Here is a 140716-nt window from a genome sequence, read left to right on the forward strand (position 1 = left end):
AGACGAACTGACACATACAGGGATGCTACTTGGGGATGCTAAACGTGACGTTTAAAAAAAAAAAAAAACGAAAAAAAAATGTTCAAACATATCAAAAAGTCAAAAGCCAAGCTGCAGTTCCCCAGGGGAAACCGAGGCTGTGGAGACACAGAAAGGCTAGGCCACCCGGTGAGGGCTCTGGGCAGGACAGTGACGTCCAGGCGAACCTAGGACCCCGGCGCTTTTCCTCTTCGGCCCCGGCGGCGGCCACCGGGGCCGGCCTTTGTTTTCAGCCCCGGCGGCGGCCGGCGCGGTCCTAGCTGACAAAGGCGGGCATCGCCATCTTGTCGCGGCGGCCGGACGCGGCGCCCATTCATTCGCGGGGCGCTTGGGGCCGGGAACGCCGGGACCAGGGGAGCCGGGAAGCGCGGTAGACAGCGGGCCCGCACCCGGCAGGGGTGATGGCTGCATCCGAAAGACCCGCCCCGCGCACGCTCTCCCCGCGCGGCCCTGCCGGGTCCCACACCCCGCAGGAAGGCGCGGTCGAGAGGGCAGAGCTCGGCTTTTGTTCCCGCGGGGACCCAACCTCGAGCAGCAGGAGCGCCTGCAGAGCGCCCTTCACCCTGGCCCGGCCCGCCCAGGTTCGAGTTCACGACCCGGCCCCAACACAGCATCCCGCTCCCCTTTTTGAACTCAGGACCACCGCCGCAATCCGGCACCACGGCCTAGACCACTCCACCACAGCCTCGGTTCCGGGATCGCGGCTCTGGGAACCGAATCCCGACACTCGGCCCGGCCTTGAACCCCATACCCCGGCCCCGGTCCCGCATCCGGGATCAACACTGTAACTTAGGACCCCGGCCCAGGGTCCCAGCCTCGGCCTTGAACCCACGACCCTTACCTACCCCGGGAGCCGTATCTCGGATCCAGCCGTGAGCCCGGGACACCGGCCGCGGTCCCTCATCACGGATGCGGCCTTGAGCCCGAGACCCCAGCCCCGGTCCGCATCCCGGCCTAGGCGGCTCCGCCCCAATCAATGCGGGACCCAGGCCCCGCCGCCCACCCAGCCCACCCCGACACTGCGGTCCCCGCCGACCCCACCCTGGAGGGCAGGATGCCCCCGGGGCGGGAAGAAGAGCCGCAGGGCCCGGCTCGACTCAGCCCGGCCCGGCGCCACTCAGAACCGGGGCCACGCTCACCTCGCCCCGTCTGGCGCCCACGCCGCCGCCTGGTCGACCCGGTCGTCGCGCTCGCGGCCTGCGGGCAGGAGCCGGCGAGGCTGGTCGGGTCCGCGCGGCGGCTGTTCCAGTCCCAGCCCCGCTGCCCTCGCCGCCCGCGCCCGCCCCCCGCCGCCGCCGCCGCCGCCGTCGCCGTCCGCCCCTCAGACGCCTCCAGCCATCAGGATGGGCGCGGCGGCCCCTGCCTGCAGCCTCGGGAAACCCCACGTCGCGTCACTGCGCACGGGCAGCGTGCGCGTGCTGCGCCCTCCGCCCCGCCCTCCTCGCCTCTGCGCGTGCGCGAGCGGCTTAAAGGCGTCGGGACCCTTCTCGGGGGTCTTCGAGGGGGCGACCTGCAGATCGGTCTCGGTGGCCTCGGGCCTTAGATTGCTGGTGTCGGCTCCAATGCCACGTGCCCCAAGCCAGAGGGCGGTGTGTTCTGCCTGTGTGTCCGGCCCTCCCGGGCTGGAGGGCGTAGGTGAGCGGCCTAACGGGGGTGGGGTGGAGGGCGGCTAATCCCCGCAAGAGTAGCCAGGTGGGACAGCAACCCCCAGAGTCTGTAACACGTGCCATGTGCAGTCCGTCTTGCCTTTTATTCCAGCCTCCGCCTTGGGCTAACAAGGACTCCTGCCACACTGACTTCTTCACTCCCATTCTGTCCTTTACAAAACAGTCTCTTGCTTCCTCCAGGCCTCCACTAACCGCTCTGAAACAAGAGCCACTTCTCAGCTTTCAAGAGTCCTAGGCTCCTGCTAGTGGGCAGTAGAAGTGCAGATTCAGGCGCTGGGGATTGCTAGGGAAGTGCCATTGCTTCTAGCTGGGTGAGCAGACAGCCTGAGGGAAAACACATATATGCATGGAAACACATATATACAAACAGGCATGTGGACATTGGTGTGCTCTCTTTAAAATGCTGCACGGTTCAATGATATTTTCGTCCGTCCATGTCAGTGACCCTCTGCTTTGAGAGTAAAGATCCCGGTGCCAGTTATCTCCAGTATAGCCATCATTGCTATCAATGCCCCACTCTATATCCTCTTTACCCCTGGGCCTCTATGTCCTTCACTCCATCTGAGCAAGACCTGACTTACTGTCATTTGTGTTGCTCTTACTTGAAGTCATTGACAGCTCCATCATCCTACCCTCTCCCTGTGGAGTCCAGGGTCATCTTGTGCTTTGCCCCTCCCCACCCAGTCCTCTCCACTGTCTCTTATGACTCGGTCTTCCCAGAGGAGTCTATTTCATAACTTTGTGAAGGCCAGGCTTTTGCTGCTGTTACTTCTACCCAGATGTTCCCAAGCCCTTACTGGCCTAGTCCTAAAGGAACACACATTGTCAGCTTCGTTTCTCAAACGTGGCCTAGTCCCAGCTGTCCTGCCCAGTTCATCTCCTACTGCATTGTGACTCCTGTAAAGACTTCCTCACCCACTGCAAATACCTCCACCCCTCATCTCCCCACACCCCCGACGATCCTGGGAAATATTTAAGGTCTGGGGGAAAAGTATCTAAGTGGCATTCTGAGTTCCAAGTGAAAGGGTCAAGGACCCAGCAACCAGAGCTATACCTGGGAGAAGAATGAGAGGGACAAGGTCTCTGGTAGTCACTGCTGATCCCAAAAAGGGTGGAGCCAGAGGAACATGAACAGCTGGGTAACCAGGAGACATCTGGGCCACAGGCTCCCGAAGGTTCCGCAGAGAAGGGGTTGGGGCATGGAGTACAGTCCAGAAACAGTAGAAAATTAGAGAGTGCTGGCAGGTGGCCTCTGGTTCTAAGGCAGTCATCAAACTCCAGCAGGCAAGGAAGAAGTGGTATAGAAGGAAAATGGACAGAAGCAAGTAGCCCAAAGTATATAAGGCCGGTTAACTCCACAGACCCTTCCATGTTGCTGTGAGTCCCTCAGCCACTCCTAAGTCTTCTAAGTGAAAATGGGGGGGGGTTACAACAGACAGCCTTTCAGGGGGCTCTGGGGTTCCCCTGTTCCATAAGCTCCCTGCTCCCTGCTCCCAGTTATTACCAGCCCATAAGCAAGGTCCCTTATGAGGCACACTGAGCCTAACATGGTTGATATGGTTGAACTGGTGGTTTAGAGACTAGCTATGCAGCCCAGAGACTAGAATTTGGGATCCTGCTGCTTCAGCCTCCTCGGGCTCTGAGATTTAGCCTCCATGCCTCCATGTGATCTGTGATTGTTCAGGGTGGGGCAGAGCCTTCCCTGGAACTTGCCCCACAACACTGGCTGAAGTCATCATTTATGTGTTTATGGACAGGGTGTGAGGGGCAAAGTTGAGGGGAAGGAAGGAAGGAAGGAAGAGGGGAGGGGCTGGCCCCTGATTCTCAGATGCCTAGCTGGAGCTTCAGGCTGACACCTGGCCTCATCCCCCTCTGATATGTGCCCTCCCAGGCAGCAGGGACCTCTGGCCCTGGACCTTGGACATTCTCCAGCTAACAGCCAGTGCCCTGCCCTTGAAGATAAGAGGCTAGCTTTCCCTTTTGTATTCCAGAAGATCTGAAGCCTCCTTTTCCACCCATCTGCTTCAGCCAAGGCCCCTTGTAGGTTTTTGTTTTGTTTCATTTTGTTTTGTTTTGTTTTGCTCCCACACTGCTACTCAGCCCTCTCCACAGCTAGTCAAAAATCTGAGGGATCCCTGCTTACAGCCCAGAGCCCAGGCCTCTCCTGATTTTCCAGGCACACTCCCTTCTCAGGAAACGGCTCAGAAATCAGCTGGCAAGTCCATAGCCACACCCAGTCAGATGTGACCAACCCAGGGCTCCATCAGCAGTGGCTGCAGAGCTGAGCGGGGCTCCAGGGTGGAAGTGGAGCTGCCCAGGGGCTGGCTCAGTGCCCAGCCTTCTCTAAAAACCTAGGGAGCATGGATGTATAATTCAAATGCCCCTCCCCCATCTGCTCTTTAGCAGGAAATGGCCTAACAGGAAAGTAGGTCTTCTTAAATCTGAATTATTCAAACAATCTAGGCATGTGACTGGGGCCCAGAGCAAGGCAGTGCCCTGGTGCCTTGCTCTAGCCAGGCTTTGAAGACGCTTCAAACAGCAAGGGACATTTCTAGATTTCCAGATCTGGTAAAAGGGCACGAAGATAGTGACCAGTACAGTCCCTTTGTCACAGACTGGATTCAGGCCCTTGGGGCATCTGTCTCTGTCCTGCTGAACACTAAGTCTAGTTTTTCCACCACACAGCTATTCCACCATCACTTCCAGCAAGTGAGACTGAAGCCTACCCCTGCATCCACACCCCAGAGCACTAAGAGGAAGGAAAGAGTGGAGGGACACGTGATGGTGCCCAGGGACTCCGAATGTAGGTGACAAGGAAGAAAAGTGCTAATTAGTTCCTATGGGCTTCTAGACACAGGGTTTGGAGAAAGAACGGGGCCATGGCTCTTGAGGAGACCCTCATACCTCCTTCACCCCCTAAGCATACTTATCAGTGCCCATCTCTGCTGTGGCAACCTGGACATGACCCATGCAACTCACAGTCCTGACCTCCAGTGGCACATGTATCCCCCAGGAGGGGGCATGGAGGGAGCAGAGTGGGTGGCCTTTGTAGATTGACTAGCATGCTTGCAGGATTGTTGGTTCCCCTCCCAATCTCACAGTGGGTTGGTTCTGTGCCCATTTGTCTCACAATGCTTCTAACTCTGATCTTTCTGATCACAAACCACACAACTTGTATACAGAGCACCAAAATTAGATAGGAATGGAAGGGATGTCCAAAAGTGCCCAGTGATGCCAAGTGTCAGTGGTGGTGCACGCCTTTATTCCCGGCACTTATGAGGCAAAGGCAGGCAGATCTCTGTGAGTTCAAGGCTAGCCCGGTCTATAAAGCAGGTTTCAGGACAGCCAGGGCTGTTATACAGAAAAACCCTATCTGGAAAAACTTAAAAAAAAAAAAAAAAAGCCAGGCGGTGGTGTCACATGCCTTTGGTCCCAGCACTCATGAGGCAGAGGCAGGTGGATCTCTGTGAGTTCGAGATCAGCCTGGTCTACAAGAACAAGTTCCAGGACAGCCTCAAAAGCCACAAAGAAACCCTGTCTGAAAAAAAAAAAAAAAAAAAAAAAAAAAAACCAGTAAGCTGGGTGATAATAATTTCATCACTCAGGAGTTTAAGTCTAGTTTGAAGCCAGCCTGGGCTTCATGGAGAGACACTATCTCAAAAATAAAATAAGTGCTGGCAAGATGGCTCAGTGGGTAAAAGTGCTTGCCACACAAGGCTGACATCCTGAGTTCAATCCTTGGGACCCACGTAAAGGTGGAAGGAAAAACTGTACAATGGTGTTCTCTGACTTCCATACGTGCTGTGGCGTGTGCTTGCCTTCCTCCAATAATAAAACAGAAGTTGCAGGTCTGGGAGTGGAAGATAAAAGCGAGTGAGCCAGTGTCTCCTCCACTTGAGTTGAGTCAGAAACCTGGGGAGAAGACAGATGGTTTTTTGTTGCCCATGACATGTGTGCACTGTTCAGACCTACAATAAAAGCCTGGTATGGCCAGCAGTGGCTGCCTTCCTGGGAAGAAACTACAGTTGTTCTCCCTGAGATGTGTGGAGGGTACTTCACCCTGAGCTGCATGCGTGACCCTCTTGGCCTATGCCATGGCTCAGGTGCCATAGAGAAACCTAACCAAGGGGCTCTCCAACATCTCCATTTAAACATAATCCTCTCTAATGTGAAAGGCAGCTATGAACAGAAAGAACAGGAGCCCAAACATACAGGTTGAAACAGTGAGAGTCAAGCCAACAAATACACAAGCTTAAACCACCTTGTATGAAAAGAAGCAACTGACAGACATTTGAGCTTTGGGCATAACAGGATCCAGGTGTTCCGCAAGGCTTTTGGGACACTCCACTGCCTACCTAGACCTCTGCTCCTCTGTATGGTGTCTCCCTCTGTCTGATAAAGCAATCGCTACTATGAACTCTGCCTTCTGGTCATGCCAGCTTAACATCACAGTATTCTTTTCACAGTTGTCTGTGAAAAGGCTTCATTCAGATTTCAGGGGGCCCTGGTGGCAGAGAGCTGGAGGCTACTATTATTATACCTGTTTAGATGACACAAAGTTTCCAATACAAATGATCGGGCTGTTACCTATCTCCAGGCAGGAGGAAAAACACTACTCCGAAAAGGAAGAAACCTTTCCACAGGACCAGTTTTTCTGCTAAAACTAGGATTTGGAACCATGCATGGTGGTATATGCCAGTAATCCCAGGATTTAAAGCCAAGACAGGAGAATTGCTGTAAGTTCAAGTCTTGCCTGATCCAGGCCATCATAAACTACCAAGTGAGACCATGTCTTAAAAAAAATCAAAAACCAAGGGGCTGAAGAGAAGGCTCAGCAATTGAGTATTTGCTACTCTTTCAGAGAACATGGGTTCAATATCCAGCACCCACATGGAAGCTCACAACTGTCTGTAATTCAACTTCCAGTGGAACTGATTCCCTCACAGAGACACATGCAGGCAAAAAACTACAATGCACATAAAAAAAATCAAAACCAAAAGAAAACATAAAACTTGAGAATTTGGACAGCAGTTGAGCTACACCTAAAGGGAGGCACTGTTGTCTGTGGGACTCATGGCTGAAGATCAATTTTTCTGGCATCTCCTGCTTTGGTTGCTGCTCTTAGAGCCCTGGGCCCAATGCAGGAATTAGGGCAGCTCTGGACACTGACTTATCAGAATGTCCAGTTAGTGCTGGAGGAACTACTAAAATAAACACAATTCCAGGATCTTTGTACTGTTCAGTTCCACCTAATTGCTTAAGCAAGCTAGGGCTCCTCTCCCCAAGCTTGGGGCCCCAGTCCTGCCCCTAGACGCCCTCTAAAGCAGCTCTTGGGACTGGGACAGGATCTCCTTCCCAACAGTCCTGTTTGTTTGTTTGTTTGTTTGTTTGTTTTTTCCCAGCCTGGAAAAGCAACTTAGGCAAAGGCCACAGTTGTTTTCTTGGGCTTCCACCACTCCCTGCAGGTCACAGGTTCTGGCCTGAGGGTACAGCTGGTGGCCATAACCCTGGCTACATACTCTGTGAAAAAGAATGAATGCAGATGACACAGCGTTTGAGGTGTACAGAGGCCTACACCCAGACCCTGATGGTCACAGGGATGAGAGGACTTGAGGGAACAGGGATGTCAGTCTCAGGCCTCAGTGTCCAGAGATGAGATCTGATGGTGGCTTGGTGAGGCAGATTAGTCCAGAGGCAGCTCTGAGGCCTGAGACATCTTGTGGCTCCCTGACCAAAACCTCTCCTTCCCCCACAAGGTGTTATCTACAAACCTTGGCATGCTCAGGAAGAGGGTCCTGGGGCCGATGAATGGGAATACCCACATACTATTGGCCATACAGGATCCAGGAACCTGACTTGGACCCTGTGGTTATGGTAGCTTGTCTAGGGCAAAGGAGCAACCAAGACTCTGAGCTGCTAGGTGCAGGCCCCTGGCCTCCAGCTCTCTTCACTGCCTAGCACTTTGCCTGGGGGAAGGGAGTTCATGACATCCTGGGGACCCATCTTGCAGCAGATGGCACCCTGGGACCCACTATCCTAAGACTAAGTTCTTCCAGCGCCTGCCAGGTAAACATCTCACACCTGTGGCGGTAGCAGCAGTAGGGCAGGCTGCCAATGTTTCCATGGAGTCCAGGCTCCTAAGGGTGCTGGCTAAGAGCCACAGAAGAGCTGCTGACACTGAAGGTTTCCCAGACTCCTGTCCACAGCCTACTGGGCCCCACCAGGTATGGGACAACTAAAGATAAGATGTATACCTGGAAGTGCCCTTCCTACACCAGGGAACTAGCTGAGGTGCACAGCGCCATGAGGGCCATTTCCAGGGGAAGTGGGCCACTACAAGCCTTGCCTGGTCTCTGGGAACTACAAGACTCCCAGTCAGCACAAGGTGCAGGGTGTTGACATGATAGGTATGATGGGCCCAGGGCCCCTACCACACATGGTTCAGGCCACAGTGCTTCCTGTTCGTGCAGTCTTGGACTTCCCTTAGGCTGAAGATCTCTGTATGGTATCCTTTTGTAACAGAAAGACGCCCCAGGCTACCAAATTGACTCTCTCTGAGGAAGGTCCTGAGTTGCAGCCTTCTAGTCTCAATGAACCCAAGCTTGATGTCCCCATATGCTTTTCTCACCCTTCTGCTCAGCTCTAGGCAGGGAGGTCTCCACAAAGAGTCCCCACATGCTTCACATGGACTTAATCAGAAGGGAGACCCCTCAAATATTTCCAGTGACTCTCAGTTCCTCAACATGGAACTCCACCTTGTCAGCAGCTTTTTTTTTTTTCCCCTTTAATGTGGAAAGGGCTGAAGAAATGGCTCAGCAGTTATAATAAGCACCGGCTATTCTTCCAGGGGATGTAGGTTTGATTCTCAGAACTCACATAGTGACTTTTCTGGCCTCTGTGGGTACCAGACATGCACGTGGTGCATAGACATACATATAGGCAAAATAACATTACATAAAATAGAATAAAAAGTTAAAATAAAAATGTGTAAAAACACAACATAATGTGCTATTTTATAAATTATATTTATTTGTTTTTTGAGAGAATATCTGATGTATCCAAGGCTAGCCTCTAACTCACTATGAATGACCTCCTAACCCTCCTGCCTCTGCCTCTCTGACACGGAAGGGCAGTACACAGGCTCATACCACCATATGCCTCAATTCGTTGGCATTGGAGACATCCACCGTGCTGCGCTCCCACTATCACTGGTTCCAGAATCTCTTATCTCCCAGATGGAAAACAGTTACTGCTTGTTTTCATCTTCTGTCTCTGTGAATCTGACCAAAGTGGAGTCCTACATCTGTGGCCTTGAATCTGGCTTCAACAACAAAGCTCTCAGTTTTTATACACTACACATGTATCAGTATTCCATTTCTTTTTGTAGCTGAACAGTATGCTGTTGTTCACACATACCATGTTTTAGTTATCAATCAATAGATATTTGGGTTGTTTCTAAGTTTTGGCTATGACAAGTAAGCTGCTATAAGTATCCCAGAAAACGCGGCCAGGTGGTGGTAGTGCTTGCTTTTAATCTCAGCACTCAGGAGGCAGAGGCAGGTGAATCTCTGAGTAAGAGGCCAACCTGCTCTACAGATCAAGTTCTAGGACAGTAGGGCTACACTGAGAAACCCTGTCTCAAAAACAAAACAAACAAATACACCCAGTGTGTGGAGGTGTAGTGATTCATGATTGTCATCCTAAGACTTGAAAGGCTGAGATAAGAGGACTGCCGTCAGTTCATAGCTACCCTGGGCTACATAGTGAGTTCTGGGCCAGTCTGGGCTACAGAGTTAGACTCTCTCTCAAAGTTAAATAAATAATCCCTCAACACATTTTGTTGTCATTGTTTGGGGGAAGGGCTTTCTTCTTTGGTTTTGGTATTGACACCGGTCTAATATAGCTCAAGCTAATATAGGGAGCTTGTAACTCCCTATATTACGTAGGGTGCCATTGATATGAAAAGATTTCCTCCAAGTTGGTAGTCTCTACTCTTTTTTTTTTTTTTTTTTCAGACAGTGTGTCTCAATGTAGCTATGACTGTCTTGGAACTCAGTATGTAGGTCAGGCTGGCCCTGAACTCACAGAGATCCACCTGCCTCTGCCTCTTGAATGCTGGGATTAAAGGTGTGTGCCACCAACACCCGGAACATCATAACTTTTTTTTTGTTTAAAAAATTTTTCAATAGGATAGCCCAAACACACTTTGAGCACATGGCCACTCAGCCTCTACCTCTTGAGTGAAAATACATTTCTCTCCTTCCTATCCTACCAGTCTCTTGGTTTCCACCCATGGCTCATGCTAGGTGTGAAGTCGGTCTTCAGATATGGAGTGGGAAGGACCAGGCCTCCCAGGGTGTAGGACTGAGGTAGCTGCTCAGGGCCCTCCTGCTTCTTCCACAGGCCAGCTGATGAGTCTGCCCATCCATCGTGCCACTGGCATGCCCCAGGCCTCTGACTGAGGCCCTAATGAGATCCCATCCCATATATAGCGCTAGCACCTTTTGAAGTGATGGTAGGCACCCGGAGCTCATCAGGGGCAGGAACTAAAGGGGCCTGTCTCTAAATAGCCTCCTCACCCAGAGAGAGCCACTGAGCTATGCTCTCAGACATGTTCAGCCAAACTTCATGCTCAGCCTGGGCCCCGGGCCCCATTGTGCAGGCCCCTAAGGCAAGAAGCAGTTAGCAGCCTTCTGCAGAGCCATCCCAAGGCTAAGCCTCAAGCCCCAGAGCAGCACACCAGGGGCTCAGCCCATACAATCTTGGCAGGACCTGGATCCTGCAGGGACAGCTTCCTCCTGAGTGGGCCTCTGGGGTCCAAGAGCTGTTTGTCTAGAATCCTGTCCCTGTAGTTTTATTCACTTGTCACCTGGGAGATGATGCAAGATTTGCCTGAAAGAGGCAATGAGGCAGGGCATGAGGGCAAGCCAGGGATCCAGGCCGTATACAAGCTGCAGTAGTTTGGGAGGATTCTTGGAGTGGGGCTTGAGGAGGTGTTTGGCTTCCAACTGCTGTAGCCAGCATCATCCATGCCTTCAGCTGCCTTCCTGGGGAGGCTGAGTCAAAGGTGCTAGATGTTTTGAAAACCAGCATAGGAGGCCATGAAGGGAGCCAGGGCCCTGGAGCTTTTCTCTGTGACGTCCCTGTGAGATGGGCTGGATCCTGCTGCAATGCCCCTGAGGCTCATGCCTAGGCCTGCCCTAAATCCTCTGGGATAGACCCTTTTGACCAGCTCAGACTTCTAAGGGTCTCCTATTCTGCCTCCTTTGCCAATCTATCACTCTCTGAAGTTTTGCGTTTTTATATACTTATTATTATTAATATTATCATTATTATTAGTTTTTCAAGATAGGGTTTCTCTGTGTAGCGTTGTCTGCCCTGGAACTCACTCTGTAGACCAGGCTGGTCATGAACTCAGAAATCTGCCTGCCTCTGCCTCCGGAGTACTGGGATCATAGGTGTGCACCACCACCTCCTGGCTTGTCCTTGACATCTAAGAGCGAATACACACATATGTATGTGAAGCCCTCCAGCCCTGCAGTGGGGACAGCAGTAATAGAGGTCTTAGATTCACACTGACTAGGGTTTCTGGAGTCCTGCTGGAACGAAGTTCATGTCTGCCCTGCCGGCTGCTGCCTCATCTGCCCACCATGACTTGTGAATGTTGCCTCCCAGGCCAGGACTCTGTAAAGAGGACATGCACCTGCACTGATTTTACTCCCCAGACTCAGTTTCCCCTCCATACCTTAGAGATGTAGACAGGACGGAGCTCCCTGGCAGACGCAAAGGCCACTTCTACTCTGGTGGCTGGCCGCACTGGCCTTTAATGAGCAGGGCAGTCTGTGCCCTCAATGCCTTTGGACAAAATGGCTCTGCTGCACACTTAAGAGCGAAAAGAACACGAGCGAGCCCTTCCCTGTCCCATCGTAGACTCCAGGGCCTTGGCCTGCTCAGCTGGGCCTGAGCTAAGCTGGGGTTGGACAGAGCAGGGAGTACAGGGTGGTACCGCCGATCCAAGGACTGAGTCCAGGCCTGTTGGCTCGCCTGGTGGGAACGCGGTGCCACCAGGCTGTAGAAGGCTGTTTGCAGGGATTGTTAGTCGGCAAGCTTGGCTCCTGCACAGACTCGGGTTACAGTTCTGACAGAGTTAGCGTCTGCACCTGCGGGACTGTAGTTGCTGCCAGCTTACCAGGTGGCTGGGATGGAATTTATGTCTATTTTTGTTCTTTGCAATTGTGGAAGCCGGAGCAAGACAGCGTTTCGAAAACAGAGACGGAGAGCGCCCCACCCCTGGTCTCCAGCCCAAGCTCCTAGTTGCAAGATCCAAGCCACCAGACACGGAAAAGCCCGGGCCGCCGCTCCGGGTTGTGAGCAGTGCTCGAGCGCCTGCTGGTGGGAACAAGCGGAACTTCCGAATGCTGGGCGTTGCCACTTCCGGGCTGTTTGAGCGACGGGAAGGAGGTGGGGCTAAAAGTGGAGCAGAGAAGAGGCGTGGTCTGATTGACTGACCTGGAACGCGACCCGTGTCAGGGTGTGGCCTGGCCAGAATGTCCTGCTGATCCCAGCAACCCCCTTACAGTGCTGACATTGCCTCCCGGATCCTGGCGCGCGGGGCACACTTGTACTAGCACGCGCAGGCTTCCAAGTCAGCGTCCACTTAACCTCTCAGAAACATTGTAAACAAGAGGGAATAATCCTAGGTGGCCTGGTGACAAAGCCTGGAATGCCAGCACTAAAGAGGTGGAGAGCAGGGTGATAACGTGCTCCTCGGTTACGAGGTGTAACCCTATTTCAAGAAAGCAAACAGGGCCGGCGGGGCAGTGATCACGTGCCTTTAATCCCAGAGAGGCAGAGGCAAGTGGATTTTTGAGTTTGAGGCCAGCCTGGTATACAGAGCGAATTCCCGGACAGTTAGGGCTACACAGAAAAACCTTGTCTGGGGGTAGGAGGAAGAGGGGGGGGGGGAAGAAAAGAAAACAAAGAAGGGAGGCTGGAGAGATGGCTCAGCTGTTAGGAGAGAGCACTGGCTGCTCTTGTTAGAGGACCCATTTCGGTTCCCAGCATCCATATGGTTGGTGGTTCATAACTGTTTATAGCTCCAGTTCCAGGGCACATATGTACATTCAGGCAAACACACATGCACAGAAAATAAAAATAAAAATTTAAAGCATAAAAAGGGCTGGGCAGTGGTGTTGCACGCCTTTGATCCCAGCACTGGAGAGGCAGAGGCAGGCGGATCTCTGTGAGTTCGAGACCAGCCTGGTCTAAAAGAGCTAGTTCCAGAACAGCCTCCAAAACCACAGAGAAACCCTGCCTCGAAACCGCCCCTCCACCTCCCCCCCACAAAGGCGTGGTGGTAGTCACAGCACATCCCTTGTGAGTTCCAGGCCAGCCTGGTCTACAGCGCTCGTACCAGGACAGCCAGGGATACACAGTTTTTTGTGTCAAAACCCCCCCAAAAAAACAAAAAACTAACAAGCAAAAAAGGGAGATAAGATTTGGCAATACATTTTGCATCATCCATTACATCCTTTCACACCACTAAAAGGTAACTGAGGCTCAGCCTGGCAGAAGATTACAGAGGCCCTGTGACAGGGTTTTCAAGGATGGGGAACGCCTTTTTTCTCTCTGGTGGATAGGTTCTGGTGGCTGGCACTTCCATCCAGCTCTCTTTGGGTCCAGAAAGACCATCTTCTGTGGTGGGTGGAAAGTGTGGGAACTTCGGGGAGGTTGGCAAATAGTTGGTTATTTGTTTCAGTGCAAATTATTTGGCTGAGCTGGAGATAGAACCTGGGGTATTATGCATGCTAGGTGGGCCTACTACCACCCAGCTAAGAGCCTAATTCTCTATTTTACCAAAGTAATGTAGTTTCAGGACTGGTAATCCTGATGTCCTCACCAAACCACCTCAACTCTTTGCCCTGTTTCCTCTATTTTCTCACCCATCCCCATCCTGTGTGTGTGTGTATGTATGTTCCTTTCCAGACATGCATCACTTTCCTTTCTCTGCTAGGAATGGAACCCAGGGCTTTGTGTGCTTGCTAAAGACACCCTCCGAAGCGGCGGCACCGCCCCCCCCCCAACCCCCGCACCTGCACGGAGTTCTCCCCTACCTGTTTGTGGTCTCATTTGCCTTTTTTTTTTTTTTTTTCTCTCGAGACAGGGTTTCTCTGTGTAGCTTTGGAACCTGTCCTGGCACTCGCTCTGGAGATCAGGCTGGCCTCAAACTAACAGAGATCCACTTGCCTCTGCCTCCCGAGTGCTGGGATTAAAGGTGTGCGCCACCAACGCCCTGCTAAAACCCCCAATTTTTAAACAGTTATTTGTGTGTGTATGTGTGTGGGTATACGAATGTGCCATGGTGAGAATGTGAAGGTCAGAGGACAGCTTGCAGGAGTTGGTTCTTACCTGCCATTATGAAGGTTCCATCAGAAGAACTGAGATCATAGCCTTGACAGCAAGAAGAGCCTTATCTTCCTGAGCCATCTTGTAAGCCCAGGGCACTCTCTTTCCTTAAAAAAAAAAGTAACACTATATTCCAGACTGTCCTAGAACTAAAAATGTAGCCCACATTACTCTGAAATTTATGATCAGCCTGCATCAGCCTCTAAGAACACCATGCCAAGTTATAGGAGCTCTTTATATATTCTGGCTATTGATGGTCTTTTCAGGCCATAATGGACAACTGATATTGCTTATCATTGGCTTTAACACTGATTTGTTATCTTGTTAATATTGTTCTGGCTTTGGGTATTAGAGGATATATATATATATATGTATATATATATATTATGTGTGTGTGTATTTTATTATTTCTAATTGTGTGTATGTATGTGGGCATGTTGTGATTTCAGGGGCCCACAGAGGCCAGAGGCATTGAATACTCCAGCTGGCATTTACAGATCCTCTGGAAGAGCAGTATATACTCTTAACTGCTGAGACATCTCTCCAACTCCTGGAGTTTCTTTTCTTCTGTTAACTTATACAGCTTGCTGTTTCTTTTTTGGGCCTTTCTTTCTCTGTGTGTGGTGGTTTGAAAGAAAATGGAACCCAAAAGAAGAGGCACTATTAAGAGGTGTGGTCTCATTGGAGGAAGTGTCACTGTGGAGGCAGGATTTGAAGTCTCACATATGTTCGAGCTAAGCCCAGTGACATAGACCACTTTATGCTGCTTCTGGATCAAGATGTAAGTATTCTCATCTCCTTCTCCAGCGCTATGTCTGCCTGCATGCTGCCTTGCTTGTCACCATAGTGATAATGGATTGAACCTCTGAACTGTAGGTGAGCCCTAATTAAATGTTTTCCTTTATAAAAGTTGCTGAGGTCATGGTGTCTCTTCACAGCAATAGAAACCCTAACTAAGACTGTTTTACTTGGCCATTACATTTTTTTGACATGATCTTGCTATGTTGGTAGATTAGGCTGGCCTAAATCTTGTGGCTATCCTCCTGCCTCTGCCTCCCAAGTACTGTGTAGGCGGAGTTTCTTTCCTGCCAGGTCCTGCCACCCTTCAGGATACTTATTTTAATTAGAATATGTTTGGCCAATGACTCAGGCTTCTTACTGGCTAGCTCTTTCAATTTATTAACCCATAACTATTAATCTATGTATTTCTACATGGCCTTATCTTACTAGAGAAGGGTCTGGACCTGTCACTCTTTCCCTGCTACATGGCATCTCCAGGCAGCCTCTCTCTCTGTCCTCTCCCCAACATTTTCCTCCTCTGGTAGCCCCGCCTATACTTACTGCCTGGTTACTGGCCAATCAGTGTTTTATTCATCAACCAATAAGAGAAACATATATACAGAAGGACGTCCCCCATCAGTACTGGGGTTACCACACACAGCTTAGTTTCTTTTCTTCCAGACAGGGTTTCTCTGTGTAGCCCTGGCTGTCCTGGAACTAGTTCTGTAGACCAGGCTGGCCTCAAACTCATATATCCACCTGCCTGTGCCTACTCAATGCTGGGATTAAAAGTGTGTGCCGCCACTACCCCCACCTGGCTTCATTTTCTTTGACTTTTATACTCATGGAAGTTAAATAACTTTTATTATTTAAGTGGTTATTTAAAAAATTCACATTGAGCCAAATGGTGATTGGCACCGACTCTTTCTTTTCTTTTTCATTTATTTATTTATTTATTTATTTTGAGACAGGGTTTCTCTGTGGCTTTGGAGGCTGTCCTGGAACACTAGCTCTTGTAGATCAGGCTGGTTTTGAACTCAGAGATCTGCCTGCCTCTGCCTCCCGAGTGCTGGGACCAAAGGCATGCTCCACCACTGCCTGGCATCACCGACTCTTTCAAGGCTACTAAGAAAACTTATTTAAATCTCTATCCCACTAAAGAAACCAAGATTCAAGTAGAATCCTGCTTCCCAGAGAGGCTGAAGAGCAAACAGCTCACCTAGTTCACCTCACCTCTTGGAGTCTCCCAAGAAGTCTTCCTGTTTTTTGTTTTGTTTTGTTTTGTTTTCTGCCCCTCCTTATAAACCTTTCTCCACCTGGATCTTCCCTACAACTTCCTGCCAGCTAGTTGCTGACCCAGCCTCCTTACCTCAGGTGAATTTTATTTAATCAAAAACATCTTTGCATCACTAAGCAAATGTTTCAAACCATAAACAAAAGTAATACACCTTAAGATAATATTCTACAACATTCTCTGTATCAATTAAAATGACTGATACTGGCTACCTGCATGGATACCCTAGGCTCCCATGGATTTCATGGCTTTGTGTGGGGGGCAGAGGTTGTAGGTCTTTGGCTGTCACACAGGATAGCTTTAAATCTTCAGCTGCTGTACAGGGCAGCATTGGCCTTCAGCTGTCAGGCCCAGAAGGTCTGAGAGATTTCCCTATAGAGGAGGAACTTTGGAAAACTGATCTGTCTTGATGAGACAGAGTAGTCAACACAACAGTGTCCATAGTTTGGGCAGGCCCTGGTGAGGCATAGGCCAGTTCATGGCCTAGAAGTTAGCATTACAACAATCTAGGTGTCCCATTATTTTCTGTGGAGACCTTAGGGTCTCCTCTGGGAGTTGACATTTTGTCTATCACAAATGTTTTTCACTAAACATATTAGGCTTAACCTTGAAAACACATATAGGAGGCTAAGTAAAGCTTGTCCTCGTAAACAAATTACATATGTACTGCCAGGCATTGGTGGCACACACCTTTAATCCCAGCACTCAGGAGGCAGAGGCAGGCAGATCTCTGTGAGGATCTCTGTGAGGATCTCTGTGAGTTCGAGGCCAGCCTGGTCTCCAGAGAGAGTGCCAGGATAGGCTCCAAAGCTACACAGAGAAACCCTGTCTCGAAAAACAAAAAAAAAACAACAAAAAAAAAATTACATATGTACTTAGCATAGTACAAAAAACTATGAGCATAGTTTTTTGCTTTTTGTTTTGTTTTGGTTTTGGTTTTTTGAGACAGGGTTTCTCTATGGCTTTGGAGGCTGTCCTGGAACTAGCTCTTGTAGACCAGGCTGGTCTTGAACTCACAGAGATCCGCCTGCCTCTGCCTCTTGAGTGCTGGGATTAAAGGCGTGTACCACCACCACCTGGCTTAAGAGCATAGTTCTGAGCACATTAAATAATTTGATCATTTATTAGGTGACTGACCATTAACTTGCATGTCTTAATTATTTTTAGTAGTTTACCACAAGCTTAGGATTTTATAGCTTTATCCCTGTTAAGTTTGAGCCTTAAAAATTTGAAGAGAAGATTTAGTTGAAGATTCTTTAGCATCAAAGTAAAACTTTAAACCTTAAATGCAGTCCACAGAGAGACTGGGAACCTGGGAACCTTACTCACTTAATCCTTCTATCGTGCATGGTTACAGAATATCACATTTCTTATGTGGCCCACTCTATCCAACTAGCTAAACCTTAACAAAGTTAGCAAAGACAAAGACAAGTTGGTTACTGTTACCCTGAGTAGACCTTTATAACCTTAGTAATTTATAAACCTTAACTATACTTTATTGAACATACTAAAAAATTTTTTTGAAGCCAGATGTTGAACAGTTAGCAAAGATACAAGTAGCTAGAGGTAAATTTCTAAGTCAGCTTTTGTTAATTTGAGTAGACCTTTATAACCTTAGGAATTTATTATTCAAAATATTTTGGAGACCTTCGGTTGTCTCCTTAGTCTGAAAAACGGGATACAATGATAAGCAGAGGGCTCAGTAGGACTATGAAGTTTTATGATTAGTTAGTTTATACCATGTGGTCATCTTAATCAAGATGGTGGTAAAGTTACATTGCATGTGCTCTTTTCGTCCTAGTAAAGATGTCTACTAGTCATATGATTGCTCCCATCCTGAAGAGGTCATCAGCCAAGACAGAGGTAAACCATATGGTTGCTATTTTAAAACATCTATTTTTCTAGTATATCTAGCTTGTTTTTTTTTTTTAACACAAGTATTAAATCAAAGTGCTGGCGGCAGTATCAAAGTTACATATACAGTAAATAGTATATAGACCTACTTTCCAAAGAGTTGAATCACATATAGCAAATTATGTGTAACAGGGCCCCAGACCTTAGAGGGTCCCTAGACCCTAGCACAACGGATTCCATGATGGAAGTGCTATTCAGGCTGTAAAACCACTTGCCAAAAGTGAAAACAAAGACCTGATCCATCAAAGTCCATAGTTATGGGATAGTCTCTAAATGTGCTAGTCTTGTTTTTTTGGTTTCTGTAGGTAGTTCTGCTTCTGGCTAACTGATTTTGTTAACTGAAGTATTTAAAAGCTCACCCTGAGAGAGGCTGGGTGTTACAATGAGCTCTGGAACACTTTCTATTGGCTTAAACCCAAGTCCAAAAAGTCTTCTCTGGTGACTACCCGACAACATTAAGATGCAACCTTTTGTTACAAGTATTTTTTTTCCAGTTATTCGAAACAGTGTTTCTCTGTGTAATCTGGGATGTCCTGGAACTCATCAGGCTGGCCTCAAACTCAAAAAGATCTGCCTTTCTCATCCTCCTGAGTGCTGGGATTAAAGGTGTGCACCACCACAACTCTGCTTCCTTACAAATCTATCTATCTATCTATCTATCTATCTATCTATCTATCTATCTATCTATCTATCTATCTATCTATCTATCTATCTATCTGGTTTTCGAGATAGGGTTTCTCTATGGCTTTTTAGAGGCTGTCCTGGAACTAGCTCTTGTAGACCAGGCTGGACTTGAACTCACAGAGATCAATCTGCCTCTGCCTCCTGAGTGCTGGGATTAAAAGCGTGCGCCACCTCCGCCTGGCTTATTTATTTATTTTAAAGATTTATTTCTTGCCGGGTGTTGGTGGCGCATGCGTTTAATCCCAGCACTCGGGAGGCAGAGGTAGGCGGATCTCTGTGAGTTTGAGACCAGCCTGGTCTACAAGAGCTAGTTCCAGGACAGTCTCCAAAGCCACAGAGAAACCCTGTCTCGAAAAACCAAAAAAAAAAAAAAAAGATTTATTTCTTTATTAAGTATAATGTTCTACCTGCAGGCCAAAAGAGGGCGCCAGATCTCATTTCTCATTTCAGATGGTAGTGAGCCACCCACCTTGTGGTTGCTGTGAATTGAACTCAGGAACTTTGGAAGAGCAGCCAGTGCTCTTAACCACTGAGCCATCCCTCCACCCCTTGTTACAAGTTTTTAACTAAACTTTTGTTACAGACCTTACAGATTCTTTAACCACACCCAATGAATTTACAAATCCCAAGATAAAGATTATTTATACAGTAGTCTTAGATTGTTTTAGAGCAGTGCACAGAAATCCTAAAGATAAAACATTTGCAGAGGGGAAAAAAGTAGAAAAAGCTTAGAGATGAGACTTTTGGGAGTATAGAGTGGGGGGAAGTTAGAAATCCAGGGATCATTTGTGCAGTGGCAGAAGTTGCTACTATCTAAGAGAATATGGAAATTGAGGGTGCCAATTTTTGGCCATTTATTGAGCTGTAATGAGGCCAAGCCATTTGCAGTATGACATCCTAGGAGTCTGAGGAGGAATTTGAACTCTGAGATAAGGAGGAAAGGAGAAAGGGTAGAGAAATGAACTCAGCCACAGGGAGACTTCCCATAGGCTCCTAGAGCGAGCTGAGCAACAGAGAACAGGGTAACTGTGAGGAAAGCAGGAACTCCACCTTAGGGTGGATTCTGTCATCTTAGAGGTCTCGGAGGGCACAGAGAAGAGACAGCTCTGAGGGAGGAAATTGCAGTGTAGGCCCATATGGATGAGTATAGAGGAGCTGAGGGACTTAGCATGTGGGCTCTGTTTGGTTGGAGGCTCTGGCTCACCCCTGCATGGTCCAGGAAGTGTTTTTCCCTCTCTCTCTCTCTCTCTCTCTCTCTCTCTCTCTCTCTCTCTCTCTCCCTCTCTCTCTCCAAACTCCACCATCTCAGAGAATCTCAAACAAAGGCAAGGCGCCAAAGCCCAGGTCTGCATTCTTGGTGGCTATTGCAGCATCCTCCCCTGATGCCACTAGCCACCCAAGTCCCTGCCTAAGCCCTCAGCTTTTGATTGTACTTGGGCACAAACCCAGCTTGTGGTGGATGCATCATCACCCCTTGCCTACAGTCTATACAACCTCCCCGCCTTAGCCCAGGCATGTGACTTCTCTGGCCTCCGTCTCTGAGACCAGTGAACCCACCCGGGAGTTCCCTTGCTCAATAATCCTGTTGCTATACTTTTTCAGTTTGGTTTAATCTGGTTACTGCATTGTCGGAGAAACTTATTTTGGGGGGCAGAAAACACATCAGCTCCTAGAGGACTGGGCTGCAACATATAGTCCCAGGGGAGTGTAGGGAGAGATAGAGCAGGTAGCTTGGAGGCCGAAGAAGCAAGGAAACAGTTATAGATAGGGATTCTGATTGAGCAAGGATTTTGATGGCCCAAGAAGGTGCAGAGAAGCTGCACGGCTGCACCTCTTAGGGGGAGGCAAAGAAGCTCCAGGAAGGAGCCAAGGACAAAGGGAGCAGAGGGGGCGAGAGTCAAGAGATCAAGAATTTCAATCTGGGGCATCTGAAAGCAGACTGAAAGACTTGTTAGAGAGAAATGTCCCAAATCAAGAAAAGAGGCTTCCTGTTTCATATGATAGGGGCCCAGTAGGGTGAGAGGAGCTTTCTGGCACACTGGTGTGGCTTTTGTAGTATGATTATGTATATTAAGCAGCCAGCTCCAGGGTGACACTTATCAATAGAGGAGAGACAAGTGGTTAAAGCAGGTAGAGGAGGCAACAGCTGAGGAAGGTGGACTGGGAGAGGCTTTTGGGGAAAGGGAGGGTTCTAAGAGAGAGAGATGAGTAAGTGCCTTGGAAGAGAGATTCCCATGTGGGTACCCTGGAGGGTGTAGCAGGCTTCTTAGTAGAGAGATGCCCAAGTAGTGGGAACCCAGGAGGGTATAGTAGACTCCAGGACCTAGAGAGAGGGGAGTAAGGGAGAGAAGGCAGATGGTTAGAGCAGGTGGAGGGAAGAAGTGGCTGAAGAGGTGAACTCTAGACTATGGAGTCAAATGTGGTGGGTGGCAGAAGCCAGCAGAAACCTTATGAGAGTCAAATCAACAGCTTGGTTTGATTAGGAGAGGCCGAGCCCCTTGGGAAGAGGCTCATATATGCCCCTCCTGGGTTTTGAGCACCAGGTGAGTGAAAATGAGGACATGATTCCTTCATGGTACGGTTGAGAAGGGTTTTATTGTAGATATGAGGAAAAGTATAGGCAGAGACACCTGGAAGGGTCCAGACTGAACAGGGACATTGCAGGGGTATGGGGGAGCTAGAGAGGAAGAGAAGAGAGTGAGGGGAGAGGGCAAGTGAACCAAGAGGAGCCTTGGACTAAGAGAAGAGTAGAGAGAGTGCGCGGCCAAAATTGAAAGTTTATACAGGAAAGCGACTGGGAGGAGGGAAGTGAAGGCCAGACCCTAGGATGCAGAGGTTTAGGGCAGGAGGCAGAGTGGAAAGTGCTGGGAGAAGCACAGGTATTAAGCGAGCCTTGTCCTGAGTTTCTCTGGGGCCTGACACACATTTCATGATCTCTAGCCATCTACTGTTGGGAAATATTAAAGCGTGTGACTTTTCTTGATGCTGCATTTGTTTAATGCCGTGAAGCTGTGATTCTTTGCCTGTCTAAAACATCCAATGGTCCTAATAAAGAGCTGAATGGCCAATAGTGAGGCAGGAGCAAGGGCAGGCGGGGCTGGCAGGCAGAGAGAATAAACAGGAGGAGAGATGAAGAAAAGGAGGAGCAAGGAGGGAACAAGGGGAGGGGCCAGCCACAGATACATAAGAGGAAGGCGGGGCTGGAGAGATGGCTCAGAGGTTAAGAGCACTGGCTGCTCTTCCAAAGGGTCTGAGTTCATTTCCCAGCAACCACATGATGGCTCACAACCATCCAAAATGAGATCTGGTGCCCTCTTCTGGTCTGCAGGGACACATGCAAACAGAACACCTATACATAATAAATAAATCTAAAAAAAAGGAGAGAGAGAGAGAGAAAGGTAAAAAACCCAGACCCAAAGGGTAGATGTGTTAATTAAAAAAAGAAAAGCTGGCAAGAAGCAAGTGAAGCTAAGGCTGGGTATTCATAATTAAGAATAAGTCTCCATGTGTGATTTATTTAGGAGCTGGGTGATGGGCCCCTCAAAAAGCCCTAAGAGCAAAACATCACACAACAATCTACTAAACAGTATGGACTCTTGAACTCACTTTGTATGTTTTGGGGGTTCAGTGTCTAACTTTCCTTTAAAAAAATAAAAGACACCCCTTTCTACATGCTGAGCTCTTCCAGGAAGATTTAAGGTAAGGACTCAGTTTGTCTGGGGGAATTTATGGAAGATAGGGAAGCTAGAGATCACAAAAGGAAGGGAAGCACAGAGCTGAATGGGTGGTTGGGATAGTTCCAGTTATCAGTGTGTGACACACCTAGAATCACCTGAGAAGTCTCACACTGCATTTTGTTGGCTTATAAGCATATCTGTAGATATCTGCATAACTAACTGATGTGGGAAGATCCAGCACACTGTGAATAACGCCATTCAGGGTTACGGAGCCTAAGTACAGGAGTGGAGAACTGCGTTGAGTATAAGAAGCAAGTGAGCATGTATGTATTTATCTTTCTCCTCCTGTTTTATTTTATTTTATTTTTTTTTTTTTTATTTCAAGACAGGGTTTCTCTGTGTAATAGCTTTTGGCTGTCCTGGAACTTGTTTCATACATCAGGCTGGCCTCAAACTCACAGAGATCTGCCTGCCTCTGCCTCCCAAGTGCTGGGATTAAAGGCATGCGCCACCACTACCCAGCAATCTTTCTGCTCTGGACTGTTGGTATGATATGACTATCTATCTCATGCTGACTTCTCCACTGTAATGGACTGTAATATGGAATTGTTAGCTACATAAACCCTTTTCTTCCTTAAATTGCTTTCTGTCAGGGTGTTTTACCTTAACAGTAGAAATAAAACTAGGACAGTGGTCTCTGTCTTTTTTTATTATTACTTTATTCTTCTTTATTATTACTTTAAAAAATTAATTTATTTTTACATTCCAAACCCAGTTTCCCCTCCCTCCTCTCTTTCCTCTCCCTCCTCCCCCATGCTCCCATCTGCTCCACAGAGAGGGTAAGACCTCCCCCAGGAAGTCTACTAAGTCTGTTCCATCATCTCGTTGACCAAGGTACCTGTCTCTGTCTTTTAAAGCCCTAGGACTAGGGAGTACTGGGTGTTTGGTTGAAAGCCAGCTTGTCCCTGCATTGTAACATGAATAAATAAATGACCCAGAGACAGATACTGTGGTGAAAGGTGAAGATCAGGAAAACAAAGCAGCTGGGCACCAAGTCTCACCTCAAGCTCAGGCTGAAAGGGCTGATCCATGCACTAGCTCTTCACCAAGTCTCAAACTGCTGCCTCTCCTCAACATGCTGGAGAAGGAATGCCAGACACTGAATCTGTTCCTGCTTTGAATACCTCTCATGAATCCTGGGATTAAAGGCATGAGCTCGGTTACTCTTTTAGACTGATCCATATGCCTTTGTCTCCTGAGTCTTGGGATTAAAGGTGTGTGCCAACACCACCTGACCTCTATTGTAGGGAGACACCCTAGCCCCGCCCCAGGCAACCGGACTGGTGCCAGGTGTACCAGGACACACCCATGAGGGCGGGGTGAAGAGAAGTGGGGGGTGACGTAAGGGAAGGTTCTTAAGGGCTGCATGTGGAGACCCCGGTCCTTCTCTCTACTGCTTCCCCCAGCTACCGGCGCTGGTTCCAGCTCCCTCCCTCTCGCTTGATTGGTGTATCTCAATAAAGAAAACCTTAGCACTATTGGCTGCGGGCTGATCACTCTTCACGTGGCGCCCAACCGTATCCACCGCCCGCGCAGGTCCGTGCTGCACTGGACCTTATTGGCTGCTGGCTGATCACTCTTCACTCTATAGCTTGTGGCTGACTTTGCTTTCTGAATCCTCAGCCAAGCTTTATCAAATCATTAACAATATATCACTACACTGCATGATCTGGAAACCTCCATTCCTGTCTCTTTCTCTTTCCAAACCCTGAATGCTCAGAGAATCTCTGAAAAAAGGAAAGGCACCAAAAAGCCCAGTTCTGCGATCTTGGTGGCTCCCGCAACTTCCTTCCCTGAAGTTACTAGTCACCTAAGTCCCTGCCTAAATTGTTCACCTTTTCATCATGATTGGGCATAAACCCATCTTGTGGAAGACACATCATTACCCATTGTCTACGAGAATCTATATAAGCTCTCTACTCTAGTTCAGGTGTGTGGCTTCTCAGGCCTCCATCTCTGGGACTGGAGAATCCGCCTGGGAGGTTGCTTTGTTCAAATAAACCTGTTCTTATACTTTTTCAGTTCGGCTTGATTCGGCTTTACTGTGTCAGCAGAGAAACCCTATTACTGGGGCACAGAAAACCTATTACTGGGCTCTTCATGATGTACACATTAGAGTCTCTCCCAACCCTCTGGTACTCATTGCCATATGCTTGGTCTATACAGTGGGGAATGTCTCAAGGTTCTTGGAACACACGGATCCTGAACCTTTCTGGCTCTTGCCAGCTCGGCCGCTGCCTGTGTAACCCTTCCAGATTAGAAAGACAAGATTTGTATAAGCACGTATACATGCATTCGGCTCTTTCACACACAGCGATTGGATTTAAAGAAGTGGGTTCTTTGATTATGAAAGCTGGAGAGCCAGGGAAGATCTGGTATTGCATTCTTGGCCTTCATCAGCAAGTAGAATTCCCTTTTTCTTTTCTTCAGGAACCCTGGTCTTTTCTCTCAGGGACTTCAGCAGAATAGACCAGTCCCACCTACATGTTCGCAGTTATCTGCTTCCTTCAGATTCTACCCATGTGACTGTTAGACTTACCTAAAAAGTACCTTTGCATATCCCCATGTTCCTTACAGAATTATTCACAAAAGTGAAGAAGTTGAAACAATCTGAAGGTCTGCTGATGTATGAAGAGCCAAAATATGGTTCCTGTACACAATGGATACTATTAACCCACAGAAGGAGATTCTGTGTTGAGGACAGTATGCCAGACATACTGGGGACAGCAGGGTTGCCCAGTGGGTAACTCTCTACCAATTCTGGCCACTTTAGTTTGATCTTGCTGGGAATCAATTCCACCAAGAGTAAGCTGGCCCTGCTTGGGCAAGGATGTGGACGGAGACAGAAAGTCATGGCTGGCAGGGTGTGTGGGTATGGCTGCAGTCTTGGGCCATGGTCATCAGTGCATGTGACCCAGGAGAGAAGCAGCTAGAGGGGGGGGGTAGCAGTGGGCCTAGCCTAGCTCTGACTTGATTCCTGGACCAGTAAAATTATTTGCAGACAAAGGGTCCTTTAACTGCAATGGCTTCCTGGTGCTGATGGTGATTTACTATGAGAAAGCCCACCACCAGGAGGGCAAACTAATGGCAGCTTTGACAAGGACAGCAGGACTTCATAGACTGGACCATACTTAAGGGGGGTCTTGGGCCTAGGGGTTGGTGGTGCTTTAGTAAATGGGGAATTCGTAAAGATACCATGGTGGTTGAGTGTGAGACCTTGGCAGATATGTACCCATGAATGTGTGTGAGACCCTCAGTAAAGTGGAGGCTGAGCCAAGGAGATCGACAAGGATGGGGATGGAACTACTCTGACTATGAAGGTGAGCAATGGATGAGCCTGGGAACCAAGTCTCAGGGCCAGGGAAGGCTGCTAACCTGTCCGTCTACCCCTCAGAGTTTGTAGCCAGATGACAGGAAACTCCTTCAAGTTGGTCTAGTAATATAACTGCTGTGACTGGGATGTCAGCCCAGGGAATCTGCTGCCCACTGTCACCCTCCCTGCCCATAGCTCTGCATCAAATAAATGTTCCAGCCAGACTCTACTGCTTTTTACTGTCCCCAACCTGGAGGGGAGGGGGGCGGTGCTAAGGATATGTGAGACAGTCCTGGACACACAATTCAGACCATTTGTCTCTGACCTTGGCCTTTCCCACTGTCCAGATCTGGGCTGGACCCCTGTTAACCCTGTCTACCTACACTGGGGCAGCTACCTAAGTCTTCCTGGACACCCTGGGGAGCACTAGAGCTCTTTCCATAAAGGCAGAGACCACGTTCACATAAACTTTATTTTCTTTTTGAAGGACTGACATGCCAGGGGAGCTTTAGGTCTCAAGGTTCAGACCCCTCTGGGCTGAGGGTCTGCTGGGCCCAAGATGGGTAAGAGGGGTAAGGAGGAGGGGCCAATACAGGGCAGGCTGGCTGGCCGGGCATTGCATAGCAATGAGGCCGAGTTTGCAGCAATGTGCTGGATGGCTGGCCTTCCCAGGGGAAGGATGGCACAGGTGGGGGGTCCTTGGTTCTAAGTGCCAGAATCCCAGGCTGTGGTTTAATGGCTTCAGAAGAAAGAACTCCTACCCTTTTCAAAGGGGGCACAACTAGGGCTGCTGGGCACTGGGCTCTTGGGGCCCTGGAGTAGTAGTAGTTTCTAGTCCCAAGACCTCAGGCAGAGAGTTGGGTTTCTGAGAGGGAGTCACTGCTTCTTCTCTGGCTTTTGTCATCTTCACAGCCTCATCATAAGAGGGTGGCAGCTCAGAGGCATACAGGCTGTAGGTGGGAGGGACCATGGATTCAGGGTCTGGCTCCCCAAAGGACAGAGGCAACCGCATACCCAGTGGGTACTGCACAGAACTGTAGGCTGCAGGGAACAAGAGTGGGTTTGTGGCGATGGCTTGGCATTCACGCCGCTGCCTGCCGCCCCCATGTTGGCTAGTGGGTTTTCCAGACACTCACAGGTCACAGTGCTGTGTGCGGGGCTGTCACTGTCCATGGGGATGGCTGTCAGGTCACAGGGCTGCCAGGCTGGTGGCATGTGTGTCTGGGTGTGCGGCTGCTTCCTAAGGCAGCAGAACCGTACACAGCTGGCTGTGACCCCACACAGAAGCATCAGGAATAGGGCCAGCAGGGTGAGCCTGGCAGAGAAGATTAAGGATCTACTGCACACCTGTACCCTGGGGCCAGTCATACCCAACCACCCAAGACAGGATAACCAGGTAGGTGAAAAGAAAGCAAGAGAGGTCTCTCCATGCCAGAAACTTCTTTGGCTAGATCCAGGCCTGAGGAGCAGCCTGCCCTGGCTGGCTATCTAGGGCTGGCCAGAGATGTCCTTGGGTTTATTCCCAGGACACATTGTCCCCAGCCAACTGCACAATCCTTGTGCCTTCTGCCGACTATAATATTCAGGTCTTGCTTCCAAGGCTGCCTGGGGCTTAAGAGCTCTTCGGTGTCCAGGGAGTTGGGGGCAGTAGATGGGAGGGTTTTGGCCCGCCTAAGCATAGGCCTACCTTCAGGGGAACCGTCGGACCAGAGGCTTGACACCTGGGCTTCCACTTACCCCACATGCCATAGGCTGCTCCAGCGGGCCTGGGGCGGGCACCTGCGGGGACAGCGGCACCTGGAGCAGGTGGGGGCTAGCTCACTCCACCGCTCCAGCCTTTCCCAGCGCACTGGCCGGGCTCTGCCTCTCCAAGCCCTCTCCCGCCCTCCTACCCCCACCCTCGCGGTCCCCAGCTACTTACTGGTCCGAGGGGTCACAGTTGCCGTCCGCAGAACCCAGCGTCACCTGTGGGGATAAGGGTGAGCCTGAGCGGGGCGGAGCAGGGCCGAGCTCAGGGCCGCCCCGCTTGCCAAAAACCCGCCGCACGCGCAGCCCAACCCACCTGCGACAGCGGCAGGAGAGGCAGCAGCAGCAAGAGCCCCTGTGTGACTGGCGGCCCAGGGGCCATGTTCTGCAGACACAGCGGAGCTCGGTCCAGCGTCCGCTCAGCTTTATGAGGCCCCGCCCCTGGGCTTGGTCAGCTGAAGGTCCAGGATCACGCCCACCTTGGTACGCTTCCCTCCTTGCTCCCTGCCCTTCATTTTTCTGTCCCTAGAGGTTACCATCCTAGTTTGAAAGAGCACGCGCGCGCATGCACACATGCATACATGCAAACAACACACACGCACACGCATGCATGCACGCACACAAACACGGTTTGAGAGAGCGTGCATACACACACACACGTACATGCACACAACACACACTCACATGCACTTGAATACACGCACACAAACACCCGGTTAGGGAGACCTCCAAGGACCAAGATCCTCGAGTGAGCCCTAGGAGGCGGATAGAGCAAGTGTTGCTCTGGGCATGGGGCATAGGTCTGTTTTATATCAGAATGACACCTCCCCCAGCCATCCCATCCCCATCCCCATCCCCAACCCCATCCCCATTCACAAACCAGGTCTCCTGAAACTTGTGGGCTGCACTGGGTTGTGGCCTCTCAGGACAAGTAGAATTCACCCTCATACTCCCCCACCCTCTAGGTAAAAGGGGTGGGGTTTACACTATTAATAAACTGGGGCTTTAGCCTTCCAAACCACCATTCAAGGACGTTTGCTATGCATCCCTCTGTGTGGATACATTTGGGGAATGGCTGGTCCGTTTGGCCTGGAGCCAGTTGGGCTGTTGAGGTGCTGCAAACAGACCACTTTCCAGCTCTCCTCCCGCTTCTTCTACTGCCAAAGTGGCTACTTTCCCTGGAGGATCTTATTAATCTGTCTCCCTCCAGGCTAGGTGCTCTGCCTGACTGCTCTGCCATCCACTGCTAGGGAACTAGTAGAACGCGAGTGATCATATTGCAGGGGCTTTGTCAGCACAGCCAGGCTGATTAAGGACGGGCAGGCTCTGTCTACAGCTGTCCTGTGCACTTAGGACCTGTGCCTAGCCTCTCAGGGACCCCATCTGCCAGGCTGATAAACTTGTCTGCTGTCTTGCTTCCATCCTTTGCTCTGCTTTGGCTGTGCTTGGTGCTGGAGGGCCAGCACCAGAATAGGAAGAAAGTGGATGTCAAAAGTGCAGCCTGAAGCCCAGATCAGAGCCTGGGGTTCAGAAAAGAGAGGATCTGGGCAGAATAACCATGTCTGGTTCAGAAGTAACTGGCCTGCCTGAGGTAGTGTTTTCCCTAGAACATGTCCTCATGAATCCCAGACTGATCCAGTGAACCTGCTTTTGCTACCCTTCTGACCTGGAAACATGTCAAGGGTTTGAGGTCATGAGTGGTTAGCTCCAGTCAGGGCAGCAGAGGGCCCCGGGGCTGATACCTCCAGGGTCACTGAGCAGAAATCCTACAAGATGCTGCTGTAAGGACAATGTCGCTGGTTCACTAGGGGTAATGTCAGGCTTCAAGGTATCAAGGGCACTGAGGATAGTAGCGAGAGCACCCAGATAGATGTCATCGCCCTCATCTCCCTGTCAGCCCTAGGAAGGCTCTCTGGTAGCTTATCCCCACTGGGTGGCAAAGTAGGTATGCTGCACTGATAGGAGGGCAGGCTGGATGGAAAGCAGCCACCAAGCCGTACTTCAGAGGGCAAGCGCTGGTGCAGTGTTGGAGTAGGAGTAGAGCTAAGTGGGTTAGGGCCCAGAAAGCAAGATCCATTCTTTTCAGACAAGTGCAAACTCAAACCCACAAGCTGCCCCCGCCCCTTTGCACCTGGCCCACCCCTCTGCTGGGATCATCTAGGTTCCTGGGACTTGGGAGGAGATGGGAGGCTTAAGGGACCTTCTCTGGACTTTGGAACCTCTTGACCTACTCCTCTCTGCACCTTTCCAGGTCTGGACTAGACTGAACCCTGGCTCTGCACCCTTAGCAACCTGTACTGCATGCCGCCACCCTTGATTCTACAGTTTCAGAGGGATCTTCCAGTATTTGAGTCAGGGTGAACTCCTTCTAGTTATCTGGCAAGATTTCACCCTCTGGGAGGTTCTTTCTAGGCAGAACATTGCTTTATGTGTTGGGGTCTGTGAGGTGGAGTGTGGGTCGGGCATTCCCCAGGCTCTCCTCCTGCCTACTTTGTGTTTAGCCAACCCCCACCCCCACCCCCATCCCATCACTGCACACTTGCGTGTTGGTTCTTAGAGTTTATTGACAGGCCTGGGATATCTCCCAGGATCTCTGAAGCCTGAGGATGTGCTGGTAGGTTTGGGATCCAGGGGTGGGGGTGGTGCATCTAGGAGCAGATTGTGTGTGGTGAGTTGGATGGATTACTATTTCTTGGTTCGAGGGGGCGGGGTCTTGGGTTGCAGGAAGTAGCCATGTCTGCAGGACTGGGGAGCTCTGGCTCTGGGACTGTTCATTTGAACCTGCCCAGCAGGGGATGCCCAGATCCCAGGCCTAGGGGAATGTGTTGGCTTGACCCACTGCCTGGGAAGGGATTCAAGAGTGGATAGGAGAGTCCAAGAGGCTCTGTAGTTTCCTGTGACCTCAAAGCCCAGCCACCACGTGGGCCACAAAGATGACTTTGTATGTTTCCTTTACATCCCCCCGGAGCAGCAGCAGGGTTGACACCATGAGTGGATGGTCTGGCTGGAAGAAGAAGCTCCTTAGTAGGCTTTCCAAACCAAAAAAAATAAAATAAAATCTGCTCATCCCCCCATGCCCCGCCTACTTTACCACCCCTCCCTGTCCAGCCTGGGGTCCCAGCACCTACATCAAAGTCAGCTGGCGGTACCCAGGAGATGCTGATGGTCTTGGTCTGACCGCGCTCCACGGAGCCCCTGCAAGGCTCGATGGAGAAACCCTTGTGCTGAAGCCATGTGGCACCCTCCAGGGTGAACTCCACAGTCTGTGAAGCATTGACACGGCTGGAGGTTAGAGGGTCGGGTACTCTCAGGAGGCAGTAGGACTAGAGGGATGGGGGTGCCCAGCTTTACCTATACCCTTCAGCTCTGACCAGGGTTGTCACCCCACATCTGCTGCAAAAACCCTACATAAGGGCGGGAGAGGTCAGGGGGGGCCAATGAGGCTTCTGGGGTTTAACTCAAGCTAGGGTTGTAGTCACCTTCCTTGGTGATGGCTGGGTAGTCCGGATACAGCCCACTTGCAGCTCTCGGGTGGCAGGTGAGGTTGGCATGTCTGTGTCAAACTGGACGTAGTTCAAGGTCACCAGAATGGGCTTAATTTCCTCAGCTTCTGGAGATGGGAGGGGTGCAGAGATCTAGCTGAAAAGTGGTGGCTAGATGGAGGAAGTGGCCTGGGAGTGAGGGGAGCTGGCCACGGTCAGGCAGCACCACAGAGATGGAGGGTGAAGCTGGAACCTCCCAGAACAATCAACTCAGTAGAGATCATCCTGCTTGGCTCTGGGGCTGATGGACTGGAAATCTGCCCTTCCCCAATGGGCCTTAGTATGACCTCTCGCTGGCTTGGGGTGCCAGAGTGTCCTCTCACTATTCCCCAAGGTTACCCCTGTTCTCCTCTTTCCCTGAGCCAGAAACCACCTGGTGGGGGCTCACCTTCTCTATGCTCTGGGTCCAAGGCAGGGATCACTGCCAGGCTCTCCACAGGCACGTCCAGTGGGTCTCCCCCCTCCACAAACATCATGTGCTCACGGGCAGCACCCTTCAGGAGGATCTTGTGGGAGACTTTCTGAGGACAAGAAAGCATGGCAGCCTGCCCAGCAGCTCGACAACTGGGAACCGAGGCTGGTTCAGGGGTGGGGCCGAGACAGCCAGGGATGCTGACATCTGTCTGACATCCTCCAGCATGGGGTGCCAGATAATAAAAGTCTCCAGGGAGGGGCAGATGAGGGACACCCAGGGATCCCTCCCAGAGTGGGGTGGGACCTGTGGGGGCCCAGCTACAATCTCCACCTTCTCAAAGAGCACCACTTGGAGCAGGTCAGAGAAGTAGAGGCTCTCATGATCTGGACTGAATGTTACGGTGAATTCTTGAGCCTTCCCGGGTAACATGAGTCCCTCGACTGGAACAACACTGAATACGCTCTGGCCATTGTGGTTCTGTGTGCCTGTGGATAAAGACAGGGGTTATGATCAACACTACCAGTCCTGCTCCACTGGGCTCATTCCTTTTTGCCCAGTCTCTCCATGATCTGCCTTGCCCTTCCTCCACCCTACGTAGCACCCTCAATTCCCAGCACATAGCTCTTCATGGTTCTGTACCCCTGTGGTTCCTGGCAGTGTGTTAACTCACCAACAATTTCAGTTCTCTGATCATGGGAGGTAAGGAACTTTGGTAGCTGTTGCCGGGTCTCAGCCCTTTTTTTGGAAAGGCTCTCCAGCCGCATCCAGAACTTAATGGGAAGTGAGGACTCATTCAGTAGCTGCAAGAGCAAGATGTCACTCAAGTAGCGTACCCTAAGCTGCCCTATGCCTATGGTCAGTGTCCCTGACTAGGTTGCCTGCTGCTGGATCACACTTCATAGGAACCAGGTCACAGTATGCTCTGAGCCCTTTCTCATGGTATCACCAACAGTAAGTAACCACAGTAGCAGTGTTTGGGACTGTTGTTATTCAGTCACTCATCTCACACTGGCCTTTTCCTCAGTGCTCTCTCTGGATAGCACCCTGTCTGGTGGTACTCCACTTCAGGACCCCGCCGGAGCAGGTGGGCAAGTAGGCTGCTTGAGTCCAAACCTAGGGTAGCCCTCAAGGTGAGACAGGACCATGCTTATTTGGAGATGAGGGAGCCAAGATGACTGTATGAATCTCTTTAGACATCTGTCTATCAACTGAGTGGGGCGGGGGGAGGAAAGAGCACCTAGGAGAGTTCCAAAGGAGGAAGTAAGTGGCAATGCAGAAGTAAGAAGCAATGCAGATGGACATAAACATCTTCAGGCCAGCACTTTGGCTTAGGGTTAAGTGGGGGGCTCTCAGCTTTCCCACAAGTAAAGGCTCTGGAGTCCCTGGTAGGAAGACATCAGAAATGACAGCCCCTTGGGAACAGAGAATTTGGGAGAGACAATGTGCCTCAAGGGGTTCCTCAACCAGCTGGGTACTTCCAAATGCAGAGTTCACTGGCTCCATGAAATCCTTTTTTCAGGAGAATGGGACAAGACGTAATTCACCTTAAAATTTGTCGAGAAAGATTCTCTGGCAAGCACATAGCCCATGTTGAGGATGTTGCCTTCAATGGAGCACGTAATCATGGATGCCACGCCTGTGCCCATGAGGGTGAGGGCGAGAGTCCCTTTCTTGGTGATGATGTCCAGTGTTTCTTGAGCCTAAGGAGATCATGTACTTTAGCACAGGACAGACATGGGAACTCTACCTGCAGAAGCTGGCTGAGAGCACTGTGCTCCTGAGGTAGCCTGGAGGTCTTTGCCTCCATGGACTTGGCTGACAAGAGCTGGGAAGGAAGGACAGGCTGCTTTAAGGCTCCAGCTGATCATCTGGGCCTGAGAACACGGTGGAGTCTGACTGTGGCCACACGATGGTCCTGTGGTGTGGGTAATCTCAGGGCAGCAGCATTGTCCATGGGCTACACTCACCAGTATGCTCTCATGGGGCGAGAAGGACACCATCAGGGTGTGTATCTCGCCGGAACATAGCTTGTTGGAGGGGTTTATCAGGACGAAGGGGCCATTGGGGTTCAGCACTGAGAACTCCAACTAAGGACTGAGCATCAAGGATGAAGATACTATTTTGCAGGCTCTGCCATGCACCCCACTCCCATCTCCACACCTGGAAGCAGATTCACTGAGCATAGATAAGGATACAGTAAGGTCCTCAGGAGAAATGTTCTGGAGGGTGATCTTCTTTATGCTTCGATGCCCTAAAATGTGGTAGAGTTGGGCCACAGATCCTAGAACCCCAAGGGGCACCTATTTCTACAGCGAGGTCAGGGAACAGATGGTGACTGGAGTGGTCTCGGTACCCAGGGTAGAAGATAGGCTCTCGGGAGTGAGGGTTGTCAGTATAGAATTAGGACTTACCCACAGCAATATCACCAAAGTTAAAGGTCGTCTGGTTTTTGTTGGATATCACCACAATGGATGGAGCCACTGCTGGGCACCATAGCTCCAGATATAGAGTATTATGGGGGCTAGAGGCAGGACAAGGATAAATAAGGCCAGATTAGGGTGACCCTGTGTCCCCCAGGCCTCATATCTGACAAGCAGTAGAGGAGGGACAGTGATTTTTATGGCCAATCACACCCCATCCTGTCTCAAGAACACCACACCTGAAGCTCAGAGGTTCCAATGCCTTCCTGTCTTTGATGTCACCACTGGCAACGACACAGGGGATCACAAATCTGTCAAACTTCCCCTGGAAGGCTCTGGCCAAGGTGGCTTGTGCAGCTTTGTATTCACTGGAACTGGAATGAAGCCAACAAAGGACATTCATGCTTATTCCTCAGGACCACTTGGGCTCTGCCCCTAGGATACTCAGAGTGGGACCAGACCTTCCTCATCTTTGATGGCCATGCCTGCTCTCTAGGGCTCTAGGCTCAGGTGGACTCTCTGGGGAAGGTGAAAGCACTAAGAGGCAGAGCTCAGAGCCACCATGGGTCCCAGGTGGTAGTCACACCAGTTCTGTCTGATAGACTTTTCCACCTTCCTCTGCCTCCCGCAGGGACCTTCCTCCCCACTGTAGACCCTGGTCATCCAGAGAGAGGGAGTAAAGGTATTTGTCACTACAGAGCCATATTCCTGGGTCCACAGGGACAAGTCCTGGCCTGGCAAGTGGCCCAACCCACCAGAGCTTTCTTGGGATCATTGGTTCATTGGGGAGACTGGAGTCAGACCATGGAGTAGTCTGTTCAGAGGGATACTAAGCCCATGGTGATAACTAAGGAGCAGATGCCTTGAAAGAAGAGCCCTGGGTCCAACTATTTCTGAAGCAGTCAGTCTTGGACCTACAGACAGTCAAGCCAGTGAAGCTGTGCTTCAGGTAATGTATGGGAAAAGGTCTACTGAGCAGGGTGGGCTTCGTCTGATCAAGGGAAGATCCCTTCATCCTACCTGGCTCCACACTCCCGCCTCTTCAGCTCTGGGGTGTGGAGAGCGGAGGACCGCGTAACACGGTCCCGGGTGTGAGGCCGCATCACAGACATAGACTGTTTCCACATATCCTTCTTATGGATTGTCTCCTTTCGGAGCTATAAGCAGAAACAGATGCTGAGAAGCCACCACAGAGGCTCAGTCCTCTGCATGGCAGGTGCTACACTGCAGCCCTGCCCCAGGCTCTTCTGAGGCCTATCCTGGCAGGCTTGCCGAGTGACAGGAGTCAATGGTTTCCTCAAACCAACTGGCTCTCTAGGGGAGTCTGACAACATGAGGCACATCAGTGGAGATAGCCCAGGGGTACCTGGGAAGCCCAAGCACAGAGACCCTCCAAAGATAAGTTCATGGCCTGAAAGGTCTGAAGTTAGAGAGACCAAGACACAGAGAAGAAGCCTGCCAAATGGGGGTCCTCAGTCCCCTCCAGTCCATGCCTTTCTTGTGCCTCACTGTCTCATCAAGGTGGAAGGTCAGGGCTCTTTGCTCATGCATGTAGTGTGAAAGCTATGAGGCCGTGACATGGCAGAAGGACAAGCCTGTAGCCAGTGGTGTCACGACTCCCTGGATTGGGGCAGCATATAAAGCCTGTACATACTGTTGGGTCTGGCTTGCCTGCTATTTCAAGGCTGCCCTCCAAAGGTGGTTTCCGTGTTATCCCTTGTGAGAGGCTATTCTGGGTTTTTATTCCAGTCCTGCTTTGGTTAAAACTCCAGCCACCCTTGCCTCCCACTGCCTGGTGGCACTTTCAGGAGAGGGAGAGGTCTTGCAAGACAAACTTTTACCCCTCTTGGAGCAGCTTGGAGCAGAGTGCCGGAAAAGTCTGCCGTGTACTCCTGTTACAGGTAGGACAGGCTGCAGGTGCCAGGGGCCCACACATCTGCACCCTATGCTGGAGTGCCGTTTTGCTCTCCTCATGCCTCTCCCCTCTGGTCACTATGCACCTCCCCTAAACACGTCACTCACCAGTTTGTTCTCTGTCTCCTTGCTCTGGATCTGAACGGCTTCCTCGAGGATTGTCTCATGTGGCAGTACAGGTTGGAAGGCCACTTGGACCAAACACCTCTGCAGAGAGACACTAGGAAGGACTGCCAACCCTCCCACAGAAGCTCAGAGGGCAGAGGTGGCCCTGCTGGTGTGCCTCACTCCTCCCATAGTGCTATATTTCTACCCCTTCCCTTTTTCTCTCCTTCCTTCTTTCCCTTCCTCTCTCTCCCTTTCCCTCACTCCCTCTCTCCCTCTCTCTGGTTTTTCCAAGGCAGAGTCTCCCTGTGTGGCCCTGGCTGTCCTGGCACTCTTTCTGTAGACCAGGCTAGCCTCGAACTCACAGAGATCTGTTTGCCTTTGTCTCTCAAAAGGCATGTGCCATCAAGCTTGACTGGGTTTCTCTGGCTCACTGCTCTAGGAAGCTGGAGGTGGACTTCAGGCCATGTATGTTGGGGGTCTGTTAACTGAAGGTGCTGAGAGCAGGATTCTGAATGGGTCAGAACCTCACCAGACTAGAGTAAGAAATGAACCTGGGAACACGGAGCCCTTCCCCATCTGCAGCATGTCCCCATGGGACATCTCTCGGGAAAGATTCCACGGTGACTTGCTGACTAGGACGTGTGTGTGTGTGTGTGTGTGTGTGTGTGTGTGTGTGTGTGTGTGTGTGTGTGTGATGGTTAAGAGGGGGAAGAAAGGACAGAGGAGGAAAAGAGCAAATGGGGAAGGGAGAGGGAAGAAAAAGGAAGAGAAGATGGAGAAAAGGAAGAGGAAGAAGGAAAAAGGCAGAGTTGAAGGAAAATAGAATCAGACACTGACAAAACTCAGTGAGTGATGAGAACCAGTACTGAGGCTGTAATTTCTAAATTTGACAGAGCATTGTTTAAATAACTGTATCCTTTGAATCCTGCTGGTCACCAGATAAAAAGACACTGAATGGAAGTGGGCGACACAGGTGTGCTCCTTGAGGCAGGTATTGTGTGGCCTTCTTTAGCTCCATCTGCTATGAGGCAACACTTGGCCATTCTGACAGTCTGCACACCCTCCTTCCAGCCCCAGACAGGCACGTACTGGATCAGCTTCCTGGCAGAGCTCTCTTCCTCTCAGCTCAGGTGAGGCCAAGGGCACTGCGTCTGCTTCCCACTGATCCTGAGCCCCTGGCTCATACCCTTGGCCTTGTTGTGGTTCAATACCTGTGGCTAGGGTGTGCCAAGTCAGGCACCTTAGAGAGTGGCCTGGAAGCTCTGCCTCCGAGCCTGTTGGTGGGGCCCATGCTCACCTTTCCTGGTAAAACAGTCCCCACGGACGGTGAGATGGTGATGGGCAGATTAGGGGGCAGCAAGAACTCAAAGGATGTTGGCCCCACTGGGGCGGCTTCCTCTGACCCAATTCGTGGCAAGGAGAGGATCAGTTTGTTCATGCTCAGGTGAGAGTTGATGACATAGAGTGTGGACACAGTGGTGCCATACAGGGCAGTGGCCGAGAACTTGATCTGGTAGTGGGACAGCTCCAGGGGTGGGTGGACACCTACTGCTTGGCAAGATACCTTGAAGCACCTGAAAGCAACCAGTGCGGGTGGTGGTCATTCTACGCCATGGCATCTGTGGCCCCTCTGCAACCCTGAGTGCAGGAGCTGCAGCTCCACACGTGCTAACGGTGATGGGCAGGCCTGTTGAGCTAATGATGCCCCAGGTGCCCAACCAAGACTTATTACCGCAGTCATCCAGCTGTTTGCAACCTGGTTAACCAATGTGGGGGAAGTACATAAGCAAAATTATATAAACAGAGTAAAAACTTGTAAGTTGCTTTAAAAAATAAGGGTTGCAGGGTTAAGAGATGGCTTGGAGCAGTGGTTCTCAACCTTCCGAATGCTTCAACCCTTTAATACAGTTCCTCATGTTGTGGTGACCCTCCAGCCATAAAGTTATTTTCATTGCTACTTCATTGCTACTGTTATGAATTGTAATGTAAACATTTTACATGCAACCCCTCCCACTAGCTTAGAGGCTGAGAGCACAGGCTGTTCTTGCTGATAACCCAGGTTCAGTTCTTGGCACCCACATGGGGGCTTAAACCACCTGTGTCTCCAATTCAAGGGGAGCAAAGTCCTCTTCTGACCTCTGTGGGTACCTGTATGTACACAGTGCATATTCAGACAAGCAAGCAAACCACATGCATGTGAATACATTGTTTTTGTTATGTTTTGTGTTTTCTGAGAAAGGGTTTCTCTGTGTAACAGCCCTGGCTGTTCTGGAACTCGCCTTGTAAACCAGGCTGGCTTTGAGCCGGGAGAGCTGCCTGCCTCTGCCTCCCATGTGCTGGGATTAAAGCCGTGTGCCACCACCGCTTGGCTAAAAATAAACATTTTAAGAAAAGAAAAATGTAGTAAAAGGAGTTGATTTCTGGCCTATTACGTTAAATATTTATTGACAGTTAAAATCCTCCTTTCCACACCTCCTGAGTGCTGGAATAACAGGTGTGTTTCACCATGTCTTATTTATGGGGTGATGGGTATTGAACTTAGGATTTTGTGCATGTTAGGCAAGCACTCTACCAATTGAGCTTTAATTTTAACCCCAGGTAGTTGGTTATTTTAACCATTGGAAGCTTTACATCCTATGCTTTTCTTATTTATATAATTATTTAATTTTTTACTTCATGTGCATTAGTGTGAGAGTGTCAGATCCCCTGGAACTGGAGTTACAGACAGTTGTGAGCTGCCGTGTGGGTGCTGGGAATTGAACCTGGGTCCTCTGGAAGAGCAGCCAGAGTTCTTAACTGATGACCCATCTCTCCAGCCATTCTATGCTTTTCCTGTACTCCTATGTTCACTACACTCTCCTCATCAACTTTTATTATTTTTTTCCCTGTGCTGAGGATTGAATCTAAGTCCTCCGTGCCTGCTAGGAAAGAGCTTAACTGTTCAGTTTCACTCTGCACTCATCACATGTATTGCTTTAAAGGTTTATCTGCTGTGGAAAAATCCTTTGTACACTGTGAATATTTATTACTCTCACTGGTTAATAATGAACTGACTGGCCGATAGCCAGGCAGGAAGGGTATGCTGGCAGGACAACCAAACTAAGAATGCTGGGATGAAGAAGAGCAGAGCCAGTGGAGTCACCAGGAGACACAGAGGGAGCTAAGACATGCTGGAGGTCAGGTAAAGCCACAAGCCACGCAGCAATGTGTGGATTAATAGAAATGGGTTAATCTAAGTTGTAAGAGCTAGTGATTAATAAGCCTGGTCTATTGGCCGAACATGTATAATTAATATTAAGCCTCAATGTGTTTGTTTGGGAACTGGTGGGTCGGAAGAAACATCCACTTACATTTATTTATTTATTTATTTATTTATTTATTTATTTATTTATTTATTGAGACAGGGTTTCCCTGTGTCTCCCTGGCTATTCTGGAACTCACTCTGTAGACAAGGCTGGCCTTGAACCCTCAGATCTGCCTGCCTTTGCACCCCAAGTGCTGGGATTAAAGGCGTGCACTGCCACTGCCTGGCTTTAAGGGTTCATTTTAAGTTTATGACTGCAGTGCATGTAGAGGTCAAAGAGGGCATAAAACTCCCTAGGATGGGAGTTGTAGACCATTGTGAGCCACCATGTGGGTGCTAGAAATTGAACCCTGGTCCTCTGGAAGAGCAGCCAGTGCTGTGAACTGCTGAGCCCTTTCTCCAGCCCCATCACGTGTATTTTTAATGCTTTAGACAAGGACATGGCTGATCCTATCAAATCTCACCTATAACAGAAATGTGTTCAGGGGCTGGGGAGATGGCTCACTTGGTAAAACACCTGTCTTGTAAGTACACAGATGCGACTTCAGTCCTTAGAGCACATATATAAATCTGGCACAGTGGCATATACTTATAATCCCAGCAGTTGTGAGATGGCAGGGGGAAACAGTTCTTTACAAGTTTGCTAGAGAGCTAGCCTGGCCTGCTTGGCAATGTTCCAGGCCAGTGAGCAACCTTGTCATAAAGAGATAGCGGAAGGTGCCCGAGGAACAACACACAAAGATCTTTGACTTCCACAGGCACACACACATGTGCATGCCCACACAGTCACCCAATTGTGCACACAAACCCACCCACACATAGACAAAATATGTTCAGATGTTCAAATATTCAAACTTGTAAGTTAGTATTTTGGGGTAGATGGATCATTATTATTTAATTGAATGAATGCATAAATGTAACAAGAATTCTAATTGGTCTTAATAATAAAAAGTTGGGAGTCAGATATTAGTGGGGGAGAGCTGAAAGATCAGAGAAACAGTCAAACTCTAGCTCCTGCCTCTGCCTCAGACCAAAGGGATGATCCTGTCCTCAGACTGCCCAGACGGCCATGAGCTCCCATCTTCTCTCCCCTATAGTCCTCTCTGTGCTCAGCCATGTGCCTTCTGGTCTCCACCTCCTCAGTGCTGAGATCACCTTTGTGTGAGCTCTGTTTCTCTTTTAGACTGGATCAATTTCATGTAGCCCAGGGTGGCATTGAACTATCAGATATCTGTCTGCCTCTGTCTCCCGAGTGCTGGGATTAAATGTTTGTACCACCACTGCCTAGCCTCTGTGGCTAACTTGTGTGGCTAGCTTTGCACTCTGATCTTCTGGCAAGCTTTATTTGTTAGATGATAAACAAAATACCACCACACATAATGTATGACAACGAAAACTTCCTGGACTCTTTTCTTTTTTATATAGACTAGGCTGGCCTATAGCTCACTATATAGCTCAGAATGACCTCAAACTTGATCTTTCTGCCTCAGCTTCCAGAATGCTGCGATTACAGGCCTGTGCCACTACCTAAGTTAAAAACTATCTTTTCTTCAGTTTGTGTGTGTTTGATGCATGTATATATGTGTACATATGATATATGTGTTTGTATTGTATAAGTGCATGCTACGTGTGCTATAGTGCAAGGGTAGAGGTCAGGGGACAGCTTTAGAAGTTGGTTGTTACCTTCTGCCTTGTTTTGAGGTAAGATCTCTTTTTTTATTTAATTTTTTCTTTATATTTATTTAGCATGTTTGTATATGTGTGGCATGAATGTGTATTGTGAATACAAGATCTCTCCTTCTACCAGATTTCCAGGCTGAGTGATCTATTTTATCAGTCCAAAGGTCTCTCTTTTTGTTGTTGTTCACTGCTGTGTGTCAGGACAGCTGGCCCTTGAGTTTTCCAAGGGTTTTACTGTCTCTACCTTCCAGTTTGTCACAGGAGCACTGGGTCCCACATGTATGTCACTGAGCTTTGTGTGGGATCTAGGGATTCACACTCAGATCCGACCCTTCCAAAGCAAGTTCTTTTACCCACCAAGCCATCCCCACAGCTCTCAAACACTTTTTTGTTTTGTTTTTGAAACAGGGTCTCACTGTGTAGCCTTGTCTGGCCAGGAATTCACTATATAGACCAGGGTGACCTCGAACTCACAGAGATCTGCCTGCTGAGGGCTGGGATTAAAGGCATTTGAACTAATAAAAAAAAAAATCTCTTGGGGAAACAAAAAGGCATGATCCCCTGCACCTAGATCAAATCTTGAAATTAAAAATGTATGTGTACACTTGTGTACATGCTCAATTGTATAAGTTTATGTGTACCGTGTGTGTGAGGAGGCCAGAGAAGGCATGCTTGTCTGGAATTGGAGTTACAGATGGTTGTGAGCAACCATGTGGGTGCTGGGAATTGAGCCGATGTCCTCTGCAAGAACAGTAAGTGCTTTAACTGCTGAGCCATTTCTCTCACTCTAAGAAGGGGTTTTTGTTTGTTTGTTTTGGGTTTCTGAGGCAGGTTTTATGTAGCCCAAGCTGGCCTCAACCACATTACATGGCCAAAGAACTTCCACTCTTACTCTCCTGCCTCTAACGCCCATATGATGGTATTATAGGCACTTATTCCTCACCTGTTTCATGCGATGCTGGGGATCAAATCCAGGGCTTCAAGCATGTGAAGCGGCGCTCTACCAACTGAGCTATGCCCAAGATACCAACTCTCAAAGGCAAACACACTGGAATAACACTAGACCTCCCAGCAGAAACCCAGGAAGGCAAGGAATGGCATATTTCAAGCCTTGACAGTGAATCACGTATATGAATACTTACACCAAGATACTTTTCACAATGTACTGACACACACACAGATACTCGTGCTCACGATACTCATGTTCACCAGCTCATTATTTCCTAATCTCCTCACGTACAAGGGCAAAGTGGAAGGTCACATGGACCTATCTATTTCTGGGTCTTGGGCTCCTGTTGACCACTAGTGCTGTCCACCCCAGCCCTGAGGTCACCCAGTGGGATCTGAGGAAAGGACTGCATGGTGGTCATGCGCCTTCTCTGCCTAGCAGGCTTACCGGTTTATTTCGGATTTGCAGATCAGTTCAAATCTGTATTCCTTGGCCTTCAAGGGCTGAAAGATCACATCAAGTTGCAAAGTTTCCAGTGGCAAGATCGACCCAAACCCATCATTGGGCTGGATGTCCACATACTGGGAAATGGGGACAGAGTCAAAGTGAAAAACTTTGTAGAGTAGCTAGCTGGTAGGAAACTGTGTACCTTGCTGGGGAAGTGACATGTGAACACGCCAGTTTGGGAGCACATGGAGGGTCTGAGAGTATGAGACATGTGTGTGTGTGGGGGCGCTCAACCTTACTGAGCACGTGGGTATGTAAGCTGGGTGTGTGTGGGTGGATAGGGACAGTCTAGGAAGGGCTGATGGCAGTCTGGGCATGCTCTTAGATTGTCCTGTGGGGCTTGTCCAGGGAAGGTTGGCAGGGAAAGAGTCTAGAAAAATGAGAGGCCAGGGAGGGGGATATCAAGGACAAGGAGAGGGTCAACTGGGCGGGGTACAGGGCAGCAGAGTTGCTGATGCCTGGGCCTGGATAGCAGCTGTTATTCCTGCTCCATGGCCCCAGGGATGACCAGAGCAGGTACCTTTGGAAGTCCAACGAACCCAAACTCCTGCGGCAGCAGGGAGTGGTTGCTGAGGCTGATTTCTGTCCTGATAGCCTCATAGATGGTGCAGTAGCCAAAGTTTATTTCTTCGGGGCTGATTTCCAAGTCCGAGGTGGTGACAATGGCTTGGACAGTGAACCCCACTGGTTTGATCTAAGGAGCAAAAGGCAAAGAACATTCCCAGCCACTAGAAGATTTGTGCAAAAGCCCCCAAATAATAAAGGCAATTCTGCTGCCTTTTGGCCAACACCATACTATTTCCATAAGACGAGTTTCTCAATAAGACCATTGCTCAGTGTCTCCTAATAAAGGAGCAGCATCTGAGCCAGAATTCCATGGTGGTGGTTAGAGGAGGCATGCAGGCAGAAGTCTAAAGCATCAGTCAGATGTGGCAATGTGGCCTGTGATTACGTGTGGACACACTGTTTGTAAGCATATGCATATATGAGCTCATGTAGACGAGGGCATAATATGCATATCTATGTGTGTGTGTGGTGCGTTCATCTGTGTATCTGAGTTCAACTGTGTAGGTGCATTTCTTTTTTTAATAATTTATTTGTATTTTATGTACATTGGTGTTTTGCCTACATGTATGTCTGTGTGAGGGTGTCAGATCCCCTGGAACAGGAGTTATATACAGGTGTGAGCTTCCATATAGGTGCTGGGAATTGAACCTGGGACCTCTGGAAGAGCAGCCATTGCTCTTAGCCGCTGAGCCATCTCTCCAGCCCCATAGGCATATTTCTTGTGTGCATACGTGGGTGAGGTATCTGAGCCAGCCTGCTTGGACCAGAATAAGACTTTCCTTCTGACCCACAAGTGCCTCCTCTCTTTCATACTGTGTCGGGGTTGTGTGGACAGGAGGCAAAGCTGCCTGTCAGGCCACTGGATATCACCAGCTCGAAAGTGAGTATGGGTTCAGAAATCAGGGTTCTACCTCTTTGGGTATTGTCATTGGGGACACAGGATTTGGCCTCCCACAGCTCCCACCTGTTTCCTAGCAGTGCGTAAGATTCCCAGAAAGTGTCCTGTACAGACCTGATCAGCCACCCAGATTGTCATCGGAGCCTCCAGAACACGACTGTCTGGGTCAAAATACTTTCCTGCGTCTTCTGGGAGGGAGTGTCTGCAAGAGGTAGGATCCACTTGAATACATTTTCCTTCTTTATATTGTGTGCAATAAAACTGTTCTAAAATTGAAGGGCAAGTATGAATGAGAACACGGTATAATGGCACATGTATGAATATGATGTAAGGAAACCCATTACTTTGTATACTAACTTTAAAAAGTAAATGTCCTGCAATTAAATGGCCCGCTGAATCAACTAATCGGGGCTCACAAGGGCTCACAGAAACTGAAGCCAGCAAGCACAGGGCCTGCACCAGATCCTCTGTGGATATGCTATGTCTGATGGTTTGGTGTTTTTGTGGGACTCCGAACAGTGGGAGCTGGTGTATCTCTGACTCTTTTGCCTGCTCTTGAGACTCTTTCCCTCCTATTTGGATTTGTTAGGAATAAAGCATGTGGAGACCCTTGGCAGATTCCATGACAGGTGAGGGCGGCCAAGGCAGAGGGACAAACATGCCAGGCAGACAGAGCTTAAGCAAGAAATTTTATTAGAAAGGGAAGGGCGGGGGAAGGAAAGAGAAAAGAGGTGAAAAGACACAGAGACAGAGAGGGACAGAAGAGGAGGAGGAGACAGGAAAAGTCCTGTCTGCCCCAGGGGGACAGCGGGAAAGAGAGGAGCGTGGGAAGAAGAGAGCGGAAAAGAGAAGAGGGACTGAGCAGAAAGAGAAGGGAGCATAAGTGGGCTGCGGTCTTTCTTTTAAAGGGGTCCCTTTGCACCTGTGTGCAGACTACGCAATCACGGAACCCTGGGCTGACCAGGGTACTGTCTGAGTGTGCTCTGCCAGGTGACAAATGCCTGAGTCCTTACAGGGTTGCCTTGTGCAGTCTCCATCTGAGGGCTTTTGTCTTGTCTTACTGTATCTTGTTTTGTTCTGCTTGGCTGTTTTCTTTTAGAGGCACATTCTTTTCTAAGAGGAAACAGAGTGGGGAGGGGTGGATCTGGGGGAGAGGAGAGGTGGAGGAGCTGGGAAGAGTGGAGGGGGGGAAACTGTGACTGGGATGTACTGTATGCGAGAACAGTATATTTTCAATAAAAAATTTAAAAAAGAATGTTAATAAGCTTGGCTTAGCCAGATGTATCGCATGCCTTTAATCAACATACTTTAGTGGCAGAGGCAGGAGGATCTCTGTGACTTGAGACCAGTCTGGTTGGTATAGTATGACCCTGTCTCAAAAACTAAAAACCCAAATGAAAAACCTTGGTTTAATTATGCCATATTCTGTGTGTGTGTGTGTGTGTGTGTGTGTGTGTGTGTGTGTGTGAATGTGTATCAAGACATCATATTTTATCTCATAAATGTAGGCAACCATAATTTTACAATGAAATTAAAAATGTATTTGTTTTGGGGACTACACATCCCACTGTTTATACATGAGGGGCAGAAGATAACTTGCAAGAGTTTGTTCTCTCCTACCATGTGGATCCTGGTTCATGAACTCATGTTGTCAGCCTTGGAGGCAAGTGCTTTTACCTGCTGAGCCATCTCTTTAGTCCAAAATAATAAGTTTTAAAGACTAAAATCAATAACATGATAAGGAGTCTATCACTTGAAGGGATCCTTAAAAATCCTTTTTGAAAAATCAGTCTAAAAGCAGGTTTCTCATGGACCGTGCCTTGCCTCAGGTGTAGAGCAGAAGACCCTGGGTTCCGTGCCCAGTACTGAACAACAACAACAAAAGTTCGCTACATACCTACAATAGGCCAGAAGATCGTAAGGTAGGCCAGGCTGGGCTACATGGTTATGACTCTGTCTCAAAAAAGTTTATTTTTTGATTACAAAAAGAATGAGTGGCCAGGCAGTGGTGGCGTACTCCTGTAGTCCCATCACTCGGGAGGCAGAGGCAGGCAGATCTCTGAGTTCAAGGTCACCCTGGGATACAGAGCAAGTTCTAGGACAGTTAGAGCTGTTACACAGAAAAACCCTATCTTGAAAACAAATGGAAATAAAAAAAAAGAATTAGTATAATTTTAGAAAAAAATTTTAAAGTACAAAGGAAAGAGTCCCCTGTTACCATGATGGGGAATTCACCATGAAAGACCCAGAAGCAGGTCAGGTTTTAAAGCCACCTTATCCCCAGCCTACTTCTCTGGTCCAAACTCTGTTGACAGCCCAGGATCTAGAACTTAGCCTGGAAAATAGGCCCCATACCAGGAACCAAGGGTCACTTAGGGCAACCGAGCAGATGAAGTGAAAATCAAGACTTTTAGTTGCCAAAGCGCCAGAAAAGCTGAAGTGAATTATTCAAAGTCTGTCCTAGGAAAGGCAGAAGCCAAAGAACATATCAAAACAGCCTGGAATAACTGCTATGCAGGCACCCTTGATGGCAAGACCCAAGAAGGGCTTTGGACAGGGAAGATACAGGGAGAGCTGAGTGGCAGGGGAACGTTACAGAGCTGTGGGATAAAGGCAAAGAAACAAGCTCCCTTCAAGTGTTTGCTACAACCTGACTCAGAACCTCGGGGAGCAGCAGAAAGAGATGACAGTCTCACAGGAGTGTCTGAACAGAAGTGCCGGGAGCCATGGCAAAGGTAAGCTTAGCCCTGAAAAGAGACTTGGGCTGCTTCAGAGAATCTCTTGTAAAGATTGTCAGCATGAGTAACTCATTATGTTGAGAGAATAGCTAACTTCAGTCCCAATCTACCTCTCCCCTTCCCCAAATGAATAGAGCTTGGGCAAACAGGAATAGCTGATAGCAAACATTCCATAGTCAGGCTTCTTAGCAACCCTTCTTCCTGCGACCTTTGCGACCTTTTCGACCTTTTCATCTTACTAACAACCTGTTGGGTTTGCATCCCTCTGATTGCCCCCCCTATCCTGCCTTATCTGCACCTGCACCCCCTATTTGCCCTTCCTGTCTATCTTCAAGGACTCACATACACGATCAAAGGCTTCTTCCTGAGGGCCAGGTAAATAACCTCTACCCGCCCCAACAAGTCTTCCTGCTTCACCTGCTATATAAGGTTTCTAAGAAAAATAAAATTTTGCAGCTTGATCAGAAAGCCTGTCTTGCTGTCCCTTTCTTGTGTCTCTTTGACCCATCATTCCAGGTACTCTGGTGCTGTAACACATCGGGGTGTGAGCTCCCATGGTGCCCCGCTGGGCGGGGCACAGAAGCCAAGGTGGGGCCCATGCATGGAGGGTCAGGGTGTTCTTACCTTGGCAGGTGGTACCTCCTGGATGTGTGTGTCCAGAAGAGTGATCAGCACAAGGCACCCAGGGACCCCACCACCTCCCATCATGCTCCGGGCTTTTCCCAGTTCTCACCTAGGCAAGAACTTGAGCTGTACTGAGTAAGTGGACTGGGCCTGGATGTAGCCTGTTTCTGGCAGAAGCTCTATGTGGCCTCTCAGTTCCTTGCAGACTTCAAACTTCAGGCGCAGGGCTGCTTTTGATCTGCAAGAGGTCATAGGTGGCTTTGCATGCTTAATCCTTTGACCCATTAAGGTATTTCTAATGATAGGGCCAGCGTGCCTGGAGCTTGCAATATAGAGCAGGCTGGTCTCAAACTCACAGAGATCCTCTTGCCTCTGCCTCCAAAGTGCTGGGATTTTAAAGGTGCTTGCCACATGATACCTGGCTACAACACATTTTTTTAAAAAAAAATAAAAAATTATTAAATGAATGCATGGTGTACATGTGTGTGTACATGTGCACAGTCACAATGCACTTGAGTACTTTGCATGTGTGGAGGCTAGAGGACACGTGTGGAGAACTTTGCAGAATTGGTTCTCACCTATATTTTTGTGGGTTCTGGGAATTTTTGAACTCAGTTTCAGGCTTTAGCAGCAAGTGCCTTTCTGCTGGCTCTGAATTTTTTTTTAAAGACAGGGTCTCACTATATATAGCTCTGGGCTGAACTATAGAACTCACAATTGCCCTGCCTCAACCTCCTGAGTGCTGAGTTTATAGACATATGCAACATACCCAGCTTGGAAAAAATTTAAAATACAAACAATAAAAATTGGAGTTGAGATGTGCCCAAATCAGTTATCAGACTAGAATGCGTTATGGGAAGGAGTGATGCAGGCAGCTACTGGGTGGGCACGGGAGCCTGGAAGGGGTGTGAAGGATGGCTTGCACCTATGGGGTCTGGCTTCTTCCCACCCAGCATTCTTTAGAGGAAGTTTGGGAGGCCCTGGATGGCTAGGTGTTAACCATTGACACAAGTTTATAACTCAGAACCAGGCAGGGGAAGAATAGACATGTCTGTATCAGGGCCCACCTGTGTCTCCTTGTCTCTAAAAGAGGTTCTTCTCTCCCTGTCCTGAAATGAGGTATCTGCCGAAGGCAGTGGCAATGGCTGTGTCCCTTTTAAGGCAGCCCTGGAGGACACTCCTGGCTTGCTCCCTGTGGGAGTCTCCTTTAGTTCCCATAGGAAGAATTATTTCTTAACCAAAGGAAGAGAAAAGGTAACTTGAAGAGGGAGGCCCAGGGAATTCTTCCCTGGTTTGCCTGGGATCATTGGCAATAGTCCTAGAACCTTCCAGAGCCTTCTAGTGCCTTCTAGAATGATCCTTGTCTGTTCTGTGGTTGGCTATGCTCTGCAGCCCATGGTCTTCTAGATAGACCTCTGCTCAAATATGGCCCTGGGTCCACAGTGATCCAAAGATGGAACAATAAAGTCACACCGTGGACACTGAAGGTTATGAGGGACTCTGAGGGAAGTAGCCAGATCTTCTGGGAGGGACCACAAGTGCATGGATACCGCTGGGAGTCCATGAGGGAGGACCAAGTGCAGACAGAGGGAAAAGCCTCCTGCCTGTCTCCTGCTCTTTGGATGATCACCAGAGCCCAGATGGTTACCAGAGTTGTGGTGACCTCTGACCTGCCTCTAGGCCCCTACAATTATCCACCACTACAGTTGACCAGGGCCCTGAGCCTCTGCTGCTCGGGATCCAGAACACCATGGAAAGCAGCCACTTGGGGTTCTTAGAGACATGCCTGTCAGATCCACTGTTTGTACACAGTGACTAACATTGGTTCTTGGGCACAAGACAACAAATGGTCTTCACACACCAATACCTCTCTACACTCACGCAGGTAAAACCACACAAACAAAGTTAAAAATGATACTGGGCTTAAAGGTTACTAAACACATTTGTACTGACAACTGGGTGCTTTGGGTAAGAATGATAAAATTCCTTGACTCCTTTTGATTCCTTCTCTGCGTGACCAGGAAGGACTGGTAGGAGAGTACCTGCGTACTCTCCCAGACAAGCACAGCAAGCCACTCCTCCAAGCCCCACACTCTCCCCTGACTTTGACAGTGCACTGTCATCTTGTAGCTCTCTGGTTCCCAGGGAGGAGTTTGGGGACATCTAGTGGCTCCCTCTTTATGGAGCAAGACAAAGCCTAGTGGAAACCTGGAGTGCTGTTCTCCCAGGTCATGTGTGAAGGGCTAGCCACAGGGGTTTGATGGTCTGGGGACTAGTGGTTTGTGAAGGGGTAGTGACAGGGATTCGATGGTCTGGGGACTAGTGGCTCAAAGCTGATGAAGTCATGAAACCTGGGATGCTCCTATCTCAAGTTGTACTTGAAGGAAAATGCTTGTAATCTAAGCTCTGATGTCTTTGTAAAACACTTATTTTGCTGGGCTTTGTCTATTCTCCATGTCGCTGCTGTGTTCTATACTTTTGAAGGCACTTGGACCCTTGCCGAGTGCCCCAGGCATACAGCGAGTGTCTCTGCTATGGCTGCTGCAATGTTTTCACAAATGCAGACCTGACAATTATAAACTAATTCTCTGAGGACAAAAGGCCAAAGTGGGACTAACTAGACTGAAGGTCAGGATTACCATCTCCTTGTGGAGATCACAGGGGATCTTGCCCTTTTAGGTGTCTGGTGTTCTGTAGGTGTCTGCAGTCCCTTCCTTCATCTTCAGCTCTGTCTCTGTCCTTGACTCTCCTGGGTTTCTCTACAGTGCCTTGGCAACACTGGGGTCTCCTGGTTATTCAGGATTACTTTGTTCAAGATCCATAGCCTAATCAACAGCCCAGTCCTCTGCCACCCAAGGTGACCATTCAGAGCCAGTATGTAGCCAGCTCCAGCCATGACACTCCTGCTGGCCACCATAGGGCTCACCTCGTGTGGACAATGATAGAGTCTTGGTAGAGTCGGTCATACATGCAGATCTTCAGGTCCACCATGGTCCTTGGCACCCAGACTGGCACATCAATAGCAATACCAGTGGCTCTGAAATATAACTGAAGTGGAACACATAAACTCAGCATATGCTTACTTTGCAATGTAGGAGACACCGGTGAGTGTTAACACAATACTTAGTAAAAGGTTTCATGGCTTGGTATTTTTTTTTTTAACTTACTGCATTACAAGTATGAGGTTAACAATTAATCATGGCATGTGTTGAAGAATCTTGTGATGTTTTTCATGCTTACCCTATTCTGCAGAATCCAGAGAATGATAATAGTCATACTTCTGGTTTTGAATGAGTTTATGAAGTGAATAGTAAGCGAAGGTAAAAGGCAGATTGATACATAGGTATACTGGTAGCAAAACATTATCAAATTTGGTGCTCAAAATATCCAGCTGATTTAGGGTGTGGTGGCACACACTTTTAATCCCATCGCTTGGGAGACAGAGGCTAGCAGATATCTGTGAATTTGAGTTCCAAGACAACCAGGATTAGAGAGGTCCTGTCCAGAGATGCTTAACTGAGCTTAACTGTACCCCGAATACAGCTGGGATTGACCTGAGGACTGAGGTCCCAGATTGAGTAAAAAAGGGAAACTGAGAAGCCAGCAGGGTACTAGCATTCATCCTGCTTTCTGACTACAATGTGACTGTGTACTTTACACGTCTGCCACCACACCTTCCCCAGCAACGTGGAGTGCATCCCCAAACCAAGACAAAATAGTTCCTCCCTAAAGTTGCTTATGGTGGCTGTTTGGATACAGCGACGATAATGTAATCCCCAATGGATACTGTGGGAATTACAAGAATATGAGTACTGTGATCACTATGAAACTGTAGGTTCTTGAGTACTGTGCTGGGTTGTTTTATGTCAACTTAGCACAAGCCAAAGTCATCTGAGAGGAGGGAGCCTCAATTAAGAAAATGCCTCCAGAAGATCCACTGTGAGCAAGTAGGGTATTTTCTTCGTTAGTGATTCATGGGGGAGGGCCCAGCCCATTGTGAGTGGTGCCATTCCAGGGCTTGGTGGTTGACCAGTCTATGGGAAGTATGCCAGTAAGAAGCAACCATCCATGGCCTCTGCATCAGCTCCTGCTTCTAGGTTCCTGCTCTGTTTGAGTTCCTGTCCTGTCTTCAAAGATAAACAGTGATATGGAAGTATAAGACAGATAAGCCCTCTCCTCCTCAACTGGCTTTTCAGTCATGGTGTTTTATGGAAGCAATAGAAACCCCACCTAAGACAAGCACCAATTGTATTGTGGATGCTGTTGGTACTACAGGTTGTTGTGAGACCTGGTATCTCTGGTCTTTAACACAGATTCATGTGGGATAATGTCTAGCTTTTGATGCTATGTTATGAATAATTATTCATATCTTGAATTACCAAGAGTTTATATACTACTTGCTTCTGTTCACTCCAAAATAACCCAAGAAAACATGTCAGAGCAGAGTTCCTGATACAGAGTGGAAACAGGTGGTGCTTAGTACAAAACAACCAGTGATGGAATCTGGACCAGCAGTGATTGCACTGCCTACAAACGCCCAGCAGGGGGAAGATTCCCATAATTCTAATGACAGGTGCCAAGGATGATGCAGGAGAAAACAAAAGAGGTGCAGAAATAGCATTCTGCTTTGGTTATCAGAACATGTTGGGGTATGTTCCTGGGAAATGGGGGTTTTGAAGGAACTTTCTCTTTCTACATGAAAATGAGAAATTTGTGGAATTGTAAGGCCAGGATGGAGGAAGATATGACAAAAAAAAGTTTTTCATGTACCACATGGAAAATACAATTAACTTGAGTAGACTGAGAACAAAGAAAACTGAAAACAGGTAACATCATTGTAAAATATATGAACACAGCCTGTGACGGGAGGAATGATACCAAATGCAACGAGTTCTTGGCTTTGTTAGTATGCAAAGTTCTCCCAGGAAACAGAAAATATAGAAATGGGCCCTTTTCTCAAGACAACAATAAAAAACAACAACTCCACTCCAACAAACAAAAAGCCAAAGAGGGAAAGAGAATAAAAAAGTGACTACGAAATGGAGGGACCAAGGATATTTGGGTTTGGTGGAAGGCACAACTCAAACTGAAGAAGCATGCAGCCCCTCGTGTACCAACCAGTAAAGCTGCTCTATAAGGCTTGACATCTAGAAATGAAAACATTCCAGGAAGGATGGATGTCATATAAGGAACAGGAGGCAAGTAACCCTGTTACTAAATTTTTTACAGCTTCCAAACAAAGATACCTTTCTCGAAGTTACTCGTCATTTCAAGACAAACATTGCCTCTGGTCACAAAGAAAACTTTAAACACTTTTAATAAATCAATCAATTAATTTATGTGATAAATTAATATAAAAAGACAGATCACTGGTTTTCTGGCGTCCTTATTTTGGACAAAAGACCCTGGCCAGCAGTTGAGGTAAGAACATATACAAACCATATATCAAACTGATGGGGAGATGGACATTGATACTGTTAACATTTCTTCTGGGCAGGTTCACTCAAAACAACTAATGTTTAGGTGATTTTGTTGTGCCCGAGTCACAAGGATCCCCAAAGAGACCAGGGAGACAGACCACTGATGCAAATGCATCATTGTCTATCCTTCTGAGGGAGGGAACCCCGTATAGCAAGCTGATGCAGCAGCCTCCAGAGGGTTGAGGTTCCTTGTCTACTGCTAGGGTTTTTTTTAAATATTTTATTTATTTATTAAATGTAATACATTCTGCTTCCATGTATATCTGCACACCAGAAGAGGGCACCAGATCTCATAATGGATGGTTGTGAGCCACCATGTGGTTACTGGATATTGAACTCAGGACCTCTTGAAGAGCAGTCAGTGCTCTTAACCTCTGAGCCATCTCTCCAGCCCCTACTGCTAGGTTTTAAAGACAAAAGTTACAGGATTACATACGTAGATACGGGTTGGTTTCTGATTGGTTGACATTTGGGAACAATCAGGAAAATTTCTCAAAGTCATATTTTGGCATGAAATACCTGTGTACCAGGTATTCTCATTGGTCAGTGCTGAGAGGGAGCATTCTGTGGTTTCTATGGCTTTGTCTTGTTGCTTGCAGGTGGCCTGTTGTTCATAGATACTAATAGTTTTTTTTTTTTTTTTATAACTGTATCCTGGAGACTATAGGGAAGGTTTTGGTCTCCCCTGGAGTTTCTTTTGTGGCCAAACAGTTCCCGGGAACCAAGTACCTAGGAGGCTAGTGCGGCAGTGTGGGGGCGGGGAGTGGAGGGTTGTGGGAGGTGTGGAGGTTGGGTGTGGGTGTCGGCGGGGTGGGGTTGGAGAGTCTGGAGTTTCTATGTGTTCAGTTTTGGCCTTAGGCTCTGGGAGGCCAGAAGATCTGGAGTTTCCTTGTATTAGAGGCCTATGTGTCTTTTCTGTATCCTGTCATGGCTGCTAAAGCAGAGGCTGAGTGAGGGTCTGGTCCCTTCATTTCTAAATTATTAGAAGTGAAGCCTTTGAGTTTAGTTTACCCGTTTCAATTCAATTAACATCCCCAACTGCATGCTGCATACAGATGAAAGACAAATGTAGTTCAGAGGTAGCAGGACTTGGGTAGAGCAACTGTTTTGAGTCCCCACCACTCTGTAGGTCACCCTTAATAAAAATTATCCACACTTCAGAGAATCGTTCTTTTTTTTTTTTGTTTGTTTGTTTGTTTCGTTTTGGTTTGGTTTGGTTTGGTTTTTCGAGACAGGGTTTCTCTGTGGCTTTGGAGGCTGTTCTGGAACTAGCTCTTGTAGACCAGGCTGACCTTGAACTCACAGAGATCCACCTGCCTCTGCCTCCAAGGCATGCGCCACCACCACCCAGACTTTTTGTTTGTTCTACTAATTTAATTTTATTTTATGTGCATTGGTGTCTTACATGTATGTACGCCTATGTGAGGGTGTAGGGTACCTTTGAACTGGAGTTACAGAGGTTTGTGAGCCATCGTGTGAGTGCTGGGAATTGAACCCCAGTCCTTTGGAAAAAGAGCCAGAGATCTTCGCCACTGAGCCATTTCTCCAGACTCCTTGTTTGCTTCTTTATTTATTGACTTGTTTTCTTTTTTTGTTTTTTCAAGACAGGGTTTCTCTGGGGGTGGAGAGATGGCTCAGAGTTAGAGCACTGCCTGACCCGTTCCCCCTGCTGGATTACCTCGCCCAGCCTTTAGGCTTGGGGGTGGGGAGGACTCAGTTCCCACCCCAACTTGATGTGCTGTGCTTTGTTCAAGCCCACGGGAGCCCTGCCCCTTTCTAAACGGAGACTGGAGAGGAGCGGATGTGGAGGGGAGATGTGAGTGGAGGGAGAAGGGAAGGGAAGCTGTGGACGGCTTGTAACATAATGTAACATATGTATTGCAATGTAAAACATGTTAATTAAAAATAAAGTACTGCCTGTTTTTTCAAATTCCCAGCAACCACATGGTGGCTCACAACCGTCTATAATGAAATCTGATGCCCTCTTCTGGCGTGCAGACATACATGTAGACAGAACACTATATACATAATAAATAAAAATTTAAAATATTTAAACAAAAAAGACAGTGTTTCTCTGTGTATCCTTGGCTGCCCTGGATCTCACCTTGTAGATCAGGCTGGCCTCTAACTCAGAGATCTACCTGCCTCTGTCTCCCATATGCTACCATTGCCCAGCTTAGTTATTTTTATTTTATGTGTATGAGTGTTTTGTCTGCATGCATATATGTCTGTACAACATGTGCAGCATTGCCTATGGAGGTCACAAGGGGGGCGCCAGATCCCCTGGAACTGGAGTTACAGATAGTTGTGAACCACTACGTGGGTGCTGAGAATCAAACCTAGGTGGGTCCTTTGCAAGAACAGCCAGTGTTTTTAACCACTGAGCCATGTCTGCAGCCCCTGAGAATGCTTCTTCACCTATCCTTGGGAAACTCGCATTTACACAAGTAATCAGTCATCTTCTCTGGTCATAATTTAATAAACATAAATTTATAAACTAATAAAGATATTTCTAATAATAAAGAGTGGGGGTTAGGGGAGCTGGGGAGACAGCTTAAGGGGGAAAAGTACTTGCTATGTAAGCATCAGGACCAGAATTTGGGTTCCCAGACCTCACATAAAAGTCCAGTGGGTCAGCCTGGTCTACAGGGTGAGTTCCAGCACAACCAAGGCTACACAAAGTAACCCTGTCTTGGGGAAAAAATATAAAAGCCTGGTGGGCACAGTGGCCCTCCTGTAATCCCAGGATGCAGGAGAAGACAAGGGATTTCTTAAGCAAACGTATTAGGTAGGGTAGTGAATCAGTGAGCTCTGGTTCAAGTGAGAGACCTTGATTCAATATATAAAGTATACAATGACCAAGAAAGATGCCCAATGTCAACCTCTGGCCTCTATACACAAGCACACATGCACATTTGTACACATATGTATGTCCACACACATGAATACTTATACACAGGCCTGTATACCAAACACTGAGCTAGAGCTTGAAGTGAGGCTCATTGGTAGACTGTTTGCTCAAGGTTCTAAGTTTTATCTCCAACATTATAAAAAAGGCAGGGGGTGGAGGGAAGAGAAGGCAAAAAAAAAAAAAAAACAAAACCCCAAACCAAAAAACAAACAAACAAACAAACAAAAAAAACAGTTTGCCCCAGCGAGCATCTAAACACTCTTGTGTACCTGTGTGTTTATTATTAAGGTGTCAACCATTTATACCACCCACTAAAGATTTCAGCGTGAGCAAGTGGAAACCTCATGGCACCAGGGGCAACTGTCTGATGTGGCTGTGGGGGGGACTAGTCACATCAAGTGGCAGCAGGGATACTCACCGTTGGACACGTTGGATTCTTAAACATGACCTTGAACTTAGTCTGGACCTCTCCTGGAATAACTGGGGTGAAGATAATGGGCACTTTGATGGAACTGAAGGGGGCAATTTCTCCCTCTGTTACCTGTGTAAGAAGAAGGGTGCCATGGGGTCAGAACATAGGCATCAATGTTTTTCTTAGGGAATTTCCCACTAGCCCCTTTTCTTGCCACCACTGCAAGGATGGGTGGTGGCAAGGCCTTGTCCTTGGGGTGTCCATTTGGTCACATACAGTTATTAGTTCTAAGGTTGGCCCTACCTTTGAGTGCTTACTGCTATGGAGCCCCAACAGAGCCAGAGCTGGGAGGCTCATCCAAGCAGTGAGCTGCCTGCGTGCTCTCCACAGACCCTCAGACTGCCACAGAGGCCTGGCCCTTTTCACCAGCTTTAGAGTCAGGAAGGGCTTGGTAGGAACTCCCTAAATTTTTCTATCTTGTGTATGGGATACACAAAGTCCCTATCACCCTACTCCACCTCCAAGCTCCTGGAGTTTCAAAGATCCCATTCCTGTCCAAGGCTAACCGTCTGCCTGGATGGGGGCAAGAAAGGCAGCCTGAACCTTTCTCTGTATCTTCCTCCCACAGTGTGTGTAGGAGAGTTTCAGCTAGGGAGGGTTTGTTGTTGGTGCCCTCTCTAAGCTGGGCCACACATAAGAAACAGGCACTGCTACTCTGGTCCTACCTATTCTCAACATAGAGAGGGGATACCTTGGTACTAGTTGAGACCACGGGTGTCTGGAGACTACAGGTTTAGTCTGACTTTGGACAGATGAAAGAGCCCCCTGTGAGTATTGGCTAGAGCTGGAAGAGGATGAGCTGGAGGAGAATGAGCTGGAGGAGGATGAGCTGCCTCCTGGCTAGAAGAAGCCAAGGTTTAGCAGGGCAGGTGGACTGACCTCCCCCAGGGTTATCTCTGCCTGCTCATCGCTGGGAACCATGGTCATGGCACTGGCCACAGCTGTTTCCTCCATTTCTGGAAGACAAATAAGACTATGTCAATAATCAGTCTGGGAAAGAAGTCTAAGATTTTCAGACTGAGTCAAGTAAAAAAACTGTGTAAGCCACACTTACCGCAAACTCTGAGACAGTGGTAAGGGGACAACAAAGATGGCACAACCCTTTGGGTCATCGTCCTTATGGGTTGAAGATTCAATGTGCCAAGACAGTATTTCCAAAATGATGATATACTCAAAGATAGACCAATCACTCACAAAGCCTCCCCACCCCCTTGTTTTGCTTTTTTTTTTTTTTTTTTTTTTTTTTTTTTTTTTTTTTAAGACTAGGTCTGGCATAGCTCAGGCTGCCTTGAACTCATTGGCCTTGAATTCCTGATTCTTTTGCCTCTACCTTCCAGGTGCTGCAATTATAGATCTGAATCAATATACCAACATGTCTGGGTTTGTGTGTGTGTGTGTGTGTGTGTGTGTGTGTGTGTGTGTGTGTGTGAGAGAGAGAGAGAGAGAGAGAGAGAGAGAGAGAGAGAGTAGAAACCAATAAACTAATTCTAAAATGTACCCAGAAAGGCAAGGAACCAACACAATGGAAGCAATTACCTTTGAGAAAGAAAGTTGGAACACCCACTTTATGACTTCAAGATTCAATCTAAGTTCGTGACACCAAGAAAGTATATTAGATAGGATAAGCTGATCAACTGGTTAAAAAAAAGAGCCTAAAGTGCATTCCTCTCAGATAGTCAAGAGATTACTAGCACAAGTAATCCATCCATCCAAACATGCATTTCTTTTGTTGCTTTTGAGAAAAGGGTTTCTCTGTGTAGCCCTGGCTGTTCAGGAACTCACTCTGTAGACCAGGCTGTCCTCAAACTCAGAGATCCACCTGCCTCTGCCTCCTGAGTGCTGGGATTAAAGGTATTCACCACCTCTGTTCAGGTCAAAAGTATTTCAGTGAGAGTTTCAAGAACAAGAGGCTATATTCACAGAGACTGAAACTCAATCCCTGCTTTGTGCTAATTTGTTCTAATTTGAGGATTCAGCTGCCTTTCCCTTGATGCGCCATGCTTTGTTCCCTGCCTGCCACCTACCCACAGTTTCTCTCTCTCTCTCTCTCTCTCTCTCTCTCTCTCTCTCTCTCTCTCTCTCTCTCGTTCTTTCTTCCTTCCTTCCTTTCTTTCTTTTTTTGAGACAAGGTTTCTCTGTGTGGCTTTGGAGCCCATCCTGGAACTTGCTTTGTAGACCAGTCTGGCCTGGAACTCTTGAAGATCCATCCAACTTGCCTCTGCCTCTCGAGTGCTGGGATTAAAGGTGTGTACCACCACCACCTGGACAGTTTCTATAAAGGAAGTACATTACTATCCAGTCCTCCACTCTTTCAAGCCTTTGCTCATCCAGGTAAGGTGATGACATGCTTCCCACTGGGAATGAGAGTTCTATCTCTGTGAGAATTCAACAGAGAGGTGGCAGGAAGACCCTTAACCACCATCTCAGGAATTGCTGATGAAAATGATAAAAAGGAACCAGTGAAGGCATTTAAGAAGAAGTTGGCCTGTAATGGTAGTGCCATTGCATATACAGAATATGGAAAAGTCATTGAGCTGCAGGTTGACCAGTGAGAGGGCACATGCCAATGTGATAGAGATTGGATAAGTTAAGGATGATCTGCGGGAGACCAAGGGTTCTAAGGGCTTGTGTCTGTCTCTGAAACTTAAGTGGGAATTTCTTGCAATGAGTAGAATTTGGACTAGTGTACACTGAAGAACTCCTCAACAAAATCTTTAAAATTTGAAACGAACTACTGATTTAAATGTAAGATGTATGTCCCACATTTTTATGACCTTGGCAAGGGGAAAAGGGCATGTACACATACAACCAAAAGAAATGGTAAATTTGGACGTCTTAAAATAAAAACCATGGATGAGCAGTGGTGGCGCACACCTTTAATCTCAGCACTTGGGAGTCAGAGGCAGGTGGATCTCTGAGTTTGAGGTCAGTTCTGGTCTACAGAGTGAGTTCCAGGACAGCCAGGGCTACACAAAGAAACCCTGTTTTGAAAACAAACAAACAAGAAAGAAAACAGGGAAGTGGTGAAAACCGAGTGAAGGCAGTGTCACAGGGTGGAGAGAGTCTGCATTACAGTAAAGCCAGTGCCTTCCCAGGGTACCTCTTTCCCCAACTCGGCACAGGGATTGTTCAGTTTTTAGGGCTGTCCTTGTGTATCATCTGCACTTCTACACAACTGGTATAAAACAAACTCCCTCCTCAGCCTCAGAGCCTGGTGGCACTGCAGGGACCATTTTTCATAGGCAGAGCCTTCAAAGCCCTCACCTCTGTATACCACGTGGCCAGCCTGACTGTCCACATCTGGGGCTTTTGTTGACACCCACCGTTAGTTTCAGCACAAATAAAATTTTGATGCACACTGTAACCGGTGCATATTTGCATGGATGAGTTTGTTCTATATTTACTATCACTTATGGTCGAAGCCCTGAGAAAACTCTGTACCCCTGACCCTCCTCCACATCACCTAGACAACAGGCCTGTCGGTCTCCAGTTGAGATGCTGGCTCTCTGGCCCCTCTAGTTGACCGGAGATTCTAAGGTGGCTGTGGTGAGAGTAGCTCTTGGATGGCTACCTGAGTAGGACCCTCTTGTAGTCCCACTCAGCATTCAGCTGAGGCCAAGGGCCCTGGCTGGCTCAGGAATCAGTGCAGGAAGTTTGAAGTAGGTACCTACTACCCTCTCACAAGTCTCCACAACACTTACCATCCAGTTTCTCAGATTCTTTTCGGCTCAGGATGTCTGGTGGGGAGAACCCATTGCCATCAAGACGTTGTTCAGAGAGACTGGTAAGGATCTTCTCATAGAGACTTTTGTCCTCACAGGTGTAAAGGCTGCTCTGAAATGGAACTCAATGTCTTCATTGCCCATTCAACTCCACAGATACCCTTGTCACCAGGTAAGTCCAGGAGAAGACACAAATTTATCTGCCCCCCTCCCCGCCACCGCCATGTGTATGCTCTCATTCTGTCTATCCTGGGTCTTGAGACCACTTAAGCATCAACTTACCTAGGGCAGGGATGACTGTCTATTTTATCTTGGCTGAGCTGGCTTCTCTCTGATCAGCATGGATGCCCCATCATAGACCCCACCTATGAGCTGCTGAGTCTGACCTCTTTACAGTCTACTTGGTCACTTGGCCAGAGGCTGGCTCTGCTCTAGCCTTGGTTGTGCTGACTCTCCTTTTCCCACAGCTAACCGGTTAGAGGCAGAACTCCTAGATGCCCCAGACCCCCATCCCCCAGGCAACTCATCTATCTGCCCAAAGCAAGCCTGGCTCCTATTTCCCCATTCGGCCTGCTCTGCTCTCTGGTTCTGACCACAGACCCACTTTCCCCCACAGCAGATGCTCTCCATACTGCCTTGGCCATGGCTGCCCTGTTGGTCCTGCCATCTCCTGAGTGAGATACTTTCTGGGGTCTTTGTTGGGGTACCTGAACAGAGCCAACAGGATTGCTTCATGCTTCTCATAAGAACACTCAAATATTTAGAAGCACGTAAGAAAAGGTACATCTTTTGTTCACCTTCCCCAGATGAACCCACAATCCATGAGCATGGTGAGTTCATTTTTTGAGTAGGACCCCTAAGGCTGTTGCCATTCTGTGGCCCATGCACAGTTGTCTTGGGAAAGACAAAGGCCTTTGTCACGCTCTGGAAGGAGATCCATGGTTTCTCATGGAGCTGTCTGGTTGGACTCTGGCCCTTTCAGGGCCTCCCAGTGGCCCTGCTTGCCTTAAGGGGAGCCCCATTCTGCTGCCATTGCTGCCGGGGCCAGACTGCACGTGAGGCTATTGTGACATTTTCCTCCCCCCACCCCGATTTTCTGACACTCTTATTTGCTCACATATTTGTACACACATGAGATTGTATACATGACTGGGAGGCTCCCACCCCATCCTTGACTGAGCAGAACCACAGAGACCCATGGTGGCCTTGGCTGATGGTCAGAAAGAAGCTGCTGGTGCACTCACTATTTTCACGATGGGTTGGACTTCTTCCATCTCATAGAACTGAGAATCTAGGAGAATCTTGAATTTGGTGCCCAGGCCCCCAACATTGGTCAGTGTGATGATCCGGGATGTGGTCTCGCCCACCACATAGCTGCCAAAGTCAATGAGGTCCTTGTCAAGGGACAGCTGCCAGAGAACAAAAGTGTAAGGGGGGATGGAGGGGCTTCTGGGCTGTTTGCATCCTCAATCACAAAGGAAGTAGGTCCTTGCAGGCATCATGGCCCAGAGGACCTGATATCCCACAAAAGAAGGTTTACTCTCCAAAGTATCAGGTGCTGTCCCAAGAAGTGCGGGAGGTGGGGTGGGGGTGGGGATGGAACCTGGGCTTGCATTTGACTTCAGGCAGAAGAGGCAAGGGTACCATGAGCATCTGTGCACTACACATCAGGACACAGCCCAAGAAGTCACTGATTGGGCCTGGAGAGATGGCTCAGTGGTTAAGAGCACTCACTGGCTGTTCTTCCAAAGGACCCAGGTTCAATTCCCAATACCCACATGGCAGCTCACAACTAACTGTAATTCTAGTTCCAGGGGATCTGACACCCTTACACAGACATATGCAGCCAGACACCAATTTACATAAAAATCAATAAATCATTTTTAAAAGTCACAGATTCATGTCATGACCAGCACAGCTTGGGGCTGCTGCATCTGGTTTTAAGAGGGTCAAACCAGCAGCTCCATGATTGAGAGAAGATGACTGAAAGAGAGGAGAGAGACATCGTGGTCTGTGAGTGGTCTGTGAGTGGTCTGTGAGTGGTGGACAAGATGTAACAGCTGCCATTCCTGGCTGAGGTGAGCTGTTAACCTGTCCTGCAGAGACTAGGACTGGAAAGTGCTGCCTCAGCTACTTCAGAGTGGGATCATGTCATGTCACTCACGCCCTCCATGGACTACAGGCCACAGACTCACTGTGCTCAAGCTGAGAGTGCCATCAAGCCTGGGTATCACTATGATTCCCCAAATGGCATTGCTCGCAGGGCTGTTTGGGGCACTGAATCTAAACCTAGGGCTCCACCTGTGGTGATACCTTGCTTACACTCTAACAGATAAAGCTTGCCTGGACATCAGAGGGCAGAGCAAGCCACTAGCTATACATAGGTCTGGGGGTCTGTACAGACAGACAGGAAGTGAGATGGCTGGACCGAGAGAGGAATGTAGGTGGGAGGAGACAGGAGCTCGGCCTCTTTTCAGTCTGAGGATTTTGTAGACGAGCCCTCTCTAGTGTCTGCTGCTCTGCTTCTCTGATCTTTCAGCTTTCATCCCCTGATATCTGACTCCGGGCTTTGATTTTTAAGACCTATTAGAACTGGTGTTACGTCCACCTGCAGTGCCTTTCTCCAGAGGCATGACAATGGGCTACCAAAGCAAGCAGGACCAAAGTATAAGACAGAGTAGTCCAGATTCAGTCCAGAGAGGCCACCTGCGACTGCTACAGATGACTAGCATAGGGCTACCATTTTCCCCTGCTGAGACAGAGTTCTCACTGGTTTGCTCACTAGACCTGCTCCCAGGAAAGCTCTTGAACAGGTGAGTCTCAGTGTCTGTGACAGTCACTTGTCACAATCCTGGGAGTGCGGGTGGGACACATGAGGCACATAGTACCAGCTTCCTAACACTGGTTCCCAACTTGTAGTGAGGTGAGAGTATTTAAGACGGGAGGGAAAGCAGAGAGGGTAAGGGGTTATAATAATCACAGTGTAGGGGCTGGAGAGATGGCTCAGAGGTTAAGAGCACCGGTTGTTCTTCCAGAGGTCCTGAGTTCAATTCCCAGCAACCACATGGTGGCTCACAACCATCTGTAATGAGATCTGGTGCTCTCTTCAGGTGTGGAGATATACGTGGAAGCAGAATAATGTTGTATACATAATAAATAAAATCTTTAAAAAAAATCACAGTGTATTTTATACATGTATTCGGGTATCAAAGAAAAAGTAAAGTCTATCTTTTATAACTACTTTTTTATTTTAAAAATTTCATTTTATGTGCTTGAGCCCTTTGTCTGCATGTATGTATGCATACCACATGCATGCCTGAGAGGTCAGGAGAATACATAGGATCCCCCTGACACTGGAGTTGCAGATGGCTGTTAACCCCCATGTAGATCCTGGGGACTTAGCCTGGGTCTACAAGAGCAACAAGTACTCTTAAGCAAAGCTATCTCTTAACAAAGGACAAAGGGACTTTAGCTAGTATCATCACTCTCTGCTTCCTGACCAAGGGTACAAATGTGACCAACTGCCTCCGCATCCTGCAGCCATGACTGCCCCATCCTGAGGGACCAGGTCCCCAGACTAGAGCCAGAGTGAACCCTTCTTTCCTCAAAAGGAAATCATTCTCAAGTCTAATTTAATCGACACCTAATTTAAAGGAACACAGAGATTGGGGGACATAGTAAACTCAGCAATAAGGAGCAGTCATACAAACCCAGGATGTTCTATAAAAGAATTGGCTTACTAAGTTTTGTGACCCAAAAGTGGAAGGGGGGGCTGGTATTCTAGGCTGAAACATAGTCACCAATGTAATAATCAAATGTAAATCAATGACATAAAAAATAACAGCTATATAAAAAAGGTAGTTTGGAGACAGTGGGACACATTTGATATGAATTGAGTATTAGGTGATAATCAGGAATTCTGCTAGTTGGTTGGTGTAACGTACAGACTATTGTCTCTATTTTCCATTCTCTCTTTGTTTTGCCCATTACGCTGGAGAAGGTGTCTCTCTCTGCCCCACTGTTTTTGAACTTGTACGTGGGCCTTGGTTGGGGCACTAAATCAATGGGAGATAGTGAAGGAAGAGATTTGCTGGTACTGCTGGCTTTGGTGTCTACATTTGCAGTCGTTTTCCATGAGAAATTCATGCTAGGCGGATGCTGCTGTAGAGGTTACAAGGCTGAGAAGGCCAGGGTGACATGCCCAGGGCGGAGCTTCCTGGCTCATCTCAGTCCACCTCAGTCAGCTCACAAGGAACCTGTGGGCTTTATAGCATATGGGGGGGGGGAGACGGACTGAAGACACGCTGCAGTCTGTCACCTGTGTCGGGTTTGTGCTGTGAGTGTCACCGTGGAAAGAAACAATGACGTGATTGGTGGGTGTTTATTAGAAATGCCAACATTTTTAAGGGTGCTAAGTCTGATATTGGTAATTTTCTCCAAAGTGATCCCACAACAAGAGATTGCAGAGAGATGAAGCCAGTGTGGCAGATGTTGGCAACTATCAGACGTAGACAGTAGGTATGTGGAAATCACTGAGTGATTCTGTTTTTCATTATGTTTGCAGATTTACTCAAAATAAAAACATCTGGGGCTGGAGAGATGGCGCAGTGGTTAAGAACCCTGGCTGCTCTTCCAGAGGTCTTTCTCCAGGGTGGCTCACAACCATCTATAGTGGAATCTGATGCTCTCTTCTGACATAAAGTCATACATGCAGATAGAGGTCTCATATACAAAAAATAAATAAATCTTTTTAAAAAAAGTCTGAAAGTGCCAGTTGTGGTGGCATGCGCCAGTAGTGTTTGCTGAAGGAGGCAGAGGCAGGAGGATCTCTGTGAGTTTGAGGCCAGCTTGGTCTACAGAGTGTGTTCTAGGGCAGCCTCCAAAGCCACAGAGAACCGTGTTTCAAAAAACAAAAATCAAAAACAAACAAAAATCTGAAAGCTGGGTGTAGTGTTGCACAACTTTAATCCCAGCACTCATGAGGTAGAGGCAGGTGATTTTTCTCTGCGTTTGAGACCAGTCTGGTCTACATAGTGAGTTCAAGGACAGCCAGAGAACATAGTGAGACCCTGTCTTGAAAAAAAATGTGTGTATCTGAGGACACACCCAAGGGCTGAAGAAAGAGCTGGAGTCTCGGACAGATCCCCTGCCCTCTGAACTCTGAGCCTCTTAGTCAGGGACCCCATACAGAGAAGGGTTTATCTAGAAATTTCCAGCTCTGGTCTGATGACTGCCTTTTCAGAGTATCTCATGCCACCCAGCCTCGGCTCAGAATGGAGTCTGCTAGAGCTGCCAGGGGACCCAGATCTGTGGTAGCGCTCTAGCCCCATGCTCTGGTGCTCCAAGGGTGCAGCTCTTATCATGGAGAGAACTTCTGGGAACTTAAACTTACAGAACATTTTTTCGTTGAACATTTCAGTGGAACAGAAAAGCCGCCCGTCTGAGCCAAAAATGAAACATTTCCTTCCAGATCTTTATTTATCTAAAAAGCAAAACAATCCCAGTCACTATGCATTTCTATGATGACACGGTTAACAGAGGCTGCATCTGTATGACTATGGCCGAGACCTGTCTACTACTTGCTTAGTGGGCTCCCGGGGAAAGAATCCCAAAGTGCCTCCCATAGGCAGGTCTTGAGGAAACACTCTTCACAGCCTACGGAGAGTTGCTCATGTAAGAAAGTAAAACCAAACCTTCTGGCAAGCTTTATTCTGCTAGCATTATAGAATGGTGCTGAACTCTGTTGTTGTTGTTGTTGTTAAGCCAGAAAAAAAACAGCACCCCTGTGTGATCCTTTGACGTACCATAGGCTTGAAGGTGACAAGAACTTCACAGGACATCCCGGCTGACATGGGACCAGGGGGGTCAAAGCTGCAGGGACAGCACATGGGTGGTTAAGTCACTGTGGAAAGTGGACGTTCATTACACACTCAGCTGGGTCTTTTGGATTCCTTCTCTCTTTCTGTTCCACACCTGTGCTGGTACTTTTATGCTCACTTAAGACAGGCTAGAGTCATTTGAGAGATGGGAACCTCAGTTGAGAAAATGCCTCCAAAGAATTTGTCTGTAGGCAAGCCCGTACAGCATTTTATTAATTAGTGGTGATGTGGGAAGATGCCAGTAAGCAGTACCTCTCTGTGACCTCTCTGCGTTAGCTTGTGCCTTCAGGCTCTTGTCCTGTTTGAGTTCCTGTCATGACTTCCTTCAATGATGGACTATGATGTGGGAATGTATGCCAAATAAACTTTTTTTCTCCCCAGACTGCTTTTGGTCATGGTGTTTTACACTAGCAATAGTAGCCATAGCTAAGGCTACACCTCTACTTAGATGTGTTGGCACACAAGCAGTTCCAAGTCTGCTGTGTTCCTTACTGACTCCATTTCCTGATGAACAGGAGACACTTGGATAATCTTCAAATATCTGTCCACTGAGTAAGGTGCATTCCCAAAAGCCAACTCCAAAAGAATGGATGCTGTAGGATATTGCTACCCTGGGTACAATCACTAGGCCTTGGATCAAGGATGTTGAGTTCTAATAGCAACATGAAGGGAAGGGCTGTAAGTCATGCCATCCAGGAAAACAGCCCAACTTCAGGGAAATGAGATGGGAGCTAGTCTGTATTGATCTGAATCTTAGGTGAGTGAAAGGGTCTTCCCATAGAATTCCTAGTATCAGCCCTACGTTTACAACATTGAATTTTCATAATTTTCTTGGTTTGTAGATACACAAAAACTTAATATAAAAAAAATGTGTCTCTGGGTGCTAGGGAGCTGTCTCAGTCAATAAACTGCTTGCTCTGTGGGCATGAGGACCAGAGTTCAATCCCCAGAACTCAAGAAAAAAGCCAGGAGTGGTGATATGTGCCTGTAATTACAGCACTGGGGAGGCAGAGACAGGAAGATCTCTGGGGCTCTCACCCTGGAGACTAAGTGGTAAGCGGATCAGAATCCAAGGCTATGCACATGTGGGGTGTTCGAGAACCAACTCAGTGAAAAGCAGGGCCAAACTCTAGAAACTTCACACAACACACTATTGAAACTTGTATGAGGCACGTGGTAAAACAGCAAAGTCATGAAGATACAGTGTTGTGGGCAGGAAGAAAGAAAAAGATGCTGCTAAGAAAAAGGGCACATGCACATACAACCAAAAGAAATGGTAAGTTTGGAAATCTCAAAATAAAAACTACAATTGGGCAGTGGTGGCACACACCTTTAATCCCAGCATTTGGGAGGCAGAGGCAGGTGGATCTGTGAGTTCCAGGACAGCCAGGGCTACACAAGGAAACAAGAAATCCTATCTCATAAAGCAAAGAGAGAGAGAGAGAGAGAGAGAGAGAGAGAGAGAGAGAGAGAGAGAGAGAGAGAAGAAAAAAGAAATGCCAGCTCATCTGAAAAAGAACTAGGAATTTTTAGAAATGAGAAACATAGTACTAAAACAAGACACACAATCAGCAGCTTCTGCAGCCAGCTAGACACAGCTGAAGAGACCAGAAGCTGGGATACCTCACACACTGCCTAAATAGGCACAGAGTGTGAAGCAGGTGCCATAAGGACAGAGAAGCTCCATATGGGAGGACAGGGCAGAGACAAAGCCATGGGGAGTGCTGATATTTACGGGTTAAGGATGAGACATTTCTAGAACTGCTCAAAGACATGAACCTCAACTCCAAGCAGAGCAATGAGTCTAAAGAAGGAATGCTGCAGTAAGTAGGGCTGCGGGACACTGAGGGCAGGGATCTCAGTTCAGCCAGAGGAAACTGAGGGGCACACTGGAGAGTCACATCTGCAACAGCAAAAGAAACCAGGAGACAGAAATGGAGGCCAGCCTTCAGGTGTGGGGAGAACCTTGAAGCCAGGCCTAGGAAGGAGGGCTCCGAGGCAGCTGAGGTGACGGTGACCACCACCTAACCCGGGTCCTCCACATGCTCTCCAGAAACCCTACAGGCCCACAGAAGCAAGTGACTCAGCATGGCTAAAAGACAGAGATGCTCTCAGATCTCAAACTCACACAGTGGATAAAATAAACAAATTTTAGCAATACTCCCACCATGCAAGACTTTGCAGACAGCTAGGAGATTCCAAAATTGCCAGAAAGAAGGTGTAGAGGACCAAAAGATCCTACTGTCCACTTGTGCTCTGTTCCCAAGAGGACAGACAGCACCTCTACGTGGGAAATACTGATCAGACTCGGCCAGCCAGTGCTGTTCGCAGATAAACTATGCAGGAACACAGTCCCACAGGAATAGCCTTATGAAGACCCCCTCCAGGGAGAAGAAAGGGACCCTGAAACCTGAGCAGAGGAGTCAGGGACCAATTTATACTAAGACCCCAATTATAAATTGCACTTCATGCTGGGCGTTGGTGGCACACACCTTTAATCCCAGCACTCGGGAGGCAGAGGCAGGCGGATCTCTGTGGGTTCAAGGCCAGCCTGGTCTCCAGAGCGAGTGCCAGGATAGGCTCCAAAGCTACACAGAGAAACCCTGTCTCGAAAAACCAACCAACCAAACAAACAAACAAAAACAAAAACAAAAAAGAAATTGTACATCATCCACTAGCAGATGTACATGATTTGAGCTGTGAACAAAGCTGACTATAAGCTGCACACAGTGAAACACACCAATAGTGTCAGCTATTTAGGAACTGAGGCAGGAGGATTGCAGGTTTGAGACCAGCCTGAACTACATGATGAGTTCAAGGTCAGCCTAGGATGCAGAGCAAGACCCTTTGTTCAGAAACAACAAAAAGGAAAAATTAGGAAAGAAAGATGAAGGTCAGATGCTGACAAACAAAACAAAGTGCTGCTGAAAACGTTGCAAAGTAAAAAATGGAGGGGGTGGGGTGGGAATGGAGAAACATTAAAGGTAACCACAGAAAAATAATACTTAGAAATCCAGCAAAGAGTGGTAATATGTACACAAGAGGATTCTTAGAGAAACAAGAAAAAAACATGAAACACTAGCACAAAGACTGCTTCAGAAAGGCAGTCTTGAAATCTACATAGTGAGAAAGCCTGCTAGCTGCCAAGGGCAACTACTACAGTGCCAAAACCAACACACAGTGAAAATGTGAGGAGACTTAGGCAGCCTATCCAAAAAGCTTGGTCATGCCCTCGGGGGGCTGAGGGGGTGTGCTGGACGGGTCTGTGTGACTTCAATATTAAGTGATGGAGCAGTAACCTCTGCAACTCTTCACGGCAAGTTGGCCCTGTGGCCTCATGCCTGGACTCTGCAAGACTTACTCAATGTGGATGAAGTCCTTCAGGTTCTCCTCCACACCCACCAGCTTGCAATAGTTGATTGTGTAGGTAGCATTTATCAACGTGATCTTCTTCTTGTACACTTTACCAATATCAAAATCCTGCAGAGATAGAGAAGACACGGTGACCCCCAAGTCCTCCAGCAGGCCTAGAGTGCAGGTCAGGAATAGAGGGGTCTACCCTGCACTCACTCATGGGAAGATAAGGATCCTGGGGTAGAAAATGATTCCCCAGGTTTCGCTAGAGTTGTGACGCCCCCTTGAGGTATGTAAACGACAGCGAAGAACTTCCTCCTGAGCAGGAAGTGAGTTTTGTGGAGGATTGGTTGGGTGGGAGAGAGAACAGAAGCTTGGGCTATGTAGCTTAGCCTGCCTTTCTTTCTTTCTAGGCAGCTGCTGGTGGGTCTTGGTGTCCTTGGGGCGCCCCCCTACACGAGGAGGGGTTATTTGCTAAGCAGAAGGGGCCTAACAAGTGATTACCCTGTTATATTCCTTCACAGGAGTCCAGGCCCCTTTAAAGGAGTGCCCAGGTGTTTCCTGCTCCTTAGGCTGTCAACACAGCCCTTGCATGGCAGCCCCAAAGTCAAAACAGAAAGCACCAGAGGCAGGGGAGCAGACCAGAGGCTTCTTTACTTGGTCCCAGCTCACCTTGAAGTGAATGACCTCGGGCTTGCTGTTGAATGGGCGGCCCTTGAACTCCCTCCCAGACACCACCTGCTTGTGGATGATCCCACTGCGCAGCTGCTCCATAGTGCGATCCAGGATGTCCTTGTCCATCTTAGTTCCACCCACAGGTTTCCGTTCCGCATCTGGCTTTGACACCTTGGGTTCAGAAAGACAGAGGTCCATGCTTGTTCAAAGTACAGAGTCAAACCTGGCAGAGCAAGGAAAGGCTGGCCACAGGTCAATTCTTTTCAATACTATGGAAAGGGGAGAAAGACCTAGAATTTGAAGGGGGCAGTGGCAGGCACAGAACTGGGCAGGAGGTGGGCAATTGCACCCAGGAACCTGGAGTCTCAGTGTGGTCAGGGTTCCACCCTGTGAAGGACCTGACAGGGAAAAGCCGTTACCTGGTATGACTTATAGTCTTTGCTCCAAAGCCCAGGGATATCTGGTTCAGTCAGCACCTCCTCCTCCGTACTAACGGTTCCCAGTTCCACCTGCACAGACTCACTGGATATGGCTTTCAATAGACTGGAAGGCTTGGGGTACAATGCCGTGTCATTTTCCTGCCCGCACAAGAGTGATGTAGTAAGATATAGTCATTACAGGATGGAGAATGCATAGTGAGTAGGAAGAAAACAAAACCCCTGAAACTCTACTGGATACTTGGCCTGAAGACCCCACAATGTTGTTGTTGTTGTCTTTCCCCTTCTTTTCTTCTTCTTCTTCTTCTTGAGACTCAGTCTTTCTGTGTAGCCCTAGCTGACCTGGAACTTACTATGTAGACCAGGTTGGGTTGGAACTCACAGAGATCTGCCTGCCTCTGCCTCCCCAGTGCTGGGGTTAAAGGAATTCCTTTGTTCTTTACAGAGACAATTGTGTGCATATAAATCCTTGTAACTTTAAAATATGTCATACACATGTCTATGGACTACTGAATGCCTTCCTATAGTGTTCTGCAGAGTCCACAAGAAGGTCTTGTTCATAAGAAAATATTCTGATTAGTGGTTATGCTGTAATTTTCTCTATCATTCCATCAGGGATACTCAACGTATTGAATTTTCATGGTGGATGGTGCACCAGCCCTGGAGAAGTCCCATAAAAACTCAGAAAAGATGGCAGTACTGGTTTTGTTGGAACTGTTTTGGGCTTCAGGACTCATCTGATTTCTCTGTACTATGCTTGTACACCACGGGAAGCCAGGGCCCTTCCTCCTGGAGGAGAGAGGCCAGTGGCATACACCAGGGGAAACCAGGGTCAAGGTGGGAAGTGGCTGAGAGGTAGAGGCCCCACCTGGTATACAGAGAGGTGAGAAACAAGAAAAAGCCTATGGTGCACTAAATGCACAGGAAAATACCCCAGAGGCCACAGATCAGGAAGCCCAGAGAGCAGCAGGTGTGGGATGCAGTGTGCTGGGTTAAGGAGCAGCCTTTAAAGAGAGGTTCCTACACCTTTAAAGAGAGGTAACCTGGAAATAAATCTCCCCAGCCTAGGGTGTTGTCTACACAGGCCACTGGGTCAGACCAGAACCTTGGTGTGACAGGAATACTCAGAGAGACACCAGGAATACCTTGCAAGGGTAATAACATGTCTATGGACAATGGCTACACAAGTCTCTTCACGGGTATGAAGGGACAGTTGAGGGACTTTTCCCTTCTCATAGACAGGCAGCTTTGTAGGGCTCTGATAACACCATTGGCTAATATGAGGAGCTTACTCGAAGGAGAGAAGGACCCTGGTGGGCATCACAGGGCGACAGCCCTGCGCCCCTCAGCCAGCTTCTTCACACCTGCACCTTTAAGTGCCTGGCCTAGACTTGAAAGCAGCCAATGTCCTACTTACCACCAGGTAGTTTATGGTCATGGCAGTCTTCCCCTCACAAAAGTCAGAGATGTACTTCCAGGTTTTGTCTCTCAGAGTCTGCTTCTCTTTGGTTGTAGAGGGCAGATGCTGCTTCTTTCTCCTGTGTTCTTCCTCTGCTTCCTCTTTCAGAATTCGACTGACAATCTCCTGCTTCCGGAGTTTCTGCTCCTCTTCAAAAGCCCTATGAGAAGTGCTTCTCAGATAAGAGCTGGGTGCCCTTTCCTAGCACCCGCAAGCTGGGCACCAAGTGGCTACCAGGGTTAGATGTGGTGTTTCTTTCGGCTCTCTGGTTCCTTCCTAAGAGCTCAAGTCCAGCTTAGGAGGGCTCTGGGGTTAGGACATCCTGTCCTGGATAGAGAACGTAACAGATAAAGCTCATAAGGGCTGCTAAGCTGGAGATGTGACTCGGACCCTCACCTTACCAGACCTTATCTTGCCCTGTCCAGCTCTGCATTTGACCTGTCTAGTTTTGAATTGTCTCCTTCATATCAGTTTTGAAGTCCCCACAATAAACCCTGGGCCTCATGAGCTTCCCCACCCTGGTTTCTAGGCTTGTGGCTGAGGAGACCCAGCTGAGACAAAAACAAGGGCAACATTAGGGCTTGGTGACATATCACGCACTCGTCAGATTTCAGGCAACAGACCTATAACCACATCACATGTGGGCAGACTGACAGGAAACATCAAAACGCTGCTGGCAGTTGTGGTGGTGTGCCTGTGTGTGTGCCCATGTGTGTGTGCCCACATGTGTGTGTCTCTGTGTGTGCCTATGTGTGTGTGCCCACATGTGTGTGCCCGTGTGTGTGTGCCCATGTGTGTGTGCCTGTGTGTGCCTATGTGTGTGCGCCCACATGTGTGTGCCCGTGTGTGTGTGCCCACGTGTGTGTGCCTGTGTGTGCCTATGTGTGTGTGCCCACATGTGTGTGCCTATGTGTGTGTGTGCCCCTGTGTGTGTGCCCGTGTGTGTGTGCCCCATATGTGTCTATGTGTGTGTGTGCCCTTGTGTGTGTGCCCCTGTGTGTGTGCCCATGTGTGTGTGCCCATGTGTGTGTGCCCACATGTGTGTCTCTGTGTGTGCCTATGTGTGTGTGCCCACATGTGTGTGCCCATGTGTGTGTGTGCCCCTATGTGTGTGCCCGTGTGTGTGCCCATGTGTGTGTGCCTGTGTGTGCCTATGTGTGTGTGCCCACATGTGTGTGCCTATGTGTGTGTGCCCCTGTGTGTGTGCCCATGTGTATGTGCCCATGTGTGTGTGCCCATTTGTGTGTGTGCCCATGTGTGTGTGCCTGTGTGTGCCCACATGTGTGTGTTCCTGTGTGTGTGCCCATTTGTGTGTGTGCCTGTGTGTGTGCCCATGTGTGTGTGCCCCTGTTTGTGTCCACATGTGTGTGCCTCTGTGTATGTGTGCCTCTGTGAGTGTGTGTGCCTTTGTGTATCTGTGCCCGTTGTGTGTGCCTGTGTGTGTGCCCATGTGTGTGTATGTGTGCACTCACTTGTGTATATGTGTGTGTTTTGCACATTTGTGAGACACTTTGAAGAGGAGGAATCCCTATAGCAAGTGAGTCAACAGGCAATATCCAAGCAGATCCTATGCAGTGACCAGCAGGGATTAGGGACTTGGGATAAAGAGCTTGGCTCTTCAGAATGAGGACAGCTTTAGGCAGAGACACTAAGCAATGTGTGTGAGATGGAAAAGGCCAATATGAAGTAGGCCTCTTTGAAAACTCTGTGGGAGAAAACACTGACTAATGGACTAGAGGGGACCAAAGAATGAATCCAAAAGGCAATACGTGAATGAGACCTAGGCATCCCCCAAGGAGCAGGGGACCATGGGAGCTCAGGAACCTCATGGCTGAAGAACCAGGAAGTCAAGAGAAGAACTGAGGAAAGAGGTGTCTTCGCCCACTAAGAGCCTCTATAAAAGGCCCCCAAATGCCAGGGCCCCCTGGAGACTTCTGCAGCCAGGAGTTAGGAAGGGCAGTGCTGCAGTTCTCCTCCATAACCCACACTGCTTTTGGCGAAAAGTCTGTGCAGGAATTGGTTTGTTGCTTTTGGTGGATGAAGGATAAGCCTTTGGTTCTCTCTGTGCCACTCTCTGTGCCCACCTCCCAGGCAAGTGTCTCCAGCTCTTACCGCTTCTGGGCTTCAAGTTCCTGGTGCCTGCGCTGATGACAAAGGTGCTTGAACGCATCTCCACCTTGGGCCAGGATCACTTCCTTCTCTGACAGGGTCTTCTGCTTAGTCAGCTCTGCCTTTCTTTGGCCCCATGCTTGGAACTTCTTTAGTGTTTCCTGGAAATAGGGAACTCTAAAGTCATGATACCAGCATGTCTCTCTCTCTCTCTCTCTCTCTCTCTCTCTCTCACACACACACACACACACACACACACACTCACACACTCACACTCATATTCAGACCTTTTCTTTGAATGGATGTATTTAAATCAATGATGAAACTTATGGGTCCCAAGATAGGCAATTTGCAAGCATTCATAACTTTCTCATGTATCTCTCACCCCACACACAGCCCTGGGTCCCCTGGGCATGGAATTCTGTTCTGACTCTTCATGGTGTTGTGACCTGTTCATCCCTACCACATTCCTACCTAGCCCAGACCTGAGCCCTGGTACTGGCCCTCACACTGCCCTCTCAGAACAGCGCTGTTTTCCTTCCGCTGGACTTTGGTTCCTGTCTGCAGTCCAGGGAGGAAGCCTATGGTGGAGGCATGGTAAGCCTTCAGAGAGCAGCTAGCTGGGCAGGCTGGCGTTGGCACCCGGGCAGCCAGGAGCTGGAGCGGCACCTACCCTGCTGGCAGTGATGTTGTTTTTCAGGGCCAGCACCGCGTCCATACGTCGCTTCAAATGCTCTCGGGACTCCATCTCCTCCTTCTGCTCTCGCTCCCGAACTCTGGAGGGACATGCATTATATTTATCCTTTGTTTTCGTTTGTTTGTTTTGAGGCAGGGTCTCTCTATGCAGCCCTGGCTGCCCTGGGACTCACTGTGTAGACCAGGTTGGCCTCAAACTCAGATATTGGTCTGAAACTGCTTTCCTAGTGCTGGAATTAAAGGTGTGTGTCACGATTCCTGGTGTAATGTGAGTTTTTAATAGGGACGTGTGCAGGTAATGCTGACAATTGTTGAGTTATAGGAGTCTTCTGGTTATTTTTATCAGAGAAACAATAAAAGCTGACAACACAAAAGTAAATGGATAAGCATTGCTTTCTAGGGCATATTCTTATGGGACAGGTGGCTGGGGATGTTCTCTAGACCCTAGGGCCTCATTGTATCTCATGGTCCTCTTGCAAATACAAATAGCAGCTTAAAAACAAAACAAAACAAAACAAAACAAAAAAACTGCAGGTCTATTTGTTTCTGATGATTGGGTGATGACTTAATTAGGGAATTTCAAAATCAAGGTCATGAACCCACATTCCAAGATCACTCAAAAGCATCGATAGAAGAAGAGTCACAGTGAGAACACACCTCCCCAGAGAGGCCATCGATAGAAGAAGAGACACAGTGAGAACACACCTCCCCAGAGAGGCCATCGATAGAAGAAGGGTCACAGTGAGAACACACCTCCCCAGAGAGGCCATCTACAGAAGAAGGGTCACAGTGAGAACACACCTCCCCAGAGAGGCCTTCAGGAACTTCACTGCCACCTTGTGGTTTCTCTGGGCATCTTCCACCAGCTTCTGATGTCTCAGCCCCAGCTCCTTCTGCACATGCAAGGAGTTCCTGCAGAGACACAGGCAGAGAGGAGAACAAGGGTAACTCAATACACCTGTGTGTCACAAATAAACAAATTGCTGCTGAGGGCTGTGGTATGAGGAAGTCACCAGAACCAGGGTCTGACCCCGGCTGGGCAGGAGTCTGGCAGGAGAGGAGACCAGCAAAGTTGATGGTAGAGAGATAAGAGGGACTTGCTCCATCTTGGGAGAGCAGAGTCCAGGAGCCCCCTAGCTCCTGGGGATCAGTGGTTGAGCAGAGATGGGGGCTGCCTCAGAGGATGTCTGGGAACTGAACTTGACCCCTCCTAGGCTTGTGTAGGCAAAGGAGAATCCAGATGTGTGGCAGAGTCAAAGAACAGCACAGCTGTAAAGGGGTAAAGAAATACACAGAAGGGTCAGTGGTGCCTGTGGACACTTAATATGGAGTAGGGACAGGACCCATGGCACAGATGCAAAGAGCCGGACCTTGTAAGACTTGGTGTAGAACACAAGGGAACTGAACTGGCAAGGGCCAGGTCTGGGAGGCACTTACCGGGCCCTCAGCAGACGGTTCCTCTCCACCTTCTCCAAGGTCTCTTTCTCCTTTTGAAGCTGCTGAGCTGCGTGTACCTCAAGGCACCTATGCCTAGCTTCTGCCTCTTCTTCATTACGCTTCCGGACATCCTCAAATTGCCCCTTCTGGATCTCAATGTGCCACATGGCATTCCTTGCAAAAATAAACCATGGGTAGTCTATGGTGGTGAAGGGTTTGAAGACCTGGTGCCACTCCTCTGTGGAGCATCTATCTGGGGATGTGGGGTGAGCGATCCTGGTACTTTATTTTGATAAATACTCCAGGCAGATATTGGACACCACTGATGAGGAGTCAGTACACTCCTCTAAGGCTTCCCCTTGGCCCAATATTACTAGAGACTGAGGTCCCACTACCTGGTCTCCAAACTTAGGAAAATTGCCATCCTATCAAATCTAGCCTGAGGTAGCAACTGGCCACGGGCATTCACCTGAGTGAGTGGGTCAGCTCACTGTAGTGGCCCCCTTGCCTGGCTTGAGAAAAACATCTAAAAAAATGTCTTCTGAGGAGGAGGGGGGTCACTGGAGCTACTAAGAACCACCCAAAGTCTTCAAACATGCTTGGGAAAAGGTTCAGAGAATGGTAGCAGGGTTTATCTGGGTAATGAAGGATCTGTCTGACTGTCATCAACTGTCAGTAAGCACTACCTCTTGGCTACGATGTGCACAGCGCCCCTCAGGTTCCCAGCACCAGTCCCGGAGGCTGGCAGCTCATCTTCGTTTGGGATGAGTAGCAGGAAGGTCAATGTGGAATTGTCTTTCCTAGGATGTGGGAGTCCATGAAAACTTACTCACTGTCTTCCAGCATAGCTGTGATTTTGGACTGCAGATCTTTCTCATTCTCCAGCTCTGCTTGCAAGCGTCTGGATGCAGCCTGCAGACGGCCCATAGCGGCCCTGGAGCATATCAACAGAATACAGGAAGGGCCATAGATCAGCACTATGGTCTCACAGAGAAAGGGAACCAAGGGCAGCCTGGTGCTTTCCCCGGGCCATCCCATTTTCAGGAGGAAATCTATCTGAAGCAGATGACCAGACGTGAGATCCTGTGGTGTCCAGTAAGGTGCTTCCTACACCCATTTCCCGCTGGGCAAAAAGGACCACAGTAGGGCCTAACACAGGGTCCATGGAGGTCAGAGGCTGTTGGGGTAGGGTTTCTGCTTTTATTACCGGTCATGAACTCTCTGCTATTGGCCTCTTACTTTCTCTTAGGAAGCAAGAAGCCAAATTCCTGTTTGTTGGGCCTCAAAGCAGCAGGCCCAGGTTCTACACCCAGGAAGGACCAGCACACTCTCAAAAAAGTACTAAGGCCTAGTGTTCAGAGCTATTGAGTTCATTCCTTCCTAGCAGTGCAGCTCTTTAATGTGCCATCTACCTTGTTGGGACCCAATTATACTACCAACTGCAATCATTTTATGGAGTGGTGAGCAGGTATCTCTACTTGGTAGTCATATGTTTGGAGGGAAATCTGAAGGGCCTCCTCATCTATGAGAAGAACATGAAGACATTGTCAGGAGACATGGATGACGAATGCTCTTGCACTTGTGTGGTGCTGGAAGCAGGTTTCCAGGAACTGATGAGCTCTGGGATTTCTGGTGGACACTGCGCTGCTGGTCCACAAAAAGCCAGGTGTGGTGGCTCAGGCCTGTAATCCCAGTGCTTGGAGTATGTGAGGCAGGAGGATTGTGCATTTGAGAACAGAATAGACTAAAGATTGAGACTCTGTCTCTAAATAAATAAAGAAGTAAACAGACTTCTTTATTTATAATTTTATAAATAAATACTTCTTTATTTATAAATAAAATTAAACAGACAAATGTAGAAGTAAACTCTACATTTGTCACAGTGACCAAGGCTAGAACTTCTGACTCAGCCTTGTCTATTCTGCGACCTCAGCACCTTATACTAACATTTCTTTTTAAATGTTTTTCTTTTCTCTGTGTGTGTATACATGCTCATGTGTGTGTGTGATCATGTGTGTGCATGCTCATGTGTGGTGTGTACATGCTCATGGGTGTATACATGCTCATGTGTGTGTGATCATGTGTGTATACATGTTCATGTGTGTGTGTGCTCACGTGTGTGTGCATGCTCATGTATGCATGCTCATGTGTGGTGTGTGCACGCTCATGTGTGGTGTGTACATGCTCATGTGTGTACATGCTCATGTGTGGTGTGTACATGCTCATGTGTGTGCATGCTCATGTGTGGTGTGTGCATGCTCATGTGTGTGCATGCTCATGTGTGTGCATGCTCATGTGTGTGCATGCTCATGTGTGGTGTGTGCATGCTCATGTGTGTGTGTGATCATGTGTGTGCATGCTCATGTGTGTGTGTGATCATGTGTGTGCATGCTCATGTGTGGTGTGTACATGCTCATGTGTGTGTGTGATCATGTGTGTATACATGCTCATGTGTGTGTGTGCTCACGTGTGTGTGCATGCTCATGTGTGGTGGGTACATGCTCATGTGTGGTGTGTTCACGCTCATGTGTGGTGTGTGCATGCTCATGTGTGGTGTGTGCATGCTCATGTGTGGTGTGTACATGCTCATGTGTGTGCATGCTCATGTGTGGTGTGTACATGCTCATGTGTGGTGTGTGCACACTCATGTGTGGTGTGTGCACGCTCATGTGTGGTGTGTGCACGCTCATGTGTGGTGTGTTCATGCTCATGTGTGTGTGTGATCATGTGTGTGCATGCTCATGTGTGGTGTGTACATGCTCATGTGTGGTGTGTACATGCTTGTGTGTGCACGCTCATGTGTAGTATATATACGCTCATGTGCATGCATACTCGTGTGTGGTGTCAGATGTCAACATTCTCTGCCTTATTTTTTTAAGACAGGCTCTGTCACTGAATCTGGAGCTCAGATTCTGCGAGTCTGGCTATCTAGCAAGACCTCTGGATACTCCAGTGTTGGGGTTATGAGTGTGAACTCACTGCTATGGGGGCTGGGAATCAAATTCAGGTCCTCATTCTTGTGTAGCAAGTATCTCACCAACTGAGCCAGCTCTTAGACTGACATTTCTTCTTTGTGTTATAATGTCTGTTTGCCACCCTGGAGAGATGCTGTCTACTGTCTGAACATAGTAGGTACTTAACATTCATCTTTGTTGAATGAATGAATGAATGAATGAATGAATGAATGAATGAACCTCTATGAATGGTGCTATCTTGGCCATCATGGTAACACTTGGCTGTTATCATGATGTTACCATCCTTGCCCACAAGGATGACCTACATGTTGTTGGCTTCTCTCTCTGCGGCGATCTCAGCTGCCAAGCTCTCCTGCTGTTTGGTGAGGAGGTCCATCCTCTGACGACAGACACGAAGCTCCCCTCTAGAACATTGAAGAAAGAGTTACCATAATGCTTTCCTAAAGTTCTAGCCTCAGAAGGGGCCAGTGGGGCAGAGAAGGGGGAAGGTCTAAGATCCAGGGCAGGATGAGGAATACTTTGTCTTTCTAGGGGTCTCTCTGACTCTATCATGTCATGTGAGTAGGATGTTTCCTGAAGACCCTGCCAAAGGGGTCAGTTGTGCAACCTCCTCCAAAGGTGATATGTCTAGGAAGCCAAGGGAAATCTGTATAAACATAGGCCCCCGAAGAGCAGACAGCTGTAAATTGTTGCAGCTCCTCGTCGGCACACTGAACACAGACTGAGGCTGGATGGGTAAGCCTGGGGGAAATGCTCATTCCTGTTAGGTGACTTTCATTTCAGCTGGAAGTAACAGAACAAAGTCTAGAGTATGTTCTAATGTACACTTAGAGGACGACAGGACAGCTGCCACACGACGAGGGGCATGACGTCGGTACCGGGCGAACCTACACCCAGTGGTGTAATGTGATGAGGTCATGCAGAAGGGTGCTTCTGTTTTTCAGAGGCTCTAAAATAGGGTCCTGATCCTGAGATCTACTGTCAAATGATTCAGCTAAGGAATCACAGCCATGACACAAACGTGACACATACTCAGTGGGAAAGCTAAACATGGTGACCTAGTGGTAGCACACAGGGGACAGCTGCCTACTGGTTTCCAATTTTTCTGTGTGTTGGAGAAACACATTCAGTATTTTCACTGAACATGCTGGCAGACTGACTGCCAGTGTGGCCAGGACCAGCAGGACCCTGACCTGAGCAGTAGGCTCCATTAAGGCCTCAGTCACACCTGAAATCTGTGGAAATGAGATGGCCGTGGAGAACCTGGAAGGACCTAGGAGCACCCTTAATTCTGTGGGATCTTCTCTAGATTGAGGGGGAGGAGGAGGTGGAGCCCTGGGCTCCACATCTGCTCAGGGCTGTGAGGTTGCTCCTCCTGAAGATTCTGGCAGGACTCCCTGTACAGAGCAGTCAAGGAAACAAAAGGCAGGTCTCCCTACATCAGAGGATGTCCTTCTGATAGCTGTGAATATATGTTTCTCTTATTGGTTGACGAATAAAGCTGTTTTAGCCAATGGATAGGCAGGACTTAGCCAGGCAGAAAACCCAAACAGGGATAAAGAAAGGTAGTAGACGGAGTCAGGGAGACGCTGTAGCTACCAGGAAGGTAGGCCACCTGGACACTCTCTGGTAAGCCAAGACCGTGTGGAGATACATAGATTAATAGAAATGGGTTAATAATTAAGAAAGAGCTAGCCAATAAGAAGTCTGAGTGTCTTATTTTTTATATAATTAATATAAGCCTCTGTGTGTTTACTTGGGACTAAATGGCTTCGTCTGCAGGACCAGGCAGGACTTCTGTCCACATACATGTACACCATACAACCAGGAGTGGCTAGGTCATGGGTCCTCAGCAAGGGGGCTCACCTAGTCTTCTGAATAAAAAGGTCCTTTTCCTCATGCAGCTTGTCTAGGAGGTTCAAGCTCTTCCGAAGGTGGAATGCCTGGACTCTGTCTTTAGTGGTTGCCTTCTTCATTTTCTCGGCATTCACTTCTTTTGGTGAACTTGAAAAAAAAAAAGAAAGAAAGAAAGAAAGAAAGAAAGAAAGAAAGAAAGAAAGAAAGAAAAAGATAGCACTTGCTTTGCACACAAACCACAGCCCTCAGCACTGCTTCACAGTGCTTGCTCTCCACCCAGCATCTCCACAGCCCACTAGAGCTATGGTCCAAAAGAAGGAAGGCTGCAACTCAAGGAATTACCAGCCGCATTCCAGGCCAGCGGTGTCCTCAAATCCCAGAGGAATCTCCACCTCAAACTCTGGATCCTCTAGCTGGATTCTTTCTGGAAATCAAGGGAACAGTCAAAACAAAAACAACAAAAAGCCCAACTGCAGCCAGAGTGTGGTGGCTCATGCCTATAATCCCAGCACAGGAAAATAAAAAAAGCAGGAGAAGCAGGAATTTCAGGTCGGGTCTAGGAAGTTGGAGGCCATCCTTGGCTACATGAGGCTCTGTCTCAAAATATAAAACAAAACAAAAATATTATCAGAAGAAAAATATTTTTAGAAAAGAAAAATAAGATACATGCGTGCATGTATCCAGGGAACTCTGGCATCCCTGAGAAACTTTCAGCCTCAGACTGTTTTCATGATGATACCAACACTGTTTTATTGCTTTTTTCTGTTGTTGTTGTTGTTTTTGTTTTTCAAAACAGGATTTCTCTGCATGTAGCCCTGGCTGTCCTGGAACTCATTCTGGAGACAGACTGGCCCTCAAACTCACAGAGATCTGCCTGCCTCTCCCTTCCAAGTGTTGAGATTAAAGGCGTCCACCACTGCTTGGCTCATTATTGATTTTTAAAAAAGCTTCAACTTAATGTTTTTCTTTTTAAGACAAGGTACATATACTTAGGTTGCTAGTCTTGAGCTTGCTACTGTTCTCCTGCCTCATCTGGGATTTAAAAGACATTTCCACCAAGCCTAGCTCAGTTCTTACTTTGTGTTTTGTTTTCATTTGAGCAGGGTTTCACTATGTAGACTAGGTTGGTATTGAACTCACAATAGTTCTCCTGCCTTGACCTTCCAGATGGAGAGAGATGGTCTCACTGTGCAGCCCTGGCTTGCCTGGAGCTCGCTATGAAGACCAAGCTGGCCCCAAACTCAGAGATCCACTGGCCTCTGCCTCTGTGCTGAGTTTAAAAGTATGTGCTAACATGCCTGGCCCAAGCTATACTTTTTTAAAAATTTATTTTATCATTTTGTGTGCAAGAGTGTTTTGTTTACATGCATGACTGTGTGTAACTCTTGCAACTCTAGTGCTTGAGGAGACTCTAGAAGAGTGCTGGGTTTTGAACCCAGGTCCTCTGTAAGACTGGCATGTGCTCTCACTGGGCCAACTCTCCAGTCCTCAAATCATACTTTTTAACATGGTAAATGTGGGTACAAAGAACCACCAAATGAAAGTTCTCTAAAACTCTAATGACTTTAAATGTAGACGGAATGCCAGCTGGATGGCTTAGTGTGTAAAGGCACCTGCTTGCCGAGCCCGATGACCTGAATCGGCTCTCCAGAGCCCACATGGTGGAAGGAGAGACTTCTGGCAAGTCGGCTCCTGACCTCCATACGCGTGAGCGCGCGCGCGCGCACACACACACACACGTAAATAAATGTAAAAAGTTAATTTTGATTTTTTTTTAATGTTCATTTGCTTGTATGTATGCGTGTGCCTGCAGAGGCCAGAAGATGGCGCCAGATGCCCGGGAACTAGAGTTACAGACAGTCGTGAGTGGCCATCTGGGTACTGAGACCTGAACCTGGGTCTTCTGCAACATCAGAAAGTACTCTTCACTATCCAGACACCTTTCCAACACCTATTTTCAAATATTATTGTTATTTCTTAGAATTATTGTCTTGAGAACATCACTGTAGATTTTCAAAAAAACAAAAACAAAACAAAACAAAAATCCACGGAAATTACCGGTTTATCTCCATCTCTTCCGTAAAAATTACTGGAAAGAAAACATAAAGGGCCAGAGTCTACCACCAAAAGGAGGGTGGAAGACGGAAGACTCGGTGAGAGGGCCACACAAACCCAAGAGGAAGAAAGATCAGGGGCAGGGTGGAGTAGGGGCGGGGTCCTCACAGACCCAGAAAATAAGACTAAGGGATCAAGTTTGTAGGCTGGGAGCGACACCAAATCGGGGATGTCTCAGAAAAGTCTGGATCATAGGAAATTTTTAGATGAAATTCAAAGATCTTCCAGAAAGAAAAAACAAACAAACAAACAAACAAAAAACTCCAAAAAACAAACAAATAAAACAAAAACAGGCCGCATTCAAAGGGTTAGAATTTAAAATGGCATCAATTTATTAATGGTGGTTTGGAAAATAGAAAAATATGGATTGTTACATCCAGATCCTTAGCCGTTATTTCTCGTTTATCAACAACTATAGACAAGAGCAGAAGTTCCCTGTTAGAGAAATAAGTGAATTTCATAGATGCATTTTCTGTGCTTTCCCTGAAATAAAGGGCAATCAAGAAGCACACTGTGGGGCTGGAGAGGCGGCTCAGCCGTTAAAGGCTAGGCTCACAACCAACAAGAAACACACTGTCTTCTATGCTGAAACTTGTCTGATTTTGGAAAAGGCCTCTGTTACCATCGTCTATGGCTGGGAAGTTGTCCACCAGCTCCTCGTCGGAAAACTGGGTAGTAGGTTCTTCCATACTGGGAGACAGAAATTAACTGCAAAAAATATATAAAACATGTATCAGCAAGATTATAGATTTAAAAATCCTTAACATTTATAAGAACTAAGGGTGCAGTGACATGCACGCCTACAGTTTCAGTATTTAAGAAGCAGGGGAAGGGAAGATGTTTGTAACCAGCAGTTGCTACATCACAAGACTCAAAAATACAAAAAAGTAATAATTTCTCTTAATAACATATGAAGAAAATGTATAAGCTATAGAATAAGGAAAAAATATTTATAGCAGAGATACTTGGCAAAAGTTTGTATCTAGAATGTAGAGAGGTCTTAGGTATCAACAAGACAAAACTACAATTTTAAAAGGTCAAAGGAGACACAGAAGTGGCGAGTAGACCTGTTACATGTTCACACAAGCAGTTACTAAGAATGATCTGGGGCTGGGCATTGGTGGCGCACACTTTAATCCCAGCATTGGGGAGGCAGAGGCAGGTGGATCTCTATGAGTTTGAGACCAGCCTGGTCTACAAGAGCTAATTCCAGGACAGGCTCCAAAGCCACAGAGAAACCCTGTCTCAGAAAACAGCAATAACAAAAAAAAAAAAAAAAAAAAAAAAAGAGTGATTTGGTATGATGGGTGGGCTCAGCAGGTAAGGGCTTGCTGCCAAGCCTCACAATCTAAATTCAATCCCAGCACCCACTTGGTAGGAGACAATAGATTCCCACAGGTTACCCTCTGACCACACACATCCTGTGTCACATAAACACAGACACAACATCTTTAAAATGTACTAAAAATTAAAAAATGGAATGAATGACCCAATTTATCCAACAAAATAAACATCAGAGTAAGAGGAAAGGTCAAAGGCCTTGAGGGACAAATCGGTCACTGTGTTGGCTCCTGATTCAGGCAGATAACCCCGAATGATATTCTTGAGATAATTCCTGAAAATTGGCAATGGGTGTTGGATTTTATTAAGAAATTGCTGTTTTGTTGGAGTTGATGATTCTGTGGGTTGGCTAAAAGTACAGGAGGTGCATGCTAAGGTTTTCCAGGAGAGGTGAGAGTATGCCTGATTCTGTCTACGGTGTGTCAGCCCCAATGGGAGCAGGAGTAGACATACATCACTGATATGATGTGATTGGAATCTAGGGTTCATATTACCCTTCCCCCTATTTGTTTTATTTTTTCCAAGATTGTTTTATTATATTAATGTGCATGTGTGAGTAAGTGTGTGTGTGTGTGTGTGTGTGTGTGTGTGTGTGTGTGTGTGTGCGCGCGTGTGTGTACTTGAGGATGCCTGCAAAGGCCAGAAGAAGGCTCCAAATCTCCTGGAACCAGAGTTACAGGTTGTTGTAAATAGTCCAATATTGGCACCTGGGAACTAAACTTCAGTTCTCTGCAAGAGCCATAAATGCCCTGAAAGGAGCAAACATCTCCCCAGCTTCTTTCTCCTTATTTTTGTGATTGTGGAATTTTCTATATGGAAAAAATTGCAAAAAGATGAATATGTAAACAAACAAATGAATACATAGACTCTGGTTCAGCCGCTGGAGACTTCCTATGGTCAATAAGTTAATTTAGATTCACTGAACTGCTTCCGATTTCCAGCATGGGTGGTGTACATGTGTGCATGCACCTGAGAAAAATAAATCAGAGATTTGCCCAAGGCATTATAAAATATATGTAGAGGGACGACGGATAATGGTGTTGAAGGAGTGCAAGGGAGGAGTTCCCACCAATGTTAAGAGTTATTATAAAGTCACAGAATGAGAATGGTGCCATGGCCAAGAGAAAAGGATGAGGAGTGTGGGAACCGAACCGGTTGCTGAAGGTTGACACCACTCAGTGCCACATCTGATTGTTCATGCTGCCCGGCAGGGCTGGGTAGTTTTCAGTGGGCAGGCTGAGAAGCTGGACCCTGTCCTGGAAAATCAGCTCCAGGTGGATTAAAAGCTCCTATCTGAAAAGTGAAACCCCCACAGAGGCAGTGGCCAAGGGGAGTCAGGGCCTCAAGGTTTCTAAATAAAGCACCAAAGACATCAGCAATGAGAGAAAAGGCTGATGGAGTTACCTATATTTTAACTTAAAACTTGCTGGCCAGATGGCAGCATAAGAGGGCCCACTGAGTTTATGCAGAATACCCTGCCCAGAAGGAACACAGGCAAACGTTTTATTACCAGGTGCCTTATAGTAAGGGACATTCAGCCAGCACGTGCTGGCTGTGCATCGTTCTCCTAGAGTCCTCTTTTGGATGACAAACTATCTCAGGATAGTAACTGAAGAAAAGCCGCTCAACATCATCTGTGGTCAGGGGACTGCAAAGTTACAGTGAGCTATCATCACATAGTTGTCAGACTTGGGAGCATAAAGGTCTAGCAGGTAGGTGCTGGTGAGGGCATGGAACAGGGAAAAGGTGGCGTAGCGACAGTAAAATGAGAAGTGTAGCTTCGGAGTTAGACGTTAGGAGCTAGGCATTATACAGGGGGGAAAAAGGAGAACAAACCCTTTGCTTCCCCCATTTTTAAAAGTAAATCACTACATATTTGCTGACGTAAAACAGCACAAACTTATCTCCTTATTCTAGAGCAGCCGTTCTCAACCTGTGGGCCTCAACCCCCGCCCCTTGGGAGCTGCATATCAGATATTTACGTCACAATTGATTAACAGCAGACAAATTACAGTTATGAAGTAGCAATGAAGCAGTTTTGTGGTTGGGGTTTGGTGTCTTAGGGTTTCTATTGCTGTAAAGAGACACCATGACCACAGCAACTCTTATACAGGAAAACATTTAATTGTGGTGGCTGGCTTACAGTTTCAGAGGTTTAGTTCATTATCATCATGGTAGGGCAAGGCGGCCGGCAAGCAGACTTGGTGCTACTGGAGCTGAGAGTTCTGCTACATCTTGCAGGCAACAGGAAGTGAACCGTCTCACTGGGTGTGGTTTGAGCATATATAAGACCTCAAAGCCTGCCTCCTCAGTGACACACTTCCTCCAAAAAGGTCACACCACCCATTAGGGCCACTCCCTTAGGGAGCCATTTTCTTTCAAACCACCACAGGGGATCACCACAACATAAGGAATTGTATTGAAGGGTTGAGAACCCATACATAAGACCAGGCATCTTAGTCTCAGTGACCTAAGGCCATGGTGTCATAGGTTGTGTGTGGAATCAGCTTGATACAACCACTGCCATCTTATTTTTTAAAGATTTATTTATTATGCATACAATGTTCTGCCCCCATGTATGCTTGCAGGCTAGGAGAGGGCATCAGATCTCATTATAAATGGCTGTTAGACACCATGTGGTTGCTGGGAATTGAACTCAGGATCTCTGGAAGAGCAGCCAGTGCTCTTAGCCTCTGAGCCATCTCTCCAGCCCAACCACTGCCATCTTAAGTCATAATTATCATGATGTCCACCAATTAGCCCTAGCTGTTTCTTCTCAGCAAATCATAAATAGATAAAATCTTGAGAGTATTACGTGGGGCTTTACAGTGGCTTCTGCCTTGAGAGATCTCCCTGACTCCTCAATTTATTCTCTCCTATTTTTTGTGACAGCACCTCATTGCAGTCATGAACTCATAATCCTCCTGAAAGCTGGGATTATAATAGTATGCCATTATATTTGGCTCTTAATATAAATAGGCAGATTACAGAAAGAATGAGTTTGCTTTTGCTCTCGTCCACAGATATTCTCCTCTTTTTGCCCCCAAATTTTTGACTCAGGCTGCAAGCTTCGATTTAGTCTGCTGCCATGTAGGCCCACACTTGTAAGCTCCTCCCGTCCCCCATCTACCCACCCTGATAGTAAACTGCACTTGGTACAACCCTAGGTTTGCCTTTCTCTTCTTTGCAGTCAGTCTCACGGGACTTTGAGTCCAGTCCCAATGAGTCAGAACTAGGTTGTTCTGGAACAGCAGGGCTGTGTGCCTTCTTGGAAGCCAGAGAATGTGTCTCTCATTCTAACATGTTCAAAGCTGCAACGTCAGCTGAGTCAACCAGGCTGTAGGCCTTTGATGTTGTCTTTCCTGCCTGCCTCTTCCACTTACACGAACTTTTAAGTGTAACTGCATTGGGCCCACTGAAATGACCCAGGATGGCTTCCATCTCAAAGGCAGCTCCATGAACTACCTCCCTCTTAGCCATGGGACATCATGTTTCCACTGGTTCAGAGGATTGGAGCATTGGGTGTCTCTGGAGCCACTGTGCTACCTACCCTACCTTCTGAAGCAATAAGCTCTCCTTGGAGAAGACTGCAGAAACTCACTTCTCACATTAGTTTTCCAGGGTTGCCACAACAAGCCGCCCCAACCTGTATGCTTTACATGATAGAAATGTACTCTGTCAGTCTTGAAGCCAAAAGTTTATGGTTGTTTTTAAGACAGGGATCCAGGCCAGGCAGTGGTGGCACACACACCTTTAGTTCCAGCACTTGGGAGGCAGAGGCCAGTGGATCTCTGAGTTCAAAGCTAAGCGTGGTCTACACAGAAAGTTCCAGGACAGCCAGAGCTACACGGAGAAACCCTGCCTTGGAAAACCAACCAACCAACCAATCAACAAAAAGTACTGTTCAAGAATAAATTTCTAATCTCAAGATAAGCAAAGATTGTGGTTACACGAAAGTAGAAATGAGGATCCCAGGTCAGTGCCTGGTTAACCAGGAGAGACGGGTACTGTGTTATGGGTGAAGATGAGATTCTATTTATTGGCTTAGTCTGGCTTTTGATATTTGCTTGATAATAGGTTCTCAAATTGTACACAAGAAGTTAGGCTTAATTTGTCTGAAGAGAACATCCATCAGCAAGTACCTACGTAGCTCAGAACTTGACCCACAGCAGACATTCAGGGAGTATTTCACTAAGCATCTTTGCTCAGATAAAGGAATTATTTTATGGGAAACCAAGCTAAGAAGGCCTGTTCACTTCCAACGAAGCGTTCTGTATGAATCCTACTCGCATCTCTCAGACGGGTGCCTGGTCCTCTCCAGCAAGATTTGATGCTGCCTCTCATAAACTGTGGTAACGCGGTTCACAGCCGTGCGTCCACAAAGAGAAGCCAGCCACCCATGTCAGGGCAGACCCTGGTAGAACTCGTCATCAGTACCCACCTCTCCGGCCAGTACAGGAATGTCCCTCAGCAATGAGACTTCAGCAAAAGTCCTCCAGGAATGGACTGTTGCCCAAACCCCTCAGGAATGGTTCCTTGGTAGTGGTCCTTCAGCAACAGCCCCTAAAGAATGGTCCCTGGAGATGAGATGGCTCCTCCCAAGTGACCCGCAGAAGGGTCCCCTACCCTGGAAACAGCTCCTGGGCGACAGTTCCTCAGCAGTGGCCCCGGAGGAACAGTTCCTTGGCACCAGCCCCTCAGGAATGTTCCCTTGACAATGTCCCCTTAACTGACTGCCTCTCAGCCACCTTGGGTCTGAGGTTGCGTCGTTTGGGCCCGCAGCTCCATGGCAACGGAAGGCTTCCTCGTGCCAGAGAGCAGGGCGGGGGTGGGGGTGGGTTGCTCCAAAAGAGCCGGGGTGCGCAGGTGCAGGCGTAGTGCAGGCATAGTGCACCGGTGCTAGCTGTCCTGGGGGCTGAGTCGGAACTGACGGTTGCCCCTGGAGACTGGGGCGGGTGCTTGATGACTTGGCTAAAGCCAGTTGAAAGTTGGGTCAGCTGCTAACTTAAAAAAAAAAAAAAGAACGTTTATATGAGAGTCAGAATCTCCTGCGTCTCTTTAAAAAAAGAAAGACTGCTTTGAATCTGAATTCCTCCAGCTCTCCTAGGTCCTAGACAGCCTACCACCTCTAGGTGGTGACATCTGATTCCTCTGTGTGACCCACAGGGCCCTTTGGGGTTGTGTTTGGTCATTTATTTAGGTTGGCGTTGTCACCAGTCTGCGCCGGAGATGGGCTCAACGGTGGACAGGACAGGACAGGACAGGACAGGATGTCAGACATTGGGGTTGCAGGGATGACTGGCAATTCCCTTAGTTTTATCAGGGAGATGGAGAACCTTCAGCTTCAAGAAGTCCTCAAAAAGTACATAGGCTGTGGAAATCTCAGTGGAGATTGGTGGGGAATACCTTTGCACTCTTTACTGCAGCCAGACACTTCCCCTCTCAAATTGTAAGCTTGGGGAATACTCTCTCTCTCTCTCTCTCTCTCTCTCTCTCTCTCTCTCTCTTTCTCTCTCTCTCTCTCTCTCTCTCTCTGTGTGTGTGTGTGTGTGTGTGTGTGTGTGTGTGTGTGTGTGTGTGTGTTGCTGGAGATTGAACCCAGGTGTTCTGCAAGTCTGGAAGCTGTATGCCCTTGTCTGTTTCTCCAGTGCTATGATAAAACACTGACCCAAAACGACTTGGGAAAGATAGCCTATAGGCACCCTCTAGCTGTGGAAGTATGTGATCTGAGCCTGCTTTTTCTGAGTTGCCCTTGATAAACGGATGAACAGGATCGTGCGGCAACCATATTCTCTGCTATAGTTTGAATATGAAGGCTTGGTCCTCAGCTGATGGAGTGATGGAGCTAGTCATTGAGAGGTGCTTGGATCATGAGGCTTCTGACTTAATCAATGAGTTAATTCCTCTAATTAGATGCCATTATTTGGAGGTAGCAGAAAAATAGCAGGTGGTAGTTAAAGGAAGTAGCTCATTGGAAGAGGTACCCTAGAAAGACATAAATGTCCCCGACTCTGTCACTTTTCTGCTTCCTGGAAAACATGTGGTGAGCAATTTTGTTGTGTTACACCCTTGTCTCGATACTCATACACAGACATACACACTTATATGAATAAAAATAAAAAGTAAAAAATAAATTAGGGGTTATAGAGCTGGTTCAGTGGTTAGGAGCACTGGCTGCTCTTCCAGAGGACCCCAGTTGGGGGTCCTACCTTTCCCAGAATCCTCCTTTACTCTTAGTCCCACCTATCCTGTTTTCCTATTGGCCAACAGTACTTTATTTATCAACCAATACGACAGTCATATATACAGAAGGACCTCCCCCATCATCTCCTCTTTTCTGTCTAAATAAAAAGAAGGGTAATTTATCTTTTATAATAACCGGAGAAAGCTATAACCATAACTATCTGTCTTCAACTCCATCAAAGACCACAGAAAACGCAGAGTCACCATGTGAGCCCAGGAAGACAGGACGCTTACCACTGGCATCCGATAAGTCTTATAAAATATATAGATTTATGATAATTAAGATTGAGCTAGCAGGTGAGAAATCCTAGTCATTGGCCAAGCAGCATTTGTACCTAATATAAGTCTCTGTATGTTACTTGGGACCTTTACTTGGCAGTGAGAGGAACTTGGGCAGCCTGGCGAAAAGCGCCCATGTGGCAGCAGGGCTCGGGAGGCTTGGAGGAAAGACTTATTGTTACACATACATGAAAAAATAAAGGGGTAGGCCTGTGGCAACCCACACCTTTAATCCCAGCACTCGGGAGGCAGATGCAGGTGGATCTCTGTGAGTATGAAGCTAACCTGGTCTACAGAGTGAGTTCCAGGACAGGATGCAAAGCTACACAGAGAAACCCTGCCTCAAAAAAAAATAAATAAATAAAAATAAAAAATAAAGGGAAAATTTTGTTTCTTTCCTCATATTTAGAACAATTTTTTAAAAAACTGAACAAAACATACAATACAATAACAATTCTCTAACTTATTGGGCAACAGAGAACCAAGGATAATGACCTTGGAGATGGAGAATGAATAAGAGAGCCCGTTGTATTTTTATGTCACCAATACAAAATACTATGATGAAGGAACTTTATAAAAGAAAGCTTTTAATTTGTGGCTCACAATTCCAGAAGGTGTAGGCGGCGATTCTTTCCTGCCACCCTTGTCCCACAGCTGTCTCAACCTCAAATAAGCACATGGAGATTTATATTAATTATAAAACTGTTGGCCCGTGGGCTAGAGCTTCCTACTGGCTCTACCTTAATAATTAACCCATTTCTATAAATCTATGTATTTACATGTGGTCTTACCTTACCAGAGAAGGGTCCAGACCTGCTACTCCTTTGTGGTCTACATGGTGACTGTTTTGGCAGGCTTCCTCTGCCTATCTTTCCCAGGATTCTCCTGGTGACCTAGCCCTGCCTATCTTCCTGCCTCTACTGGCTGTAGGCCAAACAGTGTTTTATTCATCAACCAGTAAGAGAAACATATATACAGAAGGATGTCTCCTATCAAGAAGGCCAGTGTCTATAACCATTATGGTCTGAAGCATGGCAGCAGGCAGATGAGGATTGGAGAAGTAGCTTGGAGCTCATATCTGATCCATAACCATGAGGTAGAGAAAAAGAGCACTGGAAATAACATGAGTCTTTTGAAACCCCACAACCCCACTTTCAGTTACACTCCTCTAAGAAGGTCACACCTCTTAATCCTTCTCAAACAATTCCACCTAATGGGGAACAGGTATTCAAATATATGAGCCTATGGGGGCAATTCTCATTCAGACCATCACAGAGTCCTCAGATGATGCCAACTTCCACTGAGGAAAAGTTTCCAGGCCATGTCAAGGCAAGAGAGCAGCAATAAGGAAAATAGACAATGTGGATTACTTAATAAAAATTAAAAACTTTTCCCTTCAAAAGTTTTGTGGAAATGGAAAATAAATGAAGAAAAAAAACCCTGCAAACTGGGTGAAAATATTTGTAAAACATCTTTCTAAAATAAACATAACTACTCAGTTCAACAAATAAAAGGCAAATAGCCTCATTGTTTTAATTAGTAAGAAATTAAAACACTTGGGCTGGAGAGATGGCTCAGAGGTGAAGAGCACTGGATGCTCTTCCAGAGGTCCTGAGTTCAATTCCCAGCAACCACATGGTGCCTCACAACCATCTGTTATGAGATCTGGTGCCCTCTTCTGGTGTGCAGATATACATGGAAGCAGAATGTTATATACATAATAAATAAATAAAATCTTAAAAAAGAAGAAAATAAAACACTTAAAAAGCATGCAGCACCTTAGTCATTGAGGAAAACTTCACATTATATCTGCAATGAGAAACCTCTTCATAGCTGTAGATTGGTCCAAATTAGAGATTTACACTGTTAAGTGTTGGTGAGGAGATGGAGCAACATGAGCTCTCACACACTGAGTGGGAGCCTTAGACGGTGCAGCCACTTCAGAGAGCAGATCGGCAGTCTGTTATAAATTAAGCATTTGTTCCCCTAAAATCCAGCAATCCTACACCTACATATTTATTCAAAAGAAATGAAAACAAATGTCTACTCAAAGACTTGTACTTGAATGTTCAAAGCATTTTCACTCATAATAGCCTGAACTGGATACCCAAATGACCATCAACAGGTGGGGAGTTAAACAAAGTAAAGTATATTTAGGGCAATACAGTGCAGCAATAAAAATAATGCTGACAGCCAGGCATGGTGGTGTACACCTTAAATCCCAGCATTCAGAAGGCAAAGGCAAGCAGCAACTTCCTGTGAGTTCAGTACCAGCCTGATCCACATAGCAAGTTCCAGGTTCACCAGGGCAACATGGTGAACGTCTGTTGTTCCTCCCCACCCCCCAAAATGTTCATGCATGCAGCAATAAATGTTTGATTTTTTCCAGTCAGATGTCACCTGAGGGTTTTCAGGGGGCTCAGGTTTCACTAGGCATTACCCACGTCCAAGCTTACTGAGAGAGGGGGACAGAATTTACGTCCTATATTTGGGGACTGGGGCCTGGGTTCCTCCTGGCTATGAATTTGTCAAAGCTGCCCTAATTTCCTGCTCTGCCATCTGTCAGCTCATGATGAGCAGGGGGCATCAAGAAAGAATGGCAACACCAGATATGCCTGTCAGACTTAAGCCGGTGGCTTTTATGACCAAGTCTGGTGATTCCTTATCACCCCAGGGAATATCATTACCATTCACTGGCTCCAGATCATACAACAGGAAATGGGTTCTAACAACAAGAGGCCGGATAATTGGAAGCAACTTTGCAAGGCTACCTATTCCAGTTTCATACTGTGTGACTCCATTTGTAAAGAATGGAAAAAAATAATGACAGAAATCCTAACTTAAGTGTCTTTTTTTTTTTTTTTGGACAGGGTCTTGTTATGTAAACTACATGGCCTGGTACTTGCTACTGTAGCCTAAGCTGGTCTTGAACTCTACTGCCTCAGTCTCCTGAGTGCTAGGATTGCAGGTATTTACCACAATGCCTAGCCAGTAAACCGTCTTTGACTGCTCCAACATCGGCATACATAATCAAAGAATCCAGGTCCGGAAGACAGGCCAATGGTAATCCTTCCTCACAAGGTGCCCCAGGGCAGCCCGGAAGCTTTTGTATATTAAGTCTAGGGTTGGATCTAGATCTCCCAAGTAGCCGTTTTTAGAAGTTTTTGAGGCATAGTCTCAATCATGCTCATGCCTAAAGTTTTTCACCCTTGATTGACAGCTCTTTTGTTAGAAATGTTAATTTGTGTCTAACATTTTCTATCATGGGAAAGACTTCAAAACGTCACTTTCAAAACAAAATTTGAGAATAGAATTTGGACTTCTCTACATTAAATTCAAACAATGGTACTTTAATGCGTGTCTTGCTCTGAGCAGGAACAAATGTTCTAAGTGTCCCAGGTAATTCTTCAGTGGTGCTTGGGACTGAAGTTACTAAGGAAGCCACAGAGAAGCCCTTTTCTGAGTGGACTGCATGCTTTCTTTGAGTAGACTCTGGTGTTTAGTCTGCTCCAAGTGTTTCGTACATGATCCTCTCTGCCAAATTTCTCCTGCTTATCCACACGAACAACTCCAACTGAAAAATCGCAGAATTTATAATTACACTCCGGGCTCAATGGAACCCTGTATGTATCACCGTCATTTTCTCTATTTAGTGCATTTCCCCCAGGAAAATAACAAAGCAACTTCACAAATGCATCAGGCAAGGATTTTAAATTTAGCTAATGCAGTTTCTTTCCTCTTGCAGGCTGTGTGACTCACCTCTACCTCCTGGGGCCAACCTGGTGCTGTGGCACTGCAGTAATGGGTTTAGGCCAGCTCCCTTGCCCAAGCCTCATACTTCCTCCCTCCCTTCCCATGTGCTGGGACAAAGTGATCATCCAAACTGAAGGCAACAAAGACAGCAGGACAGCCATATATGATTGTTGAGCTCCCCGGAAGGTCATCCTCTGTGGCTATTTTAGTTCTGTGTGGGGCCTTGCTACTCATAGATAAACTGAACTGGTGTCTCTTGGGGCTGGCATGATTTTCAGCCCTCCAGGTGTCCTGCTCAGCTCCATTTGGGGAGAGCAAACTGCCTCCCTGCCCAGAACAAAGAGGCACAGCAGTCATTGCCTGGATTATCTAACCAAGGGCTTTGAACATATTCTACCTGATGCATGCCAAATACGTAGTAATGGATGTGTATTTGTGGGTCTCCTTTCTCTGACAGAAGGCCTAATAAGGGCTGGGAGGTGGTGGCTCACACCTTTAATCCCAGGATTCAGGAGGCAGAGACAGGTGGATCTCTGTGAGTTTGAACAAAGCCTGGTCTACAGAGTGAGTTCCAGGACAGGCTCCAAAGCTACATAGAGAAAACCTCGTCTCAAAACAAAACAAAAATCTTTCAAGGGCAATTTAGAGAAGGACTGTTTTATTTTAGTTCACAATTTAAAGGCACAGTCCATCACTGTGGGGGAAGTGTAGCAGGGAGAGCAGCTCTAGCTGTGGTGTCAGGAATGAGTGAGGCAGCTGGTCACATTGCATCGAGAGATGCTGGTGCTCAGCTCTCTTCCTCTTTTGTCCCTTTCTGTTATTCAGCTTGGGACTCCAGCCTACGGAATGGTGCCACTGACATTCAGGGTGAGGAGTCTTCCATTTGCAATCGAACCACTCTGGAATTGCCTGCACAGAAACTCCCAAAGGTGCACCACCTCGGTGATTCCTCTCCTAAGCAAGTTGACGGTGAAGTTGAATCATTGATGCAGGTGCCTGAAGAATGAAGAGTGATAGGGATCAAATGAGTAGGTTTGAATCCCAGTTTTAGGGGCTGGGAGATAGCTCAGAGGTGAAGAGCACTGGATGCTCTTCCAGAGGTCCCGAGTTCAATTCCCAGCAACCACATGATGGCTCACAACCATCTGTTATGAGATCTGGTGCCCTCTTCTGGTGTGCAGATATACATGGAAGCAGAATGTTGTATACATAATAAATAAATAAAATATTAAAAAAAAAAAGAAATCCCAGTTTCATTTTTACTATTGTGCTTTTTTTTTTTTTTTTTTTTTTTTTTTGGTTTTCCAAGACAGGGTTTCTCTGTGTAGCTTTGGAGCCTATCCTGGCACTCGCTCTGGAGACTAGGCTGGGCTCGAACTCACAGAGATCAGCTTGCCTCTGCCTCCTGAAGCCAGCCTGGTCTCCAGAGCGAGTGCCAGGATAGGCTCCAAGGCTACTCAGAGAAACCCTGGCTCGAGAAAAAAAAAAAAAAAAGATACACGGGACTTGGTTAAATATAGGTTAATTTTATTCTGGGAGAAGTCACATAAGGAACTGATGACCGGAATGTTCCAGCTCTATCCACACCCAGGCTGCTCTCCGTGGCCCAACAGGAACCAAGAGAGAGCAAGCAAATCTCTCCTGGATCCCAAACCAAATACCACACACTCAAATGGGTGTGGTCAGAGCCACAGGTAAGGCTGGGTGGATCTCTCACTACATTTAATCACTGAGCCATCTCTCCAGTCCACTACACCTCACTACTGTTCTATCAGAGTAGCAGGCCCCCCAATCTACACTCTACGTGCACCAAGACTAGAGAGGGGCTTCCTGAGGTACTTGGAAAAGGGCACACACCTTGGAGACAGACAGTGGTGATAGAGGCTTTGTGGTGGCAGACCATGAGTGAGGCTCTCCCTCAGAGCAATAAAGGGGGTGGAGTGAGAGTGTCTGAGAACAATCTGTCTGCAGAGGAGGAAGCAGGCCGGGCATGTTAGAAACAGTCCTATACTCTACCAGTCATGCAGGACCAACGTTCTGTCTCCTCTTGGGTTAGTATGCTCCATGGTTGACTTTCCCGATTCCCTTAGTAGGGCCCACACGGAAGATAAAGATGGAGGGATAACTTGTTACACAAATTGGTGGGGAGAAACCAAAGCTCAGAAACTGCTTTCCAGAAACCTTGCTAGGAAGGAACTTTTGAAAGCTTGTAATCCCAGGACTTGAGGGGAAGCAGGATGATCAGCAGTTCAAAGTCATCCTTGGCTATATAGCAAATTCAAGGCCAGCCTGGGCTACATCAAACCCTGCCTCAGAAATGAAACGAAACAATAAAAATATGTCTAAGGCGTGCCTTGTTCTAGAAGCTCTGTAACTCATCCTTTTCTAAACACCTCTGTCTGACCAGCTCTAGCTAGTGACTGGTCATCTCCAGGGGACTTAGGCCACTTGAGTTTAAGACGTTCTTACTGTGTTCTTTAGGCTGGATCTAAACAACTGATCTGCTTCAGTCTCCCAAGTAGCTGGAACTCCAGGGACACACCACTGATAGGTTGACTCTGCCCATTTTAAAGTCTTTCCCTCGATCCCAGGCATCCAGTGAGGTCAGTAAGGGGGCTGAACAATGACTGAAGTTTGTGATTAGTCTTTAAAGGCTGGAGAGATGGCTCAGTGGTTAAAGAGCACTGACTGCTCTTCCAGAAGACCCAGGTTAAATTCCTAACACTCACATGGCAGCTCACACCTGTCTGTAACTTCAGTTCCAGGGTTTCTGACACCTACATACAGGCAGGCAAAAACACCAATGAACACAAAATGAAAATAAATTGTGTATTTTTTAAAAAAGGGAATCCTCCAACACTTTGTGATATAAAGGATTAAAACAGAAGATGTATCCAGAGAAAAGCACACTAATTGGTTATCCAAATACCGAATGATCACCTCTGAAACCAAAATACAATAACGTAGCATTGGTGGCGCACACCTTTAATCCCAGCACTTGGGAGGCAGAGGCAGGCGGATATTTGTGAGTTCAAGGCCAGCTCGGTATTCAAAAAGAGTTCCAGGACAGCCTCCAAACTCAAAGAGAAACCCTGTTTTGAAAAACCAAAAGGAAAAAAAAATACAAGTAACATTACATAGAGTGAGCAGGTTATATTTAGGAATATATATGTATCCCAATATACATATTTGCTTGTAACAACAATTAATAAAATAGAGGCCATGAATTTGAAAGAGAGGGGAGAGCAATATATGTGAGAGGTTGGAGGGAGGAGAGGAAAGGAACGGGGAAATGGCAGAATTATATTATTATTTCTGAAGCAAAAGAGATACTTTTTTAAAAAACTGAAGATGTGTGAGCCTTCTGCTTCCCGATGGAGGATCCATGTTTTAGCATTGTCAGCAGGACCTGCCCTAGTCGTTGTGGACAGGTGAGATGGGGCTTGACCATCCCAGACTCAGGTATCAGTGTCCTCTCTTGTCCAGTACGGTTTTTACCGCAGCTCTGAGAGAGAGCCAATAGCGCCACAGCTTTTTCTCTCATGGGGGAGACAGTCCGGGTGGAGGGTGTCCAAGGAACAGGATGCTTTCCAAGTGCAGAGAGACACAAAGAGAGAGGAGGGAGGGAAAGAGGGAGAGGGAGAGGGGAAGGGGGGGGCTTCGGGGACGCTCCCTGTCTGGCAACCCAGGCCTGAGACCCCTCACAAACCGCCCAAGCAAGCGGGCGGCCTCCGGGATGAGGTTTTGTACTACCTGTCCAAAGACGAAGTCCACACAAGTCTTGCGCCCTGGCCGCTGGTGCTCCTGGCAGACTCCTGGACGAACCTGTTTGTTGACAGCAAGGGCAGCAGTTGCAGGGTCTGGGTCGCCTGACTCCTGGAGGGCAATGGAGAGGACAGGGCGCGCGCTGGAGGCTTAGGGAGCGCTATGGAGCGACCACAGGGCGTTTTGGGGCGCGCAAGCGGGGGTGGGACTGGAGCGCGGGGCGGGGCGGGGGCGGGGCGGGAGGGCGGGCGATCCGTCCTCCCCTAGCGCCCGCGACACTCTGCTTCGCGCTCCCGCCCTTCTGGTGCCGCCGCGCGGCCACAGGCGAAGCAACTTTGCCCGCGCCGGGGCTGGCCGGACCTGTCCCGCGCAGAGCCCGCAAGGCCATGGACGTGTTGGGTTGGCTGCTGCCGCCGCTCCTGCTGCTGGGCGCGCAGCCGCATCACGGCGCCAGGTGAGCGGCTCCCCGGCCGGGAACGATGTGGGGCGGGAGGGACTCGTCCTTTGGCGGGCGCCCTCGGCGGGGCAGAGTTCGGAGTTGTCAGGACCCCGAGTCTTCACCCCCAGGTCCACCCAGGTCTACTTTGCGCATGCTGACCTCCATTTCTGGGGACCCCGCCGACCTCTCTGCGATGCCCGGGTGCTGTCCGTCGTCCCCGGTGCTGAACGCTGCGCTGAGGGGAGGGATTGGAGGCTCCAGGTCAGATTAATATGGACAGCTCTCTCCATCCTTGGCCTTGGCCGCTTCTCACTGAGCTGGCTCCTGCCCCGTTGGTGCCCTTCCAGGTGCTGAGAGGAATGAAGCTTGGCAGGGTGAGATGAAGGCAAAAAGAAGGGAAAGACTTAAGAATGGGGGGAGGGGCAGTGGGGGGCAAGTCTGCCCTTGAGAGAGTGAGGAGAAATGACCATCCATCGCCTCTGGCTTGGATGGACTCCTCAGGAAGGTTTGTCCCAACCCTGTCAGTAGGGAGGAGGCGACTGTGGGACTCCTTTCAAGAGTCACTTCAGAGTTTATGGACTGAATCCTGACTGCAGGTGAATGGCGTCCAAGTAGTCTCGTCGCATAACCACTGTGGAAGGTGACTATATTCTGGGGGAAGAAGGAGGACTGTTTCCCCAGAGAGAAAAGAGTCTGAGAAGGAGGTCTTTGGCTGGACTCCCTCTCAGTAGCCTCCAACACCCTGCAATCCCTGTCTTCTTTCTCTGCTCCCTGGAACCTAAAACCCAACCTTGGTCACCTTGGTCATCTTGGACAGAGCCAGCTGCCATGAGAGTCATGAGTGAGGGGCTTTGTGAAAATCATTTGGATGAAGAGGCAGCAAACAATCTAAACAGGTCCCTTGTGCTCTGGACTTGATGACCAACCAACTAATGGGCATGGAAGAGGGTTGGACAACAGATATGGCTGCATGCCAGCCATATTTTGGGCATAGATATCCAGGAAGCAGGTCCTGCAGGTGTCTGAATTTCTCTGTTGCCAGGTGGGGGACAGGTCCAGAAGGCATAGGTCTGGCTACAAATGTTATAACTAGGTTGTGAGACCAGAGAATGGGCGCTTACCATGAGCCTCTGATCAGCCGGTGCCCTGGAAAGGGCTTTGTTCCTTCTTTAGTCCCTGTGGGCTTTACTTCTCTTCTTTTCAAAAAGGAGGGTAAAGCAGGGCATCACAGCTGTGGCTGTCATGTTTGAGCCCCTGGGGTCAGATGTTAGCTCTGTCCGTGGCCACATGGCCAAGAATTTGAAACTCGAGTGGCTCTTATACCCCAACATTTTAGTCTGAGAATGATTCCAAAACTCATTTGGTGGCAAATCCTGTCCTGTGCTGACATGAAGCTCATTTTGTGTCTATTTATTCTATTTACAGGACCTATATATAGGTTGCTTGCTGGGAAATTCTCCAGACCCCTCCCTCAAGTCTTCATGCATAGCCTATCCCCTTCCTCAAATTAAAAAACAAACAAAACAAAAAGAAATTCTAAACCCTGGCTTGTGTGGAGCTTCTGTGGTGTTGGGTAGGGGGCTGTGTACTTGTTTTCTTGTACAGAAAAGCCGAGGGACTTGAGCCTGAGACTTGTCCTAATCTTACGTGGAACAGCACCATCAATAAAGTGGAGGGTGCCATTACTCTGCTGAGCTTCCATCTCATCCTCTAATCAAAAATAGTTACTCTCTTCTCATATTTTAAAAGTTTATCCTTAGAAGGTTCTGTCGAGACTTCATCTTGGCTTGGCCTGATAGTAACACAATGTGGAGCAGGGTGGCAGGGCTAAAGAACTTCTCCATGGTGGGAAGAAGCCAAAGACACAGCTGCCAGCTCAGTCCTTGTGGTGACCTTCAGGTTAAACAAGGTGCTGGCGGTGCAGGGTCTCCCACTCTCACCTCTTCTGGCCCTTCCACTTTAGGCAGCTTCCCCTCTTCTCTTAGTCTCCAGATTCTCCTCAGTCTTGACCTCGGAGGTTCTTTGTGGGAAAGACTGTGTGATAGGAAAAAGTGCATATGTCATGTTTGTGGACTGGACACAGAGTGTGAAGACCTGCACATATAGTGGGCACCGAGCTTGTCAACTGCACACCCATGTGGGTGTCCAACCCAGGCTGCTGGCACCTCCATCTCCCTGGCACTCACAGTGCGATGGTCGCGATACTCTTCTTTGCCTTGGTAACTGGGATTCTAGCAAGGAGCATGCTGCTCTAAAAGTGGAGCTGTGGGATCCGTGGGCTTGTGTGTGCGCAGTGGATGCATGCTGCAGTGAGGAGCATCCGCTGCCTGGCTCAGCTGCACCCACCTTCCCTTTCTGTCTCCAGGGGCATAGGGTGGGCTCATTTCTCAGTGGGGGAGTAGAGACGGAGTTCCCTTAACACACCAGATGTAGTTCAAGGGGGCAGCTGATGTGTTTTCACTGGATCTTCTCTGCCTCAAGACTTTGAATCTCTAAACCAAAGCCTGATATGAGTCTCTCTGTCCATCTATTCAAATAATATCCCAATCTCAGGCTATCTATGGTCTCCAAGCTGGGAGAACCCGAAGCCCTCTGCCAAGATAACTGCAATTTGCTAGTGAGAATGGAGACCTTTCCACCCCATGTTATGTTCCTCACGTGTAGATCGTGTGTACTCCCTGCCCGTTAGCACACCTGCTCTATGAAGCCTGTCATGAGCCAGTGAATAAGAGCAGAGCTGTAGGAACTGTGAGCTTCAGATCCCAGAATCTGGCATGTGGATGAGCCTCCCTTATATCCCAGTCCTCTGTACTTATACACAGCTGGAAAAATGGCAGCCATTCTCCAAGCAGAGAAGAAACACTGGAGTGAGTAAAGTCTCCTCCTTTCTTGCTCCTAGAACATGGTTTAGTGCTTTGGCTCTGCCAATTCAAGGTGATCTTCCTGAAGGCTTACTTTCATGTTCCAAGCAGACCTAGGATAAAGATAGAGGAGAATATGAACACGTGTGCCACTGCCCTGAGACAGGGCCAGGAAGGACAGTGTCTCCTGATGGCCTCATTCTACACTAGCTGGATGACAGCTGGGTAGTCCAAAAATAAAGCCCATTTCAAGTCCCTTCACATCTGGCCTTCAGGATGACTTCCATTTGCATTCTTAATTGTACTTTGTGAGAGACAAGGGGCTTAATTTAACTGTCTCATAGCTTGTAACCATGTTGTCTCGTCCCTAGCTCCATCTATCACTCTAGGGGACTTCTGGAGAGCAATCTTTCTCTCTTTGGAATGAACGATAGACCCAGACACCTTATCTTGCCCATCATGATGGGCTAAAGTAGTAGTACTTGGTAGTTCAGAGATTTGGAAATTTTTGTTAGCTAGAAATTTTGATACCCAGCCAACCTCTTCAGAGTCTGGTATATAAAGCAGATGAAAGAAATATGGGATGGAAAATGGAGGCTTGGACTATCTACTACTGGTGCCTCCCCAGCTTGGGAAGACTTTAGGGCTCCTAAGACACACCCAAGGGTAAATAAAGTCATAGGAACATGGTCTGACTATGTGCAGAAAAAGGCAAAGCTCTGTCTGATTCCCCAGGCCAGTTTAGTTATAGCAGAACTGTTGTATATTAACATTGTTGTTGTTAATGTCTCTGTCCCATTTTGGTTCTTTGAAACACAAACTCATATAGTCCAGTCTGGCCTTGGACTCACTGTGTATCTGAGGCTGGCCTTAGATTCCTGATCCTGCAACCCCCACCTCTGAGATCATAGGCGTGTCTCCCATGCTTGACAGAACCGTGTGTATAAAATGTGAATTTAAACTGAGACCTGCTGTTCAGAATCACTGCCCTGAAACAGAATCACTGTCTCCAGGGCCCTTTATATCTACTTCTGCTTTGCCATGGCCACTGATCATGTGCTGTTCACAATCCAGAACCTTCTCTGTCCCATTGTCAGTTTCTCCAGGAGGCTGTCCTTCTGTATAGCCTCCCCCAACGTATAGAATGCGTTATTCTTAACACCTCTTGCATTGTCTCTTCCCATGAGACTGGACCCTCTACCCAGCCTGGGCTGTGACTAGCTGTCTGTGGCTCAGCCTTAGAGAGGAGTTGCTTGATGGTCTGGAGAGAAGGCTCAGTTGGTAAAGTGTTTAGCACACAAACATGACATCCTGAGTTTGGACCCTAACACATAAGAATGCTGGGTAGTGGTGGTTTATCCTGGAAATGTGAAGGTACAGATGGGATCTCTTGGGCAACCCAGACCCTAGGTCACCAGTGTACCTTACTGGGTGTGTTCCAGGTTACTGAGAGGTGCTCACATAGAGAAGCAGGCAATGCAAAGAGGAGATCCAGGCATTCAGTACCCAGGAGGGCTGAGGGGACTGTTTCAACTGCCTTGCGGAGTGACCCAGTAAGAGGCCTCATTTCTGGTAGTGCCAGGTAGGGCTGGCTCAGACTTTCTCCACCATTCCAGACCAAGGAAGTTACTCTCCTGTCCCTGGAATAGAACAGTCAGAGTAACAAGAGATTCACTGACAGACGGGTCTCCATTCTTGTTAAGGAGATCTATTGGTCTTCTTGGAGGAAGGAACTCTGTCAAGAGACGCAGACAATTTAAGTAAAAATTTATTTGACAAAGCAAGCACTGTAAAAGAGACTGGAGCGGGCTGCACAAAGGCAAAGAGTGGATCAGTGGTTCCCCATTGTGGATTTTAAAGATGTTTTTATGAATATTTATGAGGTGCGTGGTATGTTCGTGGGGGTAAGATAACACTTTCTTCCCCTCCCAAATTGTGGTGGACAGGATTGTCTTTTTAGGATATTTCTTCTCGTGACTATCGCAGAAGGGGCCTGTCAGCATCATAATGCAAGAGATAATTCTGATGGCATCGGGTCTTTGCAGGATGCGGACCCTTTGTTAGTGCACATGTGTGGGAGAATATTCTGGTGCTTTGGTTTCTGATATCCAGCGAACAACCTCGCTGAAACTTCAAGGGTGCTCAACCACAAAGGGGCATTCTGACCGATAGCAGCTGCCTTTTCCTCAGTTACCTCACATCTAACTCCTTGCCTACCCAATATCAATCAACTCTTTTTTAGGAGCGCCCTCCTCCTTCGTGGAGGACCATTCCCCTGGGGGCATCTTAGGCTGCCACAACACATTATACAAACTGGGTGGCTTCCAACAACAGAAATTTTGTTTTCTTTTGTGCTTCTGAAGGCCAGAAGCCCCCAAACCCTCTGGAACGTGTATGAAAACAGTTGCCCTGGGCCCCCTTCCTGCTTCTAGCGGCAGCCAGCAATACTCAGCACCCCTCATCTTGTGGGGGCACCATCAGCCTCTCCCTTGTCTTTACTGCCTTCTCATCTCTGCCATCTGTTTTCTGCTAAGAGGCCTGCCCTACTCTGATGTGGCCTTATCCTAATTACACTCACAAAGACCTTGTTCTGAGATAAATGTCCCATCCTTAGGTTCCACGTGGAAATGATGCTGGGAAGGGAGGAAGACGCAGTTCCAACAGAAGAAAGTATGAAGAAGCTTCTCAGGGGTCTCAGTGTCTGGGTTGGTGGCAGGGTGGGTCCAGATGTCTGACTCTTCGTTTTGGATCCATTTGAGGGAAGTCTACATTGCTACCTCAGCAACCTGACACATACCTTCACACATTTAGAGACCTCAACTCAGACCTAACTGGTATTTGTGGCTTCAGCACAGAAAAAAATTCAGCACTAGCCAATTTATTAAGTAGAGATGGAAATGGTAGGTATTTATTTATTTAGAGACAGGGTCTAATTATATAGCTCTGGCTGGCTTGGGACTCACTGTATAAATCAGGTTAGACTTTCTGAGCTCATAAGCCTCTACGTCTGCCTCTGCCTCTGCCTCAAGTGTGGGGATTACAAGGTCAGGTTTTATTATCAATATTTTAATATTAATAATAATATTTTAATATTAATGTGAAGAGTAGAAAATCACTCAGAAAGAAGGCCATAACTAGTGTGTGCATGCGTCCCAAAAGCAAGCAAGGGAAAGTAAAATGTACAACGTCTCAAGGGAGAGTCTCAATTAATTATCTTTGCATTAGCCATAAATATTCTTTTTGTGTGTGTGTAGCTTTCAAATTGCATCTCAAAAGGTTGCTAAGAAGTCTTTTTTCTTTTCCTTTTTCTCTCTTGGCAACTGAGATTATAGGGTGGCTCAGGCAATACCCCGGATTATAACCTGGTAAGGTAAAAACAGAAGCCACTATGAATTACACAAAGGGTTTAGGACATGTCTTTTTCCTGTAAATTAAATCTTTGGTGAGACGCCTAGAAAACTGCAAATTTAATGCTGAAAATAAAAAGGACCTTAAGCAGTTGTTAGCTGTGTGGAATTCTCGCTTCTCTGCTGCCTTGAAGCTTCAACTGGATTCTAGAGCAAGTGGGCTCCTTTCTCTTCTCATGGTCCCCATGAGTTTCCCTGCCTTTCAGTCTTATCTGGTAGCTTTGCTGGGAACAGCAAGGCCAGCACAGGCTCTTGTATTCACCTGCCCCAGCTGCTCCAGCATCAGGCTGAGCCCTAGATGTGCATGGCCACCAGGGGTGGAGGGTTGGGGGTTGGGGGTGAGGTAGGTGGGGAAGGGGGGGCTCCTGAGAGGATAACACCCACCCAAGTTTCTGTGCACATCTTATGTCTCTTTCTCTCAGGCCACATCCAGGGAAACTTAGCTGGCAGGAAGGTCATGTTGGGTTGGGGTCCTCTGCTTTGGGGACAAGTCCTGGGGTTTGGGGCTCAGGTGATTGCTTGCTAAGCCTTTGATTTTCCTCCATGAACATGTGGAGAAAGAGGACTGGGGAGACCCTCAAGGGAGTCTGGGAACTCTGTCTATATCCTGAGGTGGGCACAGGGGACAGGAAGGTCCCTAGCATTAAAGGGTAGCGGAAGTGTAGAGGACCGCTGCATTGTTCTCTGTCTTGCCTAAAGGGCTGAGAGGGGCTGGCACCTGCTCTTCCTTGGCATGTGCTGAGGACAGTGCTCCACCCCAGGCCCTGGTGCTCTGCCTGCTGTGACCAGTTGGCTTTGTGTTCCCAGAGCAATGAATGACATTGGGGACTACGTGGGCTCCAACCTGGAGATATCCTGGCTCCCAAACCTTGATGGTCTAATGGAGGGCTATGCCCGAAACTTCCGACCAGGCATTGGAGGTACGGGTGGCTGATGGGGGCGGGGGGGGGGCCGGCAGGGGCACCAGCAGGCAGGAACAGTTTCAAGCCTGGGTTTGCTGTGTGTGCGGGTTCTGCTGGGCTCTGGTTTGGCACCTCCAGGGGTTCATTGAATTTCAAGCCCCAGCCTTTCAGATGGCAGAGGAGTCTTCCCAGGCACTGTGGCAAATGTGTCCCAACTCCAAGTTCCTGGAAAAGGCCTTGATTATTCCTCTGTTCTGTCTGTCTGGGCTGGCCTCGAAGGGTAGCTGGAGTACTGGGCAGCTGTTTCTACTGCAACAACTTTAGCAGGCCCCTGCTTCTTACAGGTCCCCCCGTGAACGTGGCCCTTGCCCTAGAGGTAGCCAGCATTGACCACATCTCAGAGGCAAACATGGTAGGTGCCAGGCAATACTGCTTGCTGGGTTGTGTGTCACCAGGAGGACAGCAAGGGATGACAGTTTCGGCACTGCCCTCCTTCTCTACAGGAATATACCATGACGGTGTTCCTACACCAGAGCTGGCGGGACAGCAGGCTCTCCTATAACCACACCAACGAGACCCTTGGCCTGGACAGCCGCTTTGTAGACAAGCTGTGGCTTCCTGACACCTTCATTGTGAATGCCAAGTCTGCCTGGTTCCATGATGTGACTGTGGAAAACAAGCTTATCCGCCTCCAGCCTGACGGTGTAATCTTATATAGCATCCGGTGAGCTGGGCCCGTCTTCTCCTGCTGCTCAGGCACAGACCCTTGCTCTCTCGGGACAAAGAGACATGAATGGTAGAGACTGCGGTGCTCATTGTACCCTCTAGTTTCCAGAGGCTGCTTAGGTGACATTAGCTCCAGATGTTACAGGAGCAGACAGATGTTTTTCAAATGAGGTTAAATCCATGTAATATGCATTGACCATTTTAAAGGGAGCATTTTAGCACAGTCAGCCTCTGTAATCTAACCCTAAGCAGCCTCTGTGACATTTGATCGATCCAAAAGGAGGACCACTGTCTGGGGTGCCAAGACACCTATCCATCGAAGCAGTCGCACTTTGGGTTTGTGTGCGCGGGTTTGCTGTGGCACACGGGTGAAGGTTAAAGGACAATTTGTGGAAGTCAGTTCTCTCCTTCCACCAGGCAGCTCTCAGGCGTCAAACTCAGGGTGTCAGTAGTGGCAAGCCTGCTGAGCCATGTTATCAGTCACTTGGCTTTTGAGACATGGTCTCACCAAGCTCAGGCTGACTTTGAGCTACTGAGATTATAGCAGTGCATCACACCCCCATACCCTGAAGACCTTGGCCACCACCATTTCTGCTTCTCCCCTCACAGATTTGCCTTTTGTGGATAATTCATGGAAGTAGATTCATATGCTATGTGGCCTTTTATGTCTGGCTCCTTTCAGTATTGTGTCTCCAAGGTCCATCTGTGTTGTAACACGTTTGTGCTTTATCCCTTCCAGGGCTGAATAGTATCTCATTGCATGGCTGGACCTACCTTTGGGCTCCTGTGACATATACATACATGTGCACACATTTGAACACCCACTTTCAAATAGATGCCTTAAAAAATGAAATTGTCATTACTTTAAAAAAAATCAAGGAATGTGGTGGTGCAGAGCTTTAATCCCAGCACTCGGGAGGCAGAGGCAGGCAGATCTCTGTGAGTTCAGGGCCCAGCTTGGTCTACAAAGTGAGTTCCAGGGCAGCCAGGCTGTTATATAGAGAAACCCTGTCTCAAAAATCAAAGACAAACAAATGAACAAAAAAACCCAAGCAAGCAAGCAAACAAACAAACAATGAAGAGATTTTACACAAGAATCTAAATGTTGGTCTCTCCTGGAAAACCAGATCATTTGGCAACAGTGAGTCCTCCCTCCTGTGATCATCAGCTGTCACTACTTAGGCTAGTATGGTGTGTGTGTGTGTGCACGCGTGCGCACGTAGCTGAGACTGATTCCTGTCTCATAAACCTGTAACTTGGACAAAATAGTCAAGCATTTTAAGGAGAACAGAATACAAATGTCTATTAAGAATACCCCAGTTTTTAGTTTTTGCCCAGATGCCGGAAGCATGCTGAACAAACTCAAGAGGCAGCTGGCGCTGCATGTGGCTGCTGATGAGCAGGTGGCGCAGGGGGAAATACCTGCTATCTAGGGGTGGGGGACCTGCTGGCTTCCAAAGGACACCGTGACCTCACCAACTCACTTTGCCTATACAGCATCACCTCCACAGTGGCCTGCGACATGGACCTCGCCAAGTACCCCATGGATGAGCAGGAGTGCATGCTGGACCTGGAGAGCTGTGAGTACCTCCCCTCCCCAGATGGGGTAGCTTCCTTTCTGTCTGGGGCTGCGCTGGCTCCTCCAGTGGAGAGGGACACTCCGGATTGTGAGGCCGTGCTGCGGGCTCAGACCAGGCTGGCCTGGATCAGAGGACAGGGGAGCTCCAGGACAGGGCTACCCCATGAGCCAGTAGCCTGTATAGAAGGAGAATAGTCTGGGAGGACTGAGGGAACTTAGCCAGCACAGGTGGAAAAGAGCCTTGAGAATCTGGCTGTGGCAACCAGGCTCTCCCAACATGACAGACCTCTCATAACCTGGGCCCCTTTGCATCCTCCATCCATGATGGCTCCAATTTTGTTGGCACCTCTGGGCCCCATCAACCTTCCCAGAGATGCAGGGTGCTGTGCCAGAGCCAAGGACACTCCCTGCTCCCCAGCTGAATATGACTGGATAAGGTCTTGTTTGCTGTTGCTTGGTCAGCTCCACCCCTCAGGCTCTCATGGAGATGGGGCGTGCTCTCTGAGGCTGCTGAGGACTAAGCTGGACTCTGCTGCCCGCCGGTGGGCTCTCTTACAGATGGCTACTCTTCCGAGGATATTGTCTATTATTGGTCAGAAAACCAGGAGCAGATCCACGGGCTGGACCGGCTGCAACTGGCCCAGTTCACCATCACCAGTTACCGCTTCACCACGGAGCTGATGAACTCCAAATCTGGTAACCGCAGGGACATCCCTGTGAGCTGCTTGCAGGTTTCTCGTGCTTTATAACTGAGCTGTCAGCCGGTTCCGAGGGTTGAGGATGCAGCTGGATAAAATGCTGAGTTAGGAATTAATCGGGTGTTGCTGGCTGTGCTCAAACAGAATGGGAACGCACTGCCATGCCATGTAGCCAGGTTTCTGCCTTCTTTTTTTGGGGGGGGGTGGGCCTCAAGACTGAGGCCCATCCTTGGCCAGCTTTCCTTTTAGAGTGTGCATTTGCATAGAGTGGGGCAAAAGTCACAGAGGTGGGGGCACAGTTACCCTGCCATTAGCTGGACAGGTTGCTCAGAGCCAATTCATTGAACTTGAACCCTTCTCTTTGTCTGGGTGACCCGACATCTTTGTGGCCAGACCTAGGGCAAGCTATGGAAGGCGGGTCTTCTGACAGACCTTCATAGTGAGCCAAACAACCAACCAAGTCCCCTCCCTGAGGCCTGTGGGGTAGATGGTGAGGTTGGGGGGGAAGCTCCTCTAACAGTGGGTTGTCCCCACAGCTGGCCAGTTCCCGAGGCTCAGCTTGCACTTCCAGCTTCGGAGGAACCGGGGTGTCTACATCATCCAGTCTTACATGCCCTCTGTCCTGTTGGTTGCCATGTCCTGGGTCTCCTTCTGGATTAGCCAGGCAGCGGTGCCTGCCAGGGTATCTCTAGGTATGAGGCTTGTCTGTTCTTCCCATGAGCTGATAGAAGGGCTACACATCCTGTCTACCCTGTGCAGTGGTTGCTTGGAATAGGGTTGGTCTCGGGAGCTTAGGGAGGGAGTAGGGGGCTGAAGAACTCCCCTCTTCCTGGGACCCAGGCCTTGCTGGCTGGGGTGGGCAAGAAACGGTGGGGCTGCAGCCATGGCCACCTGTTCCCACCAGGTATCACCACTGTGCTGACAATGACCACACTCATGGTTAGCGCCCGCTCCTCCCTGCCGCGGGCTTCGGCTATCAAGGCTCTGGATGTGTATTTCTGGATCTGTTATGTCTTTGTGTTTGCTGCCCTGGTGGAGTACGCATTCGCCCACTTCAATGCTGACTACAGGAAGAAACGGAAGGCCAAAGTCAAGGTCACAAAGCCAAGGACAGAGGTGAGAGGTTGGGCGGGCCTAGTTTCAGGGTTCAGAATCAAGGATGGAAAAAAAAAAAAAAAAGCAAGGATGGATTCTGCCAGGCACAAGGGAGCAGAAAAAACTGCTCTTCTGCTGGCCAGCTCTAGAAGGTCACTTCTGACCCCTGAGTCCCTGCCCCCGGACTGGCTCCTTGGCACAGTCAGCTGTAGAGCTGCAGAGCTGCTTTGTACAGACAGGAACCCTTCCATTAGCCTGAACAGGGTCCTGAACAGCTCTGTCAGCCAGGGCACACTCAGCACCCTCCTCCTGTCTCCCCATCTCACCCTCTGCAGATGGATGTGAGGAATGCCATTGTCCTCTTCTCCCTCTCGGCTGCTGGGGTCAGCCAGGAGTTGGCCATCTCCCGTCGCCAGGGCCGTGTCCCTGGGAACCTCATGGGCTCCTACAGGTCTGTGGAAGTGGAGGCAAAGAAAGTGGGGGCGTCCCGCCCGGGGGGCCCAGGAGGCATCCGCTCCAGACTCAAACCCATCGATGCAGACACCATCGACATCTATGCCCGAGCTGTGTTCCCTGCAGCTTTCGCGGCTGTCAACATCATCTACTGGGCAGCGTATACCATGTGACAGCTGTGCACGCGCCACTTTCACTCGTCCCCGCTGCTGGGGCGGTGGCTGCCAGAGAGTCCTGGAGGAACAGCCCTCTTCTGTGGGTCTCAAAGTGGGTCAGAGAGGAAGCCCCGGCTTTCCTGAGCTTTGCCCTAAAGAGCATCCAGCACTTCTTGCAGACGGAACAGGATGGGTTTTGCACAGGTGGCCTTAGCTGGCCTGACCCTGAAGCTGAGCCTGGCACTGCCAGACCCCTGAGAGCTGTGAATTTTTAGGCTCAGAATGATCCTGATTTCTAAGCTTTTGCTCTGTGGGATCAGGATCAGAGAGAAGGAGAGTGGAGTGGGGGTGGTGGATGACCACTCTCATGGCGAACTGGGGGAGAAGGGCACTACAAGGCCTCTTTGGTCCCAGCATGAAATAAAGCCTTGACCTGGCAGCTGGTTACTGTCTTTGTTGCACAAGGCACTTGCACTGTGGTCTTCTCTGCCTCAGAGCAAAAGAGGAAGGATGAGGGGCAGCTTAGGGGAAACTCATCAAGTCTAGGGAGAACATGCTCTGTGTGCAGGGAAAGCAATGGGGTTGGGTCCCCAAAAGGATGACACTGGGGGAGGGGATTTGTAAAGGAGAAGAATCAGTGCTGATGTCACCAGCACGATGCATTGGTATCTGCCCTGTCCCTGTCACGGGGCTATACGTCGGAGCCATTTTCACGAAGGCAGAAGCAGATCTAGGAGCATGAGTGGAAGAGCCCCAGATTCCAGAGCCACACATTCTTGAAATGACTTCCTAAAAATCTGAGAACTGGGGACACATCTGGAGCCAGGGAAGCTCAGGAAAGCATCCCAGAAGATGAGCTATGAGGCTGTGCCTGAAGCATCAGTAAAGGCAGAGCTGCAGGAGCCTGGGGATGATTAAAGAAGTCATTACTCCCTTGATTATCTGGTGGAGGTTCAGGCCCAAGGTGCCTTCTTGGATGAGGTAATGGACACTCAGAGGCCACCTCAGGCCCTACAGACGTCCCTTGGCTACTTCCCACAGCAGGCTGAGGACCCTGAAGCCACCAGAGCATGTGACAGTCAGCTCCTAATAAAAGGGTCTTCCATGTAGAAGAAACAAAGGGTACAATTAGCAGAACAGCTTTTGATCCTGGGTCTGCTCCAGGGTCCTTCACAGTCAGCAGTTAGTAACTTGAGGTGACAGAGTCAGCCAGGGTGGTGACAGACCATGCCGAATTAATCCCGTGGCACCCTTCTGGTGGGCCCCTGCTCTAAACCACTAAGGAGCTTGGTGAGTAACTGTGTGAACCAGTAAGAGTGTCCACAGCAGGACCTGGCCACTGGCAGCCCTCCGAAGCCCCAAAGCATTGTAGGTGGCAGTATCATAAAGTCACTGCCCAGCTCATGAGGGACACAGGGCTGCATTGTTCTCGAAATGCAGAGGAAGGCGTTGGCCCCTCTCTCTGCTCAGGCCACAGACGAGTGCTCGAGTGCTCATTCTTTGTCTCCATCTCAAGGACCCCTGACCTAAGGACTCCTCCTCCTGGGACCTTGGCTGCTTGGTGCTAAAGGATGAGGTTGTGTGTCTTAACAGGCCACCCAGGTGGTAGGGGCACTGGGCAAAGCCAGATCTGGGTCAGCTGGCATTCCAACTCCTGACAGCAGGGAGGCAGTCCACACCCAGACATCTTGGGACATCCAAGGGGCAGGAATGTCCCTACTTAGGCCCAGGGGCAGAGGCTGCTGGCCTCTGGGTCTAGGTGAACTCAGCAGGTCTAAAAGCTTGAACCCACCCACCGCCCCCAGCCTCCACCCCGTCTCCATGCCTCTGCTCCGAAGGCTTCCTACATGGTTACTGTTCCCACCTCCACGGGATCAGAGAGTTACCTGAAGATGGGGACCCGAATCCCAGATGGTGCACACTGTAGATAGTCCAAGACTACCTATTGTCACCTCCCATCCTTAGTGCAACCTAGGTCCCACCCCCAGGAAAGCAGACAGGGCCAGCTCCAGCTCCCTAGGCTTTAGGGGAGGGGCCGGTGGGTGGGTTCAAGCTTTTAGACCTGCTGAGTTCACCTAGACCCAGAGGCCAGCAGCCTAAGTCCTCTCCAACTGCACAACCTACCAGCTTCAGCACCCGCCTCTGCCCTGCCTCTTGCCGCCTGCAGTCTGCCCTCTTTCTGCTGCATGTACCCACGGGGAGCTATTTAAAGCGGCCTTTGCGATTGCCTTGGGCTCCCACGCAGCCAGGCCCACCCGGGCAGCAGCCTTCGCCTGATTCTGCAACCAGCAATCACTCCCTCCAGCCTGCAGGCTGCTATTTCTGCCCACATGTTTACAGGGCAGGCGGAAGGACGGGAAGGACTGATGCTTTTCAAACACCAGCCTCTGTTCCGGTGGTGAGGACAGGAGATGACTGAAGGCTAGGGGTGGATCAAGGGCTGCAGCTGAGAAGAGAGCCAGCTTGGAAAGAGGATGTCAGTGCCTCCTGCCTGCCGTGGCACTAGGGACAAAGGGTGACAGGCAGGAGGCTTTTAATCCTAGCAGGGAGAGCCTCTTCCTCTGCCCCGGGCTGGAGGCCATGCATTGAAATGTGGGCTACTCCTCCCCAGGCTGGAGGCTGATGGAGCCAAGGGGGCCTGGATGTCGGGAGACAGAGCCCTCTTGCTGCAAGGACTGGACAAGAGCCCAGGCTGAAGGATCCAACCCTGCTCGTCTCCTAGTGAGGAGGCAGACATGTGGGGTATCAAAAGGAGCCCACATGGAGGGCTGACCTCTGGTATGTTCTCTTTGAACAGAGCTGAGACAAGTCTGGGGTAGGGGTATCTATTTTCTAGGGCTACAAACCTGCTCTATCAGAGCTATAGCAGTCAGAAATCCTAAACCTAGGAGTAGTGAGGCTTGACTCCAGGGAAGACTCTACCCTGACCTCCCTGTTCCTTCCTGGGCTGCCTGCACTCCTCGGCTTTAAGGTTTATCACGCTGACCTCTATGTCCATCGGCACACGGTTTATTTCTGTTCCTTCTTTCTTACACAAACACCTGCCATTGGGTGTAAGAGTTTTTCCATACTTGAGTATGGTTCATCTCAATCATAACTGCATTATCCAGAAAAATCCAAAGAAGCTATATTCTGAGGTTCTGGGTTTGAAGCATTCTAAGGGGAAGTTGTTCAGCTCAGTCCAGATGGCAACCCCAGAAGCAGGAGACATGGGTTATCATGCAGGGGAGAAAGGGAAAGAAAGAGGGAAAGCTGGAGTGTGCTTTATGACCCAGGGCAGTGAGCAGAGATCCCATGGAGCATCTTTCCATCACCTCTAGCCACTGCCTGCAAATGACTTCCCCTAGGACCCCAACGCTTACAAGCTGAGTGAGCATCCCCAGTGTGGCACTACCAGAAAGCAAGATCTGTGTCCCCCTTAGTTGCTGCTTGAACCAGGTGCAGCCTCAGGGCTGCCTGCAACCCACCCCCTAATACTACCTGCATATCCTTAGACAATACATTAAGCCCTACTGTGACTGACTCCAGGGCTGTAGCTGTCATAGCTGTAACAACAGCCACCACCGAATGGGACAATGGGAGACTGACAGATGAGCTCAGCTATCCCTCCCCTTAGTTACAGTAGCCCCGTGGAGTAAGACCATGCCTAGACGAATCAGTCCCCTCCCTCCCTAACTCCTGGGGATCTCTTAAGGCTTAGGTGCCTCTGGTATAGTTATACATGCCCTTCCAGGTGCTGGCCTTGGTCACCTTGACCATACATCAGCCACTGGGCAACCACATTCCTATGGAGGCTTGAGCAGTGTGTCCTCTAACTTCCAGACCTCCTCTTCCCAGCCTCTGCTAGTCTCTTATGGCAACCCCCAAACCACAGGGACTCTGGCTTGGCTTCTTCTACCATAGATTTTTGTCCCACAGGTGGAGAAAGCAACAACAAATGCACGAGTGTGCAGAGTGGGCTCTGCTCTTTGAAGTATACTGGGAACCAGGATACAACCCTACAGTGGCCCCACAACCTCTTACTTAGGTTGACAATGAGACAGACAAGGGCAAGGTACCCCATCTGTCACTTGGCATTCATCAGCCACCCTCATGCAGAGACAGCAAAAACGTTTTCAGTCTGCTCAGATCCTGTATCTGAAAGCCCTTTGGATTTCAGGTGATCTCTCCACAGGACACGCTATTCTGGCAAAGAGCAGCACAGAAAGACTTTGGGGGGTGCTCATCATACATGTGGGGGAGGTATCGCAGAGTTCCTTCTCTAAGGTGGTCAAGCCTCCTCTTCTGTTGCTGTGATAAGATTCTGGCAAAATCAGCTTAAGTGAGGATGTGGGGGAGGGAGACACACACATTATTTTGGCTCACAGTTCTGAAGGGATACAACCCATCCTCACCTCAGGAGAAACATAGCAAAAGGCATTGAAAAGGGTAAACTAAACTCAAAGGCTTCACTTCTAATAATTTAGAAATGAAGGGACCAGACCCTCACTCAGCCCCTGCTTTAGCAGCCATGACAGGCTACATAAAAGACACATAGGCCTCTGGCACAAGGAAACTCCAGATCCTCTGGACTCTCAGAGTCTAGGGCCAAAACTGAACACAAAGAAATTCCAGAACCCCACCCCTAACCTCCTAGGTACTTGGTTTCTGGGAACGGTTTGGCCACAAAAGAAACTCCAGGGGAGACCAAAACCTCCCCTATAGTCTCCAGGATACAGTTATAAAAACTATTGGTATCTATGAACAACAGACCACCTGCAAGTAACAAGACAAAGCCATAGAAACCACAAAATGTTTCCTCTCAGCACTGACCAACGAGAATACCTGGTACACAGGTATTTCATGCCAAAATATGACTTTGAGAAATTTCTTGATTGTTCCCCAATCAGAAACCAACCCCTACTGATGAAACCCTCTAACTTTTGTCTTTAAAACCTAGCAGTAGACAGGGAACGTCACCCTCTCTGGAGGCTGCTGCATCAACTTGCTAGACGGGGTCCCTCCTGCAGAAGGATGGACAATTTAATAAACCTCATGCATTTGCACCAGTGATCTGTCTCCCTGGTCTCTTTGGGGATCCCTGTGACTCAGACACAACAGCATGATATCAGGAGGGGAAGCTGGCTTATCATTCTATATTCAGACTCAGGAAGCAGAGAGCCACCAGAACACCTCTAGCTAAGAAGTTACCATTTCAGTATGACAAGCATGATTGGGGGCAGATGAGCCTGCCTTCTCTTGTGGAATAACTGCCTTCTCATTGGGTGAGAAGTTCTGACACCTAGTGTCCAGGGTGGATGAACTGGCTCTGGGCTAGGCCTGGTGTCTTACTCTCCCACTCACTGTCTCTACAACACTGAGCAAGTCTCCCAGGACCTCCACGTCTTCATTTATTTGTTTGTTTGTTTTTGTTTTTCGAGACAGGGTTTCCTCTGTGTAGCTTTGTAGACCAGGCTGGCCTCAAACTCACAGAGATCTGCCTGCCTCTGCCTCTGCCTTTCGAGTGCTGGGATTAAAGGCGTGCACTGGCACCGATGGGCTGACATCTTCATTTATTTAATCCTCCAACAACCTCTGTGTTGAAGGCTTGGTGACCAGTCTGTGGTGGGAGGGAGACTTAGCGGGAGGAAATGAGATGTCCTGGTTGCTGTGGAAGAAGAGTGCTCGGTACCATGCTCCATGCTGTGATGTTCTCTGCCCTGCTATAGGCCCAAAGCAATGGGATCAAGCAACCAGGAACTGAAACCTCTGACGCTGTGTGCCAAAACAAATCTCCTTTGCTTTTTTTCCACACCAGGCATGGTTTGTAACACCAGCATTCAGGAGACAGAGGCAGGGGGATTGAGGATTGAAGCTTAAGAGTTGGAGGCCATTCTGCATTTCTGTTGAGATCAGGCCATTACTCAGTGTTGTATAAAACAGTGGCTTGTTTTGTTTTGTTTTGTTTTCAAGCCGTGCCTTGTCCTGAGACAAGCAGCATTTGATTTCAGTGTGAGTGTAGCTTCTGAGGCAAGAGGACTAAGTACCGCCTGCCAATCACCACTTGTGAGGCAGAAACTGGTAAGTAACTTGTTCCCAAAAGTAAACATGGCTTCATCCTAAACATTCACCAAAGCAAACTTGGATCATATGAGCATACGGGCATATTAAAATCATATCAGAAAAGCCAACCCTGACAGTTTATCAGATATGCCACATTGAGGGAGGGTGCAACAGCCTCCACACTGCAATGGCAGTGACACCCCCCCCCATTCATCCATTTCCTGATCATCTAGCAGGTGCTTCAGAGGACCATCAACCAGAGAACGATCAACTGTCCCAGGTGCTATAATTAAAAAAAAATCATGAAGAGAAGTCACACCCAACAGAACTCACACAGGAGGTTTATTGGAAGAGGAGAGAGAAGGGGCAGAAAAAGGGGTTGGGGGTAGAGACCAGTCCCTGGGGACAAGAGTGGTAGGAGAGAAGAAAGAGAGAAGAGAGGAGAGAGAGAGAGAGAAAGAGAGAGAGAGAGAGAGAGAGAGAGAGAGAGAGAGAGAGAGAGAGAGAGATGGGAGGTGGGTAGGGCCCTTATAAAAGGGGAGGTAGTGAATGTGATTGTGGCTGCGCTGAGGGCGTATCCTGTCAGAACCCCAAGGGCAGGCTGGTACAGATGCCTGAATACTAACACCAGGGGCTTCAGCTTGGCTCTGCTCTTGCTGCTAACACAACCTTCTCAAATTGCTATCTGTCCAACTCCCCAGTCATCTGTCTGTAGGGAGAGATCTTAATAGGTACCTGTGTGCTCACCACAAGGTGCATACGGGGTGTATGGGATGTAGGCCTGGGGAGAGGAATCGCAGGTCTCTCCTGGGGTTCCGGTAGGGTCTCGGAGAGCAGCTGAGACGAGATGCTCAGAGCACTGACCCTGGGTTATCCATTTCTCATGTAAGTGATTTCTCATCAATAAAATTAACCTACGACACCTATCCAGTGTATGGTAATCTTCCTCAACATCTGTCTAAACCCAATTCTAGTTTTTTGTTTTCCTTTGTTTTATTTTCAACCTCTGTGTCTTCCATGGCCCTGTCCCTCACTTTTGCAGTTCTACTCAACCTTAAGAATGGGATCAAACTCGTGACCCTGAGGTTTGTCTCTGAGACAGGGCCTCCAGAGGCTTCTCTAACAGAGTTAGTTCATTATCTAACTGGCAGAGGCGCTGAGCATCTCTGAGTCTTTTACCTTTGCCACCAGTAAGGCCTTTTGGAACCCTTCCCTAGCTTGTGAGTGTGAAAAGATTTACTGTGTGATGTGTATTCTGTATCTGGGAATTAATATTAGTAATTGAGTTAAATAAAGAATCTGTTTGCAGGGCTGGAGAGATGGCTCAGAGGTTAAGAGCACTGGCTGCTCTTCCAGAGGTCCTGAGTTCAATTCCCTGTGCCACATGGTGGCTCACAACCATCTGTTATGAGATCTGGTGCCCTCTTCTGGTGTGCAGATATACATGGAAGCAGAATGTTGTATATATAATAAAGAAAATCTTTAAAAAAAAAAAGAATTTGTTTGCTAACAGCCAGCTATCAAGGGAAATCAGGATTACTTGGCAAATTACAGCCAACAAAATCAACATAACATGCAAGTTTATTAATTATTCAATAAATTCAGACATGGAGGAAAGATAACAATGTATCTGTCCATCTGTGTTTCTAACATAGTGTGTTCACAGTGAGTCCCAGGCTACCCTGGACTACTTGAGTTTCTGTGTGGAAAAAAAAAACTTGATTTTTTTTCAGGCATTTTGTCACAACAGGGGGTCAGCATCTCCCTAAAACCAGGCAGTCTTGCTTCTTCCTCACTGGTATCTAGAATATTGTCTATCTCTTGCTGCTGCTCAGTGGATACCATTTGTTTTTATTAGTTGGCTCAAGTCTCCTTTTTAAGTGCCAATAGCCTTCGAGAAGAAATGCAGAAAGATGGGCTTCCGGCATGGAGCTGGCAGGGCACGGTGCCTGGCAGGCTTACCTACTCTGGGTGAGATAGAATAGGCCCCTGCCCCACCACATGTGAGGAACTCAAGGCCCGGAAAGGTTGGGGTAACTCCTGGCAATGTGGCAGGAAGGACTCTAGTCCATCTGGCTCCTCACTCCTGTCCCCTCTGTCCGTGTCAGATAACTGTCATGTCTGCACGTGCCCCTCATTCACAAGAGGCTATTAACCCCGTGTTCTAGGACTTCCTCAGTATCCTGACTTTCAACAGCTCAAAGACACAAGTTCTGTGCAGCCTCCTTGCCTGGGGGTTTGGGGTTTCTAGGGGCCCTGAACTCATCTGTCTATGATGGCCCCACAGCTGTCATGTCTAACGGTACAAAGGAATCTACATTCCTGGGAAGTGTTCACAAGCTGCCCTGTCAGGGGAAAGGTAAAGGGGGCCAGCAGGCCCTTGGGAGGCTCCTGACCTTTGGCGATGTGAGATTTTGACGAGCTGCTCTCTGCAAGAGAGAGCTGAGCAGATTCCGAAGAGAAAGACCCCTGGACACAGCCAAGCTGCAAGGCCTCCGTCTGGAGCCTCCCTGCAGAGCAGCAACTCCATCTGCTAGTTTGCTGGAGCCAGTGCCACCCAGCAGGGGCATGCCTCCTCATGTCCTGGCAGGGTAGCTCCTGCCTGGCCTAAGGCCACGTGTGGGGGTGGGTTTATGTGTCCAAATGTGCAACCTTCCATCTCAAAGGCCATAGGCCACTGGTCAAGTGATGTCTGTAGTAGCTTTGGACTCCCTTGCATTGCTTGCCCAACACCTTCCACCTGGCCACCACAGAAACTTATGGTGCAAGAGCTGTCTGTACTTCCAGGTCTTTCCTTGGGTCTAGCCCCCAAGGTGGAACCATCAAAAACATGACATGGGTGCTGCTTAGGTTCTGCTGCATCTGTCACCTTGCTTTATAAAACTGTCCATAGTAAGGAGCTGGGGGATGGGGCTTCTCCCATTCCACAGCCTCTCCAGGCCAGAGGCTGCCTGTGCATCTACAGCCTGCCAGCCTGACCCAGGAATGGTTCATTCACATTCTGGGCCTGAGTTTGGCTTAGTTGATGGCCACCCAACTGACCCCAGGTGGTGATACCCAAGCCCCCAGAGCTCAGGTTGCATAAGGGGCTCAGGCTGGGGGCTGGGGAACCTTTTAGCACCTCCTGTGATTGTTTGAGTTAATGTGACTCTATTTTCATGGGGCTAAAATAGTGCCTGTCGTCCTGGAGCTGTTGCCGTCATTGCCATGGTGACATGGTTCTGGCAGAGCCCCTCATCCTCCACTGGGTCTTAAATAACCCCAGTCCTCAGGAAGGTGTAGTGGGGCCTCCTGACTGGTGCAGCACAGTAGTCCTCTGTGTTCACACGCCCTGGCAATGCCCCTAACCTCTCACCCAGGCTTGGTCCTGGTGCCCAGCAGATCTCAAGACAGGAGTGCCACTCTGTGCTCAGCCAATGTCCAGAAAAAGAAGTGAGTGTCTGTGCATTGCACCACTGTGGTCTGGAATACCTGCAGGGACCTTGAGCCTCAGCTCTGCCTTCTGTAGCCCCGTGACCCTGGAACAAGTCCAGTGCCTCTCAGGCCTTGGGCCTGTACCCTGGGAGCACATGACCAAGAAACAAGTACAGAGCCTCCCAGGCCTACAGAATAAAATCCTGACTCCATATCCTAGGGAGATGCTGAGGCCTTGGTGCTAAGGGGGTCACAATTGTGCTGCGTTTAGTATATGGCCCTGGAGAGTAGCCTGGGCCCCTCTTTCCGGTTTGGGTGCTAACTCTGTGGGAAGGCTCTGGTTTTCTGTCAGTCCCTTCACAGCCCTTCCGTCCCTTTATCTAGCCCCCTTCTCTCAAGCTTCTTGACCCAGCAACTCACTACTTTCCTGAGCTCTTCTGTTTTTGTTGACCCAGAATCACCCACACTCAATATATCCAGATATGACATACACACATACACTCGAAGAAGAGGAATTACGTGTACACAGGCAGGAACAGGCCACCAAGCCTGACAACCTGATCTCCATCCCTGGATCCCACACAGCAGGAGAGAATGGATTCCCACAAGTTGTCCTCTGACCTCCAATGTGCACTGTTAGAGGCATACACCACCCCACTCTACAGACACAGTAAATAAACTAGTAAATGAAAAGTTTTAGAGTATCACATAGTTTAATTTGGAGAGTTGCAAGACACAGGGGGCTCCTGCTCACCCTTTGACCACGACCCCCTAAGTTAGTATCTCACATAGCCATGGCATGTTTATCAGTACAAAACACATTTCTGTACTATTAAGGACATACTTTATTTGGGTTTCTCGATTTTTGAACAATGTTGGTTGGTTGGTTGGTTTGTTTCAAATGCCATATTGCACTGGCTCCTTTTTTCTCTTTCTTTCTTTCTTTCTTTCTTTCTTTCTTTCTTTCTTTCTTTTTTGAGACAGAGTTTCTCTATGTAACAGCCTTGGCGCTGTCCTGGAACTCACCTTGTAGACCAGGCTGGCCTTGTAGTCCCAGGGGATCTGCTTGCTTCTGCCTCCCGACTGTTGGGATTAAAGCATGTACCTGGCTCTGGCCTATTTTTTTCAACAGGTGTATTGCCAGCCCTTTTCTAGGTGAGACACACTTAGTACTTGACCTCTTGGAGTATCACACTGCATCCCGAGAGAGAGCTGGGATTATAGGTGCACTCAGTCATGCTTGGTTTATGCAGTGCTCGAGACTGAAGCCTGAACTCTCTACATTCCACTCTACCAACAGAGCTATGTCCCCAGAAGAACAGTATTTTATTTTTAGTTTTGATATTAAGTATAAGGCTATAGGATAATTCTTTGCAATAATTTCTGGGAGGGTTTCAATAGAACAAATTTCCAGTGACATTGTAAATAAAAGCCAACATACTATTTACATCAAAAGAACAAAAATTGCTGTGCTTCTTGCGGTATTATTTAAAGTCAAGCTTTTTAGGACCTCATCATGAGCGTCAAGCCCTCTGACACGAAGCTACATTTCCAGCCCCACATTTTTAGTTTTTACTGAGTCAGGGTATTACTAAGTTGTCCATTCTGGCTTTAAATTCACTCTGCCCCCCAGGCTGCCTTGAACACACAATGTTCCTGTCTCCTAAACAGGTAGGAGTTACAGGCTTGCACCAAGAGACCGGTCTTGGCAGTCCATAGATTTTGTTTTTTGTTTGTTTGTTTGTTTTGGTTTCTCTGTGTAGTTTTGGAGCCTATCCTGGAACTTGCTCTGTAGACCAGTCTGGCCTCGAACTCACAGAGATCTGCCAGCAGTCCATGGATTTAGAAAAAACAAAAACAAAAACAAAAACAAAAACAAACAACCCAGGGATGATTAGCACATCCAGCTGTGCTATGGAGAGACAGAACTGAAGACACAGGAAATATCCTATGGGCCTAGGGCGTGAGGATAGACAGACTCCCAGAGCCCACCTGACTTTGGGAGGCCAGTAAACCAGAGCTGTGGTCCCCCATCGCCTAGGCCAGCACCAGGTTGGGGTAAGAAACAAAGAGCCAGGCCCTTCCTCAGCTGCGTCCCTCCTGTGCCCCCTTCTGGAAATGCTTGGTACTGCACTTGCCAGCGGCGGCTAGGAAGGGATTTGGTGTATGGAAATGTCATCTCTAATCCCTAGCAGTGGAGGTGAAATGCAAAGTCGAGGCAAAACTACTTACGATGTGCGCCCAGCCATTTCACCCACTCTCTATCCTCCTCTTCGCACCGTTTCCATAGACTTGCTTATCACAGGGTCATGCTTATCACAGGGACCTGCTTCCCAGGGTCATGGGCCTTTGCTTGTCAGTCACGTTCTTCCCCTGTAATATGTTGTTAGGCTCCCATGCCAGCCTCTTCCAGGGCCTAGTCTTCCACACCCAACAGAGCTGCCATCTGTTTATTTACTAATTTATTTACTTGGTTTGGGGGATTCTCTATGTAGCCCTGGCAGTCTTAGAACTCATTCTACACACCAGCCTGATCTTGAACTCACAGAGATCTGACTGCCTCTGGGTGTGCTGGGATTAAAGGTGTCTGTTTGTTTATGTGTGAGTGTAGTTCTATTTGTGTTGGTTGGTTTTCTGTCAACTTGACAAAGCTTCTGTCAAGTTGATAAAAATTCTGAGAAGAAGGAATCTCAATTGAGAAAATGTCCCCCATCAAATTGGCCTGTGGGCTTTTTTTTTTTTTTTTTTTTTTTTTTTTTTTTTTTTGAGACAGGGTTTCTCTGTGTAGCCCAGGCTGTCCTGGAGCTCACTCTGTAGACAAGGCTAGTCTGGAACTCAGAGATCTGCCTGCTTCTGGATTAAAGGCATGAGCCACCAACCTCCCCTCACCCCATGGGGGCATTTTCTTGATTGGCAATTGGTGTGAAAGGGCCCAGCCCAGTGTGGGAGGTGCCATCCCTGGGCAGGTGGCCTTGGGATGTATCAGAAAGCAAACTGAGCCAGCAAGGAGGGCAGTGTTCCTCCATCGCTTCCTCTAGGTTCCTGCCTCGGCTTCCTCAACAGACTCTGACTTTGGACGATATCTAAACCAAATAAACTTTCCTCCCTAAGTTGCTTTTGGTCCTGGTGTTGCCGTAACAACAGAAAGGAAACCCTGACCCTGTGAGTTCTCTGGGCTGGGCTGAAAGTCTGAAAGACTTGGTGTTCCTCCTGCCTCTACCTTTCTCTCAGAGCTAGGCTTACAGGTATGTGCCAGGTGGCTAGTTTGTAATGTGGGTGCTGCCCTCATGAGTGTTCAGCAAGCAATCTTAACCACTGAGCCACAGCTCCAGCCCCACAGAACTGACAGGGGCCTGTCTCTACTGGCATGCAGGTTGCGTGAGGGTGAAAAATCCTGGCTTATGACGGCACAACTTTTGGCACTTGATAGGATCTCAAGCAACATTCGATGAATGAATGAACCGAAGTGGGTGTTGTCACTTCTGTTGGTTTCTCTAAATCCCATGATCCCTGACAAAGAAAGGAAACATCTGCTGAGGTGACTCCCTTAGCTGAGTGCCAAGCACCTGTCAGCAAGTGCTCTGGGCCCTTCCTGTAGCAGGTGGGTCCCTTCGAGAGAGAGAGAGAGAGAGAGAGAGAGAGAGAGAGAGAGAGAGAGAGAGAGAGACACACACACACACACCCCACTCAGGTCATCCTCACATCTGGAATGGTGAGCAATGTTTCCCCTCCCCCAGGGGCTCTTGGAGAATCAGATCCCAAAGCCACACCTTCCACAGAGGTGGGCGGAGCCCTCACTTAACCCTCTGCAGGCCACCGGCCACTTACTACTCCTTTTTTCCCTTCCCCACACCTGGTGGAAGTGTCTACCCTGTTCCTCTGTGCTGGATAGTTTTATCTCAATTTAACACAGCTGTAGTCATTTGAGGGGAGGGCTCCTCATTTGAGACATTGCCTCCCTAAGACTGGGCTGTAGGCAGGCCTGAAGGGCATTTTCTTAATTAGTAATGTGGAGGACCCAGCCCATTGCCGGTGGGTGGTGTTCCATTATACCCGACCCCCATCCCCTCCTCCCCCGGGCTGGTGGTTCTGGTACTATAAGCAGTCTGCGAAAGCCAGTAAGCAGCACTCCTCCAAGCCCCTGCACCAGCTCCGGCCTCCAGGTTCCTCCCTGTTTGAGTTCCTGCCCTGACTACTTTCAATGATTAACTGTTATATGGAAGTGTGAGTGAAATAAACCCTTTCCTCCCCAAGTTCTTTGGTCATGGTGTTTTATTACAGCAAGAGAAACCAAAGTAAGACACCTTCCACAAGCTGGTCCCAAGAGATCAGGGTGAAAAACAGATAATTAGGTCCTCCCCGCCCAGCTGGGCCTTGGGGAAGGGACTTCGTTGGGTAACTCACCTTCTCCAAAACTGAATCTGTAATATATATATATATATATATATATATATATATATATATATATAATTTTTTGAGACAGGAGACGGGGTTTCTCTGTGTAGCTCTGTAGACCAGGCTGGCCTTGAACTCACAGAAATCTGCCTGCCTCTGCCTTCCGAGTGCTGGGATTAAAGGTGTGCACCACCACCGCCCAGCCCATTTATATTTTTACAACCAGCTAACACTATTCTATTCATTTGGCAAACAGTCTGTGTTTGTGACTGTGGGAGTCTGCAGAAAACTGGGGAAACACAGAAACTATAGGAGGTGGATCTGAAAGGCTCTGCCCAGCCAGCTTCCTCTGTGTGCCTCTGGGGTCTGCTTCACTCCAACAGTTCCAAGGGTCACCTCCACACCCTAGCCACCTCGGAGGGAGTTCTTGAAGCCTACCATGCTACCAAACTGTGACTGGTACGGTCTGGTGTCCATGGAAGCTGGTGGTAACCCTGACCTCCCTTGGTGGACAGAGCCTGAAACCCCAGAGCCAATATGACCCCAGAAATCTCATTCATTACACTGAGTGCTAGGTACCCAGAGAGACCATGGGAATACTCAGCAAGAGAGGGGAGTCACTGACAAATTTGGGGCAACACCCTGACTCCATTCACAAGGGACACCTGTAGGTCCCTTCACCTTGGAACCAAGCCCTCAAGTTGGGATTCTGACTGTGGGAATTACCACTGTGATCTGCCCCCATAGGCCTGGGGGTGTTTTGCTTTGCATCAGGAGATATGGCCAGACAGAGGGATGGGTAGGTGTTAGAGAAGCTTTTAGGACACTGGGGCAACCCTAGGGCTGCCAGCCCTCTGTTCTGATCAGAGACTTTAGTATACTGCACGACACCTCTCCTGGCTGTACATGGTCCAAGACTGGGACCTGGATCCATTGCCCTTCCCCCACCCTCATGGAAAACAGAGCCCCTCCAAAAGCCAGCAAGCCAGCTTTGCCCTACCAGGACTAGAGGCTATCAGTAACCCCAGAACTGAGGCTCCCACAGAGACTTCCCTGGCCAGGGCCACCTAGGCTGGAAAAACTCCCAAAATGGTTTCTGCTATTGTGTCCAGTGGGACCTAGTTGGGGACATGCCCAGTAGCCCATCCTGCCTGCTGGGACAGGACCATGCTGGTTCTTCTAGTGGTCAGCTGGCCAGGGAGGAGATGCTAGAGGGGCCATCATCCCTCCCCATCAGGTTGCCTAAGCCATGCCTTACTCTTCCCAATACATCAGAAAGTACCAAAAACTGTACATACACCACAGTGGGTTCCAGATGGCTGCAGGGCTGGCTGTAGGGTTCTGCATGGGGAGCTGTGCTAGTGGCCAGGAGGGCTTCCAAAGAATCATGATGGGTGGCCCTGAGTGCAGGAAAGTCACAGTGTGCTATTACTTGGGTGCAAGACTGCTGCAGATTGCTGCTCATCATTGTGTTTGGCCGGGCACCATACGTCACCTTCTACCCAGTTGCTTTTCAGAGATGGGGGATGGAAACAGATTGTTCACAGGCCCATCAAGTGTCGGGAGAGACTCAAAGAAGTGTGGCCCCAGACTGGGCAGGCACCAGAGAAGGTGCCCTCAGAGCTCACGCAAAGGCCCCAAGGCCAGGGGGTACAAGGTCAGCCATGGGGTGGGTGAATCAGAATGAATATGGGGAAGATGACAGCAGAAAGGAATGGGGGTCCCAGGTCCTGTGAGCCCGTCCGCCATGGTTTCCATCCAAGAGCAAGGGGGCACAACGGAAGGCTTTTTGTGGTGATATCTTGCTTGTACAAATAAAGCCTGTCTGAAAGTCAGACAACAGAGCTTGCCACTAGCTAATCATAGAGGCCTTTAACCACAGCTTTTAATAATAATAAAAAAAGATGTGTGTGATTGTTTTGCAAGTGTACCAAGAGTGTTGGTGACCATGGAGACCAGAAGAGGACCTCGGATCCCATGGAACAGGAGTTTTAGATGGATGTGGGTGCTAGCAGTCGAACCAGGGTCTTCTGGAAGGGCAACAGCGTTCTTTACCATTGGTCCACCGCTCCAGTTTCTACCAGAGGTTTTTAAACACTGGACTGGCTTGTTTTTTTGTTTTTTTGTTTTTTTGTTTTAAGAACCTGGACACTGTACAGTGGTCCCAGCACAGAGAGAAAGGCTAGGCCAAAGGGTCATAGTGAACGTAGGGCTAGGGTTGGACTGTGAGCAAGCACTGAAGGTGAAACTGTGGGAATTGGCAGGGGGTATGTGAGGTCTTTTGGGAGGGGCTTTGGTGTAGAGCCTTTGGAGGAAAGGGATGGCAGTGGTTGCCCTGGAAACAGGGATGCTAAGGGAATGTTCAGAAGCATGCAGGTAGGAGGAGGGCTGGGAAGATGTGGGGGAGCATGAGGCTTGGTCAGGGCTTACAGAGCATCTGCTTGAGAATCCGCCAATGTCTGGGGGCCTGAGCACCCAGACTGACAGGAGTCAGGAGTCATGGAGTCAGGAGGGCCACAAGTTCTAGACTAGCTGGGGCCACATAGGGAGCCCTTGTCTTAAACAACCAAAAGCGAAATGTAAAATATGAAGGCTGTGTGACCAGAGGAAGATGGGCAGAGCTTTGGAGAATAGCACGCTGTTGCCGTGGAGAGTAAACTGGGGGTGTAGAGGAAGGCTTTAATCCCAGCACTTTTGGGAGGCAGAAGCAGGCAGATCTCTGAGTTTGAGGCCAGGGAGTTCCAGAACAGCCAGGGCTACACAGAGAAACCTTGTCTCGAAAACACAAACAAACAAAAAAGTAAGAGGAAAGTCCCAGCAGCAAAGCCTAATCCAGGCCCGTCATTTTAGCTACATGGAAGACCAGGGCACAAGGATTGACGATGCATTGATGCATCGCTGGCCCAGGCAGCTTAGTGAGATGCTATCTCAGAGATAAATGCTGGGGAGCTGCAGTGATGGCTCTGTTGTTAAGAGCACGGGCTGCTCCTGCAGAGGACCTGAGTTTGGTTCCCACACCGACATGGCAGCTCACAATTGGCTGTAACTCCAGTTCCAGGGTGGGCCCATTCCCTTTTCTGGCCTCTTCAGGCCCTGAATCTGTGAGGTGGGCAAGCACACACGAAGATACCTGCTGGCAAAACAACATTCATATACATAAAATAAAAATTAAATCTTTAAAAAACAAACAAAAAGTTGAAAAACAGTCAAGTGATACATAGCTGGTGGTAGAGTACTTGCCTAGCTTGTGCAAGCCTCTAGGTTCAGTTCCCAATACCAAAATAAACAAATGTCTGAGAACTCAAGGTGGTCACACACATCTGTAATCTCAACACTTGAGAGCCTGGGCTGCATAGTGAAAGTCTGTCTTTTTTTAATTGAGAACTGACCGTTATCTGTATAGCCTCGGAGTGGGTGGTGAAAGTGGGGTGGTGAAAGTGTTCTAAAAAAAGCAGAGATGGGGTGAGGATAAACAGTGTATACAGATCCAGCAGGAGTGTGTACAGAGGTTACAGAGAAACCATCAGGTTTAGAGGCCAAGAGGTTTTTTCTTTGTTTGCTTGTTTGTTTGAATCATCTGAGATACTTCCTGGAGATAGAGCCCAGACTGGCTGGCCTAGGCTCCAGGTCCTCCTGCCTCGGCTTCTCTAATGTTGGGATTACAGGTGTGTCACCATTTTTGTTATTATTTATTTATCAGAAGGAAGCGTTTAAAAAGCACTTGAAGCCGGGCGGTCATGGTGCACTCTTCTAATTCCAGCACTCGGGAGACAGAGGCAGGAGGGATCTCTGAGTTGGAGGACATCCGGGTCTACAGAGTGAGTTCCAGGATAGCCAGGGCTACACAGAGAAACCCTGTCTCAGGGAGTGGGGGCCTGATGGGGAGCTCTTGAAGTAGATAACCAGAAGGCTGCCAACGTGTCTTCTAGGGAGAACACAGGATCCAAGACCGGGGCAGCTGCGTCTTTTCTGCCTTCCAGGGTCAGCCCAGTGCCTGGCACCAAGAAGAACCAGGCACATGTGTGGAATGTAAAGCGAAGGACTAAAAACGCCTCACGATTATCCCGATCTGTCCTGCGGAGAAGCGAGCGGGAGTAGAGGCAGCGAGGGTAGACAGGCTTTCCTGTCTGGAATGCGGGATTCTGCTGCAGTTGCCGGGCTAGGACCAGAGAGCCAGACCAGCTCGCATCTTGGAGCTCGCACGCCGAGGGTCTGAGAGCGCCGGACAACTTGCACCTCCAACAAGTTTGCCGGGCTCTTGGGCACCACGGACCCAGGAGACTCAGAAGCGCTGCGCCGAGGTTCCCTGCAGTCCCTGGGCTATACGGGTCGCCGCCCGTTGCCGGGCAAAGCCACACCGCGCGCGCTCCCATTGGCCGCAGGTGGCCGCGCTCCGCCCGACAGGTAGTCCGTCCTGCGCTCTCATCATTGGGCCGCGGCCGTGCGGCCCCCCGAGGATTGGCTCAGGTGGTGGCCCCGAGGAGCTTTCATTGGCCACAGGTACCATCCGCCCCGTGGATTGGCCGTCTACACGGCCAAGTTCCGCCCCTGCCCAAAGTGCCCCCCGCCCCGCGCGCCGCCCAAGTTCCGCGGAGTTGGCGCGGCCGGCGCCGTCGGTCCCGCGCTGCGCGCTCCCTTCCGCGTTCCGCCGTCCGCCCCGCCTGGCAACCCGGCCCTGCGCTGGGGCCGCTAGCCATGTCCCGAGCGTCCTGGACGCGGCGCTGACGGCGGCCGGCGGAGCGCGCCATGCCCAGCAGGACGGACCCCAAGATGGACGGGAGCGGCGGCCGCGTCCGTCTGAAGGCGCACTTCGGCGGGTGAGCGCGCGGTGTTCGACGGTGGGCAAAGCGGGGCGCGCGGCGGCGCGGCGCCACCGGGGCCGTCGGGGGTGCTGCGCGCGAGGGAGGAGGCAGGGAGGGGCGACGCCTGGAGCTGCTGTGGCGCCCTTGAATGTGGCCCGAGGGAAGCCTCGAGGGCGGGGCGCGCTACGGGTCTCGATCTCTCTCTGGGCGCGCGCAGCAGGCCGGTGTGTTGCGCTCCTCGCCATAGTCGCAGTTGGTTAAGGGACATTAAGGACAAACTTATTCTAGAAGTTTTCGTCAGATTGTGGAAACTTCTGGTGCGTTGAAAAAAATGATAACAAAGTTATTTAAATTGGTCTCGGTTTAAATGTATGGAAAAACCTTTGATCCAGGTGAAGGCACCCGCAAGAATGCCTGCAGTTGTGGGAACATAAGGGCACATTTCCGCGGCTTTTGTTTGGGGGACAGGATAACTTTTTGGAGATTTCCAGAAATTATACAGTCCTGCTCTGTCTTTTAGGGACAGGAATGACAGGCGCTTCCCGTCACTGGAGGTGGTTTTGGGAGCTGGCCTCGACACTGAGCCCTGGATTCCACCTTGATTTCCGGGGAATTGGGGGCATGGGGCACTTGACAGTGTTCAGGATGGCTGCCCGGGAGCATTGAGTGATGGGAGCGGAGTGATGGTGTCGGTGTTCTGGTGGCTGGTCCACCCAAGCTCGGCTGAAGAATCCCATGATCTTGTCGCTCTGTTTGTGTAGACAGAAGGCGTGGAGGTCTAAGGCTTTGACTGCTTCCAACGGTGCTGTGTCTCCTGGGACTGGCTTGGGTACTCCCAGGTCAAGGGTCGAGGGTCACTGCTCTTGGGAAGGAGGGAGTGGAGTGGAATGCTGGCCTTGTTGGCTGAACTGGGCTCTCAGCATTCCTGGGAGTTTTACAGAGTGGCTGGACCCAGCCACAGAGACAGAGGTTTGCTTTCCAGTCTCAGGGACTGCCTGGCCCCACAGTTGGTTATGGAAATATTTCAGCCAGTTCCCTCCCACTAAGGCCAACTTCTGATGATCCTGGACTTGGAGGTGGGGATCCTGGTAGAGACAGAGAAAGCAGGATTTCTGGGGGGCTGGCAGCCAGCCCCATCCAGATACCAGGTCTGCATTCTTCCCTGCCTCGGGCCTGGAGTGCCCATGCTAAAAGGCAACGCTTAGCGGTGTTCTCAGGCTTGTGGAGTTCTGTAGGTGAGCACATCAATGCTGAGAGACTGTCTCTTCTGCCTGGAACCCCCAAGCTGAGCAATACTTGTTCAGGGTTGGTCCTTACTAAAGCCGAAGACCTCAGAGTGGGAGCCACCCTTCCCTTAGGGCAGCTTCAGCCAGCACCTTGGGTTCATGGCTCACCTTGGACAGTGTCTCCCTGTCCTGGGCTTGTCAGTCTTGCCCAGTCCTCCCTCCCTTTTCCCCCTGGGGAGCACTTTGGTTACTGGCAGTGTAATTCAACCTGTTGACTCCAGTTTCCTTAGCTGACAAAAGTGGAGCCCCCCCTTCCTCTTCCTTTCCCTACCTCCTCTCTCTCCCTTTCTCCACCCCTTCCTGCCTTCTTCCCTTTCTGCTTACTTTCCACTCCCACTCCCTCTGTAGCCCTTCTCTTTCCATCTTTCCCTGGAAGGGGCTCCTTTCTAGCCTTCCTCCCCACTTGCCCTGAAATCTGCCGACTGGGTCTCTCTAGAGCTTGAGCCCCCTGGGTGGTGAGGTAAGAAATGCAGAGATACTTTCTCAGCTGTGGAAGTTGTGGGTTCTGTCTTGGAAGACACTGCCCTGACTGAGGTGACAGAGCCACAGCTGAGAATCAAAGATAGAGTCCCTAGAACAGTGTCTCCCATTTGCCCTCCTGTTGTCCCTCCGTCCCTTTGAGGCTTCAGATCAGAGTTCTGCCACCAGCGGTCTCCTGTATTTGAGGAGTGTCAGCAACATTGTGTTCTCAGGGGATTCCTGAGATTAGCTGAGGTGCCTGCTTTTCTGAACTTCAGACATCACAGATGGTGGGTCTTCCCTCCTGAGGCTCTCGTTACAAACTTTCGTGTTGGAGGACCTGCTGTGGCCCTTGAAGATGCAAGAGTCAGGGATGGGTGGTCCATCCAGGCTGGTCCTAACTTGTGTGAGACACTCTTGCTATGGCATGAGGAAGGCTTGTCAAAGCGCTGCCTGACTAAGGTGAGATGTGGCCAAGGTGATAGTTCAGCTTCATGTGGTACTCACAGGACTACCTGTCCTCTGGGAACTGAAGGGTGTGGGTGGAGGATGGCTCCAGAACTGGGCCATCCATTTGGGTTCAGGGAGAGGTCCAAGAAAGGGATTTCAGACCTGATTTCCAGAGTTCCCAGTTGTAAGGCTGGCGAATGCTGAGTAGTGAAGGCATGTTACAAGAAGTCTACGGCGCCCGAATAAAGAATTAACAGGTATTTATTTGGGGAGCACTCACACAATGATGGTAAGCAACCACCGTGGTCTTCTGCTCCTGGAAACCATCTCCTGTAGGGTGCTCCGACCACTACCCGAGAGAGAGAGAGAGAGAGAGAGAGAGAGAGAGAGAGAGAGAGAGAGAGAGAGAGAGAGAGAGAGAGCACTCTATCGAGCCCCTCCTTTTCCTTATAAAGGGTCATGTCCACACATTGAAGCCACACCCTAAGGTGTGGCCATTACCTCAAGTCTGTTGGTGGAACAAAAAGCCACTGCACAGTATGTTGGGCAGTGTGGGCACTGTGTCAAGGTGACCCCAGGTGTGTGGGGATGGGGGCTTGGTTTTTGGGGTCTCTCTGTCTCAGTTTTGTTGTCTGCCATGACTCTACAGGCTGTGGTGAGTAGGAGCAGGATCAGTTCCTGTGGCAAGTGGGGGGGGTGGTCTTGGTAGAAGAGGGCAGGGGACACTGGGGACATCTCTCCCTGGTTCTACGGAGTGGATGAGATTCATGAGCCAGGTAGGTCCCTGGAGGCCCTGGCTGGTATGTCGGGGGCTGGATAAGTGCTGGATCCTTGCTACTCTGAATGTTGTCAATGGACAAAGACTTTTGTTTATAGACAGTTGTGTGACCCAGTTTAGATAGCCCAGTGGGGAAGCCAGGGGACCAACAACCCTGGCTGGCATTTCTGTTTCAGGGCTCTTCAGGTTTTCTTTCCTAAGCCTTTTTCTCCATGGATGTGAGACATGAGTTGATTTTTTTTTTTTTTTTTCTGCAGCTTCAATGAGGGTGTGGTTCCTGCTTAGTTTCCATGGAAACTTGTTGCCCTGGCCCTCCTAATAAGGGATGTAGGGGAGCAACACCCCGCACTTAACCATTTTCCTCCTCCAGGGCCTGTCTCTGAGCCATCTCCTACATTTGGGAATGAAAAAGTGGCATTCTGAGATGTGATTTGCCAAGAAATGTTCCTTTCCATTGTTACTGCTACACTAGGTTGGAGGTGGGTCAGGTCCTGCCAGGATGTCCAAGAGCTGCTTTAATTAATTAATTTATTCTCCTCTCATTTTTTTCTGGATAACATGTCCTGGTTTTCATCTTCAAGGTTTTGGGGAAAGGCTTAACTATGGTGTTTTACCTAAATGGAGCTAATGGATTTGTGTCTGCGCCCTGGGGGTTTCTTTTGTGCCCAGTAGGTGTGGTTGCTTGCCCCCTCCCCAGGCCTCCACTAGAGGGCACCTCCTGTCACTTCAAATTGGTTCTCTGTAGAGTCATGGGGGTTGTTTTTTGTTTTTAATTTTTATTTTATTTGCATTGATGTTTTACCTGCGTGTATGTCTGTGTGAGGGTGTCAGAGCTTAGAGTTGCAGACAGGTGTGAGCTGCCATGTGGGTGCTGGGAATTGAACCCAGGTCCTCTGGAAGAGCAGTCAGTGTTTTTAACCGCTGCACCATCTCTCCAGCCCATGGGGATCATTTTTAAAACTGGTTACTGGTTCTGTTTTGTGTTGTGGGGCTGTGATATTGTCTTTTGGGGGGAGGAGTTTCATTTTTCTAATCAGTAACTTGGTTAACTAAAAGCAGTGTTTGGTTGGATTCAGACATGATCCCGGTGACAGATAGCCTGTCCTCTTTGTCCCAGGGACATCCTGATCACCAGCGTGGATGCCACGACAACGTTCAAGGACCTCTGTGAGGAAGTGCGAGACATGTGCGGCCTGCACCAACAACACCCGCTCACCCTCAAGTGGGTGGACAGTGAAGGTAGCCCCAGTCTTGGGATGGTCAGTCTGAGCTCCAGGGCTTTGGCTAGGTAGGCAGCCTCCCCCAAGTAGGCCTGAACTTGTTAGAACCAACAGTTCCTTGGTAGGGTGGCTGCAAATGGGTAAATAGGATCTGAGACAGGGCAGCACTAAAGGCCAGGCAAAAGGGTGTGTCCCTGCTTTGCTGGGGACTCGTCTCAACTGCAGGGGCAGCTTGTGCATCTCCTCCATTGACTCCTTATCCTGGGGTGTCTGCCAGCTGCTTTAGGAAAGACTTGCTCTTCAATTCCCTAGAAGAACCACGAGGCTTCTGTTTCCTACCTCTGGATTCTTCTCTCTCCTCCCCTTCTTTCTCATCTCTCTTGGGTTCTCACTTCCTTCTCTCCCTCCTCATCTCCCTCTCTCCTCTTCCTCCTGGCTGTGCCTCCTCCACTCTCTTGCTTTCTCTGTGTCTCTCTATCCTCATCTCCATTTCCTTCCTTCCTGCTCTTTCTTTTCCACATCCCAACTACAGCTGTCAGTCAGAGGCACTGTGGAGTAGCAGGGTGCGTGGCTTCTCCCGTTTCAGTAGAACTCCTCGGGGCTGGTTGTGTGCATCTCTGCAGCCATCAAGCCCAGATGGCAAAGACCTCTTCTTTCTTTCTTTCTTTCTTTCTTTCTTTCTTTCTTTCTTTCTTTCTTTTTTTTTTCTCGAGACAGGGTTTCTCTGTGTAGCTTTGGAGCCTATCCTGGCACTTGCTCTGTAGACCAGGCTGGCCTCGAACTCACAGAGATCCGCCTGCCTCTGCCTCCTGAGTGCTGGGTTTAAAGGCGTGCGCCACCAATGCCCGGCAAAGACCTCTTCTTTTACCTAAACTGCCTAGGAGGATGTTCTAGGTCTTTCTTGTTGCTAAGATTTTTATTTATTTAGTATGTGTACAGTGTTGTGCCTGCATGTACACCTGCACACCAGAAGAGGGCACCAGATCTCATTACAGGTGGTTGTGAGTCACACATAGGTGCTGGGAATTGAACTCAGGACCTCTGGAAGAACAGCCATCTCTCCAACCCTCCTAGCAAGCTCTTAAAGCTCCCAAGGCTGTGAGCGAACATGACCTCCTCCTGGGACACTCAGGGTCCCTTGAGGGAAAATTAACTCACTGGTTTGGATGGCTGTTCTGGAATCTCCCACCCCCGCTCCCTGCTGATCATGAACAATGAGATTTGGCCCACCCAGACTTGTGTCTGAAGTGCGGAGTAGCTCAGACCTCTTTGCCTTCATACTCCTGTGCCTCATTGGTGCCTCTCGCCTCCACCCCCTAGGTGACCCTTGTACTGTGTCCTCACAGATGGAGCTGGAGGAGGCCTTCCGCCTGGCCTGTCAGGGCAGGGATGAGGTGCTCATCATCCATGGTAAGTGAAAGATCTGGGTCAGACTCCTCGTCTGTCCACTTGGGTCTGTAGAGATAAAGGGTCTGTCTTAGATTGCTTCCTGCTGCTGTGGTAAACACCGTAACCAAAGCTACTTGGGGAGGAAAGGGTTTATTTTGCTTACACATCCTGATCATGGTCCCATCATTGAGAGAAGCCAGGGCAGGAACCTGGAGGCGGGAGATGAAGCAGACATACCTACCCCGGGGTGGTACTACTCACCACCAACTGGGTCCTCTGGCATCCGTCAAGAAAGTGTCCCACAGACTTACCCTAAGGGCCAGGCCGATGGAGGCATTTTCTTAGCTGAAGTTCCCTTTTCCCGAATAACCCTGGCTTGTGTCAAGTGTACAGAACTAACCAGATCATAGCCTGAGGGCCTCTCCTCAACTGTGGGAATATTGTCTGACAACCTAAGGATTGGGAAGCCGCATGGAGCCTGTCAGTGTAAAACTTTCTGATGTTCTTATGTGCTTTTAAAAGTAAATTTATGGGATTGAAGAGAAGGCTCAGGGGTTGAGAATACTTGCTGTTCTTGCAGAGGACCTGGGTTCTGTTCCCAGCACCCACATGGTGGCTAGCAACTGTCTGTAACTCCAGTTCCAGGGGGAATCCAACACCTCTTCTGACTTACGCAGTCTCCCACGTGCATGTGGTACACCCATATTGAGTCAGACACACACATACACATAAAAATAAATTTACTCCAGCCGTGTCTACAAGAGCTAGTTCTAGGACAGCCTCCAAGCCACAGAGAAACCCTGTCTTGAAAAACCAAAATAAATAAATAAACAAATTTACTTAATTAGAAATGTATCATTTCACTTGTTTATTGTGTGCATGCATGGGTATACACGGGTACCACAATCCATGTGTGGAGGTCAGAGGACAGCTTATGTGAGTTGGTTCTTTTCTTCGTGACTTGGGTCCCAGGGATTGAACTCAGTTCCTCGGGCTTGATGGTAGGCACCTTTACATACTGAGCCATCATGCTGATACAAAATCTTAAGTTCGGCTGGGCCTCGTGGCATGGGCTTGTTGAGAAATGGAGGAAGAGAGACTGAGAAAGCTCAAGACAAACTTGTGCTATGGAGTTAGTGAATGCCAGCTTGGGCAGCTTCACAAGACTTTGTTTCAAAATAAGAAGTGAAAAGGGCCTACGGCGCAGTGGAAGAGAGCCTTCCTAGCATTCTCAAGACCCCAGGTATAATTCCTAATGCTGCTTTTTAAAAGTTGGTTTTCAAGATAATTGCTGTCCTTTCTTGTGCCTGTGTAGCACAGATTCTAATTGATGTTAATAATAAAAACCCAGAGACAAATATTGGGGTTAAAGCTGAAGATCAGAGAAGCAAAGCAGCCAACCACTAGAGAGTTCTCACACTTCTACCAGTGCTTAGACCAAAGGGGCAATCTTGTCCTCAGACTGCATCTCCAGTCTGCATCTGTCTCCACCAAACCTCAGACTGCACTGAGCTCTTGTCTCTTCCCCCAATACGTTCCTCTCTAGTACTAGGGTTAAAGGCATGGGGTCCTAAGTGCTGACCTTCGTGTTAGCTCTGTTTCTCGTTTAGACTGGATCAATTTTGTGTAGCTCAGGGTGGCCTTGAACTAACAGAGATTCGTCTGCCCAATTGCCAGGATTAAAGGTGTGCACCATCACTGCCTGGCCTCTATGGCTAACTAGTGTGGCTTGCTTTGCATTCTGATCTTCAGGCAAGCTGTATTTGTTAGATCCTAAACAAAATATCACGACATGCCTGGGCTACTTTACTAACGAGAACTGCTAATTTTCCTTTGATAGCTTTGCTCTCCAAAAGCATTTTCCCTGGAACCCTACGAAGGGGTTTGTCACGGGGGTGTTCTTGGGCTTCAAGGGTCCACTGTAGAATGTCTTCCAAGAGTGATCCTCACAGGGACTGGGAGAGCATTTTGACTCGGGGAAGGACTTCCTCAGAGAGGCGGTGTTAATGGCACGCTGATCACTAACTTTATCATTTTCTTTCTTTCCATCCAGTTTTCCCAAGCATCCCAGAACAGCCAGGCATGCCTTGTCCTGGAGAAGACAGTGAGTGTTTGATTTTTTTTAAATTTATTTTTATTTTACTCTATGTATATGGATGTTTGCCTGTATGTGTGTTTATGCACCACAAAACCAATGTGCCTGCATTGATCAGAAGAGGGCATCAGGTCCCCTGAAACTGGAATTATAGTTATCAGCCACCATGCGGGGTGCTGGGAACCAAACCCAGGTTCTTTGCAAGAGCAGCCAGTGCTCTTAACCACTGAGCCATCCCTCCCGCCTGAGTGCTCCATTTTAAAGTTTCCTTTTAACACGCGCCACGTGCTACATTGGGGCAGTGGGTGGGTGCCCTGTGTGAAGCAGGGCCTTGAGACCCAGAGTCATTTACCCTGGTGAGGAGTATAACCATGACTTCAGGAGCTCTTTTTATTTTGGCTGGCTCCCCCATTATTTCTGTGGGTGTGATGTGGCTGACTGGTGCTTTGTCGGCAGTTGGGGGAGGTGAGGGTAGGAGGTGTGGCCAGCTTGATTGTTAGCTGGCATAGCAGAAGGTCCACAAAGTGACCTGATTTGTCCCAGAAGGAAAATGCCCAGGCCAGAACACCTGGGTACTGCACCTGTGTGTCTGTCTGTATTGCACCTGTGTGTCTGTACTCCTGTATCTGCCCCGTGCAGGCCCTCTTGTCCTTCTCCTGTCTTGTGTCCATCTGTTCATTTTTTCCCTTTTGATCTGTTGGTCAGAGATGAGGGAAGCAGGTCCCAGGACTTCTGGCATACCTGGTCGGTGAAGGAGAGAAGTACCTGGAGTTACACAACCCAGCGTGATTAGAGGAGGCAGGTGCTTAGCCCTGCGTTTTGCCTCCAGTGGGGTGGGGAACCAGCCCAGGCCACAGGGTAGAAAGCCAAGGGAGAGTATCAGTCAGGTGTGTATTCGTGTGTATGAGGGTGTTGCCTAAAAAGGCCTTTGACATACTGGGCAGTGTGACAAACTATGACACGGAACTCTCCAGCCCAAGTCCCAGGTAGCCTGTGCAGAGACTCCTTAGGACAGGTGGTCAGCATGCTGTGTTTCGAGCAGTACTTCTGGTGTTCCAGGACCCTCCCTCTGGGGAGCCGTGCCCACGGAGGGACAGGCGTTTGTGTCTTTATGAGTATGTAAAACAATAAAATAAGGCAGGGCTGGCAAGATGGCTCAGTTCTTGCCTGACGACCTGAGTTCAATCCCTGGAATCCATGTAAAAGCAGGAGGAGACAGCTAGTTCTTCAGAGTTATCCTCTGACCTCCAAACACACATGTACCCGTACTCACATATATCATACTCACATATATTCACACTATGGCACACATGTACCTGTTCTCACACACATCATACAGACGTCATACACCACACTATAGCACACATGTACCTGTTCTCACACACATCATACAGACATCATACACCACACTGTGGCACACATGTACCTGTTCTCACACACATCATACAGACGTCATACACCACACTATAGCACACATGTACCTGTTCTCACACACATCATACAGACATCATACACCACACTGTGGCACACATGTACCTGTTCTCACACACATCATACATACATATACATCACACTATAGCACACATGTACCTGTTCTCACACACATCATACAGACATCATACACCACACTGTGGCACACATGTACCTGTACTCACACACATCATACACACATGTACATCACACTGTGGCACACATGAACCTGTTCTCACACACATCATACACACATGTACACCACACTGTGGCACACATGTACCTGTTCTCACACACATCATACGTACATATACATCACACTATAGCACACATGTACCTGTTCTCACACACATCATACACACATGTACATCACACTATGGCACACATGTACCTGTTCTCACACACATTACACATACATATACATCACACTATGGCACACATGTACCTGTTCTCACACACATCATACATACATATACATCACACTATAGCACACATGTACCTGTTCTCACACACATCATACACACATGTACATCACACTATAGCACACATGTACCTGTTCTCACACACATCATACACACATGTACATCACACTATGGCACACATGTACCTGTATTCACACACATCATACACATATACACCACACTGTGGCACACATGTACATCACACTCTGTCCTGCACATTTCATTCCTTGACTCACAGTACTGTCAGCAGGTGGTGTCTGTCTGTCACCTGGATGACCTTTTGGCTGTGGCAACAGATTATGTTCATACATGTCAGGAGAGTCTCCAGGTGGCCCCTGTGACCAGAGGGCAAGAGGATAGCCCAGATGTTTGTGCTTCTGTCTCAGCCCTGCCCCAGGGTGCAGGTCTGGTGGTTTCCTGTTTGTGTGTGGATGCCGTAGGGAAGGTGCCTTGAGTTGGTGGGACATTGCCATACATTAGTGTCACTGGGTGTCTAAGAGCCTGGGGTCTCTGTTGAAGAGTAGAAGTCGGGTGTGACAATGTGGGTCCATATCGCCCCGTGAGCATGCAGAAAATGTGGCTAAGCCTTAAGACTGACCTGGTCACATGAGTAGATCCTTGAGATGCTTGCGGGGGTGGCTCAGCCTCCAGTAGACACTCAGTTTGGTCAGAACATTCCATAGCACCTTTGCGGAGGTCGTGAACTGAGTACCACACAAGATCAAGGGGTGATTGACAAGTCAGGGTCTCTCTGTCTCTCTCTCTCTGTCTCTCTATCTCTCTCTCTCTGTGTCTGTCTCTGTCTCTCTGTCTCTCTCTCTGTCTCTGTCTCTCTATCTCTCTCTGTCTCTCTGTCTCTCTATCTCTCTCTCTCTGTCTCTCTCTGTCTCTCTATCTCTCTCTGTCTTTCTCTGTCTCTATCTCTCTGTCTCTGTCTCTCTGTCTCTCTCTCTGTCTCTCTGTCTCTCTCTGTCTCTCTGTCTCTCTGTCTCTCTCTGTCTCTCTGTCTCTCTATCTCTCTCTCTGTCTCTCTCTCTGTCTCTCTGTCTCTCTGTCTCTCTCTCTGTCTCTCTGTCTCTCTCTCTGTCTCTCTGTCTCTCTCTCTTATGGGTGACCCTGGCCTGGCTGGCTGGTGCTCTGGGGTACCAGCAAAGGCTTTTCTCTCCCTAAGTGTGTGAAACAGTGGGATCCTGACACAGGGCTCCCAGTCTGCATGATGGTGTTGTTTTCTCCAGCATGTCACACTTCCCACTCAATGCTTGTACCTGTCTTTGACACGGGAAACGCCTGTTCCTATCACCCAAGGGAATTGTTTGACTTTGCTGCCTGCAAGAACATTTGTATTTGTAGTTTTGCTGAAGGTCACGAGGAGGTTCAGCCTGGTGGGATGTCAATGACAAGGGTGAACGTCATTAGGACAGTGTGACATGAATGGACAGACACATGGACAGATGGTAGCCGGAGGCGGGTACAAGTTTGAAAACTTTGCAGGACCTGGTTGACGTGGAACAAAGCACTGTCTAACTGATAGTGCCACACTGGCCAGTTGTAGCAGGCTTTTTGGACCAACAGCCCCCAAATTGTGACGTAGAGACTTACTATTAATTATGAAAGCTCAGCCTTATCTTAAGCTTGTTTCCAACTAGCTCTTAGAACTTAAAGTAACCCATTTCTATTAATCTGCGTGCTGTCAGGTGGCTCATGGCTTTTACCTCTCCTCTGCATGTCCTGCTTCCTCTGCATCTGGCTTCTGCCTTTCTTCTTCCCAGAGCTCTCTGTCCAGAAGTCCCGCCTATACCTCCTGCCTAGCTGTGGGCCATTTAGCTTCTTACTAAACCAGTCACAGTGACACATCTTCACACAGTGTAAAGGGATATTCCACAACATTTCCACCTTTTTGTCTAAATAAAAAGATGGGTTTTAACTCTAACACAGT

At 48.6% G+C, this 140716-nt stretch overlaps 5 protein-coding genes and 1 long non-coding RNA gene across 8 annotated transcripts; 3 read left to right on the forward strand and 3 right to left on the reverse strand.

The window, feature by feature from the left end:
- The first annotated feature begins 440 nt into the window (after window positions 1–440).
- On the forward strand, window positions 441–5068 carry LOC113833746 (formin-like protein 5). Its single transcript, XM_035440122.1, has 4 exons — window positions 441–620; window positions 724–823; window positions 910–1674; window positions 4392–5068. Exons 1-4 carry the CDS (start codon window positions 441–443, stop codon window positions 4457–4459), a joined length of 1113 nt encoding a protein of 370 aa, XP_035296013.1. The 3' UTR covers window positions 4460–5068.
- Window positions 5069–5250: 182 nt separating this feature from the next.
- Window positions 5251–12120, reverse strand: LOC118238271. The gene is made up of 2 exons (XR_004768076.1): window positions 11452–12120; window positions 5251–5618 (listed from the first exon to the last, which is right to left on the reverse strand). It is a non-coding gene; the product is annotated as an uncharacterized LOC118238271 (long non-coding RNA).
- A 14494-nt stretch (window positions 12121–26614) lies between these two features.
- Tmem52 (transmembrane protein 52) lies at window positions 26615–27961 on the reverse strand. Of its 3 annotated transcripts, none has more exons than XM_027398528.2 (5): window positions 27896–27961; window positions 27755–27798; window positions 27571–27612; window positions 26970–27148; window positions 26615–26874 (listed from the first exon to the last, which is right to left on the reverse strand). In XM_027398528.2, exons 1-5 carry the CDS (start codon window positions 27959–27961, stop codon window positions 26615–26617), a joined length of 591 nt encoding a protein of 196 aa, XP_027254329.1. The 3 variants fall into 3 exon arrangements, with proteins under 3 accessions (XP_027254329.1, XP_027254328.1, XP_035294755.1); XM_027398527.2 differs by having other exon boundaries at window positions 27571–27630; XM_035438864.1 differs by lacking the exon at window positions 27571–27612.
- Window positions 27962–30481: 2520 nt separating this feature from the next.
- On the reverse strand, window positions 30482–83512 carry Cfap74 (cilia and flagella associated protein 74). The gene is made up of 38 exons (XM_035438865.1): window positions 83446–83512; window positions 81051–81132; window positions 80718–80855; window positions 79157–79255; window positions 76706–76810; window positions 75877–76050; window positions 75241–75351; window positions 74417–74519; window positions 73747–73904; window positions 71593–71794; window positions 70158–70316; window positions 69736–69909; window positions 69071–69189; window positions 65635–65701; window positions 65223–65312; window positions 61075–61239; window positions 59810–59942; window positions 56988–57064; window positions 56055–56177; window positions 50172–50293; window positions 47355–47483; window positions 43998–44085; window positions 42939–43112; window positions 42359–42492; window positions 37276–37552; window positions 35970–36077; window positions 34977–35113; window positions 34196–34330; window positions 33948–34057; window positions 33732–33787; window positions 33504–33623; window positions 33081–33236; window positions 32207–32336; window positions 31867–32021; window positions 31510–31642; window positions 31059–31189; window positions 30708–30842; window positions 30482–30583 (listed from the first exon to the last, which is right to left on the reverse strand). Exons 1-38 carry the CDS (start codon window positions 83510–83512, stop codon window positions 30482–30484), a joined length of 4878 nt encoding a protein of 1625 aa, XP_035294756.1.
- Window positions 83513–98590: 15078 nt separating this feature from the next.
- Gabrd (gamma-aminobutyric acid type A receptor subunit delta) lies at window positions 98591–110537 on the forward strand. The gene is made up of 9 exons (XM_027398515.2): window positions 98591–98658; window positions 105719–105831; window positions 106158–106225; window positions 106317–106537; window positions 108037–108119; window positions 108677–108814; window positions 109353–109508; window positions 109721–109932; window positions 110247–110537. Exons 1-9 carry the CDS (start codon window positions 98591–98593, stop codon window positions 110535–110537), a joined length of 1350 nt encoding a protein of 449 aa, XP_027254316.1.
- Window positions 110538–129116: 18579 nt separating this feature from the next.
- On the forward strand, window positions 129117–137964 carry LOC118238340 (protein kinase C zeta type-like). The gene is made up of 5 exons (XM_035440141.1): window positions 129117–129187; window positions 133263–133384; window positions 134686–134775; window positions 136808–136858; window positions 137909–137964. The coding sequence occupies exons 1-5, from the start codon at window positions 129117–129119 to the stop codon at window positions 137962–137964; spliced, it is 390 nt and encodes a 129-aa protein (XP_035296032.1).
- The last annotated feature ends 2752 nt before the right edge of the window (window positions 137965–140716 follow it).

Source organism: Cricetulus griseus, chromosome 2 (genome assembly GCF_003668045.3).
Source record: "Cricetulus griseus strain 17A/GY chromosome 2, alternate assembly CriGri-PICRH-1.0, whole genome shotgun sequence".
NCBI classification, from domain to species: domain Eukaryota; kingdom Metazoa; phylum Chordata; class Mammalia; order Rodentia; family Cricetidae; genus Cricetulus; species Cricetulus griseus.

Excerpts from the sequence above, each read along its gene's own strand:
- Gabrd (XM_027398515.2), top strand. The coding sequence starts at position 98,591 with ATGGACGTGTTGGGTTGGCTGCTGCCGCCGCTCCTGCTGCTGGGCGCG. Across the intron at positions 105,832-106,157 it reads CTTCCGACCAGGCATTGGAG|GTCCCCCCGTGAACGTGGCC; the intron begins GTACGGGTGGCT and ends TGCTTCTTACAG. Across the intron at positions 109,509-109,720 it reads GCCTGCCAGGGTATCTCTAG|GTATCACCACTGTGCTGACA; the intron begins GTATGAGGCTTG and ends TGTTCCCACCAG.
- Cfap74 (XM_035438865.1), bottom strand. The coding sequence starts at position 83,512 with ATGGAAGAACCTACTACCCAGTTTTCCGACGAGGAGCTGGTGGACAAC. Across the intron at positions 74,520-75,240 it reads CTGAAGGCCTCTCTGGGGAG|AGTTCGGGAGCGAGAGCAGA; the intron begins GTGTGTTCTCAC and ends ATGTCCCTCCAG. Across the intron at positions 34,058-34,195 it reads TTGGAACCTCTGAGCTTCAG|CCCCCATAATACTCTATATC; the intron begins GTGTGGTGTTCT and ends TCCTGCCTCTAG.
- LOC113833746 (XM_035440122.1), top strand. The coding sequence starts at position 441 with ATGGCTGCATCCGAAAGACCCGCCCCGCGCACGCTCTCCCCGCGCGGC. Across the intron at positions 621-723 it reads CCCTGGCCCGGCCCGCCCAG|CCTCGGTTCCGGGATCGCGG; the intron begins GTTCGAGTTCAC and ends ACTCCACCACAG. Across the intron at positions 824-909 it reads CCGCATCCGGGATCAACACT|CCGTGAGCCCGGGACACCGG; the intron begins GTAACTTAGGAC and ends TCTCGGATCCAG.
- LOC118238340 (XM_035440141.1), top strand. The coding sequence starts at position 129,117 with ATGCCCAGCAGGACGGACCCCAAGATGGACGGGAGCGGCGGCCGCGTC. Across the intron at positions 129,188-133,262 it reads CTGAAGGCGCACTTCGGCGG|GGACATCCTGATCACCAGCG; the intron begins GTGAGCGCGCGG and ends TCTTTGTCCCAG. Across the intron at positions 133,385-134,685 it reads CAAGTGGGTGGACAGTGAAG|GTGACCCTTGTACTGTGTCC; the intron begins GTAGCCCCAGTC and ends TCCACCCCCTAG.
- Tmem52 (XM_027398527.2), bottom strand. The coding sequence starts at position 27,961 with ATGGCCCCTGGGCCGCCAGTCACACAGGGGCTCTTGCTGCTGCTGCCT. Across the intron at positions 27,799-27,895 it reads CTCTCCTGCCGCTGTCGCAG|GTGACGCTGGGTTCTGCGGA; the intron begins GTGGGTTGGGCT and ends TTATCCCCACAG. Across the intron at positions 27,149-27,570 it reads AGCAGCCTATGGCATGTGGG|GCTCACCCTGCTGGCCCTAT; the intron begins GTAAGTGGAAGC and ends CTTCTCTGCCAG.